The following is a 126,437-nucleotide window of genomic DNA, read 5'->3' as shown; positions in this document are numbered from 1 at the left end:
TCAATAGACCATCCAGCTCAAATAAATCCAACTCCAAGTCCAATAAATTTCATACAAATTCACAACTTAATATAATGAAATTCCATACAAATTCAATTGTCCAAATAAATTACATACAAATTCAACTGCCTCAAAATAAATTCCATACACATTCAATTTCCAACCAAAAGAAATTCCATACACATTTATCATTAAACCTCATGTATCAAAATCAACTTAATAGAAAATCCACAAAGTTTATTTTAATACAATTTGAACTACTTCAAGTTGGACTTGGCAGCTCCATATGTCAACCAGCAGCGCCACAGTAGCAGCTCCACAGCAATCCAGCTCCACAGCACCTCCACAGCTCCACAGTAGCCCAGCTCCACAAAAAAATGATGCAATTTAGTGCAACCAGCAGTACAAAAATTACCCAAAATATGTCACCACAATCAAAACAGTTACAAAAGCTCCATCGTACAAACATACAACTATGTACGAGATATAGCTTTATTCCTTTGTTCCTCAATGATCTCCATTTAAAGATTATGAAAATATTCTTGCTGCAAACCATTCATGGAATCAATATCCAAGTTCATAATTTTCATATCAGTTTTTCTCTTTTTAAGAGCTACCAAGGGTCCAAGTTAGATTTCTCTCTTTCAATCTTAATTTCTAACTCAAGTTTTCTCTTCTTAAGACGTAGTAACTTAGATCTTTCATTCTCATACTTCAATTGCGATTCTCTTCTCTCCATCATAGAAGTCCTCCTATCATCTTTCATTTGGTTTAAGGCCTCATTAATTACTATATTTTGTTTTTCGTTACACTTTCTTTCCTTTTCTTTTGCTTTTTCAACCTTCTTGCCCATAGGTCTCTCACAATCGACGAACACATTTTCCATGTCTTCCCCTAAAGGTATTGAGTTTGGAGTAATACCTGAACTTGTCCCATTCTTTTTTTTTTTTTTTTTTTTTATGAGGTCCATGTGTGTTTGCCATTTCGGTTGGTGCCTCAATAAATTCCAACAATGATCCATGTTAAAGTTAAGTTTTTGGTTCTCTTTGTACAAGATTTTTGCCTTATCAATCTATAAAATAGTGGAACAAGATACAACTAAAAACATTGCAAATACGTAAGAATTAGAATCACAAAACGTAGGAAAAAGCATTATACCTTGTCTTGTTCGATCGCACCGCTTGGATGCATTCTTTCAACTTGGGCTAAGCTACCACAGAATTTATTGGCGCATTTTTGAAAGATTGACCACCGATTGGTCAAGGAAGGTATAAACCGTTCTTGACAATTATGTTTTTTAAATGTGTGGTAGTAGTCATAAATTCTACTCCACATTTGTGTAGATGATTGATTAGTACTCCGTATGGAATCCATACTAATGTTAAGCCAAGTTCAAACGAGGAGAATATATTCCTCTATAATAAATGACACACCCCGCTGGGATTTTTGTTTTCTTTTTTTCCGTTGGGGTTGTGTCACTTGGACATCAACACTTGCACTGCCTATAGGGGGGTTGTTAATATCACCTTCACCACTTTCCAACAGTGTGGTGAAGAAGGGATTCTCATCAATTAAATAGTTCATCCTTCAACAAAATATTGAAGGATAAAATGTTACTAAAACTGCCTCAATAGACAAAGTATGTATGCAACATGGAGAAAACAAAATACATGGAAAAAATAGAGTATGTATGCAGTGCACATGGAAAAAACATAAATATGCCTTCGTTTTATTCGTGTGAATCTGTCTAAAGGCATGCATACCTGCTGACTTAATGGTTTGATAAATATACAATCCAAATCAAGAAAAAGGGCAGAGAACATAAGCATTGTTTTAAGCAAAATCAATCTTTTAAGCAAAACCACAAGTCTACAAGTAAACTACAAGCAAATTGAGTTATTTCCTGAAGTAAGGATTATTTCAGTTGTGTTATGGAATTCAAAGTTTCTTCGAGTATGCATTTCAATTTTTGAGATTTTGAAAATAAACCTAGCATCATAATTGCTACTGCTCTTATCTTCCTTTTTAATGTGGATATGTATTGTATTGAAAATGAGACAAATTTTCATGAGCTAACTTAATCTTTGGGCAGATAGAAGATAAAAAAGAGACCTAATTATTCACGAGAATTAATTAGTTTTTAACCTTATGTGCATCTCTTCCATCTATTCTTCAAGAATCTCACTGGTCCAATGTCAACCAAAGGCTTGGACTGATAATTAAGAAAGTAGAGTCCCGAAGGAAGAGATATACATGGCTTGACTTAAAAGCTAAGTAAAAAATATAAAGGCATGAGAGGCTTTATTATATGCATAAAGATAAATGGGTTTTGTGAACTTTCTGTTATACAAATGGCTTGTTTACCAAACTGACTCACCTTCGCATGATACCTTTCTATTAATATTGCATTTCAGAAGAGATATTCTACTTTCAATTTCAATGATTGGAGAATGACACGAGTGCCATGTTAGAATCTTTGTCATGTTTGAACTCAACCTGGTATTATACAAAGTAGTTTTCTTCATTTTGGCAATAAAAGGGCAAAAAACATAAGCAAATCATACCAATCAGTGGAGGTAATTAGCATACATTCTCATTTGTAAACCACAAGAAGCAAATCCCAAATTTTTATACACAGCATATACAACACTTGCACTGTTTTTTACGAGAAATAAGAAGCATGTACAGAGGCATGTACAATCTAAAAAATCCAAGAACATCAATTACACTACTCTATGTATCCCTATTCTCGATTCAATATCGGGAAAAATCACACAAAAAACCCTAAAAAAAACTCTAATCAGTAGAAATCACACATTCCATATGAGGGAAAATCACACAAAATAATTTTTAAAATCAAAACAAATGGCTTGCATGAAATCACCTTTTTTAGGGTTTCCAAATAGCCGCACAAAATCGGATACTGGGCAAGATAAGAGGTCGTTGTTGATGAAGGAACAGCCCCGTGGTGCACTTGAGCTTTGCTTTCGACAATGGTGTAGCAGAGCAGAGAGAAGAGAAAGGAAGGAGGAAGACAGTGCAACAAAAATGGGTTTGTCGAAGAGAATAGAGCAAAGAGAGCAAGAGAGAAAAAGAGGAAGACTTTCGTCGAGGGGAATGGGTCTGTCGAAGAGAAGAGAGCGAGAGAGAGGATGGAGGGAGACTTTTCATGCAAGAGAGAGGAGTCGTTCGGATAGAGAGAGAAAAAAACATTATTTTTAATGTTTGAAGATTAAAACAGTGCTTCTTCAAATTTGAAGAAGCACTGTTTATAGCTATGGATAAAAATAAAGATAGAGAAACCAATGTGGATGATTTTTCAGACATATTCTTTAAATTTAAAGATGAAGATGAAGATAAAAAAGCCACTGCCAGTGCTCTTAGAGAGTAGTACTCCTTGCTGAGAGATTCAAAGCCCCCTATAAAACTGTTTAGAGAGTCAAAACCTCAAAACCCATGAATCTGATTTGGCTCTCGGCTCCCCCATAATGACTGACTCCTCGACCGCTGATAACTCTATGCATATCAAAGAGCTCTACCAATACGTTGAGCGTCTCAATGAGTCCACAGACAAGTCCCAGGTCCTCTTCCCCTTGTGGAATCATTTTTCCTTTTTGCTGCATTTCCTAGTAGTATTTTCTACAACCCTAGCCGGCCTCACGTTCCTCTATAAGATCGTTCTCCTCTTTTCGGTTGTTTGCAAAATGTGAAGGAGTACCAGACTACCAGGGTATCATCGACACAACCAAGTCCAGCATCAAGGCCAAGCAATTGGCTGCCCAATTCATCCCAAGGTGCTTTTGCTTTTGAGAAGAAATGAAATCATGCTTCAGATTGGTACATGGGAAACCAACAGCACGCGGGGAGGGAATTTTTTATGCAAAAATAATATTTTGGCCAGCACTGAGGGTCAATAAATTTGATCAGTGAAATTGATGAAAGCTAAAATTATTATAACTTTATTAAGTCCACTACAGCCCTTAAGAGCACTAGTAGTGGGTTCAACAAAGTTAAAATTTGGTTAAAGTTTAACTATATTGCATAAAAATTCACTGTAGTGACTCAACGAAATTATAGTACTTTAAACTTTGATCATTTTGATTGATCAAATCTATTGAGTCCAAATTACTGATCAAATATTATTTTGTTATAAAAAAGTTGATCTCCCTTGTGCCATTCATTTCGGTCATGAAATGGCTTGCTTTCTGATATAGTTGGAAAAATGTAGTACGTCCTCGGAGGATTATTATGTGGAAAATTATGGGGATTGAGAATGGTGCCTAATTTTGACCGAACTTTTTATTTTATGGAAAATGATTGTACGACTCTCATTTGATTATTATTTTTATTTATTTTTAATAATTAAGAAAGTGATTATTAATGAATTTATATATTTTTTTTAATTTTTTCTTGATAATCAAGGAAGTTTAAAAAAGGTTAAAAAAAAATCAATTGCATTGGTATACACCCTAACATTATTCTTATTATATTCGAACCAGTATCTATCTTCAACTTATCTGTCTTGACAAAGTTTTCGAGTCAGTTTCAAATGTATTCCTGCGTTCATAAATGATGGGAATCTTTTTCACGCATCCGTCTTTCTTTAGCTCTTAAAATTCTTCAAAAAAATTAAGGGATCTAAATTAATTTAATATATAGCCATATAAGGGGAGGCAGCTTCTTCCTTGCTGGCATGACAAGCTATGCATTTAAGGTTTTGTTTAGATTTAAAAAATATTTTATCTCTTTTTATTATTATAATTTTTTTAAATTTTTATACAAAATATAATAAAAATTTAACTTTTTTAAATTCTAAAATAATAATATTAAAAAATAATATTTTTTAATTTTTATCTTTCATCTAAACCTATCTCTTCTCATCTCTAAATTCAAATCCGCCCAAAATTGCATCGAAGTGGCATAATTTCCTATTATTCTCAGACGTAAATTCCAGATCTAGGTCCCAGCTCACCGACTTTCATTTTGGATAAATCGGTGCCCAAATAGTCAAAGTGATATATAGTGTGACAACGTCTTTAAAAAATTGACATTTTTTTTTTATTTTTTTATTTTTATTTTAGTGCTATACAAGTTGTTATTTATTTGTCATTTCACATTTCTCAATTGTCAAATGATAACTACAACGTACGTATGACGTTAATCGAGCTTAGGCGAAATTTCAACGGGATGCCTTTTTAATTTTTGTAAAATAGTGTAGTACATTCTAAAACTAAAAATTATTTTACAACAAATTATTTAAAAAACCGTTCTGTTAAATTGATTTGACATTATCTTGATTTAATTTTCATAATTATCAAATTACTTTGATTTGATTTATCATAATGTTTAAGACATTTACCTTATTTTATTTCAATGTAATTTTCTTATAAATAAGAATGTATACCTTGTGTTTAGTAACAATTGAGAAAGTAAAGATGTAGCTCTCAAAATCTATTTTCCTCTTTCTCTCTTCTCCATTTTCTTTTATATTATATATATTTTAGTTTCTACGTTTTTTTAACTTTTATAAGATATAAATTATTAACCCATTTTTTATTCAGGTAATCTAATTATCTGAATTGATAATATGATAAATCCAGTTTTTTTTTTAATAAAATAAACAAATATAATTGCATTAGTTTTAGTTTTAAAAAACTTATTAAATTAGAAGAAACTCTTACAAATTAACATTAATATTGATAGTATTTAATAAACGGTACATGGAAATAGTTTGCATATATGGCTTCTTTTAACACTAGCTACGTATGTACTTTCGAGCGGCAATATATAAAAACAAATATAGGCCGTCAAGATTAAAATACAGACAATAGTATTAATTAAAATGATCGAGAGTAAGATATATAAATATCTTTAATTTATTAATCAATATACTTATAATTAATACGATATACAGTACTTTTCAATAGAGAATATATCAAGTTTATGCCTAATTAATATTATTCCGGTACTGAAATTAATTTCTAGGCATGTCTCGATCGATCGATGAGAATAAAAATATAGTGGGGACTGAAGGTGCGTATAAATTCAATGCAAATACATTGACTAATTAATTTACACGAGACCAGCTTTGAGAAAGAAGAACAAAAGCAAAGGTGCGAGAAAAAGACTAGGTTGACGATCGATAGTCTTTAATTTTCGACAATAAAATTTGGTCTAATATAATTATTTACAGCAAGAATTTTTTGATGATGTGAATTTGATGACAAAGCGTAATTATTTACTATCAAATAGTATTTGCGGGAATTGTAAATTTTTGTCACCAACCAATTTCGTATTTAATAAATGCATATATTATCGTAAAAAAAAAAAAATATTACCTGCAAACTTTTTTTGATAAGCTTCATTTTGTGGATAAAACTCTTTAATTTTCATAGATTGTAACTTGTGATGAATAAAATGGTTTAATATAGTTATTTGCGGTGATAATCTTCTGACGACGTGAATTTAGTAGTAAAACGTAATTATTTGTTTTCAAATAGTATTTGTGAGAAAAATTTCTGTTCAAAAAACTACTATTTGTTGTAGTGGGAGATCAAAGAGCTAGTGATATATGATTGTGAACGAACCGACGTACAGGAGGAGGGGGAAAAAAAATGCTTATGTAACATGTTGAATTCCGGTCGATCGGGCCTATATATGCCATCACTGCATACGCATATATGCCTTCCTAATTTGTTACACAAACAGACAAATAACCAAGACTGACCCAATTCGGCCATAGATCCATCATCCATGCATGTGTTTAGACTTTGAATATTAATTTTCGGGACCACGATCGAGATGAAAATTAAGCCGGGCAGTTCTTTTACCTGCATTATTGATGACATGGCACGGGGCATGCCACATGATAAGCACATGAAAAAGTGCCCATGAGTAAGGATTTATTTTATTTTTCTCATGTTTGAACTAATAATTATATTAATTAGTCAAGCATGCTGCATGGTCATGTGTTCGATGATCAATACAAACCACATGACCTCTCAAGCAGCTAGCTAGGCGCTGGGAATTTAAGCAAGCATACAAGTTGCTCTTCTTGATTCATGAACCAGACTCACTCGTAAATTAATGCATGCATGCTTCCTTCATGCTTCTAGCTAGCAAGTACTACTGTAACGTCTGATTAATAACTAGGGACCGGACCATTATTAGACATGTGGCTACAGACTCTTCTTAAAAAAAAAAAAAAAAAAAGGGTACTACTGTAACGTCTGATTCAGTCAATTGGACAGACAACGTATACATTCACAGACTCTTGCTATGTTCTTAAATTATTCTTCCTACACGTGTTTAGAAAAAAAAAACCTTTGCACACTACGCATCTCTTACTACACTAGCGTATATACCGCGCGCGTAAGTAAACAGTCATGATTAATTATGAAGTTCCTAATTAACGGCATTGGTAATATTAGTACGTACTCTTGCCTCCGTACATTAATCATGTTCCCATAAGCTCGGGGAAAAAAAAAAAAAAATCTATGCATACGTAGCTATGCATGTCTGATCTAGTTTTTTGTCTCTTTATTTTCTCGTCACATGCATACGTAGCTATTCACATGACACGCTGCATGCCTTTGATTTTAGGAATTTTGGTTTGGCATATAATCAAATGCATGGGCCGTGGAGTCCCCATTTGATCACGAGCACTCAATATTCTAAGTAATTCTCGCAAATGGCTTCAAATTAGTTATCAAGGCTAGCACAGCTATTAGCCATAATCATCAACTAATTACGGTATGTATTGGTTTAATTTACGACCCAAATATGAGAAGAAGAAAACCCAATGAACTCATGTATAAGGATATATGCATGACTGATCATTAATTACATAGACTTCATACATACATACATACATACAGGTATGAACTAGATCACAGATGACCTAATCATAATTAAGTACAGTCCTTTAAAATAACGGAACTCATGTTATTTTAACAGTGTACGTCAAACGTGATCCCCATGCTAGCTAGTAGAAAATATAAGAACTAACTAGAGGGGGAGGAGAAATCCAACAAATGAAAGTAAAATTTACAACAGATACAAATTCAGATCGACTTGGCCTTTTTTTTTTCCCTTACGTGAAGCTAATTTGGAGCTAGCTAACTAGCTGGCCGAGGTTGGGTTCTTGTATAAAAGACCTCCAGTAAATCAACTCGTCCCTTCTGCGTTGCATATAGTTCCTGGCTATGAATTCATCACTTCTCATCTCCAAATCCCGATCATCATGATCATCTTCACTATCAAGATCATCGTCATCGCTACTATCGTCATCGTTATCTTCGTCATAACCATCATAACCATGACATTCATCGCTGTCATCAATATCACTCATGTGATCATGATGATGATCATCATCATAATCTGCCCACGTCGTTGCTTCACGATGATCATGATCTTGTGCCCGGAGTTCTGGATCTTCATGTATATGAGGGAAAGAAAAGATCAACCGATCGAGATCTTCCGTTGATGGATTATTAATATTAAAGCTCGTGATAAGAAAGATTGCAATAATGAGAACGTTAAACGCGAAAAACACGGCCATGCGACTAGGCATTTTCGCAACGATAAACTCGTACGTAGAAAGAGAGAGGTTCATGAGCTGTATGGAGAATGAGAATGACAAAGACAAGAAGATCAAGAATATCAGAAGGATCGTCGGGCATAAAACATGCACAGGTACGGAACTTATCGTCATGGTCTTCCCAAGTGATTGGTGTGATATATATTGTCTCAGTCCTGATATATATAGCCTGTTGAGAAGATTTATCGATATTAATTAATTTACAATATTCTTCTAATGAAAGTCAAGCATGGTGTGGATACCACGTCATCTTTAATCCGCGCACAGTTGAGGCTTGTATCAACCTGTTCTCCGGCCCAGATGATCAAGCTGCTGGTTCATAAACCTGAGCATATTCAGTAAATCCTATTCGGAGGATGCTAATTAATCATTAGTTCACACTACATATATTTTTTTTAAATTATTTATTTTATTTTATTTTAATCTTATTAAACTAATTGAGTTGTTCTACTTATTATTCATACATAACATATTTGTTATAGGAAAAAATAAATAAATATAATGTATGATGTGTAGAAATGATCATAAGTAGAATTATTTATTGTGTATATATGATAAGTCCATGAGGCATAATCTAATCCGAACCCCACCATGGACGTAGTGATTTCGTGGATTGAAGGAATTGGGTCATGGGCTAGGCTTCGGGTCTTCTTGGATATAATTAATGTTGTTAATTTTTTTTTTCTCTCTTTTCTCTTTCCCTTTCTCTAAGCAAGCTTGATATATTATAATTAAGAGGTAAATAAATATATAAGTAAGGAGTAGGGAGACCCCGACAAATATCATTTCTTAACTAATGTAGTAAAATATAAAAAGAAAAAGAAATAGGCCCTAGAAATAAATAAGTGTCTTTTGCCCTTCCCTACTAGGAGAGAGCTGCATAAAGTGACGGTTTTTATACTATTCAAGAGTGAGATTGTAGTTCCATGACCTTAGGTGATTGTAGTGACTGCATTTTATCTTGAAGTGGCTGTTTGGGAAAGTCCATTACCTCGTCTTCACGATCCTGTGGCTAAATATGATAACTATTATAATAAAAAACCAGTTAAAAAATCCTAACTCCATCGCGTTATAGGTCGTCGCAAAACTCCCCACTTTCCCGAATGAGTACATGTGATATTTCTTGCGCGGGGGGCAAAAGTAAAAAAAGTAGGGCTCGTTGATTGTGGTGTAGAGAGATTGCCAAGGGATCAAAGAGGAGATGGTGATCGTCGAGCGCCAGTGGATTGAATATTTTACTAAACTCTTTACATATAAGAGTATCCTAGCAAAATTTGAGAAAAATAATAATGAAAGTAGTAAGATAGATGTAAAAATAAACAGATTAAAGTTTGGACCAACTCCGGTACATTAGACTTCGGAATATGTGTATGGTGCCCAAGCACCTATCTCTTTGCAACCACAACAGTCAGATCTATCTTTTTCAGCCTTAGAGAAAACAAAACAACTAGGAAAAAATAACAAAATTTATAAACAAAGTGGGTAGATATAAAAAGAAGGAGATCATGGATCATGAGAAGGAGGAAGCCAATCGGGGCCTCCCCCTCATTCTCCGGCAAAAAAATAAGATCTGGGTTTGGAGGCTTTTCTAGAGAGAGAGAGAGACCGGGGGATGTTGTTGTAAACTTAAAAGTGATAATTCATGAGACTCATGCCCATTTTTAATTGGCATTAATATCTCTATTCACTGGCTGGCCACGCGCTTATGGTCACGTACGTCCAGACATCTACTCTCCCTTCCTTAATTACCCTTAATTTTTCAAAGACGTACGTACAAGAAATAAAAAATCAACACGCATGTATTATCAGGGGCTTTCAATTGTTCGTTCTAATTGGTAACTGTCTTGATTGATCTACATATTATTCTGCGACTTAAGTAAGAAAATTAATCGAACGTCAAAATGGGGATCACTCGAGGTAATTAATTGATGTGACTTTGTCTTGGCATTGGAAGCTGCTGGTATCATCGATCATTACGGAACAAATTTAATTAGCAGAAAAATAATCTTAGGCTCTGGCTGAAAAAATGAGTTTCGTAGTACGTAGTCCCTTTGTCATACTTGAAACCTCACCCAATGAACTGTATGGCGTTTATACATACATACATATATACATATATACATACATATATAAATACACACACACAGTACTCTTTGAAATTGAATCATAATACGTACAGTACTAATATTTATGCACATATCCATGTACATACAATACATGCAAATCACCGTATAATTAAATACAGTCATAATATATATATATATATATATGTACAGTCCCGTACTAAAATTAAGAACAGAACTATCAAGAGTTCAACCCCACGCTAGTAAAAAAATAAAAGCTTAATTCCATAGGGCCGGGAAGAGGAATCAAACCAGGGAAAAAAAAAAAAAAAAAAAAAAAAAAAAAAAAAAAACTTAATTCATCACATGGAAAAGTACAAAAAAATATTTCAAACTTGCATTTTGTTATGCATGTAAATTAATTAACCAGCTTGTGAGCTAGCTATAGCTAGAGCTGCATGCTGCATGCTGCATACTCGCGAAGAAAAAGATAGCCTCCCATAAATCAACTCCTCTCTGCGCTGTTTATAGTTCTTGGCTATGAATTCCTCAATTCTCCTCTCCAAATCCTTATCTTGCTCTTCTTCATCACTATCAAGATCATCATCATCATCATCACTACCATCATCATCGCTGTCTTCATCGTAACCTTCATCATCAGTACTAGCATGATATCCATTGCCATCCTCCATATCACTGTCGACATCATAAGCTTTCCACGTCGCCTCGTCATGTGTATCTTCAGCTTCATATACTAAATGAGGGAAAGAAAGGGACCAATCGAAATCTTCTGTCGAAGGCTTATTAAGACTCCCATTAATGAAGATTGTGATAACGATTACGTTAAACATGAAAAACACAGCCACGCGACCAGACCTTTTCACAACGATAGACTCATACGTAGAAAGAAAAGGGTTGTGCTGTTTAGAAACTGAGACTGACAAAGACAAGAAGATCGTCAAGAATGTGAGAAGGATCGTCAGGCATAAAATAAGAAGTAAATGTACGGAACCTATCTTCATGCCCTTCGAACAATGCCTGGCGTTGTCGATCGATTGGTGGAATATTATTGTCTCTCAATGGGAATAAAGACTGCTGCTCTCGGTTGATATATATATAGCCCGGCCTGTTGAGAAGATTTATAGTTAAACAATTGAGGAAAACTTTCCGAGAAACTTATGAAAGGCGTACATACGTACAATTAATGAAAAGTGAAAAGTATATGCTTCTAATCTTTTTAAAAATTGAAATATTGTCGTTGAAAACCTTAGTTAGAGACTATTATATATATAAATTAATGTTTCTTTTCTAATATTTAATGTATTAAAGAAGGTTAATTTTTTTCCGCAGATACTAAAGAAAAAGACATCAAACCCGGCCAAGATTTTTTTTTACATTCTTTTACGCATATATATATATATATATATATATATATAATGATACATATATATTCTTATTGTTGTATTATGTAAATACAACAATATATATTCTTATTCATTGCCGCCTCTAATTTGTCATTCCCGCGTAGACTTAAATATTGTTTTGTAATTAAGGGTAATCTTCCTTGCGAAGTGCATGAAATTTCCCAGCATTAACTTCTATATATATATAGGAGAAAACGTTGGCTCATAAAAGAACAACAACAAAAAATGCCGAAGGTAAGAGATCGATGTAATTAAATATTCATATCTAGATTCTAGAGCGTTTAATGACCCATAAAAAGACACATGAGTTCAGGAAACAAAAACAAGAAAAGAAAACAAACAAAACGAGTGATCGATCGGAGAAAATATATGATTGTTCGTGACACTACCATATTTAATCAAATATGAATTTGTTGACGTAATGGGTGCATGCAATTTTTTTTTTTTTAATAGAAGCTGTCTTCATTCATTCATCATAAAAACTTACATCCATGACTGGATACATTTTGAGATGTCCTCGTATCAAACATGACATCATAAATCAAAATAATGCATTTAGAGCTCCACCAGTACTACACTATTTTCTTTTGTGCCTAGTCTGGTATTCATTATTGTTGATATTCTTTATAGACAAACGTCCCATAGACAACACTTTCTGCCTAAATAGAGACTTAACCTCACCTTTCATAGAAAGAGAGGACTCAACTCAACTTCTACAAACAAACGTCGAGTCACGAACTTTTTTTTTTAATTAACAATAACGCATGCAATTTAATTAGTCATCATGTAATAGTCGTAATTAATTGTTAACTATCACTAAGTTGTTCCCGGAACGAGAGGAAAAACTGATGGGACCATGATCCATCTCTTTGTTTCCACATGCACGGGTGTGGCGTTGATTAAGTCATGTAATTAATTAGTTAAATTTAGTTAAATGACTCTCATAAGAGTAATATAACAAACTATACCAAGGGATCAGGGGGTATCCCTAGATCTATTAATTAATATTTATTAATATCTGTGTCTTGATCATATTAAATATTGTTGTAAAATCCATAAATTATTCTTAGTTTTTTCCGAATTTTACAACACAATTTAGATGAAGAAATATTTTAAGAAGTAATGTTACATACAGTCGTGAGTGCGCAATCGCCGTGCAGTTATTTTAAAAAAGAATATAATTCATTATTAAAAAATTAATTTCTTTTTATGTGAGTCTCGTATATATTCACTTTTTTCAAAGTGATTGCGTGGTACTTACACACTCATAATTGCAACTATTACTACTATATTTTAATAGACCTCAATCATCCTATTAGTTGAGATCCGCATACGTTTCCTTAAGAGGGACAGAACCATATATAGTTTGGCCTTAAGCTAAAACATCGAAGGCTTTGTAAGTTCCTTAAAGCTGGGAATGAATCTCGACCACTCCCTGTGTTGGTCGTGCACCCGAGCAAATACATAAACTATTAATTATTTTTTATACGTTAATGATCTTGAAGTTTTGAGCGGATATTTATTTATTTATTTGTTTATTTCGGACTTTCAGTTGACTCTGTTGAGAAATCTCACACGGCTTAGGAACAAACTTTTCATGGTCTCTATAAGGAGTTATTTCACTCTTCATATTAAGTCTTTTATGGAGAGAAATGGATATCTATATTGTATCAGAGACAGGTTAACCTATGAAAAATGATAGGCTCCTACGACCTATCCACGATGATGGTACCGCAAAATACCGGCTCACACGTGAGGGAGCGTGTTGAGAAGTCCCACACAGCTTAAGAACAAACTCATCCTGGTCTCTATAAGGAGTTACTCCACTCCTTCTATTAGGCCTTTTATATAGTTTGTGAATTAACATGGTTAAAGTCTTTTGCTTAATGATTTTCATTAGTCTCATTCTTAGCCATCTTTGTTATTTTGTGACAACCAAGTTGCACTCCATAGTGCAACCAATCCCCTTTTTTATGAGAGAACAAAGCATATTGAATTGGATTGTCACCTTATTAGAGAAAAAATTCAAGCTGAACTGCTCAGAATACTGCATGTTTCATCTTCTCATCAGCTAGCAGATTTGTTAACTAAATCTCTTGGTTCCAATGTTTTTCATTCTTTGTTGTCAAAGATGAATGTTCATAATATATATCATTCATCTTGAGGAGGACTATTGTAAAAGTAAATTTCATTTTAGTCTAAGTTGTAAATTCCATTTTAATCCTACTGTATAGCTTAGTTACTTTCTATTATAATTTAGTTACTTTCTATTTTTAGTCTTTTTACTATGAGTTAGTTAACTCATTGTATATAAATAGATAGTAACGGCCTGATGTACAGTGAGTCAGTGACACATTGAATAAAAATCAGAAGTATTTTGCTTCTTTTTTCTTCTTCTAGCTTCTTCTCCGATCTTTACCTTATTGATTAAAGTTGCATCAATAACCCTAAGATTATTGCTTTGGTACCATGATGCAACTTCAATCAAGAATGTAAGGATCGAAGAAGGAAGAAGAAGAAGAAGAAAGAAGTAGAATACTTTTGATTTTTATTCAGTGTCACTGTACATCAGGTTACCATCTATTTATATACAATGAGTTAACTAACTCATAGTAAAAAGACTAAAAACAGAAAGTAACTAAACTATAACAGAAAGTAATTAAGCTATACAATAGGATTAAAATGGAATTTACAACTTAGACATACAACTTAAATAAAATTTACATTTACAATAGACTCACTTATAAATTTATTGTTAGGAGAGATTTAGATAATGAGTTGAGTTGAGATAAAATGAGACTAAAATTGAAAATTAAATAAAATATTATTAGAATATATTTTTTTAATATTATTTTTATTTTAAAATTTAAAAAAGTTGAATTGTTTATTATATTTTTTAAAAAAATTTAAAAAAATTATAATGATTAAATAAGATGAGATAAAATAAGTTCAAATATTTTTTAAATCCAAACATTCCTGTTTTCTTGTTATAGAAGCCAACGAGAGAACTAGGCTGAGCAGAGGAGCTTCTCGACGAGGGCCGTCCAACAAGAAACATTAGTAAACTGCTTCGCACTTCCATGCGTGAACCTTCCACCTTTTATCATATACTTCAGAGGTCAGAAAGGTGGGCAGAGGCTCGGAAAAAAGAATAAAGAAGAAAGAAGGAAAGAAAAAGGAAAATTCAAAATGACAGTAGAGTTCTTGAAAATTAATGTTTAAAGTTATCGCTTAATTATTTTATTTAATGGTTAAAAAAATAACTATTAGTAAAATTGTGTATTTTTTATTTTTTTTAATGATTGAAGATATTAAAAAATTATTGAAAAAAAAATGAAAGGAAAAAGAAAAGAATAACCGTACGTCCAGCGGTAACCTGTCCAAAAAATAAAGAAGGAATTATCGTCATCCTTTAGCAGTTGGCATAACTTGGATAAAATATTGGTTTCCGTATTGCATTTTCTGCTGCATGGTGTTACATGAAAGTGGTCGTCAAATGGTCGGTAAAGAATATTACAATCGAGGTTTCTGAAATGAAAAATTCTACTTATCTCATATATAACACGTCAATATGTAATTTGTTATTTTTATTCTTTTATTTAAATATATATATTGATATGTAAATATATATATTTATATAAAAAGATAAAAATAACAAATCACACTATAATATGTGATGTGAAGATGATAAATATAATTTCTCGACTGAAATTATATTTTCAGGCCGTTCCTTTCAAGGCCTAGGCCGCTTTGCAGCCTGAACTTCCCTTGCCTCTCGGCCGCTTGTATTCTTAGGCTCCATTTAGATGGAAGACGTGGAAATGGGATAAAGAAAACAGACACAAAAACAATGGAAACTCAGGGTGATAGCCAGGGTCAATTTTATTCTGTACATACGAGAACTTCCATCCCAATGACAATATTGAACATTGATTGATCATACCATGCAGCCGTATGAAATGCATTTGTTGGGGATTTTAATGTTTGGGAAAGGCATCATGTTATGATCCCGAGGATTAAAGGCTTAACAGAATTAATACCCAACAATCATAAGACTTTTGGATCAATAGTTAGATCTTTAACACATAAATTTAGTTAGATATAGGAAAACCAGTTGCAATTACATAAAAAGATCCTGCTCAAAACACACTACATAATTAGCCTAAAAATCAGCTGTCCTACCTGATCAGAAACGTATGAACCTAGTTGGGAGTTCAGAAACTGTTACAACAATCAATAACTTTCAAAGACTGATCTACCTATTTGAAGTAAAACTTTAGTACTTTTAAAAAAACCAAGATCAAGGAACAATAGTCAGCAAGAACTTTGAAGATAATACTTGATTGCAGCTTATCAGGTTAACCTCCAGGTAGGGATATATTGATATCAGTTCCGGAGTTTCTATAGTCCTCTACGGTATGCATGATCGGCCAGTTTTCTCTTTGGAAGCCAAGGTTTGGTCTTGGGGTGCTAGAATTTTGCTGTCCATTTCCTCTCAGGCCTTCGTCATTTTCAGCATTAAAAGCAGGTACCATAGCAGCAATGGTAGTAGCTGGTGTTACAATAGCAGGGATGGACTCGTTCTTCAGCTTCTTTGGTTTCTGCTCATGCTGATTGCTGCTAGGTAGAAAACTACCAACCACGACCTGATGTTCGGATAAAAATATGAGGTAAGTATTTGAGTCATGGATCATCTCTTGTAAGTAACTAGTTCTAAGATAGATCATAAGCTACATAGTCATCATCCAAAGAAAGACTTCAATTAATTCTAGCTTCCGTTCGTTAGGGCATGTTGACCAAGTCAACAATTTTTATTTTCCAAACAGATCAAATCCACAACAAAAATGCTATGTTGCCCGAATCCCATGCCCGCCAAAGTGTACTGATAAGTGCATTTTTGTGTGTGTGTATGTTTTTTAAGAAGTTTGGTGTGTGCTACAATCTTTCTCAATATCCTAAACCAGTCCTTTCTCTAGATGTTATGACAAGATTGATAGCTAATTCCACCCTCTAACACCCCCCCCAAATAAAAAAAGAAAACCCTAGAGAAGCTTACCTGCACTGGACTAGCAGCAACCAGAAGTCCAGCAACCCCTCCCCAACAACACGGCCATCGGGGCCTGCCAAAGAGACACTCATCCCACCTGACCTGCTCCTTGTTCCCTGAGTCTCAGTAGGAATGAAAGATCCAGACAAAGAAAGTATCTCAAAACGACCCTACCATAGAAACAGGATGAAGCGACCTTAGATACATAGAACAGAATCAGATTTTAATGCAGCCAAGTTGATTTCGTCTTTCTTTATTTCGCTTCTCCAATCATCTTTATATGATTGCTTTAATTTAGAAAAGGGAAAATGAAAAATTGATCTAATTGCTTCCACAGTTGACTCTGAACTACCTCAAGCAAAACATTTATGTGTTGATGCCTGACGGATATACCTCCACAACAGTTCTGATTTATCAACTCCAGTTGAGACATAATTTACTTCATATTTACTTCATATACTCTGGTTAATTCTAAAAGCCTGGCACCAACACCTTGGGCCCACTGTACACCGGGTGAACGTGTAAAAGGCATGCATTGGCACTGTTATCTTGAAGACATGGTCAAGGAAAATGTATTATGAAAGCTGGCCATAAATTGTCATGAGGCAAATTGAAGTGGTTTCATAGGAAGTAATGTTCACCTACTTTTCTACTATTCATTACTTTTCACCTGCTTTTTACTACTATCTAATATTTTATTATTACTTTTTCATTACTTTTTCACTACTATTCACAAACATTCTCAACACTTCTCAGGTATTCTCACTACCCAAACCAAGAATAAGTCATAGGTGTAGTATTTGTTTCATAAGATTGTGTTTTCAACTCTCTTAAAGTTGCTAGAGAGGTGGTCATGTACCCACCTCACTCACTCATTAGGAACTTGATTACACAGATTGTTCAAATGAAAATATGTTATCACTAATCAAAATTACGTCTAATGTGATGGCATGCATTTACAGATGAACCGAAAAGCATAGAAATGTAACATGAAAAGTAGACAGTTAAAAGTATAGCCATTCACCCAACTATAATTGCATCCAAATATAAAGAGTTAATACCAGTTATACAAAATAGAATATATTTCAAGAGGTGATCTCAGATATTCTGTAAATAGTAGTGAAAAAAGTAATGATAAAATATTGAATATCAGTGAATAGTGACACCTCATATGTTAAAGTACCCCCAGAAGAATCAGGCTGGCGAAGTGTAACATTTGAAATTACTCCATTAGCAGATAAGATGCAAATAGCTCGAGGTCCTAGCTGAGAAAATGATATAACCTTCATTGTGACATCCTGTTAACACCAAAAAGTAAAAAATAAATTAAAAACCAGCACAGGAGCATTCAATAATGTTGTGACAAGGGGCAAAGCTAATTTTGGGAAAACATTAATTAGAGAAATTCAAGAATAAAGACCAAAAACTGTTAAGATGTTCCTCAACTTTTGTAACAGATTTGGAATCTAGAAGATATTAATAGAAACGCTCAACATTTTTTTTATTGGTACAGGGTATCCAAGAACAAAGTCCCGACCAGTGGCAGAACCAGCAATTTCTTTTTCTTTTTCTTTTTTTTTGGGGGGGGGGGGGGGGGGGGGGGGGGGGGGCTTTTCTATAGTGTGACACATTTATGTAAAATAAAAAGAGATTAAAAAATCATAAAAACATTACTATATATAAAATTAGATCTCAATAATTTGCTAAATACACGTAGAAATAAGATTATAAAAGCACAACTTAATATATATTTCAGATTTCTGATGATAATGTTTCATAGAATAATATTCATCTATTATTATTTGTATAATGAAATATTTAGAATTTAATTTCTTTATAATAACTATTAAGTGATGTTTTAGAAGGTCATCTTTTATTCCAATATGTAAGCTAGTTTATTAAGTTTTTTTGTAAAATCTAGATATGTGATACCCCATATGATGAGGATAAGAGTAGATGGTGTATGAGATCTCACATTTTGCTTGGGAATGAGAAGTTCTTGCTCTTTATAAGGTTCCAATATGGTTCCAATTGTATCATTGACTAGTCATTTTGGAGCATAAGCCATGTGATTTGGGTCTTCCATTGGGGCGTTACAAATGGTATCAAAGTCTATCTCAACCAGAAATTTGAGACTTGAGCCGTGCCATCTACAACGAACTAGCCTGACGAGATCGTCAGGAATTTAAGGGGGTTAGATTGATTTAAGGGGGTTAGATTGTGATACCCCATGTGATAAGAATAAGGATAGGTAGTGTATAGGATCTCACATTGCTTGGGAATGAGAAATTCTTGCTCTTTATAAGGTTCCAATAGAATTCAAATTGTATCATTGACTAGTCATTTTGGAGTATAGGCCATGTGGTTTGAGCCTTCCATTGAGGCGTTATAAGATATTTTCCTGTCACATTAAACATATAATATTATAATTGAGACCTTAAATAAGTTTTTCTTACTTAATGAAGTTTAGAGGATAAAACCTCTCAACTATTTTCCATATAGATAATCAACCTTAAATGATTTTTCTTATATTAATTTCAATTTGGACTCCATATATTTAAAATGAAGTTTAGAGGATAAAACCTCTCAACTATTTTCCATATAGATTATCAACCTTAAATGATTTTTCTTATATTAATTTCAATTTGGACTCCATATATTTAAGAAACCTATATATTATTGTATAACAAAAGACTTTGGGATCCATATTAATAAGTTTATTATTTTTGTTAAACTTACTTTTAATTTAATTTGGTGAGGCCACATCCTTGAAAATATATAAAATATAGAAATTATACAAAATTTTGGGACTATAAGAAAAAAATAGAGAGATATTTCTAGGTATATTGAAATTCTAGAAAATTTTATAGAGCATATGGAGATTGTAAATTTTTTGAGGCGCGGGGGAGGGGGGAGGGGGCGCAAGCCCTCGGCAAAGAGTTTCCCGCAAGTGCATCTCAGGTAATTCAAAGGGAAGTTCCCCCAATCCAATGACCCCTAGAAATTGTTTGCACTCAAGAGGATTCAAACCTTAGACCTGGTGCGAGCATACTACCAAGACCAAGACCTTTACCACTTGAGCCAAACTCTAGGGGTTAATAGAAACACTCAACATTAACTAATTGATAGACTAGCAGCTCTCAATCCTGCTTATTTTTCCCACTGCTACCTCCTAAATTCCAGATAATCCCACTTTGACTTTCTTAAGTTACATTAAAACGTTAATCCTAATAAATATGATGAAAGATCTCAGAAAGAGACTTTAGATCACAGTCAATCCTAGGCATTAATCGTCTGTATATATTGAAATGGAAGTTAGTTTGAAGGGAGAAAAGCAGAGCTAGATTTAAGCGAGATCTTCCTGCCCAAGAAGAAAAGGACCGTTGGAAAGCACTTGGCTCCTAAATCTCCAGGCCAAGATGCCAGCTATAATGAAAATAAATAAATGCTTAAAGAACTCCACATAGTCGCATGGTTTAAAAAACTCTGAAATGACATTGGACTAGGCAATGTTTTAGCCAAGTATGACACTTTACATTTTAGTTAGACTATTGAAAATCTATCCCATATTGGATTAGCCATCATCTTCTCTATATAATACTACAATATTATGTTTTCATTAATTTTATATTCAAATTTCAATATTTTTCAATGATAAATTACACTCACAATTTTTTCTTTTAATTATGTAGAGTATAAAATTGAAAAGACAAGAGAAAGTGAAATGTTGATTTTCTTTTTTCCTGCATTTCATCTAGTAGCAGGTTCAGATTTTGGAGTTCATCCTCAAGAGTTTAGAAAGTGAAATCAATAAAGATAAAAATTGAGGAAGAGAACGAGAGAGGTGCTACAAAGAGAAAAGTGATGAAAACCACCTAGAGCCTCAAGAAAATGGAAATAACGTTCAAGAATCAAAACCAAAAAGAGAAAATAAGAATGTTATATTATTTACCTAAGTTACACTTCTCAACAAATATTTTTTTTTTGATAAGTCACTTCTCAACAAATATGTTGAGCCACTATGGCTAAAGATAAGTTTGCCTATTCAATGTGTATTCCAATGATGAAAATGAGGATATGATGATAACTTTAGGTTAAACATGGCTAACTAGAACAAATGGTGATTCCAATATCGTTGCTCCTAATTGACAAAGTTTACTTTCTTAAATTTTAATAACCCTTGCAATGTATCCTACACTGCAAAGATGCTTTCTCACTTTGCAAAGAAAAATAGGCATTATGTGGAAGAACAATGAATCGTGAAAACAAAAACTACATTTAGTAACTGAAGCTGATCAAACATACCTCCCCAGCATTGACAGTGATGATATGGGGCAAAAAATTTGTACCAACGGAACATGCATTCCACTCTCCTACAAATCAATACAAATTCAAGTAAAACATTAAGACTTAGTAATTTGCTAAATCAATTATTCAGCACTATTGTTTTGGCAGGAAGCTGTGATGGGGTCAGATTTGTTCTCTATATGCCCAAAAAAGATGACTACACTTGGCACAAGACAACTGAATTGTATATATGTATTTATTATTATATTTATCAAACCTAAAGCTCAGTGAGCAAAATCTCAAGCTTCTATTAAATCTTGCTCAACTTAATACAAAATCTAAATATTTATGTATCATGCCAAACAACGTCCATGGCTCAATAATCATCAACCTATAAGAAAACTCCTCTTTTTTGTTGGAAAAGGGGAGGGGGATTTTAACAAAGTCTGACTTTTTTTTTTTTAGTAAAAAAGGGAATGAACTTAGATCACAATTCCACAAGTACAGGTAGGGCACCTTCTGCTACATTTTTAGAAAATAGTTCTTAGGAAACATGTTCACAAGCTCAAGAACGAAAACAAAGCTTTTACAACAGCTTTTGGTCCAAAACATGGTTGGAAAGCCCCAACATAGAACGATACATTTAAAATCTAAAAACTGTGTCAAACAGCCTTGAAGCCTCTCAAAGTATTTTTTGATTGGATCTGACTTAATGTGTAGTAGTGTTCGTCAGTAATACAGGAAGCCATAGGATAATAAGACAACAAAAAGAAACAAACAAATATATTATTTTTCTATATGATAGAGAAAGCCCATAATAAGTAATCTATCATAGATCTTTAGCATCACAATGCAATGTGCAGATAATGTGCTAAACAGAAGAACTTGAGCCCATTATTCGCTGCAAATCCTGACAGTTTCGCAACGGGCTGAAGGAACTCTTTATTAATCTGGAATTCATCATTTGAGGTAACAGCATATTTTTTTTCTCTTCTCAAGTCAAACAATATATTTCTTTCTCTTTACCAATCAAATATATCACACCTTTATCGAGCTTTATTCCATTTCTGTCATCTCAAGGAATTTTGTAATATCCCCAAGCAAAAATACTAGAAGCAACAAATCCTAGCCACATAAGGAATATTCCCACGCTCTCACAGCAACCCCACAAAAGCCCAAATTTCTATTCGCAGAACATACTTCCAAATTCGAACAAGCATCTCATCTCATGCTAAGGTCCCACATAAAAGTTTGACAAAGTATCATCAAATGATGGCTTCGCATACAAATCTTTTGGAGAAAAACTTTGAATTCTTCAAAACATTCAAGGCACTAGTTCCAATATTTGAGTGCGATCAACACAACAGATCGGTGAAAGCCGTTTTGTGATTATAGAAAGAAAAATACTCTCAAAACTAAAACAGCACGCCACATGTTGAATAAGAAGAATGACAATATAAGAGAATCCATTACCAAAATTTTGCATTCCCACTTTCTTATGCTGCTTGTACTCCAAACCACTCGGTCGCACTTTCCCACGCTTCGTGGCTGAGAAGTCGCCTCCAGGTGGAGCAGAAGATGAAATTGGCATCGGTGACAACGCCATGGTGACCGTCCCATCCGGTCCATACTTCCTTGGTCTACCTCTCTTTTTCTTTCCCGTTGTTCCGGCCAATCCCACGCTCACAGGTGAAGCCGCAGTCAATGATGGGGACCCAGCAGCCTGGTTCTGGCTCGGAGTTTCAGTCCTCGGAGCTACATGATAAGCTGACGGAGCTTCTGCTCCTATTACAGTAACCCCCGTGTTCATGCCTTCTCTTGCTTCCATTCTTAAAACCGCAACCACCGCTAACAACGATATTCTACAAGTCAGACACTCGCATTAGCATCTGCAACAAAGGAATCCAACAAGAGTTGGATAATATTAGATAAAAACTCAGTGTACTGCTTTCAAATTAAAATCCTTTGTGTCTCTTTTCAGAAAATGCTAAAGAAATATCCTCTCGATAATTTTCGAACCTTCGTCTACCCAAAACCAGAAATCCATTCCAAGTAGTAGAGGATAAAAGAAGGAAAAATAATTACGTTAAAAACTAGAGGTTCCTTCAAATATAAACGGAAATAGCCTCAAGCTTAACACTTCCCTCAACCTTTAACAAATTATTAAATTAAAAAACTTGCAACGACTCTAAACTCTAAAACAAAACCCAGAAAGAAAATAAAAATGGACTAGTTTTTTCCTTTCGAAAACTCCTTGGAAGAGAGGGAAGAAACCATATACAAAAGCAATCATTTTCATTTGAATAACAGAAAAATGATTTTGGCCGGAAATCCGCAGCTCAGATCAGGAAAAAAATTATCTTAAAAAATAGTATGATAAAAAAATCAAATCTTTAGCCATAATTGCTTAAGAAAATACAATAAATATAACTGAAAACTGAAAACTACTTCTGAAACTAAAGATCATGACCTGTGACTGTAACTTCCACGCTTCAACTACTCTTTTAACACTGCAACTTAGACTGTTGTGTCAGACCCTTTTCACATTTGAGCTGCGATAGTGCTTTTATACGCCAGAAAACAGTTCCAACAAAGTGTTTGTTTACTGAGAAAATGAAACCCGCCTTCGAATTTCAGGCGTCGATAACCAATAAATAAATAAAAACCGCCCTGCGGTTTTGCACAGGTTGTCTGGAAACAAAGGCAGTTTACAACAGCGAAAAAATAAAGTAAAATTAAATAACCGAGAAAAATGAGACCAAATTAAAAAAAAAAAAAAAATGCTATTATAATGTGAAAAGAAATATGAAAAACAAAAGTATTAATTGTTACACCCGATAAAATAAAATATCGTTAAGAGAATTTTCACGTCCGTGAGGGGAATTGTGGTTTAAAAAATTGGGTAAAATGTCCAATATGGTAAATTCGAAAAAAAAGCTATGATAAATTTAAAAGAAAAAGGGTAAACTAAAAAAATAATAATAAGTAGCTTTCTTTTTATAAAAAAATAGTTTGTGTAGCATTTAAAGCTGCAAAGTTTAGTGTTGCCGCTGGCCTGATGATTTTTGTCTTTTTATTTTTTAAGTCAAATGAAAGTTATGCCCTCCAAAACGACAAGGAATTTCGAAACATGACACTGTAGGAGTGAAAGCTGCCTTCTATTTTTTTTTCTTGTGAAAATTTGTTGAGAATTTGAATTTTGGAGAAAGAGATGTGGGTGCCTCACCTGCTGGTCACGAAGTTATAACGACACATGCGACAGGCATAAAAAAACGACGGATGCGCTGTCGGAGTGAGGCTGAGCAATGCCAACCTGATACCAACTCAAGGAATATCCTATTATTTTATTCCATAGTTTATCATTAATTATTACCGTTCTATTTGGCCGTTCGAAAAAAAAAATTATTTAATAATTAAATAAATAATTTTAAATATATTAATTTTTTTTTATTTTTTAAAAATATTAAAAAAATATAAATAGGAAAAGGAAAAAAAAATTGCAAAAAGGAACTAACATCAGCATATATTTTTTCTTTGAAATAATCTTTGTAATATTTAGTAATTTTTCTCTCCATCAATATTAATTTAGAATTCGAAATAACTTCAACGCCGTGTGCTATCTTTATCTTTCTAAAAAAATAAATAAAATTATTTTAAAAAATAATGAATAAATTTTGTATAATAAGAAACATATTTTAAATTTCAAAAATATTAATCTGTTATTAAAAAAACCTTGGAACTGCCACTGCCACCAAGGGATGAACTGCATGGGTGGCCAGATCTCGGCCACAGCCCGTTCTGAATACATGAACTGAAACAACAGCACCAGAAATGGTGCCTAGGAATGAAGCTCCTTTGAAGACCAGACCCAGCAGTGTTCCCTGCAAGTGAGAGTGCCCAAGAAAGTACGGAGCTTGGTTTCTCCTTTGCCCTTGAATTGGGTGATTCGGTTTTGGCTTAAATATTCGGAACTTTGCATATCTAAAACGAACATGAAGGGACATTACCTTCCCAGGCCACTGGGTTGGGCTTGGGTCAAATACTAAGGCCACTTTTGTACTAAATCCTCCCCTCACACGGCTCAAGAATCTTCAAAAGGGCCGGCCCACAAATCATGTTAGCAGAAAGGGAATTTATCGCATGAAAAACGAGTCGAATGGGATAGATGAGACACCGACCTGACATTAGCCTGCAATGATCAACATTAAAGGATTCACGCTGCCAAGTAAAAGGAAAGTATGGACAGCCCTTCATCCTCTAATGATGGGGCAAAAAGTGACAGTGCCAATTGCCAACCATCGAGACACCACTCGAGAAACCATATTGAATTAATAGTACCATCTCAGACGTCACGTCACATTAAAGGCTATAATCCGGGCAACTGTTGGTATGTCACAAACCCCTAACACAAGGTACGAAAATGTTTCTCTGAAATCTCGTATAAAAGTCCTGCTCCAGCTACAAATAATTTTCTCAAAACTCTGTTATTTTCCTATAATTCTCTTAGACAAAGTACTAACTTGGCATTAGAGGCGCTCCAAACCACCACCGAGCCCTCATTTGTCTTCACGATTGCAGGTAGAAACATCCCAACCTGGATTCCAAGAACTTAGTCTAGATGTACGAAGTACGACCTTAACACATTAATAACACAAGAGGGTTCCAACGACTCACTAGCAATAAAATAAACTAGCACTTTCCATAAAATAAACTGAAATCATTCAGCGATAGTCATCGGTTAAGAGTAATTAAGCCCCAAACATTAAAAACACAGTCGACTGAGTAAAAGATCATAGGAAGATCAGGTACCTTTAAATTTAATAGTGTCACGTTTACAAAATATTGGTAAAAGATAACATAAATCTTACAGAATCGTCAACGAAAATGCAATCATTGAACGAGGTAAAATCAGATACGTCGAAATTAAATGAAACTTTTACCACCTTAATTGCCGTTTGTCATATCATATATTGCCAAAGTGTTAAATCCTCGACAATAGAATATCAAATTCCTATATATGCATGAACTTGTCATCATGAAAGGACTATGAATTCTTGTAATTTTGATGGAAGGTCACTCTTAATAGCTATAATTGTCAGATTAGCATCAGTGACAAGAGGTTTTAGGAAGGATGAAACCGACTCTAACCTCTTCGAACGAGTATTCAATTGGTTGATCATTGTTTTCAAGCATGATAGCACCTAGAGAAAGACACTGGGTAGCTGGTGTTGTGGCTGTTATCATAGGAATCGACACTGATGATGGTGTAGTTGGCATTGGAATCGGCATCGTCTTTGGGGTTCTGTTTTCTTCATCGCAACCAGCAATCCGTTTGGAAGGTGTTCCCAGTAGTGACTCGTTATGTGGAAAAGTTTTTTGTGATGACGAAGTGCGTGTCGTCTTCTGATCTTCTAGGGAATTATCACGGTTGCCCTTCGACAACACAAGGGGAGAAACAGGAGAAAGCGGCTTTCGGACCATCAGCGACTCATTTTCAGGTGCGTTTGCAGCGAAGGAGGAATGCTTCTTTACTGAATAAGCAGGAATCTGTGAGGTTCTCCAACCTGCATGAAATTGAAATTGCGCACCAAACCTTTGAAAGTGAAGCATGGACGATTAAAACGGTGAACTTTATTGTTTTGTTAAGAAATAAATGAGCTTAAAATCGGATGGCTCAAAATGATCACGGATCATATTCTTCTAAATCCTACTGATAAATATTTTTAAAAAAATTCAGGGGGTAGAGCTGCAAAACCGCTATGTTGCTGGTGACTCAGGGAGCTCTTCTGATTCAAAAAGTCACCCTTCTTGCTGGGATGCAAACGGGAAGCAGATTTCTCGGGTTTTGGGTTTGGAAGCATTGCTCCACCAAGTGAGAATTTTCTGTTAGTAACAACTCCTCTGGGAGTTCCAGAAGCCTTCTTTCCACTCTTTGATGGACTGGGTTTGGACCCATAAAGTGCTTCCTGCTCGGCTATCCGCTGTCCATGGACTCTCTTCAGATCCTGAAGTAGAAGTAGTAGAAATATAGAACCAATTCAATCATGGGTCATAAAGAGGAACAAGATCCAAAAAGAAAATTAAACAGTGATTATGACATAATTACACAAAAAAGATCCATACTTTCTGCCTCTGCATGTCTTGCTCTTTCTCTTGCCTTAAAATGCTGTGCTGTTCAAGCATAGAAAGCAGGCGTCCCTACACAACAGATTTCACAAAAACACTCTCATCATCAGATTAATCAATATGCACTACACCTAGAACTTGAAAAATAAAATCAAGTTTTGACTTGGAAATATGCCTCGAATCAAACATTTATTTGATTACCCGAGAACTACTTACACCATCATATAAGAATTTGTTTCCTCTTTGCTCCTCCCAAGCTTTGGTTTTTGACGTCAATACCTCCACCATTGCTGCTCCAATACCGTCCGAGGACACACAAGAACTCATAAAATAGATCAAAGAACGATACAAAAGCAGCATCTACATAGAATATTAAAATGACCATAATTTTGTAACCAATCTATTTTTAGCCCCTCTAACACCCCTGCTTCCCAGCATCATTGTTTTATACTTACGAGCATTCGAAGTAAGGATAATGCTACTGGGACCGACATTTCTAATCGAGAAAGCTGACCGATAAGTGCAAATGCACTTTTTTATTTTTTTGTTTTTATTTCAACCATTTTTCATATATTTTAAAACGTTTAAAAAATATATCAATTCACTAATAATAACTTAATTAACCATTAAGTTAAAAAAATAAAAAACACAATCGGTCAATTTTATAGGTCTAAGTAGCATTTTCCTCGAAGTAAACAGAAAGAGTTCCATATAAGCATACTCGCATACATATAGACTAATTAATCAGATAATATAGTTATAACAAAACTGGAACTTTAAACTTCCAATATTTTTACCCTACATCCTTTCATTGTGAGATAGAAAACATGTTGAAGCAAGATCTTTACCAGGAATTTTGTTTACCAAAGCACGAGCTTTCTCAGCGCGTTTCAAAGTAAGATGCGCACCTCTTCCACCATTATAGCGATTTTCATCCTAATTCCAAAATATGAAAGGTGAATAAAGCAAGATGAGGACAAAGGGAACTACATTTATTCAAAAAATAAGACAACACATTCCAACCCTGTTGTACTCCTCAAGCCAGCTCTCTTCTTGACATGCAACCAACCACTTCTCAACCTTCTCAAGTATTTCTTTCCTGCTCAAGGCTTCCTCTTTTACTCTTGCAATTTGAAGCTCAATTTGTTCCAATAGATACATTGGATCCACCGCTCCTGCAAAATGGTAATAACATCAAGAATCAATAATGTGACTGACTGCTGATGATTCAAAATTTTCCAAGGATGCAGTCACTCAAATCAAATAGATTGTTGCATCGGCAACAAATTGACCACATCTTGTTCTCAACTCGAATGAGTTCTCAAGTTTTATAAAGTGCTTGACAATTTTCTTGATAAAAATCATTAATTAAATAGAACATTGCTTGCAATGGCCTTCTACACTGAATAAATCAATAAAATTCTTACCAGACTCCATAGCTTCAACTGAATATTCCATTGCATTAACTGCTTCTGTGACCATGTGCATCTGGCTGCATATCTGCTCTAGTTCCACCTTCTTTTTCATGACGAGTTCTTTCATTTTACTTAATTTTAGCTGCTCCAGCCTCGACACTTCTGCCTCGACCTGCCAGACAAAGCTCATAAAAGTAGTTAGATACATATCGATTCCTCGCATAAAACTCTGCGTATATTGCTGTTCATCACAAAGAATATTTTTGTTCTCCACTCCAATGGCTTTAACTCAAAAATTTACATACATTATTGAGGAGGTTTACAGAAAGCAAGTTAGGCTCGGTAATTTCAGGTTCTGAGGCAGCAATTTTTCTCGTTATGTTCAGAAACATCAGTTGATCCTCCGTTGGTGTGTCCATCAAATGCCACATCTCCAAAAGAGCACTTGCAAGGTTTTGAAGCTGTTAAAATTCCAAGGTTTAGAACCCCCGAGAAAAAAAAATGGAAGCCTTTTGAGAGAGGGACCACACGAGAACTAGTTCACACAAATACTGACCCTCTGCGTTCTCTGAATCTTGACCTCTTTCAAATTTTGCACTGCAGCGGCCAAATTCTCAATTGTTTGATTGCTTACATCTTTTGTTCCTTTCGAATCATTGAAACTGGGGTGGATTTCACCAGCTATGTGTCTCAAATCCATACCAAGGACCGAGCAAAGTGAGTTTAGGGTGTTCAGATGGTCTGACACCTTCTTCAAACGGTTGCTCTGCAGGTGATGTAGACCAAAATCAGAGGAACGAAAAAATTAAGCAACAAAACCTCTTTACTTTCATATGAAAATAACCTAAATTATATGGCACATACTCCCCAAGAGCATAGAAAAACATAGGGCACGATTCATATTCCAGTTACATTCATTCATGCTTTATTGCAAGTAATCCCAAATTAATGGCACGAATATATCTTAATTTTCTGTTCTTCATCAAGACATACTTTCTACTCATACCTACTTTTCCCCTAGTTTTGGCTGAGTTACAGCACACACAATGATGCCTAAACATAGCTTTCAAACAATCCACAAAACAAATCCCAAACTTGCCACACGTACAAAGATAGTAAAGTGGATAAACCTTCTGATTCTGAAGTTTAAGCAACTGTTTGCGTAATTCTTCTAGCCTTCTCACGGACAAGTCAGTCTCATCAAGAATTGCCTTGTACAGATTACCCTCTGAATCACCCCAAAACTCATTTGAAATATTCCGAATCTGATGTAAAACTTCAGCGAACTGGTTCTTTCTCTCAATTTTCTGTTTCCGGATGTCCTCCAGTTGTAAAACAATGGTGTCAAGCTCTTTCTTCAAGCTTCCACCAGCCTTCCTATCACGCTGAAGATACAAACCAATCACCAATCCAACCATTAAAGAATTATCCATGGTGACCATGAAAAAGTTCATAAACTTATAAAAGGGTTTTCCATTCGTAATCATGCTCACATGTGGTGACTGCTCACCCATTGCAGAACGGATGTCTGCAAGTTCTGCCTCAGACACAGCAATTTCTTTTTGTAGCTGAGCTCTACAGTGCTTGGCCGCATCTACCTTTCGCCTATATACCTCCAAACACTTTTGTTCAATTTCAAGCAGCACTGTATCCCTATCGCCTTCAGGCTCTCCAACTTCATCCCATATTTTCTAATCTCAATAATAATCAAACGAAAATAAATTAAGCATGCCGTTGGAATATACCATATTATCTGAAAACGGTCGTAAAGCGAATTGGGCGGTTAATCGTAATGCATTATCATTATAGCTTATCCGTCAAAAGAATTTGAGGAAAACCTGAAGTTCATCTAGAAATAATCCACACGTTATTTCAATATGCGCAAACTGGTCAATATGGTGTTTCAACATGGTGAAGCGATTGTCCCTGGAAAAGGAAAATTTTCTATGAGAGGACTCTAAGTAATATATAAAAATAATAATAATAATAAATAGATAAATAAATAAAGAGAGGGAGAGAGAGATAACAAGGCAAAAACAAAACAAATCGAAATAAAAATTTATTAGAAAGTCACAGTAAAAAAAAAAAAAAAGAATTAACTGAACAAGCTATTATGGATAGTAAAATAGAAAAAATACAAAGGTGAGAGATAATGCGGGTAATACAGAACGAACGTTAGGAACTACTAGTATATATTCATTTTCCCCCTCATTTTTCCAGGGAAGCAAACAGAAAAGAACGTTAAAACGAACCTGATTATTGAGGTGTTCCACCGGAGAATGGTTTGGCTATCACTGGTGAGTTCGTTCTCTTTGGAAAGACGCGTTAAGGATTTACAATCTTACGTATCGGGATGAAAGGGTGTTTATGATAGTTTTTGGCGGAGGGAAAAAGCACATAAGTGTAACGCTCAATTTTTGGTTCTAGGAGAGAGCGAGGGAATGGAGCGAAGAAAGCCGTTACGTTGGGGGAAGAGGAAGTAGCACATGATCTTGACACGTCACCATATGGTGGCGTCCGGATGACGTGGCAAGATCGGAGTTGGGTGTGGTTTGGTCAGGTTAACGAGTATTGGAGGGGATTCCGGGTATGTCAAATTTTCAAATTGCATTAAATTCTGCGATCAATTACATTATTAATTACACTCTTCTTCTAATACTTTGTGTTTTTTTTTTTTTTATTAGAATTCTAATATTTTGTTTAGATGTCAAGAGTATCTCAAATTATTTGTGAATAATAATAAAATAATTTATAAATAATAATAAATAAATTATGAATAATATTAAATTATTCGTGAATAATAATAAAATAATATTAAAATATACAAGAATAATTATGTTTCTTAACACAATCAAATATAATTTTTTTCTTTAAAATATATATTAAGATATCTTCTAGCTAGCAAAAATTGATTTGGGATTTTTGAGATTTGACAAACCCTAGTGCCGACGCGCACTCTCTCAAAATCTCTTAAAAATCCTCCTAATTGTTGGAGGAATTTCCTCATTTCTCCTTCCCTCATTTCTCTACCTCTCATTTCTCTTCATTTCCCCATCTCTTTCTCTCCTCCCCCATCTTCTCCCTCTCCTTTCCTCCTTTCTTTTCTTCATTTATTTTGTTTCCTTCAAAGTTGAAAAGATGGATCTACAGTTCTCCGACACCTCTTGTGAGGCACGAGCAGCACAAGATACTTATTAAGCCGATCGTTGGAAAGACAGTTATAGATCACTAGATCAGATCTTACTTTTATGGCTAATCAAAGTCTATTAAAGTAGATCTAAACTGTAATTAATTCATCATTTTCACATCTATTTTTCTGGTTTCATTATTGTTTTCTTTTGTTTGGTTAATATAATATATATATATATATATATATATTTACAGAGATCATCTCTTGGATGTTTTTGTCCTCACCATAGGATGAGAGGTTATATGTTCTCTCCTCCTATGAAGGGTGGGGTATCAATCTCTATTTTAGGCAGAGTACTGCATCTTAGACAATTTGTTTGTAGAGGATTACAACAATAGTTAAGACCATACCAGTCACAAATGAATTTGTATACTGGTAGAGTTCCAAATGCAGTGGTTAACTTGTGATCTATAATTTTTTCTATATGTATCATTTTCATTGATGAAACTTTTCTTTGATGAATTAATGAAGTCAGTTTTCTATTAAAAAAAAAAAAAAAAAAAAAAAACAAAGATATTAACATCTTCTTTATAAATTTTAAATCCTAAAATCCGAATAAAAGGTTTTGATTGTATTGGACACGATACTAGATAATAAAGTTTACAACTTGTAAACCACATAATTAAGGAAGTTGTAAAAATTAATTTATTAGTTCGTATTTAAATATCTATTTTTATATATATTTAACCACGCACATATTTTACTATAAAAGAAGAGGAATTGATGAAAAGCAATGGTCTCATTGACAAAAGTAATTGTAAATAAATAACATCATTATCTCATTACTATATTATTTTGTTGACGTCGTGGAAATTGGAATGGATCAACTTTCATGTCGATGTTTTCAACTTTAATGACCAAAATATTTCTTCATGACCAAGTTGTTTGTGTAAAGTCTTCTCGGGCAATGAGAGTATGGTTTAAGTTTACCATACTCTCATTGCCCCATTTGATTTTGCTGTTAGGGACCTCGAACTTTTACATTTGCACACCGAGTCAATTGCTTCATAAGTTAAAAATCACGTGATTTAAAATGGTGATATATACAAACCTAAGATGAATACTATTACAATATTTTATATAAAAAAATGTTATCTCACTCTTCATTTAGGATTTTTAAATGTCCAAGTAGTAAGTCTCGCTATATTTTAAAAATTCTTAAGCTTTGTTTATTTTTATAACTCTCGTCAACTTATGTTATGTCATATAATCATTATAATTTTTTTAAAATTATCAGACAAAATGAAATAAATAATTTAATTTTTTTAAATTTCAAAATAAAAATATTATTTTATTCAACTTTTAACTTTAATATTAACTCATATTATCTTATCTATAAAAACAAACGAAACCTTAATACTTACAAGTTGTTGTCATTTATAGTAGAATAAAAATAAAAACCATAAAATAAATCTAAAATATACCTATATTTTTATGATAGCTGACATAGCAAGTTAACATAAGTAATAGATACAGTATGCGAATCAACTGATTTACAAATATCAACTTTTTCTATTAACTCTCACAATGTATCCTCCATTCCGATGAATAATATGGCAATACATATGGTAGTTTTTTTTCTTTTTGAAAGTATTGCATATGGTAGTTGATTTGGAGTTTTGCATCCTTGGCACCCAAAAGAGCATTGAGAATAACCATTCAAAGGCCGGGTTTGCTTTCAATACTAAAATTTTAAATTTTAAAAATCTTTCATCTCATCGTTACAATTCTTTCAAATTTTCATACAAAATAAAATAAACAATTCAATTTTTTCAAATATCTCAAAACAAAAATAATATTTAAAAATATATTCTAATAATATTTTATTTAATTTTTTAACTTTAATCTCAACTCATCTCATCCATAAAACTAACAAAACAAAAGTTTCAAACATTGACCAGTAACTGTTTTGGACCATGAAAGATTAGTCCCATTTAGGCATTATCATTTGCAATCAACGGTCACCTCCATAAGACCAATGCTTTTCTAGTAATCCAAAACATTTGTTTGGCGGTTCTTTACATTTAAAATCCCTTTGTCATGTTTTGTTTTTTAGTTTAGAGTTTTTAAATAAGTTTGACCAATAAACCACGTGGGTCTTCGGTACAATCATGATTAGAAGCCATGGCAAAAGAAGATAATACTATTTTTCTGAGTTATTTTTTGGAATAATCAATGCTTAAACTTTATGATATAAAACTAAAAGAGAAATGTCAGGTTTAAAAAAAAAAATCTAAAGCTTAATAATTGATGTGGTGAATTATGATATATTAAATCTATTATACAATAATTTTTTTTATAATTTAATGTAACACAATAATTAATATCTATTTATAATTTATAATTTTATAAAATATTTTTATGAAATTAGCACTTCTCAAATTAAGAAGAGAAAATACGTAGAAAATTTTATAACAATTATATTTGTGAATGTTTTTTAGTTAAATTTTATTTTGTATATTTGTTTAAATTAAATATATAAAAAAAATACTAGATTTATAAAAATAAATTGATGTGAAAAAATTTATAATTTAAAGTTGCATAAAATCACGCTAATTCATGATTTTTTCCATTAGATAAGAAGCATTATCCTATTGAATACAAAGGTTAAAAAAACAAAACAATAAACAATATTATCCTATGAGTGGCACTCCAGCCATCGAAAAAGTGATCTTAGAGTGTTCCGAACAATGTATTTTATTTTTTTATTTATCTTTTTTTATGTAATTTTTAATCATTATAAATATTTAAAAAAATAAAAAATTTACAATATTATTAAAAAATAATTATTTAATTATTAAGTAAAAAAAAAAAAAATATTCAGAGTTGGAACCCAAATCGGGACCAAAGCATTTCTCTTAGGGTCATGTACAGCCCCCGCTAGGGGCTCCCGCTGGGCTTAACATGTACTTTTTTATGTGTATTTTTTTAAGTTATTTTTTATATAAATTTTTTTTACACTTTTAAATACTTTTAAAAAATAAAATAAATTTAAAATATCATTAAAAAATATTTTCTTAATCACGAAGTAGAATAAAAAATTATTTTTTTATTTTACTTCGTGATTAAGGAAGTATTTTTTGATAATATTATAATTTTTATTTTATTTTTTAAAAATATTTAAAATTATTAAAAATATCTATATAAAAAAAAAACTAAAAAAAACACATAAAAAAACATTAGAGCCCAGCGGGGGCTCCGCTCTCCCGCTCCCTTAGGGCATCTAGCATTTTCCTCTCTCTTATCCTATTGAATAAAAGGTTAAAAAAAAAAAAAAAAAAAAGGGGAGAGAAACGAAGGTGAGAGTAGAGACAACCAGACAAAGACACAGACAGAGGAAAGGGGAGAGAAAAGAGACCTTTGACAAAATGTCAGAGACAAAACTGAACACAAGCACTTGGAGGACATACTCAAGAGCCTCGTTCTCTTTCTAATCTCTGTCATCAGTTTGCTCTCCTTTTTCCCTCCCGACGCTCCCCGTCCTGCCCATCCTTCCATGAATCCCAGCAAAACCGAAGACCACCTCTTCTCTCCCCACCACCAGCTCAACCCCCATGATCTGGAACCCCCACCACCACAACCCTCCCAGATCCTCGATTCCTTGCCGTCCATTCCCCACGTTTCCGAAGACGACCCCACTTTCTCCCTCCCAGAAATCGTCCTTTTCCGCTCCTCTTCTTCCCCTTCATCCTCCTCTTCGTCCTCGCAGAGCCACTGCTCCTCCGAGTCGCCCTCCAACTCACGTCACTTGCCGATCCATCCTGCTCCGGGCCCCACCTCAGCCCCTGCTCCCAAGCTCCACATCAGCCCCGAGCCCCACATATCGTCCCAGTTCTACACCTTCAATGCGCAGTCCCACTCTCTGATGATCCGCTGCCTCCTGGAGCACCGACTCGCCACTCCGGCCGAGATCCGGGCAGCCACGCCCCGCCCCGTCCTCAAGTCCTGGCGCGCCGTCTGGAAGGACCGCAACGAGGACACCGCCTTCCTCACAGCCTGGAAGCGCATCCAGGATAAGCTCTCCGCCCACGTCGACCCCACCAACGGTAACCAATTCCTTTGCTTCAAAAACAATTCCCAGCAATTCGTTTCCCATATTAACCAGTGGCAAGATATCGTTATGACTTCCCACTCCGATACTGATATCAAACACCTGGGGCTTAAAGACACCATTGAGAGAATTAAGCAGGGTTGGACCGTTGGTGCCAAATTTTACGGCATCCCGGAGAGTTACATTAGGGTTTGTGTCGCCGCGTGCCCTTTGTGCTCTGCGGCATCATCGGGGGGCTCCTCCGCTGCTGCGCGAACCAAGCGACGTAGGTTTGAGTACACCGAGTCCTTTGATGTGCCTGCAAGTGAAGTGCCCAATAAGCTTCAGCAATTGGCTTCCAAGCATAAAGTTGTACTCTGCATTAGGCAGAAGTATATAAGGTATAAGCCGTTTATGGCGGAGGTGAAGGATTATGCTTGTCATAGGGCAGGGGAGCCTGCCACGAAGAAGTCAAAGGTTTTGAAGAGGGAGCCGTATGCATCCAAGCGTTGCGGGTGCGGCTTTCGGATTAGGGCAATTGTGCCAATTGCTAATTATAATGAGAAGGATAAGACTTTTGTGTATCAGGAAGAGGGGATGGCGGTATTTAAGTTGTATGCTGTGCATACAGGGCATGAGCCGGGGCCGCTGGATGGGAATGCGAGGATAATGCATAGGTTTGTGGGGCATAAAGGTGCGTTTTTGATGGACCAGGAAACAGTTTACGGGGTGAGTGAGGAAATGGAGAATGATGGGTTTGGGTTGGTGGGGAAGGATGATGGGGATATGCAACTTTCAGTTTTGCAGCAGTTGCAGGAATTGAGAACCGAGGTTGGGCTGTTAGAAGGGAAAATTGCAAAACTTCCGCACGAGTTATTGGGTTTGGTCTCTCAGGAATTGTGCGAGATTGTTAATAAAGTTAGAGCTGTTGGGGAAGAGAGTTTGAGAGCAATTGGGGTGATCTCTCACAAGCCACATTCAGATGATGTGCTGGTTGGTGAGAATGATCTGGCGCATTGGAGTGATCATCACCATGAGCGGATTTATGGTGATAGCAAGGGCACGGATTTGCTCGAGGATGATGAAGACAGTTTTGGGGGGACTCTTGGCGATGTTGTTCCTTGGGACCAGATGAGGGAAGATTGTCAGAGTCATAAGGATCTAATAGGCGAGCATTGTAAGCCTGAAAAGTGGTTAAAATGCAGTGATTTTGATGAGAAAAGTATTCTTGATTGTGAAGATACTAAACTAAACAAGCCCATTAGAAACGATGAGGCTATAGTTGCAGATGTAGGTCTTGTTGGCATACAGGTTGATAGTTTCTACCAAGAGAATCATAAATGGTATGATTCTCCTTGTGGGTTGGACAGCAATGCAGATTGCGAGGATAGTGGATTTGGGCATGACGAGATTTTGTAGTCTTCAACAGCATGGTCAATCTAGTCTAACTTAGTCGTGGATTTTTGTAGTAGCCATTCATCCCTTCTCACTGCCAGAAGTGGGTTGTACATTAATGTATACAGAAGACTTGACACCGGAGCCGCTCACATGCTTTCTAGTTGTCTTCGCTGCGTGTGGTTCTGTAAAGTAGAGCTGAATTGGGTTTCTCTGCACATATTTGTTTTAATTATTTGATAATTATGTTCTTTGCCTTAAAATTTTTGCTTGGTTTTATTTATGATGCAAATTAGTGACTATTACGATCTGTTTTTCTTCTTTGGAATTCTTGTATATATTACATGTCTTCTCTTGCTTCCACTATTCTGGTGGCATGATATTGTGGTTGTAATTTGCCTTTCTCTTATATTTTACTTCTTTATAAGCCTTTTTTTTCCCTGAAAGCTCAGTTGCCATTCACATTTTAGATTATCTGCTTCACCTGGACATAGTGCATAACTAAGTTTGCGCAATTTGTTGTGGAGGTCGCCCTTGATCGACTGGTTTGTATGTGTTTCAATAGATGATTATACATCTGAAGGGACTTTCTGCTTTTACATGAAAAGCATTCCTTTCTCTTTTTTTCTTTAGAGGGTGGGCGGGGGGGATTATTCTCCATGCTTTTAACAATCTTTTTCTATACTGTTGGGAATGCTAGCAAAATGCTTTTGGGTGGTTATGAAGTGGCATCATATTTATTCGAATGCCTTGCAGTTTCACCCCTGAAAATCTGAGTTACATTTGGACTTTAATCATCGATCTTTGGGTTTAATGGTTTTGTTGCTGTGAATGCTGATGGCAAACTATGCTATTGGTTCTACTTGTGGCCAATTACCTACCAAGTTAGGAGGTGATAACTGCGCGTGTAATTTTTGTGGTTTGTTTTTCTGCATCTCACCTTCTATGACAAATGAGAAAGAAGGAAATTGATCTACTTATCTACTCTTCCTTAACACTAGTTTCTCTCTCTTCCCCAAACTTTTACCTATCTGGTTGTGTCTATCTCTATACAATTCACTCTACCAAATTGATGGTACCAATCTGTGTTGAAAAAGACGCTTCTGTAATTGTGGTGTTCCTGACCTGGAAGCTTGAACTAATTGGTGGAGAAACATCTTGTTTGGGTACATATAAATCCTATCTGGTCGCTATCGCAATTATAAGTACTGCATTTTAAAGCATCGGTAAGTTGACGTTATTCAATGGTTCAGTGTGTAAGAGACGCAGATTCTACCTTGTTGACTGTATTGAAAAGGTCTTGAGACTCCTTATTTGAAATTTTTGTTCCAGGCTTGTTGATTTGGACATTTTGCGGATTGCTCGTGTCTGATTAAGGACACTGTACCTGGCAAAAGACTCTGCAAGATACAAGCACCATAAATTGAAGAGTGTAGGTGCTATTCAAAGCCAGAATATGTAACTCTAGAGTAGGTTGAGTCCTATCAAGAAAAGGTGCAGATATTCTGTTTATTCTTTCAATAGGTCTATTCTCGTTTATCTAAATTATATCAACGTGCTCTTTTAAGGCTTACATCTTTATCATAGCGGTCTCTCTCCTAAAATTTTATGTATCTTGTGTTATTTTGTCTCCGATTAATATGCTCGGTCACTTTCTAAATCTTAGGTGTTAATCCTTGTACTGTATTGTTTGTTCTTTATCTTCTAGAGTTCATCCTGGCCAGTGGGCTGTACAAAAAGTTCTTACTTTCTGTTCCGGATAGGGGTGAGCAAATTTATCAGACCCAAGGATGACTCATTGACGAGAGTCGGTTGGCGATGAGCAATGGGTCAGCATCTGTTTGGAACTTTGCTTAACGAAATGGTTGGTACAGGGGAGGGGGGCTTGCACCGTGTATGTAGGTCACCAAGAAGTTAACTTGAGCTGTTATGATCTTGTATGAATCCTCAGAATTTGGATGTGGCTGTCATGCGTTCTATCTAGTCATCTTCAATCATTGTAAGACAAATCCACTTCAAAAATTTTGGGGTCAGATCTGGAATTGCCCATACCTGATCCGTGTTCTGAAGTCTTATGCCTTAATAGTGTCACAGCTTTCAGAGTCCTTATAACCTTGCCTAGGCCATTCAGGATTCCAGGAAATGTTGCTACTTATAAAAAAAAAAAAAAAGGATTCCAGGAATTGTTGCATAATATGTAGCTTATGCTTTTTCCAACTTATGTTCTTTGTAGGGCCTCGCCTTGTGAACAGAAATGAATCTTTTCGTGCGGGAGAAAACCACCCCCCCCCCCCCCCCCCCCCCCCCCCCCCCCCCCCCCCCCCCCCCCCCCGTTTTTTTTTTTTTTTTGTCTGTGCCAACGTGACTTGAAAGTGTGAAATAATATGTTCTGGAGTCTGGAATTTTTTTAGCGGTAGGTACAAAAGCCAGCACTTAAGATGTAGTTTGCTCTTCATGGGTCCCATGTTAGAATTGGGATGATAACATTGATTAGATCAGATGAAACGATAAGTATTTGAGAAGATTGAGCAAGCCCAATGACAATCGCAGAGTACTAGGTATACAAAAAGTGCAAGGTAAATGGAGTTGACACCACGTGCTTCTCAGCGGTGTTGAGCCATTTTAATGAAGCTGATTGAATGCTTGTCTGTAGCCAGTCATTCTAATAGATTGCTGGTTTTAACATGTAGCAGGAGACCCATGGATTCGGATCTTTCTATTTCCATGCTTTGCTGCAATCCTTACGTTGCTTGTTGATAATGTGGCTTAGGTGTCTTGCTTTATTCCCTCCAACTTTGTCATATTGGTTTGTGCTTGAATGTTTCAGAATATGAAATCAACAATTTTAGCTTTCGAGATTAATTTTGCTTTTGCTCGAACCTTAATCAAACTCGAAAATCCACGAGGGGGATTGATTAAAGCACAATTTTGCTATTATGGGACTGTTACTCCACCCCCAAGTTAACTGAATTCTGAAAACCTTTTTTGGGTTGCCCCAAGACTCGAGAGTTTTGTCTGGAATTAAGATGAATCACCGAAAATAACTGACATGTTAAGAGCATATTCATGGATTTTTTTTTTTTTTTTTTGAGAGAGAGAGTGGTCTGAGTACTTATTACAGAAGAATTAAGGTTGGAGGCAAGAGTCTGATAACATAAACAAGCTTCATCAAGAAGCTAAGGATTTCCTGGTAAATATATATGGGAAAAAGCACACGGCTAAAGTTAGGTGGTATCAGTTTGGCAAAGGAGTCGGGACAATTTCATGTCATGGTTAGGAGGTATTCAGCTTAGTGGTTGTAGAATAGAAGCCCAGTCTAGGGCTACTGCTCAGAGGTCACAGACTCGTACCAAGACTAAAGGGGGGAGTAAAGTCCTTTTTTGGGGCTCGAAGAATTTACCTAAATACCTTAAGGTAGATCGGGTTAAACCCAGAGCAATAATGACTCAAAGCACAGCTCAATTATGCTGGCTTTTGGGTACTGCAGATGAAGAAGCAGTCCTCCAATAATAGTTCTGTGTATTTATGACTCTCAAACTAGCAATAGACAACTCTTTTGACCTTTTTTTTGCAGTATTTTCTGAGACGAGAGAAGCCACCTTAGCAGGTGTTGGTCCGAGATCAGTAGAACGTTCAGATCGATGGACGACATTATTGTGTACAAAAGTGACCAATCTAGGCCTAGTACTGGTGATAAAAAAAGAAAAAAGAAAACATGAGTCAGTCGGCTTTGAAAAGTAAAGCCCAGGCATATATAGCTCGGCCGAGTTCTTTAATTTGGATACAACTAAAACACTCAATCGATGGTTGCATTGCATTAATTTTTGGTCATAACATTGATTATGACATGCAGTTACTGTAGGCTGAGAAAAACGAGTGGTGGCTAAAATATTTCCAAGCGCAAAAGTAGCTCGACTCATAAAATTACATAAACATTTTAACTGTGGAAAAAAGTACGATTCCACTCTAGACAATTAGACATGAGAGCCAAAACGTACCAAACAACAAGCACTGACATTGGAGTTGAAACGTACAATAAACAGATCGAAGGTACGTATAAAGATCAGTTTAATGAGGACTTGAATTAGGCCTGAATCTTACTCCGGGCAAGTACCTAGAGATGATTTCCCGAGCCAATGCTTGGACATCGCCATCCAAGAAGAGATACTGATCATCATCCAACGAATTGAAAAGGCCTGTTAATTCCGTCGATGTTGGTTGTGGTTGAAGATCAGGATGATCAAAATGCATGGCTAAGTCAGAGTACTTAGATTGGATGTCTGAAGTAGTAGTTGATGCCAAATCTGCAGCCGAGGAATGGTGATTTGAAGGTGATGGACTCTGACATATAAGCTGCGGAGGAAGGCGCTGAAATGTAGAAAGGCGGGCCTGAACATACGCCAACTCTGCCTGCAAATTCACTACCTGCAAGCAAGAAACGTACTCTAGTACTTCTTAATTAAGAAATGCAAGCATTAAGTTTTTTTCTCTTTCTTTACTTGGGTAAGTTATCATTCAATCTTTCAATCTACCACCCAATTACCATTTGCATGCGCGTCTACCACCCAACAATATATATATATATATATATATATATACACACACACATATATTGTCGCATGCTGCATAGCTGCAGCCAGAAACAGAAAGAAAGAGAAAGAAATACAAATTAACAATAATGTTAGATACGTGGAATATGTAAGAATCCTACAATTTTTTTGAAAAATAATAGGTTTATTATTAAATTTTGTTGTCATCTGAGTCTCCTATTTATATTTTTTTAAAAGAAATTATAAAACGTTTACGTACTCTACGACTATAAATATTATTTTTCATAAATTAAACACGTACGCACGCTACAAAACATGTTCGTATGTTCATAATATGTTTGCATGACACAGATATATATAAAGCAAGCAGCTTGACAATATTATTCTGATCAGTACCGGTTGGTTGTAACGTGATCGATCTTTGATTCTTATCCAACCACGAAAACTTTATGTGCTTTCATGGTTGGGGCCCGGGGGTCATGGGGAGGTGGGGGGTACGTAATACATGACACAAAATATAGTCAACTGATCATGATCTTTATATACCTAAGCTAGCTAATCAGAGGGTAATGGAATTCTACCTAATTAAAGCTAAGAAGATAAATGGTGCTTATGTTCCCAATGGACCAGATAATATTGTAATGGAAGAACGAAAGCAATAATTATTCTATTTTTTTTTTTAAATAATACCATGAAAAAAGTAATTAAACTATTCTATTTCACCATATGACTGACTGCACGCAGGCTACCGTAAATGGTCGATAAATTATTACTTGAACTCAAGAAAAGTTATCCATACAAGCAAAAGGTTGTTCACAAATCACGCATATATATATATATATATATATATAAACGCTACCGTAAACAAATTTAAATTAAAGATTATATATGATTCATCTTTACAAGTAATAACAGCACGTGATAAATCGTTTCCATATAAATTAAATAACCAAAAAAGAAAAGAAAAAAAGTATCGTAAATGATTTTACCAAATAGGGATAAACAAACAATGGTAGACTAGTGATGATCCTTTCATGCCTGCAGGCGCCAGCAATATTAGATAAAAAATGGTGTACGTACGTAGTTCATAACTCTTATATCGTATTAATTGTAATTCACGCAACGAAATATTTGGTAATTTTCTAGTACTTCTAGCTCTCTTTGATGAAAGATGATGATCTCGATACATTACGCTAGGATATAAATATATTATTATATACAAGGTATGTCCTGATCTAGAGCATGAATAGTGAGAGATCGAGAAAGTCAAAACATGACCAAATATATGTATATTTCTCGAGCTGCTAAGTTTAATTGCTTGGTAGCTCCGGAAAGTAACACGAGTACCCCATACCCATGATCCACTAGTACCAGTTCATGGCGGCTGGCACCTAGCTAGCTAGCTACCTATCCCTCTCACTTAATAATAGCGCAAGCCAGCATGATTTTCACAAAAAACTAGTTACAGTACCACGAGGAAAAACCCTAATATTAATATCTCTCTTCATAAGTGCAAGCTAGCGTGGATTTAACGCGATTTCTTTACTGAAAAAAATATCCAAGACTACTTGCACTCAAAAGGAAATTAAAACCCTACCTAAAAACCAGTCTCCATACCATGACAACTTGTTTAGCACCTTTGGTTGGGGGCACTTGCATAAATGTGCTTCAGTGCATCTAGAAAACAAACCCCTTATATATACATGCGCGGGTTAGCATGTTGATCATAGAAAATGCAACGCAGACTGACAAACGTGTCAAACAAACAGTTATTATAGATAATCTTGCTTGCCAGTGTGAAACCTTGACCAATTTGGATTACGCGCTTCTATATTGTCAAAAAGATAGCACAAAAAATGTAAACCCCGAGGCGCACTTCAGCAGCTAGCAGCATATATATTATATATATATGTATAATTAGTTTCGAGTACTATTCAATTTAGCTTGAGACAGATGCAGCTAAACGTCTGACATTTCAAAATCATCCAAAGCAAGAAGATATCCGGCCTGTTAGGTTACCTTCCCACCAGCAGTGATCTGCTCATATACTCGAAAATTAAGTAGTACTTGATCATCACCATTCCATATACTACAATCTATCTATGCTGCTGGGCCTGCTGGCGACATGTTTGCCTGATCTTTTCTCAAATTACTTTCCCTTGCACTTTTGCACTCCATGTATATATTTCAAGGAAATAAAAAATAGAGAAAAAAAATCTTTCTGTTTAAAACATAGGTATATGAGTATTGACCATAATTTTGTTACAAAAAAGAGAGAAGAAACTCCAAAAGGGGAAAAATAAAGCAAGTAAAAAAGGGAAACTCCAAAAAACCTCAAAACCAAATTAGTTTTCGACATGGAAAAAAGCTTTTAATTCCGTTTCGGAACTATATATATATACGTCAGACTTTCCATCTCACTGATCTCAGCCTATAACCCCATGTAATACGGGCAATCAAATTAAAGAAGATAGATTGGGTACATTTTCCTGACAATTGTGAACATTAAGAAGGCAAAGCTCACCTGTTGCTGGAGAGTAAAGATATGACCAACGCAGCCATAGACGGGGTCTCTAACCCTAGACAGAGCCTCATAGCAAAGTGTAACGACCGCATCGAGCCGCCTGTGTGCAGGAATGCGCAAGAGCAGCTTGGAGGCATTGCTAGCGCCAAACACCTTGTGCACCGCAGCAAAATGAGCAGTACCTTGGTCTGAATCAAAATAGGGTGCAAATATGCAACCGTTTACGCACTTACGCCTAAGGAACTTGCAGGCGCCACAAGGCCCACCTCCGTGACTTGCACTCATCACTCTCCCTTTCTCCTTTACAGGTCGGAATTAATTAGCTTCTTCTCGGCGTTTAAGTTTGTGGGGGTAGAGAGAGAGAGAGAGAAGGTATTTAGAGAGAAAGGTTTCTTTGTTGCTTTGTCATTGATAAGATAATATGCAAGCTGCTTTAATGGTGGGTCATTTGAAAAGGACTAGCTTTTCTATTTTAGTTTTTGAGCCATTTCCTTTTGTTCTATTTTTTTTTCTATATATATATATGTGTGTGTGTGTGCCTGTATATAAAAAATTAATGTAGGGGGGTGAATTGGTTCATATACTTTAAAGCCACGGCAAGTAGGGGGAGAGGGCAATTGGGAGCAGCTTGCGTAAAGCAAACATACACATACGGCAACAGTATCAACTTCCAACCGCCCGCAGTCGATTTCACGTGCGAATCCCAGCCCACGTGGGAAAAACATCCTATCTATATTTTCCATGATCTATATATTGATCTAGTACTGTCATTTCCATTTCATCTATCGCACAGTCGGAGGCCGGAGAGAGGCGGAGAGAGGGAGTACATTAATTCTAATATTCTATAGGTTGCTTTCATTGCTATATGGCTGTACGTATATATATAGTTCTTCCTTTCACTTCATGTATAACAGTAACTAGCATTGAAGTACGTACATGAAATAACGATAACTTTCAGAGTTTTTTTTCGTTTACAACTGGGATAAAAGCTGCATGCATGACTAGTTAAAAAGGTTAGTCTCTTCCCAAATCCAGCAGTTGTGAGCCTGTGAGGGCAACAAGCTGCTTTAATTGACGCCCTTAGCAAAATGGAAAAGATCCACTTGTTGAGCTCGCTTGTGCTATAATCCACTCGTTGAGGATTATTATAAGTTGCCTTAATTATGATCATGTGTTTGCCTTAAAAATATACCGATCGAGAATTTCTTTTTAGATATGCCTAAAATTTAAAATACTGAACAATAACATCTACGACTGTTACTCATAAAAAAATAAAAAAATAAATAAACGTCCCTATATAAAGATGCAATGTACTGATTGGATGTGTAGGTGGTTGAAGAAAGAAAAAAAGATGGAAGAAGATTGATCAAAGAAGGCATATAAGAGCCTGTACATCTGGTGGCCGGTTATTACATAAAAGAAGGCATAAAAGACCAGTCATTACATAATAAGTAATCACCGACTAAAATACATGTATTAGGCTTCATATGATTTCATTTGAATAGAGAATAATCTACATATATGGCATATATGTCAAGCACTCATGCATGTTGCCTCAATGACAACATTTCCCATCAAGGTAGTAAATTTTTTCATGCGCACGCGTTGACAGCAGGATATGGTGTTCGATCCACTTACATTCATCTTAATTTGCTTATACGGCTATACTTAACTATAGTACTTACCCACTTGAGAAAAACAGGCACTAAACTCACGTAAATTTCGGAGGTTAATTAAGATCATTCAATGCATGATAAATTAAAGCCGAACGAATAACTGAAAAGAGATTTTTGTTTTTGTGCTGCCGTAATATTATTATTCCATCTTTGATTTGGCCGGGTTTTAACTTTTATATAGCGGAATCGATAATATTGGGTACATAATAATTTCAAACTTGAAAGGAATTTCTGTCATCAGTACGGCAAAAAGATGGATTGGGCCTCATTTGTTTTCGCAATCATCATTATTTTATTTTATTTCATCTCATCTAATTATTATAATTTTTTCAAATTTTCACACAAAATAAAATAAACAATTCAACTTTTTTAAATTCTAAAACAAAAATAATACTAAAAAAATATATTCTAATAATATTTTATTCAACTTTCAATTTTTATTTTAACTCATCTCATCTGCGAATAAATAAATCCACATTATATAGTCACAAATCCGCATTATGTTTTAATTAGTCACACTTGTACGATATGCCAAACATATAAGCTAGCTAGCTACTAATTAATTACAACTGATGAAGTGCGTTTAATTAAGTGCTCTCTTGAATATATTGTGCATAAATTATCGGTATTATATATACCGATATAATATATGAGCCTCAATCCAAGGAATTGATCAAATCCGCCCAGTCCTCGATCGATTTTCTTTGCCTGCATGACGAGGCATCACTGTGTTTTAATCCATATATTATCAAGCTGTCTAAAACCTACTTATTTGGAAAATCCACATTGCCCATTAATTATTAATTAGTAACTTGACTCCCATGAAATCACTCTGTTAATGCACATTAATCGATACTTATTGCATATATTATATGTTCAACGGAATTAGTCTATATAATTGTACATTTTTCTTCCTATATAATATTGTCTCCTCCCTCTCCCGGCCAGCCCCATGCAGCAACCCCACGCCCCAAAAAACATATAAAAAAGAGGGTCATTCTTTTTTCTTTTGGTCAATTTATTAAAGATCACATGATCATGTACATGCATGGCTTATCTTTAATTCATAGTAGTACTTATAACATGCATGTTTTCTCTAAAAAAATCAGGTATATATGTAGAACTTTTCTTAATTTCTAAAAAAAGTTAGATGCTGTTTTACATTGTTTAGAGGGAAAAAAAAGCCTTTCTTTAATCAAAGGTTCTGCTTACGGAGCTGTTAGGCGCGGCCTCGTATTTGGAACATTTGTTGGGTTGTACCATGCATTGATTAGTCTTTGGCACCAGTACTACTAAAAACAACCACTTATATAATTTATGGTTATTTTTTGTTAATTATTTATATATCTTTATCTTTTGTACTTTTTTTGGACGAAAAGGAATCCATAATTAAATCCCTTTTTAAGGACTCGATGATCAATTCCAAAATGCACGATCTCCTCTTTACAAAATTGGAGCTAGCTTGCGTATCTATACTTAATATATACATGAAATGGCCAACTACTACATGAACACAAGTTGGCTGTACGTCCAACGTCAAAATTGACCTCAATGCATGGACCAGGCCTTGATCACTTGGTAATTAAGTTTGACCAGGGTGTAAACGAAGGCCCAACGCTCAGAACCCATGTCGATCTGCAGGCTTCTTTGTGGATGCCACGTGCAATATCCGGCCGTATGCATACATAGATATCAAGAAGAATCGCTTTCGATCGGCTTTTCAGTTCTCGGCCGGGACAATTAATATTCAAGACCAAACCAATTAAGGCTGCCAACCGTACGTGTATTTCGAAGAGTGCAAGAGTTTTGTGACTTTGTCAATTAGAGTACGTACGGTGCTTCGACAAGCAAGAAATAAATTAAGAACATTAATATTAATGATCAGTACTCCGATGTTCCGAATTAATTAGCTCCGAGTTGTTGAAGGAACTGTCCGGGATTATTCATGCTTATAAATAATTTTACATATTCCCCTTAAGAAATTTGATTTTTTTTTTCCGGCAGCACGTCTGACATTTTATTAAAGAATCCTCACTTGTAGCAGAAGAAAATCTTTATTACAATATCAACCAATTTAAATTCCATAAAACTCATATAAACAGGCCTAAAAAGACCTTAAAAAAATTGATTATTGAAGGGGGATTTGAAGTTTTGAACCCGACCCTGCAAGAACGGACCAAAATAATTAATTATTGTACATTTGAACCATATGATGAGTCGTTTCTAATTACTCTTGATGGTAATAGTACTCCTGCATGGTCTTGTACATGTTGGATTAATTTTTCTGTTTATTTATTATTATTATTATTATTATTATTATTTATAATTTGCGAGAAAGTCATAGTATATACAGGAGATTTGGGTAATCGGGGCCAAGAATTTCCCTTACTAAAAGAAGTGATGTTGGAAGTTTATAATTGGCGAAGGCCGGGGCCACCTCACTAGAAAATTATAGGTTCATCGTGGATTACAGTTGGATTACTGAATGCTAATAAGGGAAATTCTTTTAGATTTCGATGTTGGCATACAAATTAATTACTAATACCTTAAATATATTGATTAATTAAACATTATAGATCCGTAGATTCTTTGACTAACATGACTTTTTAACGTGTTAGCTATATAGATGTATCTCGAAGAATTCGTGATAATTAGTTTGGTCCAAACTCATTCTTTGACTCATTTATTTATATTTTCCTTATAAAGTACCTTAGACAACACTTAGCAGCTTCCTTGCCGTATGTTCGGGTGACATGCATTAATTTAAAACACATTCTTTCAACTAAATATTTTTCAAAGCATGCAACGAGATATATATATATATATATATATATATATATATATATATATATATATATATATATGCTTATACAATTGTGAGATCGATTTCTATGCATTGACCACACGAGCGGGGAGCTCGTGGACCCTTTTGTAAATTCCAGTCACGAGGCGATCGACTATATTGATGATCATGTTGTAAGAGCTAGAAAACCTAAATATATATTTTTTTCATAATAAGTCTACAGCTTAAATATTTCAAAAAAAAAAAGAGTAAGAGTAGTACTGATTAAGCATGCGTGTACTGTTGCAATACAAGTAGCTAGCTAGCTTAAATATATAAACCATTTTGATTAATATTATATATATATATATATATATATATCTGTTGTATATATAGGATTTGTTCCTGTTGAAACTTAAATAATTGGACCATTCTTTTACGTACCTTGTTTGAAACAACAATATCATTATGCCAACAACCCATCTATGAGTTATGCAAAAGAATTAATTGGCTTTACGGGTGAATTTTTTTATTTATTTTTTGTTATTTGCAATCTGATTGCAAAGTACTGCTCTTGTTTAGTTGCTTCGAACAACCCATAACACATAGTTGCATAGTTTTCAGCAAAATTATTATTATTATTTTAATTATTTTCTGAATTCAAAGATCAAACGTTTATTTTAATAATTATTGTCATAAAAAAAATTTTCAGTGTTAGCCTTTCAGTCGGCACTACAAGAAAAATAAGTTTTTGTAGCTATTTAATTGCGGCGAAAAAATTATTTGTGATCAAAACAAACTCATTTTAACTGTAAATAGTCATTTCGTTAAAATTAACTGATCACAAATAAACAATTTTCTTGTAATGCAGTAACAAGTGATCTAATTTTATTTTTGTTGGGAATGAGATTCAATAAGGTCAAGATAGAATTAAAAAGTATCTCAATTTATTTTATCTCATTATTAAAATATTTTTAAATTTTTATATAAAATATAATAAATAATTTAATTTTTTTAAATTATAAAATAATATTAATATTTTATTTAATTTTTAACAAACCAATACATTTGTCGGGTAAAGCAAATTGCTCTAATTAATTAAGTATGCAGCGTATGCAGACGAAGGGAATGCATGAAACTGTTACATCGTAAGCAACCGATCATCAAAGCGGTACGTCAGCATTAAATTATGACACGTGTCGGTTTACTGCTGGGATGTAGCTTCTGTCATTGCTTTCCTCCTCACAACCCATGAATTGGACAAGAGCCGGACGGCGCGGTGACGCGCCGTTACGAACTGTTACTGAGTCTAATTTTAATTTTATATATTATTAAAATTTTATATAAATTCATTTTTTTTGTAAATAGAAAAAAATTATTGCATCAGATTTTTCTCTAAAGAAAATTGGGAAACGAGAAGGAACAGAGACGTTACTTGCTTTCTTTTCAAATGAACGGCGCGTGGGTCCCCTTTGTGAATGAGCTCACCCTTTTACCCGGCCGTTACGTTCGTAGTCACCGACTCACACGTGGCGCTCATTTGGATTTCTCGTACTGGGGATTTGAATGCCAATCTTTGGAGTTTGACCTTCATTACCTCGCCTAGTTTACTAATTATAGGCAACTATTAGGCACTGAATGGAATGGAATGGAATGATAAAAGGCGAATTGAGAAGTAATTTCAATTTAATATTTTTAAATTATTTCATCTCATTGCCAAAATTGCCAGTCTCTTCTTTGTCTACTAGTAAATCTTGACTATATAATATTCTCCTTAAATTAAAAAATGAATTATGAAATAAAATCAATAATTGAATTTATAGGCTGTTTTTATGAATAAAATAAAAATAAAATAATTTAATATTCCCAAATGGGAATTTTAAGAGTAATGGGATGGCTCCAGTCCCGATGAAGAATTATTATACCTTGCAGATAAAGAAGACTTGCACATTTGAAAAATGACACCACTAAAGTTATTATTTATTTATTTGGTGAGAAATTGACACTAATTATATTAGACGCACGCACGCACGGCTTCAGTTCCGAACTTTCTACTGGGCGCAGGCTGGCTAGCTAGTGCCTGTTGCTTGACAGCATTGTGTTATAATATATAGAATGACAGAAATTTACGTGTCTATCAAAAACTGAGAAAAAGGCCTCCTGATTGCCGGATTAGACACTTGAAATTGGATTTCAATATTAGCCAGTTACCAAATGTAGTTTAACACAGATTAATAGAATAAACTTGAGAAAATCCAGTGGGCAATCACGTCCTTTTGAAAACCCATCAGCTTCGCTATGGCTTTTTCTGTATTGGAACCCATTAGCTTTTCATGTAAAAAAGAAAATGAAAAGGAAAGCAGAGTCATTTTCAACGTTGAGAGACAGAGAGAGAGAAGAGACGTTGGCGTCTTTTGCCCTCCACGCTGCTTAAAACACGCAGTACCCTAGCTAGCAGATATGGACATGTCCCATTGACACGTTTTCAACTTCTAAAATATATCAAATTCTTTCTGTTTGCAAAACGCGAGAAAATGAACATAGCTAAAACCAAACTCCAATATTTCTACATATATATGTATGCAGAGCTTGAGAGAGTTTTAAGAATATATATCAGATATAGAAAGGGATAGAGGAACTTCATGTTTTGTTGAATAAATTCACGAGAGGAAGGAAGATAAAGGAAAAAAGAAAGCAGTTGAGAACAATAACAAAGGGCTTATCGCATGTTTGCTTCACGCAAGCGGCTAAATGTGGGGGTTAAGGCTTTGCTCTCTCGCGTGGCTTTAAAGACTTCTTATTTATCCTTTTTTATATCACCCATTTAAAAACTAGCCAGAAAACCATACCCACCAAATTCTAAAACTCCACCTCCTCCTCCTCTTCTTCTTCATCCTCCTCCTCCTCCTCCTCTTCTTATATCTTCAAGCCCACGAACCCTAATTATGTATGATAGTCCTACATCATATATTCCCAAGAAAGAGATATAAAAGGAAAGAGAGAAAATCCCCCGTCCCTCCTTCCACCCAGAAAAAAAAAAAGAACAAATGAGTGCAAACCCTAGTAGTAGTGGTGGAAGTGGTGGCGGAGGAAGCAGCAGCAGCGGTGGCGGCGGAGGGCCATGCGGGGCGTGCAAGTTTTTGCGGAGGAAGTGTGTTCCCGGCTGTATATTTGCGCCTTACTTTGACTCGGAGCAAGGGGCAGCCCATTTCGCAGCCGTGCACAAGGTGTTTGGAGCTAGCAACGTTTCCAAGCTTCTTTTGCATATTCCGGTGCATAAGAGGCTCGATGCGGTGGTAACAATATGTTATGAGGCACAGGCTCGGCTTAGAGATCCGGTATACGGCTGTGTTGCTCACATCTTCGCTCTTCAACAACAGGTGAGACACTACTCCATATTCTCTCGATCAATAAGGATTGTCATCTTGGGGTTTTTGGTATGACAAATTAGTATTCTTTTTCTTTTTCTTCTATTGCTTATACATTATACAAGCTTAATTAATTATTGCAAGTTAATCTTTGTAAGTGTTTATATATATATATATAGAAGAAATATACAATTAAAAGAAGTAATTGATTTAAGATAGTCATCGTGGGATTTTAATTTCTTTTTTTTTTTAACTTATAAAACACCTACATGAACCCGAGTTCTTTTTTAAAAATTAATTTTAAGGTCCCTCATTTTTCTTGAATTGGTAGCGTTAATACTCATGATTTTTTTTAAAGAGCTAGCAGTGAAGCACCATTTTCCTGTTCAAACCAAAGTAGTAGAAACAAAACAGAAATGGAGCCTTACTTTTCTACTAAGGGTGGCGATACCAGATATAAAGGAAAGGTGTCATGTAAAGGATAGGAAGCTCTGTTCAGTGGCCTTAATGAGAAAGAAACTTCGGTTTAAACAATTAAAAGGAAACCAATTAAGAAAAGTGCGGGACATGCATGGGGTAGCACTGCTTAAGAAGGCATTAGTATACTTTTCTGTGCTCTACTGAAATCAAGAAGGTATTTCTAACTGCCATGAAAAAAGAAAACAAGCTAGGTCTCTTTAATTACTCTACAAATGGTGCGGATCGGCGTTTACCACAGTAGCATAGCCTAAAGGGTACCATTTTCCTGTGCAAATAGTTATCCTAGCTTGCTAGCAGTTATTAAGGAAATGGTCGGGTCGTTGCTCCTTGGATTAATTAAAGTAGTTAAGCTTTTAGTGAAGGATAAGATTCAAAGTTTCATTTCTTCTTTTCATTAATTATAATTTTCTCGAAAAGAAAAGAGTGGGAACATCTTTATTTCTTTTTGTCCTTTTCAGTTCTTCCGTTTCGTTTTCATGAAACCATCCACTTTACTTTCCAACAGTCCAAACCAGCTGCTTGTAGATATCCAAACATATAAAAGACGGAGAAAACTATATATGGTTTCATGAATAGTCAGAAATGGTGTTTTATTAAATATCCCCGTAAACTCAGGGTGGTGAGAATGTAGATTTGTTTAACATACGTATATTATATATTATTGTTCACAATTCTAAGGTTGCGTTTAGACAGTGAAATATTTTTAGATATTTTATGAATAATAATAAAAAAGTAATAATATAATATTAAATAATAATGAAAAGTATGTGAAAATTAATAATAAATAGTAATGAATTATTTTGACAATACCTACGCAAACTAGGCCTTAAAAACATCCTTTTCACGAATATACCACACCAGCACTAGCTAAAATATTTGCACTATATATTTTTGGCCAATGGAGGTCTACTACTGAATGTTTAGATCATATGCAAAATTTTAAATGCTCGAATATATACGGATAGAAATTATCTAAACGTGCACGTATCAAAAAAAAAAAAAAAAAACTCGTAATATGGCATAAAATATAAATTACTAGATCCGAGATCAATTACTAGCGTCCGTTTTGCCTCTCCCAAGAACAATTATGGAGATTAAAAAAAAAATTAATGTTATTGGTCTATCACTATCCCCATATATATATATATATATATATATATGTCATAAGAAACCTTTATTTGCTCGCAACGCCATGTTCTTATGCGCATATTTCAAGTACCATTTTAGTATAAACAAAGGAATATTGAATCTTCAAGTTTTGTATAATATATAGTTTAATCGACTTGAATTAATGGACGTTAATTATGCTTGACTCATGAGCTTTATAATTTGTCTTCTTTCTCCAACTAAGGAATTAGTTTAATTGTATATATCTAGCTAGCTAGCTAGCAGCTGGTTGCAATATTCATCAGTAGTCTAGCTATCTCTTGCATAAAACATTACTTGAAAAATGTAATTGTTTCTAATTGTCAAGGAAACGTATATAAACGTGCTGTATCATGATCAGTTTATAAGTAATGGGAGTGATGATTCTTGTATCTTTCTCGATCTTTTTGCTAAATTGTTTTAAGCAGGTGGTGAATTTACAAGCAGAACTCTCCTACTTACAAGCCCACCTTGCAACATTGGAGCTACCATCGCCGCTGCCGCCTCATCAACAACCAACGATGATTGCACCGCCACCACTTTCCATCGCCGATCTCCCTTCAGCTTCCTCCATGCCTGTTACGTACGATTTATCATCGCTTTTTGATCCCATGGTGCAACCCTCATGGGTCATGCAACAGCGACCTATGGATCCACGCCAATTAGGAGGCAGTGGTTCATTATCTGCTAGTGGCAGTACTGATCACCTCCAAGCATTAATGGCGCGCGAACTCCTCCATAGACATGGGTCTCCACCACCCGGGACAGTGCCGTGCTCAACTCCTTCACCATCACCATCTCTCTCCAAATGAGACTCATGATCATGACCTTATTAATTACAAGCACTCGATCCCTTGATTGGTGCTTCATGACCACCTTATGCTAGGAAGAGATCATCAGATCGAGCTTGGTTTTCACGTTATATTGGGCACGTAATTTTAGTACTGAGCTATAATATTACTTTTATTTTAACTACTTAGAGAAATTCAATTTAGTTAATTTACGTATTTGCATTCTGTTTATTTCTATAATAATTTGAAAAAACAGAAATCACGAGTTCACAAACACATTCACGCTGAGGAAGTAGAAATATTATGGCTCGAATTAACAAAATTGGGATCTTGATAAACCTTCATAACTTAAAACTTTTACCTCCAGCACCACAAAATTATTCTGATTTTTTTGCTAATGTTTCCAACTTATCTAGAGCATTTATAATGGTTCATTTATCCTATCTTTCAAATACATCATCAAAATTTAATTTTTCTATTTTACATATTGATATTTACAATAAGTCATATATAATCAGCTTATCTATTTTTTCTCTATATTATTTAAATATTTTTTTCAAATACTTATTCTAACTACGATTGAATTTGCAAAGAAGAGAGAAAATAATTAAAAATATTTTAGAGTTGTGAACAGTATTATCTACGTCTAGAAGATTACCGTAACAAAATGAAAAATAAAAATAAAAACACAAAATCCATTAAAATGATTTTTATTTTATAAAGAAATATATTTTACATGAGTTATTGTGAATAGAATTTTTAAGGCTAGCTGCTACTTTCTTGGTAAGTTTTCCAAAGAGCAACAGGGCCCGTGTCCCTTGTACAGAAAGTCCGTACATTTCGCAAAAAATCCCCAGTTGGCACGTACGAGTTGTGCCTTAACGGGCCCTATATCACTCAAAATTGGGCGACTGATGAATCGCGTCTCCTTTTTTCTGGGCCCTGGGCTTTTGAGGTTTGTATTCTTATGATTACCACCAAGACCCTATTATCTAGCAAATAGAGGACAAAAAATATGAGAAAAGAGAAGCGCAAATCACACGAGAATAAATTCATCTGTACATTTGTACTTGTAAAATTTTTTAATATTAAAATATTATTAAAATATAATTTTTTAATCATATTTTTATTTTGAGATTTAAAAAAGTTAAAATTTTTATCATATTTTATTTTAAAGTTTGAAAAAATTATAATAATCAGATAAAATAAATTAAAAGTGTTTTATTATCCAAAACATCCTTACTCTCAGAATGGGCAAAAAGCCAAGGACAAGGAGCCAACGATACAAGTACTATCGTTTGACACTAAGATCAAGTCAAAAGTGAAAACCACCGGATTATAAACCGATCTCTATGATGCAGCTCCAATACAGATGCTATATATATGTCAGCCAATAAGAGGGAAGGTAGAGGTTATAACTTATAGCCTCCTTTATATTCCTCCAAGGACACTCCAGCTACAATGATGGTGGAAGGAACTTTTTTTTATAAGTAGAGGATGGAAGGAAATAAAAGCTGAATAATATTCTTACCACTTCAACATTCTTGGAAACTGAAAGGAGCACATATACACTAGACCAAAAGATTGTAATCTAGGAAGAGGGAACTTTGAAATTGGCTTGACCTACTGCATATTCTCGCAAAACAAGCCCCACTTCTTCTACTACCCCTAGTCTCCGGAACCATCTAGCTAGTATTTCTGAAGCTTCTTTACCAAGCATTATGCCATCTCTCTCTAAACTTACCAGAAACTCCAATGCTTTATTAAGCCTATTTTCCTTTTCAAATGCAGCCAACAGCAACGCTATACATTTATCACTTGGTTCAATACCAGCCCTCCTCATATTTTCAAATGCAAAGCGTGCCTTTTGACTTTGACCTGCCATTCCATAAGCAGTTATAAGGAGCCCGCACAGCTTAACATCAGGGGGTAGACCAGCGCACTGAATTGCATCAAACACTCTTTGAGCTCCTTCAGAATCACCAATCATGGAGTATGCTCTCAACAGTGCCTTGTAAACCTCACTTCCTGCATATACTTCTTGGGCATCCATTTCGGTAAGTAAAATCTCTCCCTGCTTGGGCATTCCGGCTCGGATGTAGGCCATGATCATTGAGCCATACGATCTCTTATCCAAAGGTTGTCCTAGCAGCTTTAGTTGTTCAAAAGTGTCTTCAGCTAGCACAAGATTGCCAGCTTTGCTGTACATGTGAATCATGGTTGTAAGAGTTACCTGGTCACAGGTAAAGCCTTTACTCTTCATGGCTGACAGGGTCCTTTCAGCATCTTGAAGTTGGTTTTGCTTCCCATAAGCATGAATTATTTTAGTATAGTCACGAATATTGGCTTCAAACGATTCTTCTAGGAGGGCAAGTTCTGCAACCTAGGAAGCGTGCCAAACCGATGAATTCACTTCAGGTTGCAAGTTTTAAGAAGTCAAAAAATGCTTCATTTGAATGCACTGAACATCTATCAGGGCAATTAACTAAAGAAAACTGGGATTTTAGATATGCAAGAAGATATGCAAACTCATCTGACAGAAAAAATGAAAAAGAAAAAAAAAAGATATGTTTGGTACAGGGACGTGCCAATACTCTTTTTCCTTATAAACTTATTAAGAACAATGTGCTTACCTTCCTGTTCAAAGAAAAGTACCCATTTATTACAAGTCTGCACCAGAAATATCCCTTATGTCAATGGACCTCAACACTAAATATAATCCCCACCGTGCCACACTTTTTCTGCACCAATAACCTCCCAGGGGCATTAATCTCAGCAAGTGATGTAGATCATTCAAAACATTATTTGTACTGAAGATAAAGTTGATTTTAGTTGATAGGTGTGATGCACATATCCTTTCTCTACGACATTCTATTCACACACAAACAATTTGGCAAAGACCAATCAGGAGCCATTTAGAGCTTTCTACTAGATGCTGGTAAGGATCTCGGTCGCGAGATCAAGAGCCTTCAAAGGTGCAAGTCTCTCTCTCTCTCTCTCTCTCTCTCTCTCTCTCTCTCTCTCTCTCTCTCTCTCTCTCTCTCTCTGTGAAATCTACAAAGTTCATTTGGAATTTTATAGCTTTATGGTCATCAAGAAGGCACTAAACACCCTACAATAGCTAATTTAAACTATTCTCACTCCCTCCTTATAGACCTTGTGCAAGTCCCAATCAGGTTTTAGTTAATGAAATCAATAATAAAAAGTGCAACTTGTACAGTTGTACGATGAGGCATGAGTTAATCGAATTAATAAAGACATGAAAGTAAAAAATAAAGATAAAAATGACAAGTACCTTTAGATAAAGTGGATGATCCATTGTTCTCAATTCTTTAAGAACCGTAAGCCAGTCAGCTCTCCGAGGCTTCATAATCCTCACCCAAGCCGCCAACAAATCAGAAAAACTTCCTTTCTGAGGAGTGAAGCAGATAATCTGCCTCATCAGGGCCTTACATCGTTTGGTCATCTTAGGAGGGAGTTCAGCTATGGCCTTTTTTTGGGCTTCTGGGATGTTACGTCCTATCTCTACCCACTTAAACCTTGGTTTCTCTATTTGATCAATTACTGTTTTTTCTATCTGTTCCACATCCGGAGCAATCAATCGACAACGGAGTTTACCAAAGCCAATATTTCTGGGAGTTTTTAAAATAAAGTTTACCAATGGAGAGTAAATAGTTTTCCTACAATCATTCGTTAATGGATAAGTCGAGTGGGGATAAATGAGCATGTTACAAGCATAGGTGCCCATGAGCATACTGAGATATCAAAACGCAGAAAACATATATCATAACATGAATGAACTTTAATGTTTTGAACAATGAATTGGGAAATCCCTCAATTTGGAACTCGAAACAAAACTATAACAAAAGATTATTGAAGACGATACATAAGCGTATCTGCGGTTCAAGGAAAAAAAGGGTATCAATGGATTCGAAGAGACCGATAATAATTCGTATCTCTGATCTCAGGTTCAAACGTAAATAACAAGAAGGAATCTGTATAACTAACTAAATGGATAAGGATAGCGAAGAAATCGGAGAGGATTACAAAACAATTCTCTTATCCAGGAAAAGCAGGAAAATGTTCAAGATTTATATGGTAAAACCCTTTGGGAAATTGAATCTTACCCGGATGACCAACTGGAGGATTCACTGCCTCAGCAAGAGAAGTGGGGGATACGAGGAGACAAACCTGCGGTTTATGTTGTTTGGCAGTGGTAGGAAGAAGAAAGTAATGCATATGGGATTTTGGGCGAGAGAGAGAGCACACCGCGCACCGAGCGTTGGTTTCCATTTATTTATCGAATATTATAAAATTGTAAGAAAAAACGATAATTACACAATTATTTACACGATTATCTTTTAAATAAAATATGTTTTTATAAAATAACTTAAAAATAATATTACTTTATAAAAATTTCATTTGTTATTTTTTTTTCTAGATGTTCAAAGTTGAAATTGTAGATAAAAATTAGATACGAGGCAAGCTTCGAGACAAACGAATGGGTATGGTTTCAACTGAAAGTTGACGTTAAAATCAAATTCCCTCCAAAAATAGAAAAAAAAAAAAAAAAAAAGAGATGATGTTTGGGTATCTTGGACCTTATCCAATCCGATCTTATCATGCCATATAGTATTGTTTGTGATAAAATAAGATATGTTAAATTGAGATGAAAGTTGAATAAAATATTATTAGAATATATTTTTTTAATATTATTTTTATTTTGAGATTTAAAAAAGTCTAATTTTTTATTTTATTTTATGTAAAAATTTAAAAAAATTATAATGATTATATGAGATGAATTGAGAAATTCCGTTATAGATAAAAGCCACTATTGATAGCATCTATTTTGCATATATGATGTGGCATCATCTAGACCACACATCTCTCCAAGTGAATGTTGAGAATAATCAACCAGAAATAACCATGCAGTGAGTGTAAAATGTGCAATATTACAAAAACTTCTCTCTAATATTAATCTTTTATGTATGCCATAACAAATAAAGTCGAAAAATCTTAGGTTGACCAATCCAAATGGACCTTCAATATAAGTTTTTGAATCACAATTTCAAATTTCCGAATGATATTTGATGTGACCTTCTTTCTTTCTTATTTTTAAATTCGTTAGTCGTGACTCATAAAAGTGCCATGAATATTATATTGCACGTTGAGAAAATGGGCTATAAAGAATCAATACAACCCAAGGCTCAACTACAAACGGCTGTCCTCGAGGCAATATTGAAAAAATTTCCAACTAATTAACAAATTTATTGTGGAGAACATGTCATCGAAGTTATTGATATGTTACGATTTAATTTATCAAATTTAAATATGTGAATTTTTCTTATGAATGAACTCTTACAATTTTAACAATTTGCCTACTTTATCTCAGTTTGTAAATAAGATTTTTTCTAAAATAATAAGAAAAATGATATTTGCCTACAAATTTGCCTTTGTTGAAGTTTAAAACAAGGGAAACAAAGATGAAAATTTATATTTAAAAGCAAGTGTACAAAATACATCCTTAATTTTATTGATATAATAAGACTTAGTTTATTAAAAAAATTTAAAATTAAAATATATAAAAATAAAATTTTATCGTGTTAATAAATATGTGTGATATATTGTAAAAGTTCTTTTGAACATTTCATATTGACCAATATTAAATGTATTTAATAAAAACTTACAAAAAATTTTTTATATGTTAATTATTGATATGCTGAAAATAATAAAATTTTAAATTTTAAAAGTAAAATAATAAAATAAATTTTATAAAACAAAATAAATTTTATAAATTAAAATAAAAGTACTCTTTCATATTTCATATATCCAGCTCACCTCCATTTAAAATGTTAAAACTCGAATAACAGATTTTAACGGACATTAATCAGGTTTTCTATCTTCATGATTTCCCAAATTCGTCCATTCATTTTTCAAGATTCGAAATCTTCTCCTCAACTCCGATCAACAGCTACTCACACAACTATTAAAAATTCTTCCTACCTTAATTACCCAAACCACCCCTTTTATATCCAACGCTGTCGGAGTTGCATGTATACTACATAAAGGTCGAGGAAAGAAAGATAGGGGTATTTAAGTCAATTGGGATACGAAATCGGACTGATAAAGAAAATGAAAATCCCAAATCCGATCTAAATCTCAACACCTCTTCGTAGAAGCGGAAGCTCACTCTCCTTTCTCAACACCCCCCGCCCCCCGGTTTCCTTTTTTCCCCGAGAGTTTGATGCACCCAGAACAGTCGCATCCAGTAAACTCGCCGCCGGCTCGGTGAGTCAGCCCGCTGCTATCACTCGTAGGGCTAACAGTCTCGCCTACGGAACTTCAACGAGGGATAAACCCTCCCATTTCGTACTGACCCCAGATCTGAGAGCTCCCCCCTCGAATCTCCGAATTCGGGAATGGCTTCTTCGGAAGCCGATTCCCGGCTAAGCCAGGTCATCTCCCCAGCCCTTGAGAAGATCATCAAGAACGCCTCGTGGCGCAAGCACTCCAAGCTCGCCCACGAGTGCAAATCCGTTCTCGAAAAGCTCTCTTCCCCTTCGAAGAACGAGACCGAGAGCGAGAGCGAGCCCGATTCCTTCGGCCCAGGCCCACTTCACGACGGCGGGAACATCGAGTTCTCTCTCTCCGACTCCGAGTCAATTCTCAGCCCACTCATCAACGCCGCCAATTCTGGTGTCCTCAAAATCGCTGATCCCGCCGTCGATTGCATCCAGAAACTAATTGCCTATGGCTACCTCCGCGGCGAGGCCGACCCCACCGGCGGTGATGAGGCAAAGCTCTTAACCAGCCTGATCGAGTCCGTGTGCAAATGTCACGATTTGGGCGACGATCAGATGGAATTGCTCGTTCTCAAGACGCTCTTATCGGCGGTAACATCGATTTCGCTGCGAATTCACGGTGATTGCTTGCTTCAGATCGTGAAGACGTGCTATGATATCTACTTGGGGAGCAAAAACATGGTGAACCAGACGACGGCCAAGGCGTCGCTGATTCAAATGCTGGTGATCGTGTTCCGGAGAATGGAGGCGGACTCTTCGACGGTGCCGATTCAGCCAATTGTGGTCGCCGAACTGATGGAACCGGCGGAGAAATCCGATGCGGATGGGTCGATGACAATGTTCGTGCAAGGTTTTATAACAAAGATCATGCAGGACATTGACGGAGTTCTGAATCCTGTTACGCCAGGGAAGGTATCGTTGAGTGGTCATGACGGAGCGTTCGAGACAACGACGGTTGAGACGACGAACCCGGCGGATTTGTTGGATTCAACGGATAAGGATATGTTGGACGCCAAGTATTGGGAGATCAGTATGTATAAGACGGCGTTGGAGGGAAGGAAGGGTGAGTTGGCGGATGGGGAGGGGGAGAGGGATGAGGATTTGGAGGTTCAGATCGGGAATAAGTTGCGGAGGGACGCTTTCTTGGTGTTCCGGGCACTTTGCAAGTTGTCGATGAAGACGCCTCCCAAGGAGGCGCTGGCGGATCCCCAGTTGATGAGGGGGAAGATTGTGGCTTTGGAATTGTTGAAGATTTTGTTGGAAAACGCCGGGGCTGTGTTTAGGACCAGTGATAGGTATCTCTCTCTCTGCCGCTCTCTCGCATACACACACGCACATGTTGCGTCCGGGGCTTCTTTTTGTCATCGTGTTTGTTAAAGCCACACTTGTGCTCTTTCAGCATTTCTTCTGGATGCGTAAATATGAATTAATGCTGGATAGACAAAATATGTAGTTCTGTAGCTAAATTACAACTTCACGGTTTTCTGTTAATATAGAATGAAAAAGTACCCGCTCTATAATTTGAAAACGGAATGTTCTATTTTTAACGTGTATTTTCATTATTTTAACTCGGTATTGTCAGCTTGGTCTCTCAGGTGCATACTGAATTGTGTGGAAATAATTATTGGCACGAGAGATTAAACTGGGAAGTGTGGGGTCCTATTTCGGGGTGGGCAAGGAATAGGTTAGTTACAGGAAATCGTAGTAGCTGGAAGGAGATATGGAGGCTAGTAGTGAGACATAGGCAAAATGTGGATCTTTTTAGCAGTATAGCACGTTAACGATTCCTATGGTTTTATCAAAAAAAATCCAGTGGAGAAAATTCAAATGGAGTTAGATTTGGTGTTTGGTGGGATTAGTATGCATCTGATGTATTTGATATCCTTGGTGCTGAGCCTTGTTTTGGCAGTCGTTGGCTCTAGAATGAAGTATGCATTTATGGTACTAGGATTGGCTTCCTAGCTTATGCACTTATGGTACTAGGATTGACATCCTATTGTATATCATTAGCTGCACAAGAAACTGTGCTTTGTGTAGATAGATATAACTTCTTGTTTCAAGACAGCCTTGATAACTGTGTTACCAAGCAGTTTGCTGCTTTTCCTATGCATTCTAGACTCACTTCATGTGGAAAATTTAGTCTTGCGCGCATCACAAACTTCTTTTTAAAGGTTCACAACACATTTTTATTTTTTTTTTAATAAATGTCTGGGCTGGCAAATTCGAATTTTTTAGTTATTATGACCTCAGGCTTGGTCTGTTTCCTGTAAATGGTGAATGCTAATGATGTGCCCCACCAAAAAATTACAAGTTTCTTTCTTTTTGATCGGTAAACAAATTTTTTTTTTTTTTTTTTATTGATCAAAAGGGAGACATAGAGTGTCCAAGTACACGGGACATATACATGAACACGGTCACAATGTCTAGCTTAGAGATACAAGAAACTCATGAAAAGACCTGCCATGAAAATCAATTACAATCCACCAATGGAGTAAAGTATTGAAAAACAAAATTCTAAGCTCTTCCATTGATCTCTCTTGATCTTCAAAGCATCTTGCATTCCGCTCCCTCCAAATGCACCACCATAGACAAAAAATTACAAGTTTCTAAGGTATAATCTTTGCATTGTACACAAGAATTCAAATAAGTAGTCTACTCCATCTTGTTTATTTCCTGGATTGTCCTGCTGCTTATGGTTTTGGGCAGAATCACTTTTGGAAAAAATCAATTGGACTTTGATTTGTAAGTCTCTTGGCTAGATACTTGGTTTAGGCATTATCAAATGATGGGGGCAGGGTTGCTTTACAAACAGATCTGTACAAATCTAGCATTTCTTATCAGCTATGCCATACTTGGTAGGCAGTTAGTTAATTAGATTCACACATGCATTCTATCAAGATTTAGCTATATGGCTTGCTGAACCACATTTGGGTTCTTTCTTTTCTTCATTGGCTCACATATTTGAATATTTGTAGGTCTGCAAGTCTTGCTCTGATTTCTTTCATTTGTAAGCACGTTTCATTACTTTAGTTGCCTTTGCTGAAAAGTAACTCTCTCTTCTGTTGCTTTCTCACATTGTATTTTTTGTGTTTTTCCCAACTAGTGACGTTTCTATTGTGAAATTTGTGTCCTTAATATGTTTGTGCTGAAACAGGTTTTTAGGTGCCATTAAGCAATACTTGTGTCTGTCATTGTTGAAGAACAGCGCGTCGACTCTTATGATCGTTTTCCAGCTTTCTTGCTCCATTTTCATTAGTCTGGTGTCAAGATTTAGAGCTGGATTGAAAGCAGAAATTGGAGTATTTTTTCCTATGATTGTTCTGAGAGTTTTAGAAAATGTTGTTCAACCTAATTTTCAGCAAAAGATGATCGTGCTTCGGTTTCTTGAGAAGCTCTGTGTTGACTCACAAATTTTGGTGGACATATTTATTAATTATGATTGTGATGTTAATTCGTCAAACATATTTGAGAGGTATGTTCTGTTTCATCCTGCAAAATTCATACTTTTGAATATAATGGTACAAAAGCATGTCCAAGAACAAGAATTTCCAATGTAACAACAGAGCTCATTGCTACATTCTCATGCTTTCTCTTGATGTTTTGAGAATGATTGATTTGGTTATGAAGTTAACATTGTATGTATTCTTCTTTTTGTTTTTGCTGATCTTCCCAGAATGGTCAATGGACTTCTTAAAACTGCACAAGGTGTCCCTCCTGGTGTAACCACCACACTGTTGCCACCGCAGGAGGTGACCATGAAACTTGAAGCTATGAAGTGCTTGGTGGCGATTTTGAGATCAATGGGAGATTGGATGAATAAACAGTTGCGTATTCCAGATCCTCATTCCACTAAGAAGTTTGAATCAGCTGATAACAGCCCTGAACCTGGAAGTCAGCCCATCGCAAATGGGAATGTGGACGAAGCTGTTGAAGGGTCAGATTCTCATTCTGAAGCTTCCAGTGAGGCTTCTGATGTTTTGACGATTGAGCAACGACGAGCTTACAAGCTGGAACTTCAGGTAAGTTAATTTGTGATGTTTGGGCCCTGGGGTACAAGCAGATCTCTCTTTTGGCCCCTTTCTGTTGGCTATTTTCTGTTGAATCTCATGTACATTTTGTGGCAGGAAGGTATATCTCTTTTTAATCGGAAACCTAAGAAGGGGATCGAATTTCTTATCAATGCAAGCAAGGTGGCCAACTCACCTGAGGGAATAGCATCTTTTCTTAGAAACGCATCTGGTTTGAACAAGACTTTGATAGGTGATTATCTAGGAGAAAGGGATGAGTTACCACTGAAAGTGATGCACTCCTACGTGGATTCCTTTGAATTTCAAGGTATGGAGTTTGATGAAGCAATCAGGGCCTTTCTTCAAGGCTTTAGGTTGCCTGGTGAGGCCCAGAAGATTGATCGAATTATGGAGAAGTTTGCTGAGCGTTACTGCAAATGTAATCCAAAGGCATTTACAAGTGCTGACACAGCCTATGTCCTTGCTTACTCTGTGATAATGCTCAATACTGATGCTCATAATGCTATGGTGAAGAACAAGGTGTGTTCACATTTTCCATTTGATCTAGTCATATTCTTCATACAGCATGCTAATAGAGCCCCTCTCTCTGTCTCTCCTGACATTAAAATATGCAGATGTCAGCTGATGATTTTATCAGGAATAATCGGGGCATAGATGATGGAAAAGATTTACCCGATGAGTACCTGAGGTCACTCTTTGAACGGATATCCAGAAATGAGATAAAAATGAAAGAGGATGATTTGGCTCCTCAACAGAAACAGTCTGTGAACTCAAATAGACTTCTTGGCTTGGATGGTATACTGAATATAGTGATCCGTAAGCGTGGAGAAGACAAATATATGGAGAGCAGTGACGATCTAATCAGGCACATGCAAGAACAATTCAAAGAAAAAGCTCGGAAATCTGAGTAAGAGGGACTTTTTTTTTTCTTATGCTCCAACTGTCTGGTGCTTTACCAAATGTTTGCCAGTGCATACAACTAAACTCCTGTGAAACCAAATATTAGGATCTTGTTTTGAAAAATACTGTTTTTTGCACTGATTTTTCTAGGGAATATATCCTTGAAACCATTGGATCATATTACTTTTCTGCTGTCACGTCAGTGGTGTTGTTTCAAATAGTCAATAAATGGTCAATGTCTGAGTTGAGCTGCACGTATTATGCTTCTCTATTTTTTTCATCAAGACTTTCCTTTTTGAACAAGCTAACAAAAATGTGTAGATAGTCAAACATTTGAAATGGACCTGACTCAGAAGGAGGAAAATCCCTGTGGGATACATATATGCTTTTCATATAGTCTCTTGTTTGGCTGTTTCATTATTCTACTTGCCTGGAATTTAAACTTGGATTATGCAGATTGTGAAGTGTGGCTTAACGCAATCTGAAGGAAACGATCTTTTAGTTTTTCTTCTTAATATGTACTTGCTGGGTGATTTGTAGGTCAGCTTATTATGCAGCAACGGACGTGGTGATCCTTCGGTTCATGATTGAGGCGTGCTGGGCTCCTATGTTGGCTGCCTTCAGTGTTCCACTTGACCAGAGTGATGATGAAGTGGTAATAGCTATGTGCCTTGAAGGCTTCCGGTATGCTGTCCATGTTACTGCTGTGATGTCCATGAAGACTCATAGAGATGCTTTTGTGACTTCCCTAGCAAAGTTTACCTCTCTCCACTCTCCTACTGATATCAAGCAGAAAAACATAGATGCGATTAAGGTTGGTGGGGCCATGCTATAATGGATTAAATAAGCAAAAAGTTATGATGGTTGATGACCCTATTAGAGTTTTACAATGTATAAGAGATTTTGTTACCGTAATTTATTTCTGTTTTTTGGGATATAAATTTTATTAACCATTGTTAGTATTCACGTAGGTTTTGTTTTACATGAATATACTCGTGCTGGGTTCTTGTGTCATACTAAGTATCATAATTTTGGGACTCCCTCTCTCTCTCTCTCTCTCCCTCCCTGTGTGTGTGCACACCCTTTTTCTTGAGTCAGTTGGTGGAACTTCTTTCAAGTCATCACACTTAATATGTCATCTGATCAACTCCAATGCTGCTGCTAGAAAAGTACCAAAATCTTTGTGAACAGATTTATTCACTTGAACATTAGGTTTGAAACCTTGCTTCATCTTTGTTGTCGAAGTCTCTTTATAGCCTTCTCGTTCACTTTCACTAAAAGATAGTGTAGAAATAAGAAAACAATCCATAGGTTACTGATAAAGAAAGAAAGAAGAAAACAATCATAGGTTTTCTTAATCGATTGAGTGTTATGGGATTTCTGATGCCTACATCTCATATGAAAGTGTATCTATAACATTTGTAATATATTTTCCAATAATGACAACAAATTTTTGAAAATTATGCAAATGTCACTTGTGGGCCTGACTCTGTGTTTGGCATCTATATTGTTAATAGGCAATAGTAACAATCGCAGATGAGGATGGGAATTACTTACAAGAAGCTTGGGAGCATATCTTGACATGTGTTTCTAGGTTTGAGCATCTACATCTCTTGGGAGAAGGTGCTCCTCCAGATGCAACGTTTTTTGCTTTTCCTCAGAATGAGTCAGAAAAATCAAAACAAGCCAAGTCCACCATCCTTCCTGTTTTGAAAAAAAAGGGACCTGGGAGGATTCAGTATGCGGCTTCTGCTGTGATGAGGGGTTCCTATGATAGTGCTGGTATTGGCGGCAATGCCTCTGGGGTGGTCACGTCTGAACAAGTGAACAATTTAGTCTCCAATTTGAACATGTTAGAACAAGTTGGGAGCTCTGAAATGAATCGCATATTCACACGGAGCCAAAAGTTGAACAGTGAGGCAATAATAGACTTTGTCAAGGCACTTTGCAAGGTCTCTATGGAGGAATTGCGATCTGCATCTGATCCACGAGTTTTCAGCCTTACCAAGATTGTTGAGATTGCGTATGTATTGCCCTACTTCCTCTTGTTGCTCCTTGGGCATATCATATTCACGTTCTCATGATTTATTGGTATCTACTGTATAACTTTACCCCTTTTTTGTCCTTATAACAGGCACTATAATATGAACCGCATCAGGCTTGTGTGGTCAAGCATCTGGCACGTGCTCTCTGATTTCTTTGTAACCATTGGCTGCTCTGAAAACCTTTCTATTGCTATATTTGCAATGGATTCTTTACGCCAGTTGTCAATGAAATTCTTAGACCGAGAAGAACTGGCTAACTATAATTTTCAAAATGAATTCATGAAGCCTTTTGTCATTGTAATGCGCAAGAGTAGTGCTGTTGAAATCAGAGAGTTAATCATTAGATGTGTCTCCCAAATGGTGTTATCTCGCGTCAACAATGTTAAATCAGGATGGAAAAGCATGTTCATGGTATCGAATTTATCCATCATATGTTATCTATAAAATAGAACTTCCAGTCCTTAATCATTTTCTTTGGACGTTATTTTTCTTATTGACATGATTTGATGAACTATTCTGCTCGATGTATTCTTAATGCCTATTGTTATTATGTAACTTGATTCAGGTCTTCACAACTGCGGCTTATGACGACCACAAAAACATTGTACTATTGGCCTTTGAAATTATTGAGAAGATTGTGCGAGACTACTTCCCACACATTACTGAGACTGAAACCACCACCTTTACAGACTGTGTGAATTGCCTGATTGCCTTCACTAATAACAGATTCAACAAAGACATTAGCCTTAATGCTATTGCTTTTCTTCGGTTCTGTGCAACAAAACTTGCAGAAGGAGATCTTGGCTCGTCAAGGAATAAAGATAAGGAAGCTTCTGCTAAACTATCTCCATCTTCACCTCAAAAAGGAAAAGATGGTAAACAAGATAACAGCGAGATGGGTGATAAAGACAATCATGTTTATTTCTGGTTCCCTTTGTTGGCTGGTAAGGAAGCTGCATAAGTTGTTGGTTCTCTTGAAACTAACCATTTCCATTTGCTTTATTCAACCCAAAACCGATATAAAATTGTTCTAATTTCTTATTTTTTTGTTAGGTAAAACTGTTCAATTTTGATACGAACACAGTTGTCAAAATTTGAATTATGAGCCTTCTCTTTGTGCAGGTTTGTCAGAACTTAGCTTTGACCCTAGGCCTGAAATCAGGAAGAGTGCCTTGCAAGTTCTATTTGATACTTTACGCAATCATGGTCATCATTTCTCACTTTCTTTGTGGGAACGAGTGTTTGAATCAGTTCTATTTCCGATATTTGACTATGTGAGGCATGCTATTGATCCTTCTGGGGGGAATTCACCAGGGCAGGGAACTGATAGTGATACAGTTGAGCTTGATCAAGATGCATGGCTCTACGAGACATGCACGTTGGCCCTCCAACTAGTTGTAGATCTTTTTGTCAAATTTTATAACACTGTCAATCCACTTTTGAGAAAAGTGCTGATGCTTCTAGTGAGCTTTATTAAACGTCCTCACCAAAGCCTTGCTGGTATTGGTATTGCTGCATTTGTCCGTTTGATGAGTAATGCTGGTGATCTATTCTCCGAAGAAAAGTGGCAAGAAGTGGCTTTGACATTGAAAGAAGCAGCTAATGCAACAGTTCCTGATTTTTCTTTTATTGCCAGTGAAGGGTCTTTACCTAGAGAAACTAATGTAGAGTCTTTTGTGTCTGACGTGCCTGATGATGATGATTCAGAGAGCCAAAGGACACAACATCTCTATGCTTATTTATCTGATGCAAAGTGCCGAGCTGCCGTTCAACTTCTATTGATTCAGGTAGAATATTTTTCTATGTTACCAATCAGTACAGATGCCTTCCTACTTAAGATGAACATATGGTCATGACACGGGCTTAATCTGGCTGCCAATATGTCTGTTTTCTATGATGGTGATGTTTCTATGAAACCTATAAAAAAATGTTTCTATGAAAAATCCAGCTAATGGAATTGTTTTGAGTTGGCATGGTATAAACCAAACAACTAAGCACTGTTGAATCGTTGCATGCAAATGAATAAAAATTATTATTGGAAATTTTTTTTAACTTGAAAGTTCAAGTTGCCCCAAAAACCAAAATTCTATGGAAGCAAATGATCACTTACTGAAAGAACGTAGCTCAAGCCAACATCATTGACAGTCTATAAGGTTCAGTCTGAACTTCTCCAGGAATTATGTTTTATTTGTTTCATTGAATGTGTCATCTACTATTGATATTAATTCATAATTAAGAAGTTTTCTTCTTTTCCCTTGGCAGTTAAAAGTTTGGTAGTTTGTTTTTGTGCATGTTACAGGGTAGGTACTTTTTTTTTATAGATAATAAAAGAATTTATTCCAAGTAAATAGGTGTAGCCCAAGTACACAGGAAGTATACAAGTGTGTATGCCTAAATACAAGCTAAAGCGAAACAGAACTAAGGCAAAACATTTAAAATATTCCCATCCCTTACAAGGTTCTTTACCCAAAATCTTATAGTTCTAAAGAAAAAATCCCTGAATTCCCCCATAGTACATTTGCAATCTTTGAAACACCTCCCTTTTCTCTCTAACCATAAGCACCAAAACAAACACAAGGGGATCATCCCCCACACTGCTGCACTGCCTGCACATCCCGTTGAACCTTGCCAGCTAGCCAAAAAGTCCACACCCAGAGGCATCACCCAAGCTATGCCTACCCTTGCAAAAATCTCGTTCCACAGCTTCGTCACCACCTCACAATGAAGGAAAAGATGGTTAACAGATTCGCCATCTTTTTTACACATAAAACACCAATCAATCACAAAAAAAATCCTATTTTCCTCAAATTATCCGTGGTTAATATTTTCTCAAGAGACACCAGCCAACAAAAAAAAATGCAACTTTACTAGGCACCCTTTCTCTCCAGATACATTTCCAGGGGTATACTTTATCACCATGACTATTTAACACCTTGTAGAAAGATCTTACTGAGAATCTGGAATTATAATCATGCACCCACAGCAGCCTATCCTCCCTATTCTGATCGATCTTCGTATCATATAATTTTACAAAGAAATCAGCAGCTTCACACACTTCCCAGCCCTGTAATTCCCTGGTAAATTCCACATTCCAATGCAACATATTATTAGATAACTGATAAGAGTCAGCCACTGCAGCCCCTTTGTTTCTAGCAATCCTAAAAAGATTAGGATAATCAAATTTAGAGCTGAATCCCCGCACCAATTATCATGCCAGCAACAATATTTGTCCCGTTCCCCACTTTGAAATTAATGTTTTTGATAAAATCCCCCCATCCCAACTGAATGGACTTCCACAAACCCACCCCATACACCCCTTTTACTTCATTAGAACACCAATTCCCCCACATCCTCCCATATTTAACATCCACAATCTGCCTCCATAATGCATTACTCTCTTTGTTGTAGCTTCAAAGCCACTTCCCAAGAAGAGCTTTATTGAAAAGCTTTAAATTCCGCATGCCCAATCCTCCACATGACACCGGGATACAAACCTTATTCCAACTCACCAACTGAAAATTAAAGTATCATCTGTGAAGAGTAAATGTGAAACAGTAATGCTGCCCCGTGAGACATCACCCACCATAAAACCCGACACATAACCCCCTTCCACAGCTGCTTCAATCATACGACTCAAGGCATCCATAACTAAGACAAATAGGAAAGGAGATGAAGGGTAGATACTAAGACATGGTAGATACTGTCCCATCAAATTATTACATGCCTTTGAATTTCATCTTAAGTGCTATATTTCCATTTGAGGTTCTGTTTGATCTGTAGCGGAAGATATGCTTTTCCCATCAAATTATTCTTCCCCTTTTAAAGATTTCCCCCCTTGCGAGTAAAAAATACTAATTTTGGAACTTTCAAAAAGGGAAAACAGTCATGTGGAAGTTTTACTAAATTACATTGAGAGTAAACATTTTTAGTACTTTAGATCATGAATTAGCCTTGGATATGAATGAGTTTTGCTCATCTTAATTTAGACTAGAGGACGAGTTGGCATAAGGTCTGGTTTGAATTTGGATGAAGCAATACCATAATTGAAATCGTGTATGTGGATCTTCTGTTGGTTCTTTAACTCTATTATTCACTGCCATGCACTATAAAGAGCAAGTAGCACAACAATTCCATTAATGAAAGTTTTATTAATTGGCCTGGTTCGACAAACCATCTCTACTTATTTTATTAGATATTGAAAACCACATTTTTTATTAATTTACCAGACATCAATGAGACTGTAAAGATGACACTGAAAACTTGGAAAGATTACCATGTTATTCTTTTTTTTCAACTTCATATTTTCTAAAATTTAATGAAGAGAATAACTATGTTTTTTCCGTAGTATAGTTGCCCATTTGGCAAAGCTTAACAATTATGCGTGCAATGTTGTATCAAAATTTGCAGGCGGTGATGGAAATCTATAACATGTATCGGTCACAACTTTCAGCAAAAACCACCTTAATCCTGTTTGATGCTTTGCGTGATGTGGCAACCCACGCTCACAAGATCAATGGCAATACCACACTACGATCAAAGCTTCAAGAGTTTGGCTCTATGACCCAAATGCAAGACCCTCCATTGTTACGGCTAGAGAATGAGTCTTACCAAACTTGCTTCACATTCTTACAGAATCTTATACTGGATAGGCCCCCAGGTTATGATGAGGCCCAGGTGGAGTCCTTCCTTATTGACCTTTGCCAGGAGATCTTACAGTTTTATATTGAAACTTCTCAGTCGGGAACAGTATCTGAATCATCCCTTGGGCATGCCCCCCATTGGCAAATTCCTTTAGGTTCTGGGAAACGAAGAGAATTGGCTGCACGTGCACCTCTTATTGTTGCCACTCTCCAGGCTATATGTAGTCTGGGAGAGAGTTCATTCGAGAAGAACTTGGGTCGGTTCTTCCCCCTACTTGCAAACTTGATAAGTTGTGACCATGGGTCAAATGAGGTCCAGGTAGCTCTCAGTGATATGCTTAGCTCGGCAGTGGGTCCTATTCTGCTCCGGTCTTGTTGATTTTAGTGAGATAGCAGCACCCTTTGTTTTAAGATGTATGATATTGTTATCCAAGCCTTGTAGTTCTATATTTTCCTTATATATATTTCATTTTATGATAATTGTTATCGGAAATATAGATTCATAGTGTATGAGTTAGCCCTGGTTTTCGGATTGGCTTGTGCTTCTGAACCTCCTGTAGTTTATTCAGGGGTGCGGCTTCCTCCATATAGATTGATAGATTTTATCACTGAGTTTTGATGTTGTATGATAGTCAAATATTTCTTTTGACAACGAGACTCCCAAAGCAATAATTTCGTGTAAAGTTTCCATTCAGTTCTGCATTTGGTTTACCTATAATATATTATGTATTTTCGTGCAAAAGCCTCATTCCTATTTCTGTTGCAGGTGAATGAATAACGATGCCTCTCTACACGTATCCTGACTTAAGAGACTGGTTTGAGTAATCGTCAGTCTACTTTTGATGAAAGTAAATAACAAGGCTTGAAAAAGAGAGCATATTTATTCCAGGATGGTTTATTAAACATCATGATCATTGCTACTGGCGTAGAAAACAATCAAGGGAGGGGAACCTCTCGTCCACAACAAGTAAAAACAAACAAAATATAATATGTAAAGGAAGGTGAGGTGGTTAAAGTGAAAATATGGCGTCACCTTTTGTTTGATAATATATATATATATATATATATAAATCAATTGGCAAATGGACTTTGGGATCAAAACACAGATTAAATTTTAATAAATAGACTTGGCTTCCAAAGTCTCAATTTAATATTATTTCGCCTAATCATCAATGGAAAACCCCACGGCCTCATCCACTGAGCAATGCCAATGCAAGTACATAATATAGTTATATGGATGAAAAAATATCTTCATTGGACTAGCTAAAAGTCTAAGGAGTGGTTTGAATTTAGAAATAGGTTGAAATGATTTGTAAATAGTAGAATAAAAGTTGAATTAATTATTATATTTTGTGTGAAAATTTAAAAAAACTGTTTTGAGATTTGAAAAAGTTAAATTGTTTATTATATTTTATATAGAAATTTAAAAAAATTATAATGATGAGATGAGTTGAAATAGGCTTCGAATACAAATGAGGGCTGCTCAAGACTTGAGCTACAATAAATTAAGGAGCCTCTCAAACATTGGCGAGTTACTCTTCATAGGCCATCAGAATATTTTATGATTTTCGTCAACCTTCCCTCTCTCTTTCCCTTGTTCTTTTCTCTCTCTTCAGACCCGCAAGGCCTCTTCTTTCCTTTGGTTGTCTTCTTCTCCGTCATCTTCCAGGCCAAATGGAACTCCCTTTTCCTAGCTCTTCTCTCCCTACCAAAAGTTTGACGGATGAGGATCTCGATGAGCTTAAAGGGTGCTTGGATCTTGGCTTTGGGTTCAGTTATGATGAGATTCTTGAGCTTTGCAACACATTGCTTGCGCTTGAGCTCTGCTATTTCATGAGCTAGAAGTTCATGGACGAACGCTAGAAGTCGCCAGATAATGCTGAGGCTGCATCCACAGACTCTTACCTGTCGGTGTCGAGCCCAATTGCCAATTGGAAGATCTCTAGTCTCGGTGAGTGTTCTGATTTCTTGGTTTTTTTTTATCTTGTTGGTAAATTTTGGATCTTTCTTGTAAGTGGAAGGGCTTGTTTTGAGTTGATGTTTGATCTGCTTGTGATGCTTTTTAACTGGAGCAATGATCTCAGTTTTGTTGAATAATAAACTTAAATAAAATTATTTTTTAGTATATTCATGAACTAAAGTCTAGGTTCATCTTGAAAGAAGTAATTCATGTATTTGGAGATTCATGTATTTGAGATATTCATGTACTTGGGTATTTGTGTACTAGGGAAGTTCATGTATTAGAGTAAATGCTAGTTGAATCTACAAGCCTATAAATACCCATGTATGCATTGGCACAAAGCAAGCCACTTGAGAAGTAATTCACTTAGAAAAATTTCAGAAATAGTCTCTCCTCTCTCCCTCTAGAATAGAATATCAGTTTTTCTCCTCCAACAAACTGGTATCAGAGAGCCAGTCTTTTCTAGATTCTAAGATGGCCAACTCAACGTTTCCGTTTCAATTTCCGCATTGACAAAGGAGAATTATGAGAATTGGTGCATTCGAATGAGGGCTTTGCTTGGATCTCAAGATGCATGGGAGATCGTAGAGAAAGGCTATGAGGAGCCTAGAGATGAAACTTCGTTGAGTCCTAATCAAAAGGAGGCTCTGCAAAAAGTTGCGGAAGAAGGACCAACAAGCTCTCACGCTCATCCATCAATGTTTGGATGAAACAATGTTCGAGAAAGTAGCCAATGCCACTACTTCCAAGCAAGCATGGGGGATCTTACAAAACTCCTATCAAGGAGTTGATAAAGTGAAGAAGGTATGGCTCCAAACACTACGAGGTGAGTTCGAAGTCCTCCGTATGCAAGAATCTGAGACGATTGCAGATTATTTTTCAAAATTGTTGGCCATTGTGAATCAAATGAGGAGATATGGAGAAAAGCTAGAGGATGTCCGGGTGGTTGAGAAGATTCTTCGCTTGTTGCATTCAAAGTTCGATTATATTGTGGTGGCTATCGAAGAGTCAAAAGACTTGGAGACGATGACGGTTGGTCAACTCATGGGATCTCTTCAAACTCATGAAGAGAGACTCAAGAAGAAGAAGGAAGAACCTATTGAGCAGGTTCTCGCCACAAAGCTCTCTGTAAAAGAGAAGGAATGAGAGCATGATAGAAGTCAACGAGGAAGAGGACGCGGGCATGGACCAGGAAGAGGAAGAAGAGGACGAGGACGAGGAAGGGGCGGACAAAGCAATCAAAACGCCAACCATGAAGAAAGAGGTCAATCCTCAAGAGGTCGTGGAAGAGGAAATTACTCAAGGCAGAATGGGAGACAATATGATAAGTCTAAAATCAAATGCTACAATTGTCAAAAGTATGACCACTATGCTTCAGAATGCTGGAGTTCTCCTAGCAATGCTAAAGAAAAGGCGAATCACGTTGAAAATGAAGAAGCGGAGCCCACTTTGCTACTAGCTTACAAAGGAGAAGAAACTAACAAATCGAATTTGTGGTATCTTGATAATGCTGCAAGCAATCATATGTGCGGAGACAAAAGCAAGTTTGTAGAGCTTGACGAATCAGTGAACGGGAATGTCACTTTTGGAGATATGTCAAAAGTTCCCATCAAAGGGAAAGGTACAATTCTAATTCGGTTAAAAAATGGGAGCCATCAATTTATGTCAAATGTTTATTATGTTCCAAGTATGAAAAGTAACATTTTGAGTTTGGGACAACTCTTGGAAAAGGACTATGAGATTGAAATGAAAAATCGTAGTCTTTTTCTAAGAGATAACAAGAAGAATTTGATTGCTAAAGTGTCCATGACAAGCAACAGGATATTTTTGCTTGATATTCAAACTGATGTGACTAAGTGCCTCAAAGCTTGTGTGAAAGATACGTCTTGGCTTTGGCATTTGAGGCTTGGGCATGTGAATTTTGGTGGATTGAAGTTGTTGGCTCAAAAGGAGATGGTGAAAGGCTTGTCACCTATTGATCAATCTGATCAACTTTGCGAAGGGTGTCTTGTTGGCAAACAATTCCGAAAGAGCTTTCCAAAAGAATCATTTACAAGAGCAAGTGAGCCACTCCAACTTGTTCATATGGATGTTTGTGGACCGATCAAGCCTTCTTCATTTGGTAAAAATCAATACTTCCTCCTCTTTATTGATGACTTCAGTAGAAAAACATGGGTATATTTTTTGAAAGCAAAATCTGAAGTGTTTGGTGTTTTCAAAAAATTCAAAGCACTTGTTGAAAAACAAAGTGGTTATGAGATTAAGGCTTTGAGATCAGATAGAGGGAGTGAGTTTACATCTAATGAATTTAATGAGTTTTGTGAAGCACATGGGATTCGTCGGTCTTTGACAGTTCCGAGATCACCTCAACAAAATGGGGTGGTTGAAAGAAAGAACAGAACGATTCTCAATATGGCTCGAAGCATGTTGAAGACGAAGATGATGCCTAAAGAGTTTTGGGTGGAAGCGGTTGATTGTGCTGTTTACTTATCAAACCGTTGTCCTACAAGAAGTGTAGAGAACTCAACTCCCCAAGAAGCATGGAGTGGAAGAAAGTCAAATGTTTCCCATTTGAAAGTTTTCGGAAGTATTGGCTATGTGCATGTGCCCGATGAAAAAAGATCCAAGCAAGAAGCACATCTTCATCGGTTATGATCAAAGATCCAAAGGCTACAAGTTTTATAATCCAAGCACTAAGAAGATGGTCATTAGTAGAGATGTGAAATTTGACGAAGAAGGTTCGTGGGATTAGAGTGATCAAGAAAATGAAAGATATTATTTCTTTCCCTTCCCTGAAGATGAAGATCAAGGAAATGATGTACAAGAACTCACGACACTTCCTCAATCACCAACAATTCCTAGTACTCCTTCATCATCTTCTTATGAAGGAAGTTCTAGTGAAAGCCAATCCCGAATGAGAAGTCTTCAAGATCTTTATGAGGTAACGGAGAATTTAAGTGATGATCTAACTCTTTTTTGTCACTTTGCCGATTGTGAACCAATAGGTTTTGAAGAAGCGGTACAAGAGAAAATGTGGAGAATTGCCATGGATGAGGAGATCAAATCAATCAAGAAGAATGATACTTGGGAATTGGCGACTTTACCAGAGGGACAAAAGCCCATTGGTGTGAAGTGGGTTTTCAAAGTAAAGAAGAATACAAAAGGAGAAGTAGAAAGATTCAAGGTGAGATTGGTGGCCAAGGGATATAGCCAACGTCCCGGTATTGATTATGGAGAAGTCTTTGCCCCTGTTGCACGATTAGAGACGATTCGGATGATTATTTCTCTTGCAGCTCAAAAGAAGTGGAGGATTTATCAAATGGATGTCAAATCGGCTTTCCTGAATGGAATCCTTGAGGAAGAAGTTTATGTAGAGCAACCTATAGGTTATGTGGTCAAAGGGCAAGAAGATAAAGTGCTAAAGTTAAAGAAAGCCTTGTATGGCTTAAAACAAGCGCCAAGGGCATGGAATAGTCGAATTGACAAATATTTTCAGGAGAATGGATTCGCCAAGTGCCCGCATGAATATGCACTCTATGCTAAGGTGTGTGAAAATGGAGACATTTTGCTTGTTTGCATATATGTTGATGATTTAATTTTTACTAGAAGCAATTCAAGCATGTTTGGAGAATTTAAGAAAGCTATGACAAGAGAATTTGAAATGACCGATATTGGTCTTATGTCTTATTATCTTGGCATTGAGATCAAACAAATGGAGGATGGAATTTTTATCTCTCAAGAAGGTTTTGCAAAGGAAATTCTCAAAAGATTCAAGATGGAAGATAGTCAATCCGTGAACAGTCCAGTTGAATGTGGAGCGAAATTGTCCAAGCATGAAGAAGAAGAGAAGGTAGACCCCACAATATTCAAGAGTCTTGTTGGAAGTTTGAGATACTTGACTTGCACAAGATCCGATATACTTTATGGAGTTGGACTTGTTAGCCGATATATGGAGTCACCAAGCACAATGCATTTCAAAGTGGCTAAAAGGATTCTACGTTATCTAAAAGGTACTATTGATTATGGACTTCTTTATTCATTTTCTAATGAATTTAAGCTTGTGGAGTATAGTGATAGTGATTGGGCCGGAGATTTGGATGATCGGAAGAGCACTACTGGTTTTGTGTTTTATTTGGGAAATGCAGCATTTACTTGGAGTTCTAAGAAACAACCAATTATAACGCTCTCCACATGTGAAGCTGAATATGTTGCTGCAACATCTTGTGTTTGTCATGCAATTTGGCTGAGAAGGTTATTGAAGGAACTACTCATGCCACAAGAGGAAGCCACAGAGATTTTTGTTGATAACAAGTCGGCACTTGCATTGGCGAAAAATCCGGTCTTTCATGATAGAAGCAAGCATATTGATACAAGATTTCATTTTCTTCGAGAATGCATTGTCAAGAATGAAGTACAAGTCAAATTTGTGAAGACTCATGATCAAGTTGCAGATATTTTTACTAAGTCTCTCAAGTATGATACTTTTAACAAGTTGCGGATGCTACTCGGAGTTACCAAGAATTAAGTTTAAAGGCGGGTGTTGAATAATAAACTTAAATAAAATTATTTTTTAGTATATTCATGAACTAAAGTCTAGGTTCATCTTGAAAGAAGTAATTCATGTATTTGGAGATTCATGTATTTAGAGATTCATGTATTTGAGATATTCATGTACTTGGGTATTTGTGTACTAGGGAAGTTCATGTATTAGAGTAAATGCTAGGTGAATCTACAAGCCTATAAGTACCCATGTATGCATTGGCACAAAGCAAGCCACTTGAGAAGTAATTCACTTAGAAAAATTTCAGAAATAGTCTCTCCTCTCTCCCTCTAGAATAGAATATCAGTTTTTATCCTCCAACAGGTTTCTTTGGTTTTTTTTAGGGAAACTTTTGTTATCACGGCGATTTGTGTTGCTTTTGGTGTTTTGTCAATGACCGACTTATATTTATCCATCTTATGGATAGATGAATTTCCATTCGGCTGAGGCTGCAAGAGCAGCAAGAAGTTGGGGGGGGGGGGGGGAAGGAGTACTAACTTGTACATCTTCATTGAATACGCCATTTCCACCAGTTCTCCCAATCTCCTGTCACTTCAATAGGAACATGGTTCCTAACGCTTTCATCTAAGAACAATTATATTGTTGTATCAATAACAATGTTCTGACTCAGATGTTGAGAAACATCTTAAGATAGCAATGAAATCCAAAGAACTGCTCCCGATCTTGTTATGTGGTTTTTGGACTGGTTCTGCTTGTTTTGCCATTATTATTAGTAAATTATATGATGTTGAGGGATATGATCTACATGGAGAGCTATAGAACTGCTGGGTTTTGTCATGCAATTATACAAGATTATAGTTTAAAAGGCGAATGAGAATGAGTTGTAGTTTATATAAGATGCTACGGAAATTAGAGAATGACAAATTCGAGATGAAGAGAAAAATGACCCATCAAGATTATGCTCTGTGACTGTTAGAAATGATGCCAGGGCAGTATTTTGACATCTCAGTAAAACATGTTTATCTTTAACAATACTTATAAAAAAAAGGTTTATCTTTAACAGTATGAAATAAGGGTGGACATAAGAATCTATTTATAGTAGTTCAAATTCAGTTTTCAATTGTATTAATGTCTCTCATACTTCCTTTTTATTTTTGATTATGAGCATATTGACAAATTATATTGTTGTGTCATTGTCTTAGGATTGCTTTTGATGAAAGCTTCTGAAGGATATCTACCAGAAGTATGACTGATATATATATATATATACCTCCGGAAGCTTTCACCAGAAGTATGACTCTATAATATCATCCTTAGCATTTTTGCTTTCTTTTACGCTTTTAAGAATTAACTTTAAGAAGTAAGAAGTAATCAGTTGTGGAATTGTGCTTTCTTTTATTGTTATTTTTTTTTAATGAGTAAGAAATAATCAGTTGTGGAATTGTGAAGCACCTTCTGTGAAGTACATTTTTATTAATCAACTATTAAAGTGAGCCATTGACCACATGTAAATTAATTTTGCTTTTTACTATAAACTACCTTTTGCAGGCAGATCTCAGTAAAGTGGTTTCTGAAAATGCTTTTTGCACTCATCCTCCACCCACTTTGGAATTGGATCAGAATGCTTAGAAGGGAATGGAACAGAGGAGTGGATCCCATGATCTATTCCTTTCAGAGGAGCCTTTAGAAATCTATTATTACTATCTGTGCCCTCTTAGGAGCCTTTAGAAATCTCTGTTCCAGTTTTCTTCTTATGTTTCCACACTCCATAAGAATTTACTTATTTAGATTCATCAACATTTTCTCTTATTCAACTTGATCGAAACAGGAGCTGAGCAAGTTTATTAATCACTGCAATGAGGTCAAAGCAGCCACTGCAGCTAACAAGGATGGTGGCCAACTAAGTATTGTGAAGTGCCGGCAAGAAGAAATAGTAGAATTAGTAGATGATAAGACAGCATAAGCATGGGCAGAGAGAATTATAAGTTGTATTGAAAGATGATGTCAAGCAGCCTTCATGTTGCAATTCCATTTTCATTTTCCGGCTTATGTTTTTTTTTTTTCTCGGCTTATGTTGATTGTGATATAAGAGTATTGCATAAAACAAGATGTTAATAGCTTGTGCTGCTAAATCTTTTTGTAAAGTTCAGCAGACGGTTTTTGTAAAGAAGAAAGGGTTGGCAAAAATTAGTTTGTTGGTTTCAAGAATTGTTGTATAATTTTTTTTGTCAAATTTTATTAAAATATATCGTGTATTTGCATAATATAAAAAAAAAATGTCAAATATTATTAAAATATATAATATTATATTATTATTTTAACTTTATGATGGCTAGTCTAATATGGACTCACTTAGTCAAAAGTTGATACTATAATCAAAAGTTAATTCTAGCCAAACTTTGGACTATTGCCGATGTCCAAACTTGAGGGAAGTGATACTATACAATATAAATAATTAAACTAATTTTTTTAATATTAATTTAAAGGTTTTTTTTTTATTATTATTTTTATATATATATATGAGAGCAGACATTTGAATTAGATTCTACGGTCCAAAACAAAACAAGGTCTGGTTCCAACCCCAAGCTTTAAGTTCTGAGATGGGAAAAAATAAAAAATATAGTTTTTTTTTTTTCTTAACCCAGTCTGGTGGGAGCGTGGGCTCGGTTGGAGCAGTGGAATGAACCGAAACAACTTGGACCTTCCAAGGGGTTGGAAAATACAAATGGGCCCAGCTTATACCAGCCCTGAAAGGCTGAAATCGGAAAACAAAGTTCTGAATGGCCCATTAAGCACAAAGGGACCGAAAAATAATCTCCATCCGCTGTTATTTTTGGTCGCATTACCTGTAAGCTGGGGGTATACAGTTCTCAATCCCCCCACATATATTTGATGGGAAGTTGTAATTGAATATGTTGAACACATGATAACAAGTATATACTCTCAACTCCCATTGTTTATATCTCAACCAAAATTATCCATTTTTAATCAGTTATCTAATTAAAGATCAATATCCACTTGATCATTGTCGCTATTTCTCAACTATCTTAGCACAGGATCAAGTCCAAACTTCTCGATCGAATGGCATGTTCTGTTTTCTATTGTTAAAGTAATAAAGTAATGGTTCCATGTATGTATGTGTGTGTGTGTGTATATATATATATATATATATATATATATCGTTATAGAAGGAAAAAAAGAATTATTTCTTCTTACGATGAGAACTTTTCGTAGGTAAACGAAATCATAAAAGAAATGCGGCCTCAAAGTTATCGATAAAGCAAGCACAATGTCTCCGGAGACATGAATTTCTTAATTAACATGATGAGTACTTAGACCAATCTTCCTTATATTAAACTGCCAAAACATTTACGTTTCTCATGATGTCTAGTACTTATCCTATATATATTAAATATTATTACCAAAATACTTGGCACTTCCAAATAGGTTGGAACCTTAGTGTTCTAGGAAACCCTAATTGCTTTAATATTTAGATCATTAAAATAGGTTTTTTTTTTTTTTTTAATTATCATTTTGCTATATTGTTAAAAAATGACAGAAAAGATCAATCAACACAGACCAACCTTCTGGACAGCATCCATTAAAAGATCGAAGAAATTAACGTCTCTGCAGGCGGCCAGCCTTCGACTGCATCTATATATGCATGGGGTAAATTAAGTTCCTAGCTGGCTAGCTGGGATTCTGTAACCTATATATATAGCTTGTAAGAAAACCATTTGTAAGGGGTTTGACATGTAATCCAAAACATTAGAAAGGGATCAGATAGGAGTTTAATTAATGCGTAAAAAAGCTGGTTAGAAGCCTCGATCGAAGGAACAATTTAATTAGGTGTTTAATTTGCATAAAGAACTCCTACATCTGCAAATTATCTTTGACATTTGTGTAATTCATTTGAAAGAGGTTGATCATGAACAAGTTAGTGAATGGATCATGACTAGAGTGATTCCAAATCCATCACTATCTATCACATGGCAACCTTGGTTTTGGTCGGCTGTTTAGTTTCTAAAATATTCCCACTGCTCGATGCTACTTTGATAATTAATTAATTAATTAAAGTTTGAAAAGCTTTGTTATTGATTGGTCTTGCATCGATCGAGGACAACAATTGGTGCAACAATCTCAATCCACTTTGAGGGTAAAGCGGCTTATGAGAGATCAGTAAGAACATGCAGCGACATTAATATGTTAAACTCGAAGCAATATTAGGTGCACTTCACATGAAAGTGATATATATATATATATATATATATATATATATATGTATTGTATTCTCTTTGAGGTGGTCCATACCCTCATCTTTGAATTAGCTTTACTGAAATTATTATTTATTTGGACATGATATAAAATGGGAATTGATTTGTTTAATGAAAGAGTCTGATCCCTTAAGATCATAAGCATGATCATGATAATCATGTTAATGTTAATGTCATTGCACTAGGACAAGAGTTCATGCAACAATTCTCTGCAAGATTAAGGGAAGATCGACTATGTTTTTCTCGATCGACGACTAATTCATGATTGATCAGTTTCACAATATTCAACATTTATATAAGTCATTTTTTGGGTTTGTTTATATGAACTGGCCCCGGGCGTGACCTGTTATAAGCTGCTGCTTGAACTTAATTGGTTGCCTTGAAGTACATGTGAACTCAAGAATTTTGGTCTATAAAAACCAATTTAGAAAATGTCAATACCTTACCCACATTTCATGTGAAGCCCTAGCATGTAGTTGATAGGGATGGAAGCAACTTCAAAGGAAATTAAGTACTTCCAACTCATGCCATGAAAAATCTTAGGATTTGAAAGAGGCTTAATTGGTTTTGGTAAATTTCTCCCAGAACGCGTTATATATATATGATCATGAGAATGAATTGGACATGATATGAATGGGTGAAAAATATATATAAAGTACTGTAAACACCCCCTTTCCGTAGGCTAGGTGTGTCACGTGTTTTTCATAAAATAAACCCGGCAATAGATCCCATAATTTCATAATTTAAAAACTGAAATTTATTAAGCGGAAAAACGTCTAATAAAATTGTCTTCCAAAGCATTAATGAAATAAACTGAATAAATTCATGTCATAAAAACATGTTTTATTTTAGAAAGTCTGAACTTAAAATAAATGCCCATTCTACTCCTGGCATGCCTGCTCGTAATCATCATCTTCACCTGGGTGGTTAAAAAAATGAAAACAAACTAAAATGAGTCGAAGACTCAGCAAGAAATCCACCCCAACGTAAACGTAATAAACATAAGATTTTTATAAAAACTTTCATGCTGAGCTTAAAATTCATGACTGTTCATACTGATGCTTATGCTATGTATGACTGTTTTAACTTACTGATCTGACTGATTTATCTGATTTAACTGATTTATCTGACTGGCCAACACACTTAACCCTGTGTGCAAGGTTGTGCACCGGCCCCACATCCCGCGGCCGCAAGGGAAGCCGCTGATAGTATTCTGGCATACTATGGTGGACCACGACTAAGTTCGTGGCTTGCACATCCACCCTGAACTGAACTGCATTGGTACCATGTATCTGAATGGCCATCTTATTAACTGATCTGAACTTATCTTCCACTTAAAATTAAGATGGCTTACGTGTCTTATACACATGAGATGCGTGATATACTACATACATAATCATAAATTCTGAATTTAAACATGATGCGGAATGACATGGTCGTATGCTATGCTAGATGACATGTTTGCACATAACATGAGCGGTTCATAAATAGTGGTTGTCAATGAACTGGCTTGGATAATACATACATATAAGCTAACTGTGATTATCCTAATTTATGATCAAATTTACTTACCTCGCTGCGTGTCTTCTTGAATAATACTTCGTAACTTGAGACCTATATGAAATAATAACTATCACTAAATTGGTTTGGAAACACGTACTAATATCTTACTTAATTAAATCTACAATCTAAAAGATAGTGTTAAACAATTCAATAAATCCTGGTATCTAAATTACTTAAAATACTTATTTATAATTTAGATGAATACTCAAACTATTTCAAAATAATTCATAAACTTAAATTCTTAAACTAAGTTTTATTAAATTAAAAAATTCACATCGTAGAACATAATCAAATAAATATTCTGTTTATCACTAAAACAATGAATACTGATATCTTAAATTATTTACAATACTAATAGCATATTCTTACTTTCAAAATATAACTTAGTATAATACTTGAGATATAATCAATTCTATTAAAGATAAGTCATAAAAACTTAAATTCTTAAAATAGGTTTCCTTTCTTATAATTAACATAATTAAACAAGGAATCGAATAAATAATAATATCATTTAAATATTCTTAACATATTTCTTTATTCTTAAATTTACAACTCTAATAGCATAAAAATATCAAAATCTATTATAATAACATTAAAGATTCATTTCACACCATAGATTTAAAGTATTTAAAATAAAAGATTTAAACACTTACTATTTACTACTGAAATTTAATTGTAAAAATTAATAATAACTAATATAGTTTAAAATTCCTTAATTTATTTTTAAAGTATAACATAATAATTTTATTAACATCCGACTAAATAGATAAAGGAATATTAACTAAAATAATAGGCTCCATAATATCCTTTAAAACACATTTTAAAATTCTTTAAACACTTTCTTATAAACAAAGAGCTTATGACTAATATCTTTATTTAATAAAATTAAACTCAATTTGAAATATTAAACTCAACTTCAAATAAAAATGACGTAATAGTCTCCATACTTAACATATACTTAATTGTAAGTCTATAAATGTAATTTAAAACAATCCTACAAGATACTAGATAAAATAGAAATAAAAGGGCATATATGTAATATTCTCAATTAACACCTGAACACTTAAAACAAAACATGTATCGTTAGAAGGGAAAACAGAGGCACGGGAGAGACGTGCGAAGCAGAGGACTCACCGAGAGAGAGGCTGACGTGCGGCGGTTCTGGGTTGCTGGTGGGGGTCACGGCGGCGCGACTGGGGGCTCGTCTGAGGTGGTGCGACGCCGAAGGAAGTGAACCATGCGGCAGTGCAACCGAGAGAGAGAGAGAGAGAGAGAGAGAGAGAGTGATGTTTACCGAGAGGAAAAGAGTGAGGCGAGGGTGGCGGACGGCGGTAGGCTACCCGGAAGGGAGTGGGTGCGACGGGACTAGGACGGCCGGCAGTTTCTGTCACCGTGGGTGGTGCTCCGATGTCCCTTGAAGTGGTTGGTGACAGCAGTAGAAGTATACGGCCAAAGAGCCACTGCCGATGTCTTCTGTGGTGGCTGGCGGCGTGCCCTGGTGGTTCTCGCGGTCATGCATGGTCTGCGTAGTGGAGTCGCTGCGGTGGCTCCGTCGTCGAGTTGTGGCCTTTCATGGTTGTTGCTGACGATGCTCTGTTCGATGGGTGCAAAACAGGGCTGCTTTCGTGCATGAGGGGCATGTGCATGGCAGCGTGATGCATGGCAGTTTTCTGTGGGGTCTCGACGTGGAGGAACTGTCGGTGAGGGTGCTGTGTAGTGACTGGGTGCGTGGATCTGGTTTGTGGTGTATTTAATAAGAGGCTTCGTGAGCTTTTAAAGAGGAAAAACTATGGTAGGGTTTTCTCATACGAGTTCGTCTCCTAATAGGATTCGAATTTATCAATTTAAGGGATAAGGATGAGTGTGAGGTTGTTGCTAACGGGTTGGGATAGGAAGAAATGATATTTAAAATTCAAACAAAACTCTATAATATTATAAAATAATAATAATAATAATAATAATAATATGAAAACATCCTAATTTTTGGGTCGGGTTGTTACAAACTTCCTTCCTTATAAAAATTCCGTCCTCGGAATTTGCTAGTACCTCAACAACCTGTATACTTGCCCATCGCATTATTTCCATGTTTCTAATTTAGATCTTCGATCATTTAGTCGAACCTATCATTTCTAGACCTTTAGTCATTCAATACTTATTCTTAATCTTCACAGATTCTCCTAAAAATGTAAACCTTAATAATGGGTTGGATTATAAGCCTAATAATAATAATTTCACTAGACGATTACCTTAACTTCTCATAAATATAATTAAAATTCTCAACATGCAATAGTAACCTCAAATAAATCATAACCTAAGATTCTCCAAAGTTCGGGTTTCTAAAATGTTTCGATTCTAAAATTCTAAAAAAAATGAAATACCACAATGATCATGTGCCTATATCTCCAATTATAAGCATAACAACATCAATTAAACTTCCAGATCAAACCTCGACATTTGGTGCTATTCTCTAATAATGCCGACCTAATCATTAAAACTTTAATGTGCATGTCTAAGCCATACGTATACTTAAATCATTTTCTACTCGTAAACTTTAAATTCTTGTACCTCAAAAATATATTGACTTCACAATTTCTTTCAATAGCTCTATTGTTATCTAACTCAGCGACACATGAGATTATCTTTTGTCCACTATTTATGCTAGGCAAGAGAATCATATCACCTATAATGTACCTTCCATCAGACATTGCAAAATACCAAACACCATATATAAATCTACGTCATAACTCCAAAATCTACTAACAACATTCTCTAATTTCATTAAATAAGACTCCATCAAATATAAGTCATCAACATCCATTCTTATGAACAAAATATACTATCAATCATAAAATAAAAGTTTCCCAACTTCACACTCCTTCAATCAATTACACCGTCATAACCAAATTGACATGTAACTCTAGTACACATAATTCTCATAAAATTTTAGATATCCATGCTACATGAAATTCCTTGAATAAGGTGCCATAATCTAATGTAACCAAGAATTAATATTTCGATATTCACATAAATAATAATAATGACTGTCATTACTACAATACTGCTAACTAGTAAGAGCTATAAAATATCTTACCATAAAAATATCTCAATAACTCTCGAGCATGCCAGGAGCATCCTAGGTAACTTAACATTTTCTTCAGAAAAAATTTATAAAAATTATTTTCTTCAGAAAAATAACATTTTCTTTTTTTTTCAAAACAAAGTCTACATAATCAACCTCGCACTGATACCAAATTGCATACGCCAAAATATCCTCATTTATCACCCACCATTCATGACTTGATCAATAATATCGGCCTGAAATTCAGTGGTAGTACTGAAATGCAGGCTAGCTAGAGACAGATGAAGAAGATGGTACCGATGCAATTAATTAATTATTATTCACGGTAGACACGTGGCGGGTGATCATGAGATCCATCGATATTATTAGATCGGGGGTTATAATTTGGTGATGAATACGAGTTGGATTCCAGTAACGTCTAGGAAAAGAGTTGCTGGCAGCAACGTCGTTGACCCCTTAAGAATTAAACGATGGTTTGCTCTGCGTTATCACCAAGTATATAAACAATGGAGAAATGTTTGCAATGGATGAAGGAGAATCAAAATTGGTGGTCCTCTCCGGGACGACCGGCCCGCCTTCTTCTCGCTGTACGTTACTCTTTCTCTCTCTTAAAGAGTTAATTTGATATCTGTTTAAGAATACAATTGTTTTCATGTATTTTCAGATTACTTTACTATTATTTATAAACTATTTCAATATTATTCACAAACTATTTACTACTATTTATAGATATTCTGAGATATTCTTAACATCCAAACAGAACAAATCAGAAGATGTGGGATAGTACTAACACATATATTGGAAATTAGCTGGAACGATGATGAAGCTAACTGCTTGCCCTCTCAATAGACAGTAATGGCGCGCGGTGCCCTCTCGTTAATAAGTGGATATAAGGATATGAGTTTCCAAAAACAAAAGGCAAGTGTATGGGATTTGTGAGTCTCATAAGTACTTCAATGTCCACATAATATTTGTCGGATTAGTTGAATTAATTTATCTAAGCATGCGTGCTGAGCATGTAAAATCAGAAAATTTCCAATTATAAGTTAGGCATTTAATATTGTAACGCATCCAGGATTCTTGACGTGACACCGAACATAGATTGGGATCTCCATATATGTATGTATTTCCTGAAACTTCTAAGGTGTAAATTAAGTAAGGCTTATACATATATAGAAAATTGAGAGAATAGACTATTTGAACTCGGTCCTATTTCTCTTAGCTCCGTATTAGATCCTAATGACCACGTGATCTTACAAAGTTGGCAACTCTTTGTGCCCCAAAATAATAACAGCAGTAGTCCTAATAGTATTGTTATTATTATTTATTTTGAAATGAATGGCATAAATGACAATAGAGAGGTAAGGACGAGGGGGGTATTAAATGGAGAGTCCGACAGAGAGCATCAAAATAAAGGGTTACTTTCGTGGGACTCAGAGCTCGTGGTACTCTACAGGCAGGAGTGTTGGGTTCGACCCCTCCGCATACAGAAAGGCCGCTCGTGCTGTGTACTCTCTCTCTCTCTCTCTCATGTCTATCTGTCTCTGTCACCGTCTCTGTCACCGTCTCTGTCTCTGTCTCTGCCACTGTCATCACCTATCGTCTCGTTTGCTCTCTCTCTCTCTCTCTCTCTCTCTCTGGTTCATTTATTCATTCACGCCCACACACTCTGGTTTGCCATTCAACGTACAGCACCATGGACGATGCAGTCAAACTCTGTTCAAGCCATTTCTTTAATTAATTAGCTAGATGCTCTCCCATTTCCCATCTCCACCCCCTATTAATTTTCTGGGACTTCCTGATCATCTAGCTAGCTTCTATATACCTAGTGCTTGTTTACGGTAATTGTGCGCATGTTATAGACGCACGCTTACAAAATGGGGCGCATGACTGTTTATGTATTGCTAGCTTGGCATGCATAAAGATGATGAAGTAGCTCAGCTCTCCCCCAAATTTAGTTATTCCAATATTAATATTCGTTGTATTCGTGCATGTCAGCTAAAGCATGGCGCTTATAGGTGCTGCAAAATAACATTTTCTTGTTGCACGTAATTTGTACTTCTTTATTTTTTTTAAGGTAGATTTTAATGAATACCAACAGTAATGTATACATGGGGCGGGTAAAATTCCATTTTTCTTTTATATTTACGATGTAATTATCGATTCAAGCCGTCATATATTGCATACGAGAAGGAAATCATAAATCCCAAATTGCAATATAACATCTCAAATAAAAGTTTCTACTACGTACAAGGAAAAAACAATGAGCATGAAAACTAAGGGAAATTCAAATTAGCATGAATCATGCATGCAATAACCTTGGAAATGAATTATCACCGAAAGGCAGTTCTCTTTCCCCAATCCCCTATTATTTTTAATCATTTTGCATTAAAAAAAATTCACGTACGGTACCAATCCATTGTAATCGATCGTCACCGACTAATTTAGAAATTCTCATCTTCAATGCTTATCGATATATGTATTACTACTTGTTAAAAGTCAATGGTATCAAAATCGTGAGAGCAACTGATCTACTACTAGAATCCAAAAGGCATGAAGTGTAGATTGTTACGCCACGAATTCTTTAATTTCAATATTGAAGACATGTGTCAGGATCAAGGGCGATTTAAAGGGCATTGAAATTTTAATCTGGGTAGATCCAACTAGCTAGCTAATTTGTAAGTCAACAATATAAATTGACCATGTGGTGTGGCTGTCATATCTTAAATTACACTCAATTGTCTACGTAAGCAGCTTCTACCCATGCGCGCGCGCGGCCCAATCAAATTGCTGACTACCTCTTTAATTTGCTCTCTAATCTACTTAATTTTGCAAGCCCTCCCCCCTCTCTCTCTATCTATCTATATCTATATCTATATATATATAATATACATATATATATATATATATAGATAGATATTGAGGGGAGTTTTTTTAATTTTTACGGTTGGACATCCAATTGCTTATCATTTATCTGCTTCTACATTCCAAAACAGTTAGCATAAGGTAAATTATAAGATCACACACATATATATAACGTAGCGTAACGTTAGTAACCAGCTGTCCGCACATACTATATATATATATATATATATATATATATATATTATATATATATATATATATATAACTTAAAATATTACTACGTCTTCCTCAAAAAAAGTGCAAGACATGGGTCTCTTGCAACTTTAATTTGGAACAATGTTATTGAGTCGCTTCGGCTTCAAACTACTTCCCTTGCAATCCGGGAAGCGTGAAAAACGTCATAAAACGAAATATACAAATTAAGGGTTTTGGGTGAGTGAGTGATATATACATATAACTAAAAAGTGTATATTTTGTCTTGAGTTACACTTGCAAATTGGTGTGCAAACACGCTATTGGATGCATTTGGTATGTTAGTAAAGGGGTTTGAAAATAAGTTTTTTCTTCCTTTTATAGATAGAGACCAAAATACTCGTGCTTGCGTGAGCTAGATAGATGCATGCTGACCCGATGTGGGGGGACAAAATCCAAGGTTGCTCGACGTCCATAGTATTTTTGCAATGAATTAATTTAATTTCGGCAATTTTGATTAACCTATATTTGTGTTTACTTTATTTCTTTTCTTATCTCTATATATATCGTTAAAACTATTTATACAATAATTAGTTTTTAGTTATACAAAGTTATTTTTTTTTCAATATCTAACGACTAAAGCTACCTAATATATAATTGCCATAAATTTTATATATATATATATATATATATATATATATATACACACACACACACACGACCCGTATGTGCTTGCGCATGCATGTACATTATATATACAACATGCATGTCTTTTTTTTTTTTTTTTTTTTTTGAGTTGGGGAGTGGGTCGAATCCAAGACTTCTATTTTAGAGATTTGGGTGTTATCCCATCAGGACATATGCGTTTGGCACAATATGCATGTCTTGAGTTGGCATTTGTGAGAAGTGCTCATACACATTATAAAAAAAACACGAGTAAAAAGAGCATTTTGTAAAGATGCGCGTGGTACTTCCACCATCTTCGACGGTGATAAGATAAGCGTGAATGGTAAGAGAGGCAGAGGAGAAGAGCCACGTCCATCTCGCGATCAGCTGCCCTAACATTCTAAACATCAACATCAGAGACACCGATCGAGAGTCGCCCCTAAGACACGCCGCCTGACTGATCTCCTGACCCAAAAGCTAGCGCCTCTCTCTCTCTCTGAATGTCCCCACCCCTTGCACCAAACTGTATTCCACTCTGATCATGAAACTGATAATGTGGAATGGAGTAACCGACCCGGCAAGGCTGTAACTTCTTCAGAGCAGAAAAAGAATCACGTCAAGATCTCCAGTTTCGGTTTCATTTTTTGTCTTCTTCTTTCTCATAATTAAACTACATTTACAGCCTTTTATCGTTTGGTTGTGGATAATAATAACTTTGTGAGGTAGGTACGTCGTATAATATGCATGCTGGATTCAAACTCGCGGGCTTTCGATCTATAACCGTTGATAGGGAAATACTTTTTCTGGTATACAAATATAACTATATGATAAAAGCTTCTTAAAGCCATATTAATATGACGTGAAAATCATCTGAACATTTGGTTCTTTTGTGGATATGCAGATTTCAGTTAGGAGAAGAGAAGAATTACTAATAGTAGGGCTTTTAAGCTTGAATTTTTTACAGCTGCTGAACTGCAAAGTCTTCGTGGATATATGTAATGCACGAAAAGCTAGCTTTAAAAATTGATGCATGTATCTCGTTAAAGTAAACTTAGTGGTCAGAAATCTCAGAATGAGTTCCAACGTTTGAATTTTTGTGTATTATGGTTCAAATGGACGAAACAATTCTGGTTTGGAGAATGAAACGCTGAAACCCGTTAAATAGAATTTAGGCTTCCGAAAATTACTGGACTGATTTTTGTCTCGCTAAATTTGAGAATTTAAAACTAATTATTTGTAGCTAATTAATTCTAACGAAATGACTATTTACAATATTTACAGTTAAAATAAATATATTTTAATTATAAATAATATTTTCACCGTAATTAAAAGACTACAAAAGTTTATTTTTCTCGTAGCGTTTGTCGAGGATAAAAGTAGAAAGTTATTCAGCAAGTTGTTTCAGGAAAGTTGGTAGCAATAATTTTGTAACCAGAAATTAATCATTATACATGGTAAGAGAAGGCAGGAGAAGGAGAGGATGAGAGAGCGAAAGAGTATAGTTTCGAGGAAGCAAATGAACGACAAAATGATCTTATACCGCAGGCTTCTAATCCTAGATAGCCACGGACTTATGTCCATGTAAGCGAGAGAGAGAGCGAACGTGGGGTGTTGGGGCCCACCAAGAGATCAGGTTGAGGAGAGACACAGGAGAGAGAAAGGCAGTGGGGCCCAGACCACCGCCCATGCGCACGCTGTCTCACCAAAACCAAACCCATCATCGATCCGATTCCTTAGACCTAACCCCAACCCAACACCCTGTACAGTACTACTACTTACCCAAAAAGCCAACACAAGAAAGCCCCACCCCAAACGGCCCCGTACCCAAACACACCTCTCTAACCTCTCCTTGCTCTTTTTCTGGTTCTTCATTTCCTCCAAAACCCTTACCCAACTACTTTAAGCATCATTGAAAAGGCTTGTAAAGTCATTCCTATGAGAAACAAAACCTCAAGGGTGAAGTGCATTAATTAAAGATGGATGATTGAGCCATTTCAGCTGAGAATTTGGTGGTTGTGCGGCTTGTGCCAAATTAAGAGCCTTTCCTTTATTCTTCTCTGGTGAAGGTTCGTAGGATTTGCTTCATCAAAGTACCCAAAAAAAGACCAAGAAAGAAAGTCAAATCTAGAAGAGTGAAAACCAAGAACTTCACCTGACCACCCCTACTTGCACCTAGCTAGGGTTTGAGGTAACAAAGCTCTAAAAATGGACCCAGTCACAGCACACGGCCGTCCTCTCCCTCCGCCTTTCCTATCAAGAGATCTTCATCTACACCCCCACCATCAATTCCAACACCACCACCAACAAAACTCTGAGGATGAACAAAGCCGCGGTAACGGTGGCCTAAACCGCCGACAGAAACGAGATCGTGATGAAATTAACACCACCACCAACACCGTCAATGTCACAAATACCACCACTACAACGACTGATCAAGACCAGGAATTCGGCTCAGGCGCCACTGGGGAGGATGAGATGACAAGAAGACCCAGAGGCAGACCCACTGGCTCCAAGAACAAGCCCAAGCCACCCATCATAATCACCCGCGATAGTGCAAATGCCCTCCGATCCCACGTTGTCGAAGTCGCTAATGGTTGCGATATCATGGAAAGTGTTTCCACTTTCGCGAGGCGGAGGCAAAGGGGGGTATGCATTTTGAGTGGGAGTGGCACTGTCACTAATGTCACTCTAAGGCAACCTGCTTCACCCGGTGCTGTTGTGACTTTACATGGTAGATTTGAGATTTTATCTTTGTCAGGCTCATTTTTACCCCCTCCTGCTCCACCGGCGGCCTCGGGGTTGACTATATATTTAGCCGGCGGTCAAGGCCAAGTGGTGGGTGGGAGCGTCGTTGGTCCGCTTCTGGCATCTGGTCCGGTGGTAATAATGGCAGCATCATTCGGTAATGCAGCATATGAGAGGCTTCCTTTGGAGGATCAGGAAGAGCCCCCGGTTCCAATTCCGGGAAGTGGACCGCTCGGATCCCCAGAAATTGTTGACCAGCAACAACCACAGCTGCATCAGCAACAACAACTACTACTGCCTGATCCTAATACATCTCTCTTTCATGGCATGCCCCAAAATCTTCTGAATTCATGCCAATTACCGGCTGATGCCTACTGGGGTGGCACGGGTCGCCCTCCTTATTAACAATACAAAAACTGTGTCATTATTTCCTCCTCTTTGTTACATTAAGATTTTAATTACGTACGTTATTCGGTCGGTCTTTGATTGAAGCTGAGAAGGATGTATAAATTTATGAATTTTAGGTGGGTTGATTTTATCTGAATTGTTCCCCCAGCCAGTACTTCTCCCCAAGTAATGGTAGCTCAGAGGTGAGGCAGCAGTTTACCGGAGGATGGCATGCTGTGATCCGATATTTCTCTCTCTATTAATCATTTACTTGTTGCAGTTTCATAATCCTATTCGTTCACTCTTTGGATCGAGAAGCACGAAAAGCAAACCATCTATATATATATATATGCTTTTGGGGGTTCTATTGTTTATTTTTTCTGTTGGAAAACTTTTAGTTCTACGTTAATTCTATTACATGATCCCAAGCCTTAAAGAAAAATTTATTCAAACTATCAAACCGAAGCTTTTGGATTCACATGCTTTGATTTTATATTCTCTAGAAAAGAAAGTATTATCAATTTCTTAATATAGTACTTGTTCATATAAAAAACACGATTTTATCCTTTTAGATTCCCTCAACACCCATCATTCCACCAGACCTTCCTTTTCACTTCGCACACTTTCAAACTCTTTATCTTTTTATGGAATCATATATAGCAGGTTCATATAAGTTGGCGATCACTGAAGAGGTGGCAGGAGTCTGAAGTCTTAATTTGAAGAAAATAAGGTCACGGGAGGTTACTGGCCTAGGGTTCTTCTGTCCCTGTCCCTCTGTTTTTGACAAATTAGGGTTTGTTATGGTGGCGGAGATGAACATCGGATTCTGTGTCACACGTGCGCTGCTCTGTAGAGAGCTGCTCCTTTTCGAGGCAACAAACATAATCTCAAGCAAGCGTTAAAGTCACCATCTCTCTGTCATTGGCACCAGAGAAATAATTAAGGGATGGAGTGATTCGACAGGCAAGTAGCCCCACTCTTTAATATAACTATAGCTTGTGTCTTGATTATGGAATGATGCCCCTTGAAACCCTAGCCACGTACCTCTGGTTCTCTGGACTGGAACTCCCCGAGTACCAACACACATCCTTCACCTTTTTGCCCTTTTTAACGAAATTTCTTCGGATTCTCATTTGTTGCGCTTGCACATGGCTTCTGTTGATTAGAGTTTCCAGAGATCTCTGCCAGTGAACATCACCAGATCAGAAATTTCTATATTAATTGATATTATCCCTCAGAAACTAATAAAATAAGTACTAGTCATGTCATATATATAGTTGTAGACTCTCTTTTTCACATGACTATTGTACGCTAGGACTTGTTCGCTTGTTCTGCTAGATTTTCTGCATATATGCCTTGCCTTTAACTAATTGCTTGACTTGATTTTGTTAAACATTCCACTTCTACTACTTGTTCTTCTTTAGTACTCCTCCCGGCCTCTTATTACATGATCATCATCTATTTTTATCGTTCCAAGGATATAGAGGATAGGGCCGCTTCATGTTCGTCACGGATCATGTTCTTCTTCTTCTTCTTCTTCTTCTTGGAGGGGTGAGTCGGCCTGTAGAAGTAAGCCACTTGATTATCTGCTTCAATTAATAATATTATAAGGAGTGCGTTGGAGCTGACATTTGGGGAGTGGGGGAGAGCAGATTTTGTTTCCATGTTTATCTACCTCGAGTGTTCTTCGATCGGTGTATGGTCATAGTCGAGCCTCAAACATATAACTGGAATCTGGCTTTTGTTGTTACAAAAAGTGCAGATTTTGTGGATGGAATTCGCTTAAAAATTGAACATGGAGATTATCATTACATGGCCCATGTGTAATGAGGCTTTAGATGATCATTTTTGGGTTCATAATGATGAGCAGCATTTGGTTCTTTTAGCTACAGCCAAATGATTACGGTCGAGTATATATATAGAAGTATTAGGATTTTGTTTCTATAATTTTAAACTTTTGCTCAATCTGGTGCTCTTTTCGAGAAAGAACTTCGAAGTTCATATATCTGTTACTGCTTCATCAAAAAGTCTGTGGACCGTGATATATGGCGGCCAAGATGCATTCGAACACAAATTCATTATTCCCATTTTTGCTGAGTGGTTCAACTCAGCTTGTCGAACGTTTCCGGAGAATGCCAGTGAAATTAATGTTCCATGAGTGGGAGTACGTACGTCGTGATGGTACTGTTCGAGTTGCATGTGCATCATGACAAAGGTTTGAGAGTTTAATGAGACGTTGATTTCTTTTTTTTTTTTTTCTTTTAAGCAAGTAAATTTCAATTAGAAACAGAAAGGATGATACATGAAGAGGGGTGGGTTTTCTAACAAATGCCCCAGTATAATAATCATAGTGTAAAAATGGTGAAAAAAATAAAAATAAAACGGATTTTGAAACCAATTTCTTAATCCCACTCATGCCCTACAAAGAGGGCGCAATCTTAAAAGACTGTAGTTAGTAGTTCGCAAAGTCATGCGAACTATAGAACCACCACCGATGATGGTGGAACCTCTGCTGGAAGTGGTGAAAGTTGTGGGTGTACTGCAGTTTGTTGTCTTAAAATATTTTTTTGAAGAGATATGTAGGAAGTTGGCGAAGCAGGGCAAATCTGGAAGATCTCGACGTGGAGAATTTGCTGGTATGACACGTGTAATCGGCGGAGGCGTCATGGCACGACGGTGCCTGAAGACCACGCGCGGAAACAAACCGCACGTGGGGGTCACAATCCAAGCATTTTGGCGCGATTTCACTCCGTCCTAGTAGATCGGCGACTGTAGAATGGCGTGGTGGAGCGTATGTCGACTGATGGCGGCTGGAGTGCAATAGATCTGACCAAAACCGAATCAGTGGAGGGGGGAGAAAAAAACACTATCATAAAAGTATATATATAGTACGGTAATGGAAATGAAGAAGAGAGGAGGGTGAATGCCACCCCGGTAATATTAAAAAATTAATATTATATTATTATTTTGACTAATCCAATATAGAGTTATGACTTGAATATTAATTTTAGATTTATAAAAAATATGTACTTTTAATTAAATTTTGAAAATGAATTTATAAAGTTAATACTATCAGCCCATAATTTTAGGCTCCCTTTTTTAGGGAATAGGTTATTTAACTCCTAGTGTAGGAGAGCTGATTTTTTTGTGCATTAGAATTTTGAATTCTTATGCCTGCATTGGGCTTAATTTGCTGTACGTGTTCAATCTTCTTGGTTTCATGCATGTAACCAAACTCTTGGGGGATGGGATTGTACTCTTAATACGTAGACTAGAGGATTAGACTCAAAAACCAAAACTCTAATTAAAAGTACACTCAGGCTATATTTGAGTACTTCTGAGATGGTCCGTAAATAATAATAAAAAATAATAAGTAATTTATGTTAGGGTCTCACAAGAAGATGGCGTAAGGAGCGGCGATGGGGGGGAGACACAGAGAGATGCAAGTATCGAAGGAAGTAGAGGGAACTGAAGTGAAGAGTTAGGGATCTTAAGGGGAACTCGTAACGCAGCGTTTTAGAGGAAGGATGAAGCTCACCGTTTCAGGGGGATGACCAGCACGACGTCGCATGAGGATGGAGAACGCTTCGCAAGCTACTTGCCGTTCAAGTCCATTTAAGCCTTAGTTGTCGTATTAGTCTATTTGCATTCTGTTTTCAATTCAGTTTTACTTTACACGTGTTGCAATTTCCTTTGTCAAGTTTGTTATTCCTGTAAGGATATGTAGTGGGAAGGAACGTCTGAACAAGGCACGGAAAACCCATTATCAAGAATCATCTAGAATTTGGAGGTTAAGGGCCCTCGAAGAACCCTTTGGCAATCTGATTCCTCAGTTGCTTTTTATCAAACAGTTATCATGTTAGTTCTTTAAGTGTGAATCCGTGACAATATCATCTCCATTCTGAATTCTTACACTACAACCCAGAAACTGCCTACATTCATTCACACACTCAGGGAACCCTTACAATTGGTATCAAGAGCCCACGGTCCTAATGGCTGAAAATACACGATCTAGTAAACAGCAGGAAATGCTTGCTAATCACGAGCACAGCATTCAGGAGTTAAGGGATCAAATGCACCAGATGAATGACATGATGCGCACCATGATGGCTACTCAAAACCAGATCCAAACACAACTTGTGACTCGAGATCCTCGTGTAGATGGAGAACAGGACCAGATGGAACAGCGACGACCACCAATTAGAGGAATCAAGCTGGAGTTTCCTTCTTTTGATGGCACAGACCCGGCGGGATGGATTTTTAAGGCCTCACATTACTTTGACTTTCATCAAACACTTGGTGCCCATAGACTTCTCATGGCTTCCTACCATATGAATGGTGGGGCTCTTGTGTGGTATCAGGATGCTGCAGACACTGGCCAATGCACATGTTGGCAAACTTTTATCCAAGCTCTTCAACTCAGATTCGGACCTACTGCTTATGATGATCCCATGGAGGACATCACACGCCTCAAGCAAACCTCCTCTGTGGCAGAATACAAGGCCAGATTTGAAGCCCTTTCCAATAGACTGAAAAACTTCCAGACTCCCATAAGTTAAGCTGCTTCCTCAGTGGCCTTCGAGATGAGATTCGCCTTCCCCTTCGTATGTTCAACCCAGTAAATCTGAATGCAGCATTTGGCCTCGCACGAATCCAAGAGGAGTATATTGTCAGTTCAAGGAGATCAACAAAAACATGGGGGGATAAGGGCAGTACATCTTACTTCAGTAATAACCAAGGAGGATCAATCAGTGAAAACTCTCTTAGAATTACCAGACCAGCAGTACCTACACGAAAAATTTCTTCTATGCAAATGGATGAAAAAAGAAAAAAAGGCTTGTGTTATCACTGTGAAGAGAAATGGAACCCATTTCATGTGTGTAAAAACCCTAAGCTCTACTTACTACACGGTTCAGAAGCGGTTGCAGAAGACATCACTGATGAAGTATTTTATGACTCAACAGAACCTGAAGAGACGGGGCCTAAACTACTGCTTGGGAGTAATCCAGAAATTTCTCTCAATGCACTCACGGGCACCCCTTGTCCGAATACAATGAGGGTATGGGGGAAGATTGGCACCTCTATGGTGGTGATTTTGGTGGACTCCGGAAGCACCCACAATTTTCTTGATCCTCTAATTGTAAAGAAAAATCAGTTACCTATGAATGGAGCTGGACAGCTCAAGGTACGGGTGGCGAATGGGGAGCTCTTGCAGAGTCAAGGCTATTGCAGTAATGTACTCACTAACATACAAGGTACCACATTCTCTCCCTCATTTCACATTTTATCCTTACCTGGATGTGGTGCTGTGTTGGGAGTACAGTGGTTAAAAAGCCTTGGACCAATTACTTGGGATTTTGCTAGCTTAGTGATGCAATTTCGGTGGAAGGGTAAAATAGTGGGGTTAAAGGGCCTACAATTAAGTGCTACTACTTTTGTTAATGAAGAGGATAAATTTTTGTTGCAAACTGTTCAAAAAGGGAAGGCACTTATCTTACAGTTAATAGATACTGAGGTGGAACAGCCATCTCAGCCGTGCTGCACAGAAATTTGTCAGTTGCTAGAACACTTTCATCAGGTTTTTCAAGAGCCTGTGGGCTTGCCTCCTCCCAGGTCTCATGACCACAAGATCGTTTTGAAGGAGGGTACTAACCCAATCTCTACCCGACCCTATCGATACCCCCACTACCAAAAGGCTGAAATAGAAAAAATTGTCTCTGAATTACTGACTACTGGAGTTATTAGACCCAGCTCCAGCCCCTTTTCATCTCCTGTATTATTAGTCAGAAAACACGATGGCAGTTGGCGTTTATGTGTTGATTACAGAGCCCTCAACAAGGAAACTATTAAGGATAAATTCCCAATTCCAGTAATAGATGAATTACTGGATGAGTTATATGGCTCAGTGGTATTTTCCAAGTTAGACCTACGTTCTGGCTATCATCAAATCAGGGTGGTAACCGAGGATGTCCATAAAACAGCCTTCCGCACCCATGAAGGCCATTATGAATTTTTGGTAATGCCTTTTGGGCTTACCAATGCACCCTCTACATTTCAAGGGCTGATGAATACAGTTTTTAAACCTTTCTTGCGAAAGTTTGTGTTAGTTTTTTTTGACGACATACTGGTTTACAGCAGCAGTATGGAAGACCATCTGGATCATTTACAGCAAGTCTTAAGGACCTTAGCTTATCATTGTTTATATGCAAAAAGGTCTAAATGTTTGTTTGGGGTGAATGAAGTCGAATATTTGGGGCATATTGTGACTATTGGTGGGGTCAAGGCAGACCCAAAGAAGGTGGCAGCCATGCTTGACTGGCCGGTGCCTAAGAACATTAAATCCTTACGAGGATTTTTGGGGCTCACTGGGTATTATCGTAAGTTCATTAAAGGGTATGGACTCATTGCATCACCACTTACTGAATTGTTGAAACTTAACTCATTTTGCTGGAGTGAAAGGGCAGATACAGCATTCCAGAATCTGAAGACAGCCGTGACTTCACCACCTGTTTTGAGGCTACCAGACTTTTCACAACCTTTTACACTGGAATGTGATGCCAGTGGGGGAGGCATAGGAGCTGTCCTAATGCAAGAAGGCCAACCAATAGCTTTTTTCAGCAAGGCTTTAAAGGGTAGAGCTCTGACCCTATCAACTTACGAGAAGGAGTTGCTAGCACTTGTAACAGCTGTTCAGAAATGGCGACCTTATCTATTGGGTCAGGCTTTCACTATCAAGACTGACCAGCAGGCCTTAAAATTCTTACTCGAGCAAAAGGTGAGCACGGTAACCCAACAAAAATGGATTACCAAACTTATGGGATACGACTTCAACATCCAGTACAAAATGGGGAAGGAAAACAAAGTGGCAGATGCACTTTCACGAAGGCATGAGTCTGAAACAGTTCCTGAGGGGTCGCTAGCTCTTATTACCTTTCCTACCCCTCTATGGATTGAGGAACTAAAGCATACTTATAGTACCTCAACAGAATTACAGCAACTTTTAGCCAGATTTGACAATAACCAGGAGGTGCCTACTGGTTACACACTTCAGCACGGCTTAATCTTAAAGAAAGGAAGAATAGTGGTGGACCCTCAATCAGCTTTCAAGAGCAAAGTTCTTAAGTTTATACATGAAGATCCCCAGGCTGGACACTCGGGATTTCTTAAAACTTACCAAAGAGCCAAAAGAGATTTTTTTTGGAAAGGTATGAAAAAGGATATCAAAAAGACAGTCAGGGAATGTGATGTATGTCAAGTCAATAAATCTGAGTCTATTTTACCTCCGGGCCTTTTGCAACCACTACCTATTCCTGGACAAGCTTGGGAAGCAATTTCTTTAGATTTTGTGGAAGGGTTACCAGTGTCTCAAGGTGCAAGTGTTATACTGGTAGTAGTGGACAGATTCACTAAGTATGGCCATTTTATGGCACTCTCTCACCCCTATACAGCTGCTGGGGTAGCTCAAATATTTCTAAAAGAAGTGTTCAAACTTCACGGGGTTCCTAAAATAATAGTTTCAGACCGAGATCTCATCTTTTTAAGTTCCTTTTGGAAGGCCCTTTTCGAGCTACAAGGGTCTACCTTGAATTATAGTTCTGCCTATCACCCAGAGACAGATGGACAAACAGAAGCCCTTAACAAAACCTTGGAGGGGTACTTACGATGTTACGCGGGGGTAAAACCTAAGAGCTGGGCCCAATGGTTACCCATGGCAGAGTTCTGGTACAATACATCCTACCATACATCTACCAAAATTTCACCCTTTGAAGCCCTCTACGGTTACAATCCTCCTAAACTCACCACTTACATACCAGGCACATCATCAAATGTAGCAGTGGACAGTTTATTACACACAAGGGATCAGATCAAGTCATTGCACAAACAGAATTTAGAGGCATCACAAGCAAGGATGAAATTTTATGCTGATCGTAAACGAACTGAAAGGGAATTTACTGAAGGTGACTGGGTTTACCTCAGACTTCAGCCTTATCGGCAGAAGTCCATCGCAACTCGTCGGAATCTTAAGCTCTCTCCACGTTTTTATGGGCCTTTCCGAGTACTCCAGCGAGTGGGAAAGGTGGCTTACAAGTTGGATCTGCCAGCAGCCTCCCGGATTCACCCAGTTTTCCACGTCTCTTGTTTGAAGAGAAAATTAGGTGAGCAAATCTGCCCACTGCCGCGGTTGCCACCCGTGAACGATAAAGGTGAAATCTTGCCGGAACCCGAAGCCATCTTGGACCGCCGTCTCAAGAACATACGCAGCCGAGCTACCACCGAAGTTTTAATCAAATGGGTTGGACTCGACCATGAGAACAATAGTTGGGAATCACTCTGGAGGCTTAGAGACCTTTATCCACACCTTGTGGACAAGGTGCTTTAAGGGAGGGAGATTGTTAGGGTCTCACAAGAAGATGGCGTAAGGAGCGGCGATGGGGGGGAGACACAGAGAGATGCAAGTATCGAAGGAAGTAGAGGGAACTGAAGTGAAGAGTTAGGGATCTTAAGGGGAACTCGTAACGCAGCGTTTTAGAGGAAGGATGAAGCTCACCGTTTCAGGGGGATGACCAGCACGACGTCGCATGAGGATGGAGAACGCTTCGCAAGCTACTTGCCGTTCAAGTCCATTTAAGCCTTAGTTGTCGTATTAGTCTATTTGCATTCTGTTTTCAATTCAGTTTTACTTTACACGTGTTGCAATTTCCTTTGTCAAGTTTGTTATTCCTGTAAGGATATGTAGTGGGAAGGAACGTCTGAACAAGGCACGGAAAACCCATTATCAAGAATCATCTAGAATTTGGAGGTTAAGGGCCCTCGAAGAACCCTTTGGCAATCTGATTCCTCAGTTGCTTTTTATCAAACAGTTATCATGTTAGTTCTTTAAGTGTGAATCCGTGACAATATCATCTCCATTCTGAATTCTTACACTACAACCCAGAAACTGCCTACATTCATTCACACACTCAGGGAACCCTTACAATTTATGAATAGTAATAAAGGAATAGTTTGAGACTACTTCACTTATCAAACACAAAGCCTTACTACCATCATGAACTCGTTATAAACAATAACGCTGATGTATGCCTTTCTGATACAAGTTTCTCAAAGACCGAATTATGTATTATGGTGTCTCTTGTACGTACTTATCTTCTGATCAAAATATGGAAAGCGTTTTTGCAAACTTAGCTAAACCATATTAATCCTAGTGACACGCGATCAGACTCCATTCATGGAAGAATATTTTAGTGTCGTTTAGATTCGAAGATGAGTTGAGATGAGTTGTAAATAGTAGTGAGATGTGTTGTGAATAGTAGTGAGATTTATGAGTTAAAGTTGATAAATAGTAATGAGATGAGTTGAGATGAATTGAGATGAGTTGAGATGCATTGCGAATATAAACCGAATCTTAAGTCATCACATGAGGTTGATCTGGTCTAACTCTTATACCTCGTGCTCGGTGGCCATGCCTTTGTAATCATAACACGTAATTACCGGACTTTGCTTTTCTAAGCAGATCAGCTAATCGATCATTTTCCTAAAAAAAATAAAAAAGCAGATCTAATGATTATATTCCATGAATATTATTTTTTAGAAGAACAGAGGTCGTTTTGTATGCGTAAACTCGAGGAAGACAAATGCTCCAGTTGATTTTTTGAATACGAATTAATGTATCTTCGACCAATCATGAGATGATAGAGAATAATAATAATAATAATAATAAATGCATTTTCAAGATTGACGCAACTTCCCACATATTGCGACAGCTCTACATGACCGTCTTTGTCATATCTACCTGTTGTGGCGGTCAGTAGCGACGGATAATTAGTTCTTTTTTATTAGAGGTGGTCATCAGTCATCTTCAAACTTGCATGTAGCGGCGGTCTGTAAACCACCACAGTAGTAGTAATAATAATAATAATAATAGTAATAACAATAATAACAATAATGACATTAATAACAGTAATAATAATAATAATGTTGGTCACAAAGAACAGCTGGAAAATGTAGATTAGTGTAGTGGCAACTACAATATTGACGATCGCACGTCAATAATAGTTCTGGTTTTTTAATTTACGATCGACGGCCTCAATTTCCCAACAATTATGGAAGTCATCCTAACCTTAATTCACTACAAGCTAGCTCACACGATGCAACAGTTTCGTGACTACCTCAAAATATAACAATTCTATTTACAAATCGGTACTTATAACACACCCCTAAATCTTAACGCATTTGACATATAAATCGCTATGTATAATGCACAATTTTATTTTCAAATTGACTGCCACTCCTGCAATATTGTCAACGACATGGAGACTGGAGATTATGTTTCCTATACTCGCTTGCAAATAAAATGAGTTTAGTCGTTAATGTGCTATCGTTATGGACAAACCGTGGAGCTTGGAATAATTTCCAGAGAAAAATAAAGAATGATGATTTCATTGCCCATAAAAATCAATTTACACCACTGAAACGCAAGTGCTAGCTGGACATGCTGACCGATCCAGAAAATCGATCGAATGAATTTGACACCATCGTGCAGCAACAAGATTTTCCTTCTTTTTTTTTCGTTCTCACTACTTGTCATTTTCTTTTCCATTAAGCTACAGTTATGAATGCTCAATAAAGAAGCTAAAATAATGGATCACAACACCAACCCACCTTTACACAAAATTGGCGTGAATACCAGCTTATGGGATGACCCCTTGTGGAGCAAGAGAAAGATCCCCTCTTCTACCAAGCCTATATGCTCATTATGAGATCAAGTTTCTGCATCCTAGCTCACACTCGATCGCTAGCTAGATGCGAGTGGCATTAATTAATGGAAGCCCATTAATCTCAGAATCAATAATCTATCCGTAACCGACGCAATTCAGATCGAAAGGTGGGGCTCGAACTCAATGTCCTACGGGCAAGACTCCTTATGTCCTCTCGAGAGCAATCGCGTGAGATACGAACTAGCTCCCAGAGGGCACCTCCACTAATCATGTCCTTTGCATTTACTTCTGCAATTTAAAAATCCAGACTTTTAACGGAACAAGTCTCAAAGATATCTAAGTTGGTCGATACGAAAAGGAAAAAAAAAAAAGAGTCCAAGTACCATGCTGTGCCAAGTGGCAGAGTGCAAGCTCAATATGACGCCTGATTGGTGCAGCTTCATTATTAGCATTTTGTACAATCCATGGAAGCGCACCGTCTTCTATCAAAAGAGATCTGGCGCTATATATCCCTATAACAAGGCACTATGTCAATAGAATTACGCATGGTAGAAAGACTGATTTAAAAATAAATGGTTACCATGTCCATTTCATGTGGATGCAATGATCTATGCCAGATATCACACACCATTAAAGAAAAATAACGCTGCTACAAATCCAAAAGCTTGGCACGAACACAATTGTCAGAATTGACACTGCAGCGTAGAATTGCTTTTGCTTGAGTTAAAAATGAGCTCAAAAATCACACCCGTATACAAAAATTGAATCGTCACAAATTTTCAACCATATGAGTACTTATTATTGGTCAACCAACGAACAACCTAACAAATTCTACGACCACTAATTACTTAACATCAATCATCTTGAATATTTACCCAATTCCATTACCACCACTCATAGGTGAGGGGAAGAAAACTCCAGACGCATCACTGCTAAAGAACTAAACAATGGCTCGTGTTTTGAAACACCTACCTTGGGTAGATGCTCGGGACTCGCATTTTGCAAAGTTAGCAATTCCGCGTGCAACTTGAGATAGAACATCAGGATGTTCACATCTCACAATTCCTAGCAAGGCCTTAATACCGCCTTCAGTCTTCAGCTTCATCCGTAGCTTATCTACAGGTTGAGGGTTGATGGAAATAAAAAGGGGAAATCAAATTAGAAAACAAGCATGCTGGAACTTGTGAATACAAGAAACTTAAATAAGTGCAATACCAAAGAGTGGAAATATTATCTCCTATAAAAGCTTAATTACAGGGCAACAAGTATCTACAAGATCAACTTAACCCATCTCTGCTGATCTAAACAACTTTCAGCAAAGACAGTTCCAATATCAAAACTTATATTTTCCATCAAAAGATATCGAAACTGACAACAAAATTTTTATCTTCATCCACTACATTTTACCATTAGTAAGTAATTTAAAGAGAGAGAGAAATAGTGATGCAGAGAGAACACTATGCCAGGTATAAATATAGCAATTTATGTCATAGTGCCAAAAGTATCTCTTCCTTTAGTGCAAAGGTTCTACACTAGATATGCTTCCTGATTGAGGTAGCACACAAGAATTCTTTCCAATTTCGCAACAGATACTTCTCACAATCTAAATGGCCTAAATGGCAAAATTCCAGATAAAGGAGATAAACTGAAATTCAATATACCGTTGCCACATAGATTAGCAATAGCTCCAGCAACCATGCGTAAGGTTTGAGGATCCTCAGCATCAGCTGCTGTCATTGATAAAAGACTAATTCCCCCTTGAATCATTATAAGTTCTTGATTGGCTTCTGCTATGCCAGAAAGGAAGCAACATATAAAATTGATATTCCAAGATTAAAGGAAAAAAATTCCCAATCTACTTGTAATAAAACACAAAATAAAGAGCAGAGTTCCGGCCCTCTTTAACATATAGAGAAGGAGAAAAGTACCATTCATTGCAAGATTGGCAATTGCACCAGCTGCTACTCTTCGAACAGTTTCATCCTCAAAGCTTCTAAGAAGCATCAGCAAGGAAGAAAGACCCCCAGCTTCAACAATCTTTTTCTGGTTTGCCTCTGCTTTTCGCATGGGGAGCATAAGTCATAACAATAAACTATTCTTGGAAATTCTAGTGCAATGAAGTATGAGAAAAGTACAAGAGAAAATGCATAAAAATGAAAGTCAGATGATAAGATCACTCCAGTTGTCAAGTTATAGATAACTTATTATGGAGTCCTTAGACGATACCATATTTAGATGCATATATCATAATATACAATGGCTACAGTACTTATAAAATATGATAGATACAGTAGAGGTAATGCGTCATACAAGAAATACGAACTTGGCATACTTCATTACTCTCCAAGAACTAAAATTGCTCCAGATGTAACAAAACATGCAAGAATTGTTTCTCACTTCTCAGTCATAAAAAAACAGAGGTTGCAAATAGTAAACCAAATTTACAGGAAAAAATAAATAAATAAGAAGAAGATTAGCAAGTGCTCTGACGATATTTCAGCATATTACCCCTTTTTTACAATGGCAGTGATTAACAAAGTTTTCTCAATGAAAAGATACAAGGTTAGCATACCAGACTAGAACTGTGCCTACTTCATGGAAAAATAACTCAAAAGATAAACGGGCAAGCATTATTCTCTATTGAACCCCACCAAGAATTGTCTTTTCTTTTTTTTTTTTTTTGTTAATGTCACTGTAGAAAACCTATAACAATGCCCAACTCTAAAGTTTTCCATATGTGATTTATCAGTTCACCATTATAAGGAACCTTCAACTGAGATCAACACCATAAAGAAAATATCACAACGGATCATAGTTATTTCAACAAATCAAACTCAATCAGAAACATGACATTCGATCTAGATAATGCTAGTTAGACAACATAGAATAGACAGTACATGTACGCATATATCTGATAACACCATGAAAGAGCCCCAAATTAAAAAGTTGCCCCACCTTCAGCTGCTAGGTTGGCCACCACTTTTACAGCATGAATCCGTACGTTGGCATCATCTGACTCAAGTAGTGCCAAGATCTTTTGCAATCCAACTATCAAAATTCATTGGTAGACAAAAATATAAGAGAATACAAAGTTTTTATGCAAGGCCCAAATGAGATAAATTTAAAGTTCCTCTATTACCTTGCTCAAAGAGTGTTGCAATTGATGCCTTCTGTCCATTTCCAGAGTCTCTGTATTGGGGATGCCTAAATGGAGACATGGAAGAATCTAGACCGGCAAACCCATTTCCAGACCCACTTCTGTCAAGATACCTTTTCATCTACATACATGAAGCAAAAGAAAATAGAATTAATATTTTACCATTACATATGGACTATAGCAGACACTTTTTTTTTTTGCAAGAAGATCTTTATTTATAAGCATAAAGACGCAACCCCAAGTACACAGGTAGTATGCAAGAGAGATACCCAACTAGTCGAAGAAAATGATTCTAGAAAATCATGCAAACTAAGTCCAATAAAGTTTATAGATGCAGTACATAGGAGAAGATTATGGATATTGTACCATAGCAAACACTCAGGAGGGACAAGAATACTCCTACCATTATCGTTAATAATCTAATTTATTCACTCAGCTAAACAAGGGGGTTTCTAACACATATAGGTACTTTTTTTCTCTCAGAATTGTCATTAAGCAGATATCTGGGAAAACCTAATGAGCTCTTCCTGATATTCTACCTTCAATGTCTCAATTGTTATAAATCTTCAGGATTATATAAACCATGAATCCATTAATTTTTTATATGATGTGACAGTTAAAAGCACTATTAAGTTTTTATATGAGGAGGACAGTTAAAAGCAAAAAACATCATGGCAACATCAGCATATAAACTACAAGGATTATATAAATCAAGCCTAGCAGGTAGGCATAAATTCCATAATCAAATACCTGATCAGCTTCAAAAGTTAATTGCAACAACTGACTTCGTAGTATTATTATTTCTTCCTCAAGTTTCTTCTTCTGATGAGCCTCGTCCTCAAGAATTTTGCGAAGCTTCAAAACCTCTGGATCTCCACCTGCCTAGCACACCAAGAAAAACCCTTATAGACCACAACTTACACGCTTGGAAGTTGAAAAAAAATCTAGATGACGCTTTTACAAAAGAATTTTGAAATCTAGGCAAAGACTATACCCCTGACTGCATATCTTGTCCTTGTTGCCTTTTACAATTCTTTACCTCTTCTTCAGCCGCCTTTCTTAGTTTAATTTCCTTTTCAAGCAATTTTTTTATCTCAGCAGCAGAAAGCCCTGTCTCCTGCATAATAAACAAAATAAAAACATGGAATATGATCATTCTAAAATAAGTCATGCAGTAATATACCCATAATTAGAGACGAAATTGACCTGAGCTGATTTTACAGACCTTCCAATCCACATGAAAATGTACAATTTAAATGATTAGATGAAGCTAAACAAACTAATGGACCAGATACTCACCACAGCCCCACCACCAAAAAACCCAAAAAAGGGGGAAGCTAAAGGATATACTCTCAACAAAGATAAATACATCAGCATAAACTGTCACTTTTTGCTCCAACTTTGGACCAAAATTGCCTCGGTATGTCAAGTTGGTGTTGACAAATAACATCGTGCATGTCCATCGTCTCAAACAGCGAACTATGACCAACAATTGACACAAGAATCCTCTTCTAAGAAAACCACGACATAACAGCAAAAATGGTTCCAAAAGGGAGTACCTGCCCAATACATTTATCATCCACGAAGCCATCACAATCATGCTTTTGCTGATTCAACACCAACTTCTCCTCCAGCTGCTTGACTGATTCCATATAATCCATCTGGCATTTTAGCCTCTCCTTCTGATAAAAACAATGATACTGAAACTCATGGCCAACAAATCCAAATAGGAAAGGGAAAAAAAGGGAAAAATGACTTCAGGCTCTAGGTATCTATACAATCAAGAAAGAATGTGAATCCCCACCCCCCCCCCCCCTCCCCCCCCCAAAAAAAAAAAAAAACCTCAGCTGGACCAGCACTAGACATTCTTATTAGAATTAAAACCCATCCACCATTCATCATGATGCATAAATATTATAACATGGTTCATAATTTACTCACACCATATCTACATATATATTTTCAGAAAAATCAATTCAAGTTTATCACGGATAAAGAGTACCACTCAAATAAATAGTCCAGCAAACCTCTAATGCATCAGCAAAGCTCCTCTCGACTTCAGATATTCGGTTTTGTGCTTCTATATTTATTCTTTCAGCTTCATCCTCAAAAGCTTTCTGCTGCCTTTCGTTTTCTGCAATGAGCTTGTCCAGTTGAACTTCAAGCCTCCTAGACAGACTCTTGTAATCAAATTCCTCCTTTATTTTCAACATGTTCTCCACCTTCATAGCCTGTCATAGATGAAACATGCAATAATTATTCATTTAGTCGTTTAGTATGACCTCTCAACAAAGTTTCCATTTACATAAAAAATGAACACTAGGCATGGTTAAGATCTAAATGGAGTAAAAAGTCTCAAGAAAGATATGGAAAGACAAATTTCTAACATACCAGCAAAGTGCCTATCTTCTTTTTATTATCAGTAAATAAGAATTTTATTGAAAATAGGCGAAGCCAAGTACACGGGACATATACAAGAGCCACACCTATGCATGACTGTCTAAAGATACAAAGTGCCTATCTAAAATGATAATAGCATAAATACATGAATAGCTCTGTCTATGGTAAGTTACGACTTACGAATAGTATTGAATGCATCATACATGCTAGACAATTCAAAGCTAGATCTTTGAATTCCTTCAAAATATAAGAACTAACCCTTTGTCCAAATAGTATGGTACTTGCAGTCTCTCCTCGATGTCGTGGGGATGGGCCAATAGTCACGATTAATGATGTCCTCGCTGTGCCTGTGATACAATAACCAATGTCAAAACATACAACAAAATGATAAGCTTCAATTCTGAATCATGGCCAGTGCCTCCTATACTAATTTGACCATAAAATCCTAAGCACGTACTAACATTAATGTGAAAGGCATCACCTCCAAACGAATCTCTGAGCAACCTTGTAAGCTTTGAATCACGAATTGGAACATGAGCACTATTCTCTGCTAGAGCATTTATGCACTTCCCCAATGCACTAAGAGAGAGATTGATAGACTTTGCTTCCTCTAGCATATGACCCTCACTCCCTGAAGTAAAGGAAGAGAGATAATGTAACTATATAACTAATGAGCCTAATTTCATGAACAAAAACATTGGAACCAATATAAAGCAAATTCATCAAAATCCATATAAGGCCCTTAAATTGCAATTCACAGTGCATGAATCAGTATATAAACATTTGATGTCAATCCATTCTGGGTGGTAGACGGGCATTACTCACTGAAACAAATGCTGTACTAAAGATTTCATAATGACTGAAAGCAGCACAACAATTTCAAAAGTCATAAATTTGCATTGTAAATAGAATTCCTATCCGATTACTCATAAGAAACCTAGACCAGAATTAGAGACTGTATACATAAACCAAGTAAAAAACCAAAACACTTGGAACCTCACCATACAAACAAGTGGGAAATTGCCATACCAGTAATCTCTAAAACTTTGGATATGTTTGGTTAGGAAGATTTTGATGTGCTTTTATTGAGCTTTGTGAAAGTAGATAAGAAAATTTGAATAGAAGTGTTTTTAAAATATGTTTTGCATTGGGGTTTGTGGAAGTGAATAGGTAGAATTGAAAAGTTGTTTGAATATTTTTTTTGTAAAAGTTGCTTTGGTTTTTGTGTTTTTTATATTCATTGAAACCTAGGCAAATATTTGGATGAAAAACTGAAACAGAAAAAAGATGGAAAGATGTTTGGAGTGATGCTGAGTCTTTTTTCTGAAAAACGTTTGTAAAAAAAATGGCATAACCCAACACAGCCTTTGTTTCTTTAAAAGGAAATATGAAGAAATGAGTGTATAGGAAATGCCACACTTTTTGCAGGTTATTGTAGGAAAAAGGACAGGTCCTGACTAGAGAAGTCATTCTACAAGGACTTAATTCCCTCAGATCCCAGTTAGCAGATCGAGCTGGTGTAAAATGCTTAATTAAAAGACTTAATTTATTTTCTAGCAAGATTTCCATCTAAAACAAAAGGTTTCTAGAATAGCACTTTTCCTTGTTTCTTTGCAGTACATGTCGTTTTCCTGCACGTTTTACTGAACTCGCAATAATCCTCCATCTCAAGAGGCCCCTGCACAACTTATCTGACTCCTACAAGTCAAAAGTCCAAGTAACAGGTATAAGCCAGCCAGAGTCCCAGAGTCCAACTTGTGAAGCTTTTGTAGATATTGCTGTGGTCTTAATTGTAGGATGTCTGATTCCACAGCCAATGGCAAACAGGGTGCCGGCTGCTTGAGAAAAGTGGGAACCTGTTCTCTTCAAGTCATTAAGTTTTTTTAACAGATTCATCAAATAAGAGCAACTTCGGCACCATTTACCAGCATTAACATTTCAATCATTCCAAACAACTTGATAGCTAAGGAGCACCACCAGAACAGAAATATAAGCCACGGTACTATTCAAGGTATGTAAATGCAAAACCACCCAGCTGTATCCAAGGATGGAAGGATATCCCTAGTTGTGTATACCAGCAGCCTATTATTAAAACTGGGTGGTATACATACAAAAGCCATGCCCCATTTGGAGAAGCAGCTACAAATAAACTTAATATCAACAAATAAAAATGTAGAACTATGAAAGGTGTCATAAGTGGGATAAACACCTGACTTTTGAATTCGCTCTGACCCTGCCAGATCTACCACAACTAGCTTGCTTTTCCGAACAAGTGGCTTAAAAGGTTTGACCAAATGAGAGGAGTCACCATTTTCACTGGAAATTATTTCTTCTCTTGCTATGACAGACCTTCGAACATGTACCTGCACTAAGGAAGTCAAACACATCAAGACTTCTGTTAACTAATACAGAACAATGAAAGAATTTACCAGTTAGATATCATGAAATGTAGATGCAAGAGCGTAAAAATATATATAATTGATAATTGAAATTTACTTATTATAGACAGATGATTATTTTACCATCAGAATAGCATGACTACGAGAGGATTCAGTATTCAATTTTGTGTTGGCGGCAATTCTGTGAGTCTCTCCTATTCTTAGCAGCTCCACGAAACTCTGCTGATCCCTGATTTCAACAAGAGTTGCCCCAGGTACTGAAACATCACCAGTTTTTGGATCTTCCACAATAGGAATGTTATCATTTGATGGATCAAGCAGGTCTTGCAGAGTTTCCATGTAAAGCTACAAATTTTTGTTGAGAAAAAAAAAAAAATCAGCAATTTTGTAAACAGGACAAATTTAAAGAGTTTAATCTGAAAACAGATTTTTATGTTAACATCAATGCTGGATAAAATATAAGATTACGTTATGCAGGAATTTAACAAGAGAAACCTGCAAATATGAAACAGAGATAGAATCGGTCTCTGGAGAAATGTCTGCTAAAATATCCTCCATTGAACGAACCATGATTCCCCGATCGGATGTATCTTCCTCTCCCAGTCGTCCAAGAGTAAAAGTTTTCCCAGTACCAGTCTGACCGTAGGCCATCACAGTCCCATTGTAACCATCTAAAACACTCTACAAAAACCAACAGCACATTATCAGGTTACTGCACAAAATCTAAGATATGATAATAGGAACACATGGCAGAAGACTTAATTCATATAAACTAACATGAGGAAAGATAATGAGCTCTTGCTGTGCTGGTAATAAAACAATAAAAATAGAAGGTAAGGGGGACACAAATAATCTATAATGAACCCAAAAAGAGAAATAGCTTAAGGAAGTTCCTCTAATAATCAGGATATCTAACAAAAAATAACAAACCTCTACAACAGGCTTGGCAACAACTTCATAGACACGCTTCTGGGATGCAAATTCAGTGAGCACCTCATCAAATTCGTAAGTGTCTGAATCCCAATTGTTTTTCCGAAGTTTCAACCTTTTTAGCTGAGGTAGAGCAAATACCAGAATGATTATACACTACAAATAAGAAATAAATACTAGAAAGCTCAAAATTAAGAGAAATAGAAAACATGTGTCAAGGACAATATAAAAGTATAACTACTAAAGTCACATGTAAAATATTTGTAACTAGAATACTGGGAGCACCTCTGGCTGCAACTCCACACAATCAGCGAAATCTGAATCTGCAGCTAATTCTTCCACATTCTGTGGTCGCAGTCTTACAGCCACTCGAACTCTTCCAGGTACTATTAAAAAGAAAAAAAAAACAAACGTTTGGCATCATGAACTCCATCATCTTGCCATTCATGGGAGGTTGCTTACATGCATACATACATACATAAAACAATCGTGTATATATATAAAAATATATGAAACACATATATACATATATACATACATATATATATATATATAAGATTGTTTAATAGAGCATTACTTGGGAAATGGTTTTGGAGATACCACTTGGAAAGTAATGCCTTTTGGAAAAATGTTATTGATGTAAAATATGGTAGTTTGTGGGGAGGTTGGCGTTCTAAAGATACTAGTGGTGTGTATGGGGTGAGTTTGTGGAAGTTCATTAGAAAAGGATGGGGGTTTTTTTCAAATCATATTAGATTGAGGAGATGGGAAGAGGATACTTTTCTCGCATGACTTGTGGTGTGGGGATTCTTTACTTAAGGCTGGACTTTCCCTCTCTTTTCAGAATTGCAAGGGATCAAAATGCAGCTGTAGGAAAGTCTTTTTTTTATATAAAAGTAAAGTCTTTCTGTTGCATTGACAATAATATTCAGTGGAATGTTATCTTTATCAAGGATGTTAATGACTGGGAAGTGGATGATGTTAAGGCTTTTCTGGAAAGACTTTACAGTTCAAAGTTGATGCTAGGTAGGGAGGACAGCATGCTGTGGATTCCTGTAGGAAATTCTAAGTTCTCAGTCTCCTCTTTTTACAGAATATTAACCAGTCACAGGAGGTGTGAATTTCCCTGGAAAAACATATGGAAAGTGAAAGTTCCTTCCAAGGTTGCTTTTTTCTGTTGGGTGGTATCCTTGGGCAAAGTGTTGACAACTGAAAATCTTAGAAGGAGAGGTATGTACATTACTGATTGGTGTGTCATGTGCAAGAAGGATGGGGAATCTGTTAATAACTTAATCACCTCTTTCTTCATTGTGAAGTGGCCAGGTTCTTGTGGAATGAGGTTTTGAACCGGACTGGTTTACTTTGGGTAATGCCCAAGGAAGTGGTGGATTTATTGGTATGGTGGAAGGGATTGAAGGGTAGCAAGAATGCTGTTTATGTTTGGAAGATGATTCTTTCTTGTCTCATGCGGTGCATATGGTTTGAAAGGAATGAGAGATACTTCGAAGACAAAGAACGTTCATTGGGAGAACTTAGGAATTTTTTCTTTAGTACTTTGAGTTTGTGGGCTAAAGCTTTTGTAATGGAAGATAATTTCCAGAATCTGTAATAGTTTTCCTTTTGTTTTTGGAAAATAGTAAGTATTTCCTTTGTATACATCATGTGTACTTCGGCTTATGCCTATTTTTGGGGAATAAAATCTTTTATTACTTATAAAAAAATATATATATTTATTCATGTACACACATATATATTCGAACATTTCTCGCCTGTGCCAGGGGCTAAGAGCAACAAAAAGGAGCATGTGTAGGAGAGTTCAAAATTATTAACACGTCAAATCTTAAAAAACGAAGGGCGTGTTTGGATGTCTCCGTGAAATGAACTCTACAAATTGTAGCGCATATAAAAGCTCTAAAGCAACCACCTAGAATAGGAACATTAGGTAAAATGGGAGCCATTAACCACGATTTATGCTATAAGAAATTCCAGAAACCTTCAACAAGTCCGGCATCAATCTGTGTCATCGTTTCTCAAGATACTACTACTGAAAAACTTCAAGAGTTCAATAAAGTTCCTACGCCTACTATGGCATCAATCTGAAACGCTCAGACCAAAAAAAGTGCACAAACAGCACGCACAGTCTTCAAATCCCATTGATCAAAATCTAATAACCGTAGAAAATCTTCAAAATGAACTGATTAAAATATAAAAAACAGAATGAAATCGAACTTCAATACATATGAATGTATAAATTGGAAGTTAGGAATTGGATCTTTTTCGGAGAATGGAATGAAATTCACCTCCGTCGTTGGTGGAGAAAGAGGCGGGGCTACTGCGGCGAAGAGCGGATCCCGAAGAGTGAGAAGGAGTAAACCTGGATTTAAACGAGGAAGATTTGAGGTTCGCTGCTGGGAGTGGCCGATCCAGCTTCGTGCTACTACTTCCCCTGTGAGCGCCATTTCTATATCCACTCGAAGCCATAAAAAAAATAAATGGAACAAAAATATCAGTATACTCTCCAATGAAACTCAAACAGTTTGACTTCCATTCAAGTTAACAAATCCACAAATCAATCCAGGAAGAGAGGGAGAGTTTGACAGTGCGTCCGATAATGGATGTTTCGGTAGTTTCAAAGTAGAACCAGCTAGTTTCAAACATAGAAGACAGAAAATAAGGAAGTGCGGAAAGAAACAGGGAGAGAGGAGTCGCAGATCGGTAGGTCCCACTGATTACGAATACGTTGGGCCGGGGGAGTGAAATTACGAAGAGGTTATACTCATCATCTCATGCATCTCATATAGAATAATGAACTTTTTTTTCTTTTTTTTTTTTTTGTAGGCAGAATAATAAACTAATTATTTCTTCGGCTCATTATTCTACCAAATAATGAGTAGAATTTTTATTACCAAAATGACCTGATTGACCTTCTACGCAGTTACCCGGTACGCCACCGTCTGCGTTTGCCAGTTGTCACTGTTTATGAAGTGCTACTGCTAAGTCACGAGGCAAATAAATTTGGGTGGTGCTGAATGCACAGACCGATTGTTGTTTTTTTCTTTTTAAATGCTCTGTGTATTTTCTTTAATAAATAATATTTACAGTCAAATATATGAATGTCGCATAATTTTAAAAATAAATAAATATATATATAACTTATATTAAAAAATTAATTTTTAATAATAAATCATATTATATTTTAAAAAAATTGCGTGACACTTTTACCATCTATAATTATATGTAATATTAATCTTTTTTAAAAAACTAAACACATAAATATTTAAAAAAAACATTGATGCTTACACTTTTATCGATGTACTTGACAAATGAATTAGAGAAAAACTTTAGGGTCAAAATAATTTTCACATAAGTCAATAAAAAAAGTCATATAATCACTTTAAAAAAATTAGAGATGAGCCTGCAAACAAATGATCTTCCTCTCCTTCTTTCTTCCCAAAACTTCACGGCCCCAACTCGGCAAGGAATGAAAGCAAGGATTATGGGCATGGCAGTGAAATACGTGGCCTTGAAGGAAGTAGAAGACCTTGGAGTTAACTGGAGGCATCAGGACCATAACTCCAGCACAGGCGTGCCATAGCTGAGAATCCAAGCATTTCTCTACCTTCATTCTTAGAATGCGAATTTTGAGAGTTAAAAATCAGCGATGAAACAAAACAGTCTCTTTTATGATTATTATACTAGAGCTTTTTTCAAGGAAATAAAGGCTTTTACTCCACAACGCTTGAAGGAGCTCCGGTCTATAACTTAGTAAATGTTGTGAGCAAAAAAAAAAAAAAAAAAAGGTTAAGCATGCATAAGAAGTGAACCACTTCATTAAATTCACATTGTTGGGTGAGGGCTTATGGTTCTATGAAAATAAAAGTCCACTTTTTCACCTTCTTTTTCGAGCATTAAAATCAAAGATAAACGGCCGGTGACTCTTTACAGAGACTCAAAAACTTTATGGAAGAGAGACCCTTTTTGCACTTTTTGAAGCCCCAAATTAGCTAAAAAGTAGATGTTAAGTGCAGTCTCTCTCAAAAGGAAAAGAGCCTCTATTGAAGTTTGGGATGGTTCACAAATGGAGCTTTATTGCACATTATGTCTTGATGAGAGATATTTCTTCTTCTCCGATCAATCAAAGAAACCAGTCCAACTGTGAGGTGTTCGCTGCAGTAGTTTTGGGAAGAAATAAGGAAAGGGAGAGCATTTGTTCTGTGCATGTAAGCTTATATCTGATTTTTCTAAGATGCCTACGTGGCTATTTCTTATTGGCCTGTGTGAAAAAAATTTTGACTTCCAGTCCCAAGTTTTTCCCAATGATATGCAAGTGAGGCATACTAGTCTAAAAAAAGTGAGATTTTATTTATATTTTAATTTTTTATTAAAGGAAGTGCACGATGCACATCTTAAGACTATATAAATCGGTAAAACAGCCCATATATATGAGAAATATTATTTTAAAGCTCCCACACTACATGTCATCCATATGTCATAATTTAATTTGTATTATTTAAATTTTTAATATTATCTTTTAAATTAAATTCTGCCATTAACGATATGTGATATATAGGTCTTAGAATAGAGTTGGTCTTAGAATATATATAACATGGACACCTTAGAATTCAATTTTGGAAATAACTCAACTAACGCTTATAAAAAAATGAAAATAACTCTCAAGGCCTGGGTCTCTAATGGAACAACTGGTTTTTTCTTCCCTGATTAAATAATTAGTGTTGATCGATTCTCTTTTAAAAGACGAAATTGTCTCAAGAGGTTTTTTTTTTTTTTTTTTCCTCAACGACGAGTATACAAATTATACGATTGAAAATGTTAGATTTTATTTTTACAATTCTTCTACATGTAGCGGTCGTGGGTAACCGTGTTGCAACTGGTTGAGCCGATTTAATTAAAAAAATGACGAAAATAGAAATAAAAAACAAGATAAGAAATACTCAGACGCAAAGCTCTCTTCGTCTTCGTGGGTGTCTTCGTGCATGGAGCTTAAGCTTCTCTTCGTCTTCGTACCAGTGAGCCAAGATTCGTCTTTGTAATTGACAACTTCGTGGAGCTTGTCGTCAGTGGGTTCTTCCGCATTTAAGCCACAAAAAACCAAAGAACAGATATGTGCATAATCAATCTGCTGCACTTCCTCTCTCTTGTTAGGGTAAAAATTTCAATTACTTCTGATGTTTGGATTTGTTCATTAACGTTGGTAGGTTGCTTCATTGTTGTGAATATAATTGATCTGAGTTTTCTGGGAGTTCGGGCAGTCGTTATTTAAGAGGATGATGATAAAAATTAATTACAAAATTTATGAACTCGCTTGGGGGTGAAGTTTTTTAAATTTGTGATTTATTTAACTTAATAGGTATTAATTAGAGTGATTATATTGTTCAATTTTCAGGTGAACCATGAAAACTTCAATGAAGATATCATACAGGTTCGGGTATTCCAAGAAGAAAGGCCAAGAAGAAAGTTATGTCCGTTGTAGTTGGAACTTTGTAATATATAATTCGCAAGTTGCATATTTGAATATAATGTATTAGAACCTGCAGATTTGAATATAATGTACAGGTTTTAGTTTTTTTGTAGTTTACTTTCTCAAATAATTTCACTGCCAGATTTGGGAAGGCATAGTAATGACAAAATTAATATGCAAGTTTGATAGGACATGGTTTTGAACTTTGTCCACAAGTTGCTGACAAAAATAATATACAAGTTCGACCGCAGACATTTTCATAGTTTAGGTATTCTAATGTTTTTTGGGCAAATTTTTCTGAATGTTCAAAGTACTTAACCTTTGGGTTAGAAGCAACCTAGTTACACATTCAAACTATGGTCTTTAGGGGGGGAACAAATTTTCTTAATAGAGTAGTAGTCTCTTTTGCCATTCCAAATACTAAACAAAACCCGTAAATCCACCAAATAAACATCCATTTTGAAAAAGCTCTCAAAACACATGATATCCATTACTAAAGTGCATACTCCACATGATGATATTTAGACTTGAAAGCCAAAACTATTACAATACATTATACCTTCATACTCCACAAGATGATATTTAGTACATCCACCATCACAACCCAAAAGTTCAGACAGGAGAATAGGGCTGATAACATTGCTTCTAACATTGTGGCTAGTAAGGAAGGGGGGGATATTTTATTTGGATGCCCAATAGCGACAGTATTTTTTTCTCTTCTAGTGCTTGGGAGATCACCCGGGTTAAGGGTGAGTCGGTTTCTTGGATGGGTTGGATTTGGCATAATAGTATTCCTAAGAAGACTTCTTTATGTACTTGGAAAGCGAGATTTAAATGCCTTGCCATTATCTACATGTGCAAAATAAGGGAATTGCTTTAGCTTCTAGTTGTGATTGCTGCGAGAAAAAATAGTGTGAAACTTTAGATCATGTGCTTTGCACTGAGGATCTGGTTAGTCAAGTTTAGGAGTTGGTAGTATAGCTTTCGGAGTTTCTTGTATGCATACTTTCACTTGGTGGGCTCGTGTTTCGTCTTGGTTTTCTTGTGCCAAAAAAAATCGTTTAAAGAGATTTTGGTTGGTTTGGTACCATGTCTAATTACTTGGAAACTTTGGTATAGCAAGTATAAGGCTAGAATGGAGGGACAACCTCAAAGTGCCTAGAGTGTTTGGTTTGCTGTTAAGTTCTGGCTACATAGGCTAACGGGAGACATAAAGAAGACAAGGACTTTGTCTCTGGCGAAGGAGCATTTTTCTTTCGTCTCTTGACCTTAAGGTTGCACCAATTTCGATTAGGCGCCATAAGTTGGTGGCCTGGCAGAAACCACCCCTCAGGTGGTAAGTTAAACTATGATGGTAGTTGTCGTGATAACTCATGGAATAATGGTGGAGGTGGTGTGATCCGGGATGAGATGGGAAGAGTTAAGGGAGCTTTCTCGGCTTATTTTGTCTTGGCACCAAGAATGAAGCAGAAGTTTGGGCAATTGGAAAAGGTATTACTCTTTGTAAAAAACTTAACTTGGTAAACAATATTATTGAGAGTGACTCCAAGTTGGATGTGGATTGGCTCTGTAACGGAAAGTGCAATGTTTGGTATTTATGAGATTTTTGGGAGGATATGCTAAAAGATCTCGAGGGGCTTAATGTTTTAGTTTTACATCAATTTCGTGAGAGCAATCAAGTTGTAGATCTTTTGGCCTGTCAGGGTGAAAAGGGGCATAATATTTGTTATGAGGATGATCGGGATTTACCACGTCTATTGAAGGGTATAATTCAGCTCGACAAACTTGGTTTTCCACGTTTTCGTTTCTAGCCTTTCTCACATGTTTGATGTCCCTTTGCTTCCATTTGCTTGTTGGTGTACTAACCTTGTTTTGCAGGTTGTTTATGTTTTTATGTCTTTGCAGTGTATTTTTCTAGAGTTACCATGTTTTTGTTTTTTTCTGGACTTTCCATGTTTTGATGCCTGGGTTGGGGTTTTTTATATATATTTGTAATCCCCAGGTATCGAGTTTTATAACCGCGATTTTTCTCCGCCACAAGTAAGAGTAATTAATAAACTTGGAATACTGTCATCTTTTTATTACCAAAAAAAAAAAAAAGAAAAAAAGAAAACCAAATGTTCTAACTATCACATAGCAAAAGCTCTGACTAACTTATACTATTAACTTAGATATTATGAAATAACGTAAATATTATCAAATAACTTTTGATACAATCCAACATCATTTAGATACTACCAAGTAACATGAAACAATAATGGCAAAAGCTCAATACACCCGGAGTAGTGTGTGTAAATGCCTTATTTTAAGCATTTTGCTAAAAAAATATCAACTCCTTCTTCACAATTTTCTCGTTTAGATAGCACCATCTCTCTCTTATCGATCTCATCCGCTCTCTTTCGGAGCTAGATCTCCCTCTTTTCGATATTGTCGAGTATCTTGTCGAGCTCTTACTCCTTCATTCACAGTTTATTTTTTCTTTTCAAAAGTTCTTGCTCTATGTCTTGACTATTTGCCCACTTGAAGTACTTGCAATATGGTAATCCTTGATCATTTTATACATACAAGCAAAATGTTAGATGTACATATTGAGTGGGACTATCAACACATATATTAAACATTTAACAAATATTGTAGCTACCTTTGTGTTGTAGTTTAGATACCCTAAAAAGGCTCGTCTAAGATTTCTTGTAATATTTGAATATCTCAGTGTGGCTTCAACCTCGCAGAAGCACACTGGCTGACTCAAAGTACATTTAACAAAAGATGAAGAAGACATTAATGATGATGATATTCTAACCAAAATCAAATTCACAGTACAATAATCTAAACAACAGAACAAAATTATTTAACTCACATTCCAAGAATCTCGAGCAAAAGATGGTTATGACCAGAATTTTATTACAACAAATACTAACGAGCATCATACTACAATTTATTCTCAACGGTTACTTATTAATAAAAATTCTACCACCAATTTACATATTTGATGATTTTAAACATATCAATAGCAAAATCACTCATTGCTCATGGCCCTAAATGCCAACACATCATTTAAGATAACATGGATCTTTTGCATTGGCATAAATTAAACTAAAAGAGTCCAAACCCCAGTCCACCAATAAGGGTCCTTTCAGCTGGATCCTATATGTAATGAAGATATGAGAATCAAGGAATAAGGGAAATTAACTTGTTACCCTCCTTCCTAATCCTATAGGCCCTTAGGATTTAAGCAATATAAATGAAATGTATGTGCATCAAAAATTAAAAAAAACAAAAGAAACATCTCTATTCACTGCCCATTTTGACAAACATAGTAGAGATATTATAGCAGATACATCTCTATAGGCCATGATATTATAGCTCATGGCCTTTATATGCAATGTATTAAGAGTTCTAAGAAATTGCAAGCAGAAAATAATATATATTGAATGCATTTTTTTGTAAATTATACATATTAATAATAAAACAAAAAAGCCAACCTCAACCAAAACTCTATTAATTTAGACTATCAAAATGTGAGTCCATAATCAAGAATATAAACAAAATAATCTGACAATAGCTAACTTCAATCAGAACGTGCAAAAATTGGATGTTTCATTAAATTAAAACACAGTAAGGTGACAATCCAAACCAGACAAAACTGATTTACTTCAAAGATCATGCACACTCAAACCTACAAATGAAGCAATGAATCATCAGATGTGAGATGTGCAACTTGTAAGATTGGTCATATAAATCAGAGAGATTACTAGATTAAAAATCATTACTTTTTAGAGTTGAGAGAGAGATCTTACCAAGCTTTCAGCTTCTCGGACAATCATTTACCTAATGCCCATTCGATATGAAGGAGAATGGGTCGGGAACTAGAATGTCAAGATGAATAAGAAGGGCAAGGTGAGGGTTAGGGTTTTAGAATGAAGAGGAAGGAGTTAGGTTAGGGTTAGGGTTAGGGTTTATAGATAAAGAGGAAGAGGCTAGGCTAGGTTAGGTTAGGGTTTTGAGATGAAAATGAATAGGCTAGGTTAGGGCTAGGGTTACAGTTACAGTTCGACTTAGGGTCGAAGGGGGAAAACGCACAGGGGGAGAATCCGAATATTCGAATGAATGAATCTGTGCCGTCAAACTTAGAGATCTTGAAGATTCGAATGAATCCATGCAATCGAACACATGGGGAAAATCTATTGGGTAAATTGAACAAACAGATGCAATACAAGGAGAAAATGTAGGTAAATCAATCGAAACAAACGAAGGAGATCAAGTCTTGGAGAGGAGGGAGTACACGAAAGGGAGAATGTTTGATTCGGAGAAGGAATGGGAGAAGATGGGGGAAAACCATGGGGATAAGGTATGCCTCGAAGAAAAAGATATGGAAAACACACCGTTTGACATTTTGAATGGAACGAACTGTTTCATTTATTTCCACATGGACACCGATTGCAACACAATTACCCCCCACCTGACTACAATGGGAATTATTCTTGTTTTTAAGTTTATTTATATTTTATGTACTATACTAATTTTTAGAGTGGGTTATACTTAATTTTATAATTTAGTTTTTCAACAAATATAAGTTTATTTAAAATAACAAAATTAAAAAGAAAAAAGTTTGGATTACCACATTCCCTACTACATTGGCATACAAACTCACTTGAACGTGTGATAGCAACACATCACTCAAGTTTTACGAAAAAACTTAGAATCACATATTACGTGTCAATATCGTGCCTACTCCATGGCACGCAATATCAAATGCAATAAAAATATCAAAATATTTTAAGATCAAACAAATACAATATCGAAATTAATTAAAAGAGCTTTGTTACTCATTATTCTCATAGCTATATTTTTTTTATTTTTTTATTCTTCTTAAACTAATTGAGTTATTCTACTAATTATTTATATACCACATATTTAGTAAGAGAAAAAAATAAAAAATAAAAAATTATATATAATGTATGGTGTGTGGAGATGATGAATAAATTTTTTCAAAAAGAATATATCTAAAACATAAAGAGATAGAAATAATATTTTTGATATCCAAAGAGTGTTAAAATTTTGTATAATTCTTTTAAAAAAATTAATAAATATGAATGAAAAAATTTATTTTTAATAGAATCCCATATTTAATACAAGATTTGGCGTGAAGATTAGATGATGCCTAAAAGAACTGTACTTTCTTTTTAATGTTAAAAGGCATCATGCGAATCCCAGCGCAAGCCTTAAGTTAAAAGGAAAAATCTAATTATAAGTGATTATACGCATTAATACGTACACTCATTTAATATGATTGGTTAAAAAATAGATTTTATTGAAAACAATGTTAATTTGAATTTAGAATATGAAGATAATAATATTAGTATGTAGATTGGTACGCAAACTTGCTTGTACATAACAAAACTCAAGTTAGAAAGAAAAGCTCTCCTTCCTCACTTCTACCTCTTTTTTTTTTTTTTTTTTTTGCCAAATAAGAGAGAAAAGTCGATCTGAGCTTCTCCGGTGGCCATCTTCATACACGCGTCCCACCGGGAGAATCCTAAATCGATCGGATTGGATGCCAATCGGAGTGACACATTGCACCCACTCGTGAGTCAAAGGACGTGCCTAGCACCCACGCGCCACCACGAATCTTCTTCTGTTGATGCCAGGCACGACGACTCAGGGTCTAGCGACTCCAACACTTTCAAGATCGATCGACTGGCCTCCTCCTAGGGTGGCGCATTTCCTTTCATGTGCCATCACATCGTTCTTTTCCGATCTGTTTTATTTTTTTGCAATGTGTTTTAATGTCTGTATTTTAGTTTTGGTTGTGTGATAAAATAAATGAAATAAACTATTGGACTTTATATCTATAGCAGAAGAACCCCCTCATTTTTTGAAGGAGGGTGGTGTTGGTTTCTTCCTCCTCCGTCTAGGAGGATGGAGGTGGTGTTTTTATTTCTCCTCCAAAGGAGGAAGGAGGATGATTTTATCTCTGTTTTATACAGAGACTGATACTCTCTTTTAAGAGTTTCAAGAAGTTCAGATAATATCCGTTATAAAAAAATTTGTATACGAAAAAATTTATAATAGATGTTAATTTGATACTTTCTTTTGAGAGTTTCAAGAAGTTCAAACAATATCCATTATAAAAAAATTTGTCAATAGATATTAATTTGACTTGTATCGTTCCAGATATAATTTTCGTTTTTTTATGAAAAGAAAGGACATCTATTTTCTATAAAAATAAAAAAGGCATCATGCGGAAGGAAAGCAGAAACAGTGGCTAAAGTTTAGGGAACTCCCACAAAACTACAAAATACCAGACAGGCGCTACT

The 126,437-nt window shown here is 36.1% G+C and overlaps 9 protein-coding genes and 1 pseudogene across 13 annotated transcripts; 4 read left to right on the top strand and 6 right to left on the bottom strand.

Annotated features, from left to right (window-relative positions):
• Positions 1-8,113: 8,113 nt before the first annotated feature.
• On the bottom strand, positions 8,114-8,572 carry LOC121248185 (prostatic spermine-binding protein-like). The gene has a single exon (XM_041146571.1). The coding sequence runs from the start codon at positions 8,570-8,572 to the stop codon at positions 8,114-8,116; it is 459 nt and encodes a 152-aa protein (XP_041002505.1).
• A 7,587-nt stretch (positions 8,573-16,159) lies between these two features.
• On the bottom strand, positions 16,160-23,864 carry LOC121262991 (annotated as a pseudogene).
• A 2,478-nt stretch (positions 23,865-26,342) lies between these two features.
• Positions 26,343-31,412, bottom strand: LOC121262975 (65-kDa microtubule-associated protein 4-like). 4 transcript variants are annotated; one of them, XM_041165717.1, is made up of 13 exons: positions 31,214-31,412; positions 30,800-30,887; positions 30,455-30,652; positions 30,092-30,346; positions 29,518-29,727; positions 29,267-29,422; positions 28,974-29,133; positions 28,570-28,721; positions 28,395-28,482; positions 27,763-27,836; positions 27,544-27,618; positions 27,176-27,425; positions 26,343-26,984 (listed from the first exon to the last, which is right to left on the bottom strand). In XM_041165717.1, the coding sequence occupies exons 2-13, from the start codon at positions 30,869-30,871 to the stop codon at positions 26,527-26,529; spliced, it is 2,148 nt and encodes a 715-aa protein (XP_041021651.1). In that variant the 5' UTR covers positions 30,872-30,887; positions 31,214-31,412; the 3' UTR covers positions 26,343-26,526. The 4 variants fall into 4 exon arrangements, with proteins under 4 accessions (XP_041021651.1, XP_041021643.1, XP_041021660.1 ...); XM_041165709.1 differs by having other exon boundaries at positions 30,092-30,652; XM_041165726.1 differs by having other exon boundaries at positions 30,472-30,887; positions 31,214-31,411.
• A 4,058-nt stretch (positions 31,413-35,470) lies between these two features.
• Positions 35,471-39,236, top strand: LOC121262969. The gene has a single exon (XM_041165697.1). It carries the CDS (start codon positions 35,648-35,650, stop codon positions 37,598-37,600), a length of 1,953 nt encoding a protein of 650 aa, XP_041021631.1. The 5' UTR covers positions 35,471-35,647; the 3' UTR covers positions 37,601-39,236.
• Positions 39,237-41,459: 2,223 nt separating this feature from the next.
• On the bottom strand, positions 41,460-45,075 carry LOC121262960 (LOB domain-containing protein 19-like). Its single transcript, XM_041165685.1, has 2 exons — positions 44,651-45,075; positions 41,460-42,001 (listed from the first exon to the last, which is right to left on the bottom strand). Exons 1-2 carry the CDS (start codon positions 44,933-44,935, stop codon positions 41,645-41,647), a joined length of 642 nt encoding a protein of 213 aa, XP_041021619.1. The 5' UTR covers positions 44,936-45,075; the 3' UTR covers positions 41,460-41,644.
• A 6,754-nt stretch (positions 45,076-51,829) lies between these two features.
• On the top strand, positions 51,830-55,109 carry LOC121262955 (LOB domain-containing protein 18). The gene is made up of 2 exons (XM_041165672.1): positions 51,830-52,488; positions 54,531-55,109. Exons 1-2 carry the CDS (start codon positions 52,156-52,158, stop codon positions 54,912-54,914), a joined length of 717 nt encoding a protein of 238 aa, XP_041021606.1. The 5' UTR covers positions 51,830-52,155; the 3' UTR covers positions 54,915-55,109.
• Positions 55,110-56,287: 1,178 nt separating this feature from the next.
• Positions 56,288-59,219, bottom strand: LOC121262941 (pentatricopeptide repeat-containing protein At1g01970). 2 transcript variants are annotated; one of them, XM_041165659.1, is made up of 3 exons: positions 59,021-59,217; positions 58,189-58,470; positions 56,288-57,276 (listed from the first exon to the last, which is right to left on the bottom strand). In XM_041165659.1, exons 2-3 carry the CDS (start codon positions 58,357-58,359, stop codon positions 56,485-56,487), a joined length of 963 nt encoding a protein of 320 aa, XP_041021593.1. In that variant the 5' UTR covers positions 58,360-58,470; positions 59,021-59,217; the 3' UTR covers positions 56,288-56,484. The 2 variants fall into 2 exon arrangements, with proteins under 2 accessions (XP_041021593.1, XP_041021586.1); XM_041165652.1 differs by having other exon boundaries at positions 58,189-59,219.
• Positions 59,220-61,071: 1,852 nt separating this feature from the next.
• On the top strand, positions 61,072-73,420 carry LOC121262932 (brefeldin A-inhibited guanine nucleotide-exchange protein 2-like). Its single transcript, XM_041165641.1, has 11 exons — positions 61,072-62,490; positions 64,350-64,667; positions 64,869-65,214; positions 65,320-65,742; positions 65,838-66,130; positions 66,664-66,937; positions 67,641-68,146; positions 68,258-68,579; positions 68,734-69,112; positions 69,291-69,955; positions 72,576-73,420. Exons 1-11 carry the CDS (start codon positions 61,313-61,315, stop codon positions 73,185-73,187), a joined length of 5,316 nt encoding a protein of 1,771 aa, XP_041021575.1. The 5' UTR covers positions 61,072-61,312; the 3' UTR covers positions 73,188-73,420.
• Positions 73,421-93,719: 20,299 nt separating this feature from the next.
• On the top strand, positions 93,720-95,408 carry LOC121262924 (AT-hook motif nuclear-localized protein 22-like). Its single transcript, XM_041165629.1, has one exon. The coding sequence runs from the start codon at positions 94,114-94,116 to the stop codon at positions 95,056-95,058; it is 945 nt and encodes a 314-aa protein (XP_041021563.1). The 5' UTR covers positions 93,720-94,113; the 3' UTR covers positions 95,059-95,408.
• A 10,053-nt stretch (positions 95,409-105,461) lies between these two features.
• Positions 105,462-117,308, bottom strand: LOC121262908 (kinesin-like protein KIN-UB). Its single transcript, XM_041165604.1, has 19 exons — positions 116,942-117,308; positions 114,927-115,027; positions 114,642-114,764; positions 114,207-114,392; positions 113,835-114,056; positions 113,522-113,675; positions 111,794-111,943; positions 111,571-111,659; positions 110,940-111,143; positions 110,472-110,594; positions 109,907-110,029; positions 109,663-109,794; positions 108,895-109,033; positions 108,711-108,803; positions 107,684-107,809; positions 107,417-107,542; positions 106,728-106,871; positions 106,139-106,267; positions 105,462-106,043 (listed from the first exon to the last, which is right to left on the bottom strand). Exons 1-19 carry the CDS (start codon positions 117,120-117,122, stop codon positions 105,883-105,885), a joined length of 2,706 nt encoding a protein of 901 aa, XP_041021538.1. The 5' UTR covers positions 117,123-117,308; the 3' UTR covers positions 105,462-105,882.
• Positions 117,309-126,437: the final 9,129 nt, after the last annotated feature.

This window comes from Juglans microcarpa x Juglans regia, chromosome 1D (genome assembly GCF_004785595.1).
Source record: "Juglans microcarpa x Juglans regia isolate MS1-56 chromosome 1D, Jm3101_v1.0, whole genome shotgun sequence".
Classification (NCBI taxonomy): domain Eukaryota; kingdom Viridiplantae; phylum Streptophyta; class Magnoliopsida; order Fagales; family Juglandaceae; genus Juglans; species Juglans microcarpa x Juglans regia.
Note: the sequence above shows the minus strand (reverse complement) of the source record. Positions and strands in the feature narration are given on the sequence as shown.

Excerpts from the sequence above, each read along its gene's own strand:
- LOC121262955 (XM_041165672.1), top strand. The coding sequence starts at position 52,156 with ATGAGTGCAAACCCTAGTAGTAGTGGTGGAAGTGGTGGCGGAGGAAGC. Across the intron at positions 52,489-54,530 it reads TCTTCGCTCTTCAACAACAG|GTGGTGAATTTACAAGCAGA; the intron begins GTGAGACACTAC and ends TGTTTTAAGCAG.
- LOC121262975 (XM_041165709.1), bottom strand. The coding sequence starts at position 30,871 with ATGTTGAAACACCATATTGACCAGTTTGCGCATATTGAAATAACGTGT. Across the intron at positions 27,837-28,394 it reads TTTGGTAAACAAAATTCCTG|CAATGGTGGAGGTATTGACG; the intron begins GTAAAGATCTTG and ends GTATTGGAGCAG. Across the intron at positions 27,426-27,543 it reads AAGACATGCAGAGGCAGAAA|GATCTGAAGAGAGTCCATGG; the intron begins GTATGGATCTTT and ends CTTCTACTTCAG.
- LOC121248185 (XM_041146571.1), bottom strand. The coding sequence starts at position 8,572 with ATGCCTAGTCGCATGGCCGTGTTTTTCGCGTTTAACGTTCTCATTATT.
- LOC121262924 (XM_041165629.1), top strand. The coding sequence starts at position 94,114 with ATGGACCCAGTCACAGCACACGGCCGTCCTCTCCCTCCGCCTTTCCTA.
- LOC121262932 (XM_041165641.1), top strand. The coding sequence starts at position 61,313 with ATGGCTTCTTCGGAAGCCGATTCCCGGCTAAGCCAGGTCATCTCCCCA. Across the intron at positions 62,491-64,349 it reads GTGTTTAGGACCAGTGATAG|GTTTTTAGGTGCCATTAAGC; the intron begins GTATCTCTCTCT and ends GTGCTGAAACAG. Across the intron at positions 68,147-68,257 it reads ACCAAGATTGTTGAGATTGC|GCACTATAATATGAACCGCA; the intron begins GTATGTATTGCC and ends TCCTTATAACAG.
- LOC121262969 (XM_041165697.1), top strand. The coding sequence starts at position 35,648 with ATGAATCCCAGCAAAACCGAAGACCACCTCTTCTCTCCCCACCACCAG.
- LOC121262941 (XM_041165652.1), bottom strand. The coding sequence starts at position 58,647 with ATGCTCATGGGCACCTATGCTTGTAACATGCTCATTTATCCCCACTCG. Across the intron at positions 57,277-58,188 it reads ATCATCCACTTTATCTAAAG|GTTGCAGAACTTGCCCTCCT; the intron begins GTACTTGTCATT and ends CACGCTTCCTAG.
- LOC121262960 (XM_041165685.1), bottom strand. The coding sequence starts at position 44,935 with ATGAGTGCAAGTCACGGAGGTGGGCCTTGTGGCGCCTGCAAGTTCCTT. Across the intron at positions 42,002-44,650 it reads TCTTTACTCTCCAGCAACAG|GTAGTGAATTTGCAGGCAGA; the intron begins GTGAGCTTTGCC and ends TCTTGCTTGCAG.
- LOC121262908 (XM_041165604.1), bottom strand. The coding sequence starts at position 117,122 with ATGGCTTCGAGTGGATATAGAAATGGCGCTCACAGGGGAAGTAGTAGC. Across the intron at positions 110,595-110,939 it reads GCTTTGCTGATGCATTAGAG|AAGGAGAGGCTAAAATGCCA; the intron begins GTTTGCTGGACT and ends TGTTTTTATCAG. Across the intron at positions 109,034-109,662 it reads TAACTTTTGAAGCTGATCAG|ATGAAAAGGTATCTTGACAG; the intron begins GTATTTGATTAT and ends TCATGTATGTAG.